The sequence below is a fragment of the Rhinolophus hipposideros genome (assembly GCF_964194185.1).
Source record: "Rhinolophus hipposideros genome assembly, chromosome: 11".
NCBI lineage: Eukaryota > Metazoa > Chordata > Mammalia > Chiroptera > Rhinolophidae > Rhinolophus > Rhinolophus hipposideros.
The window spans coordinates 71,740,460-71,862,355 of NC_138057.1; the positions used below are offsets into that span (position 1 = coordinate 71,740,460).

Genomic DNA, 121,896 nt, shown 5'->3' on the forward strand with positions numbered 1-121,896 from the left:
CTATGGGGCTCAAAAAATGAAACAATGTAGACTCTATAGTGAGAATTCTCCCTCCTGTCTCTCTACTTTTTTCTCCCTTGACTTGCTCTTTATCAGTAACCACTTTTGTTAGTTTCTTGTGTGTCTTTTTGGTGTTTCTTTATGCAAATACAAACATATATTCTTACTCTTCCCCTTCTTACACAGAAGATCACACACTATTTATACTGTTATGTGCTCTGTTTATTTCGCTGAGTAATATGTGCTAATACATAGAGAGTTTCCTTGTTCTTTTTTACAGCTTTATGGATGTCCCCATCTTTATCTAACCAGTTCTTTGTAGACAATGACTTGGACTTGTTTCTCATTTTCGGCCTTGCAAAAGTGCTGCAGTGAACAACCTTGTACAAACCTCATTTTGCAGGTGTATAGGTATATTTGCCTATAAATTTCCAGGAGTGTGAGAGTTGCAGAATATTGACTTAGTATTACAGTGCCTAGAGTGGCATTAGCTCTCAGATGTTCTAACAGTCAGGGATAACCAGAAAAATAGCAACCACCTCCAGTATTTAGGACAAAATGTAATGCAGAGAAGGGGTTGCCAGGTGATAAAAGAACTGAGTGCCTCACTGAGAAAGTGAAGCAACCCAGGGATTAGTAACAGCGGAACAGGCACTGCTGGTAACCTGGAGAGACAAAAAAGAAGGCTGTGTTACTGAATTCCAGAGCTGGGGGTCATCTGTTGGCCTGTCTAGTGGGAGCTGGGGCCACGAAGGAGATGTTATCACTGCCAGAGAAGTGCTTGAGGTCGAAGAGAACTATCCTGATTTATTCCTTCCCCTCTTGTCCTCCAATCGTTCAGAAATCAGCTGATAGTGAGCCTGTTAATAGAGGTCAGTCCTCCTGAAGCACAGAGCAGAGCAATGGAAGGACAAAGAATGGATCTGAGGACATACATATGAGCTCAGAATCTACGTAGCCCACTGCTTTTGCTACTCAGCATTTAAGTTCAACCTTCTACCCATGTTCAATACCTTCATACTTCTGCCTGTCATACAAACCAAGGCACTCTCCCCTTCTCTGCAAGTAAGACCGACTCGAAGTCCCATAAGTCATTGTATCCTTCTCAAGTTCAGGATCTGCTGGTGAGCCTCATTCCTCTCCAGTAGGACCAGAGGTGACTTTTTGTGGCCTAGTGACGTATGAATTAAATTGTAAATTAAGTTTCACTAACTAACACCCCGTACAAAACTGTGGGAGAAGGGACAGGGAAAAACGTAGAAATCATTGTTAACATTGTACCTAACAAAAATGTGCATTAGTGCTGTATAGTCTTTGTTGCTTTAAAATGTCACAAGGTCATATCCGATTCTTACCACTTTCCTCTTCTACCACTTATCCCAAATTTCCTTTGTTTGTAGCTAGTACTGCAAGTGGTTGGCAGGGTGGCTGAATCAGTCAGGGCATATTCAGAACAACAGAAAATGCACTTGGTATTTCAAAAGAGAGAATTCGCTATAAGGAATTGGCTAAGCAGCTCTGGAGAACTGAAAACGCAAAGAAGGGGATACTGAGTTAACCCAGAGATGGGAACTACAAGATGAAGCTACCGCTGTAGGTCTGAGGACACAAAAGGAAGCTTGAAGGAGAGGCCCCCCAGACCTCTGAGGGGAGCCACTGTCTAACTGCCGCTGACATTTGATGAGGCATGATGAGGCTCGTTCGAGGGGTGCCCCCTCCCCAAAAGCTGAACATGAGAATTGATAACCAATAGTCAGTAAAGGAGCTTCTCCTTCCTCGCTTGTCTGCCTTGCAGAATTGAACAGGAAGTCAGGTGGTAAAGCAGAAATATAGTTCTCCTTGTATCAGAACGCAGAATGTGAAAATGTGGGTTTGGACTGAGACACAAGTGACTTAATAACTGAGACAGCTCATCACTTCGCCTACTCAATATCCAGACATAACGTTCTATGTATATTTCCACTTTCCATACAGGAATAACATATTTTAGCTTTTCTTTAACAAAAGACAACTACCCTTTTCTAGAAATAAACACTCTCATCTTCTCCTGAAAAAGAAAAGCTCCCAAATGTCAGTACATTAATCTCTGGATGATATGAATTGCTCCTCAAGTTCAGTTCGAGTCCCTCTTGAATATTCTGTAAGCTAAAGACGAAATTGTAAAGTTAACCACTGACATTAATTCTTAAAATCACAATGGGAAAGGAGAAGAATTCATTAATATATACATAATCTATCCATAAACACACACATATACACACATACATTAAGCAAAGAAGAAAACAGTGTTTAGACCTGGTCCTTTCTTTCCGTCTGGTCATGAGGCTGTGGTTGATATTTGTAACTTCCTTCTTCCCCCACTCACTTCGTGTTCCCTTTGCTCCGAGCCAGCACCCATCCCACGTGGTATGATTCCAAAGCTTCATTTCTGAAGACTCTGAATCTGCCGTGGTCTTGTCTTTTTTTTTTTTTTAATTACAGTAGTTTGTCACTAACTTTTACAGTGAGACTGTAGAGGAGAAAACGAATCTAGGTGACACAAAGGCAATAGAATTGACAGACTTGGTGACCGACGACATGTAAAATGGGAAGAGAGAACAAAAATCTACATATGTGATAAAAATATTTTACACTAGGGTTGCAGTTCTGGTTTGAGTTAGAGTGGAATTCGGAGAGATCTGGGCTTCATGTAGAGTTACCAACTGTCCTCATTTGTCCCAGACTGAGGGATTTCCTGAAACCTAAGACTTCCTACGATGAACCTGGGAAAAGTACCTGGCAAACCGGGACCAGTTGTTCACTCTCACCTCATATAAACTGTCAGGGCAGATTAAGGACCGGAGCTTCTTGGCATGAGCACTGAGCCACCTTCCGGGATAACCAGTCTTTCGGAAGTAAGCAGTCAAGATGCTTTTAACTTGGCCCAGTAAAAGAGCCTTTAGTGGTGCAGCGAAATGGTGATTCTTAATACCCCATTGTAGCTGCCATTCAAATCTGTCCCCAACCCTTGGGATCCATGGATCCAGTGTGGGTTCTAGGGAGAAAGGATGTTGGAATAAAATCTGTGACTCCCTCTAACAGAGTGTAACCCAGAGGGACAGATTCTTTCTCACCACAGACCATCCATCCACAGCCCTGGAAACTTAAGGGCTTTAGTGCTTGGCGACTTGAGTTGAGGATAGGTTGGGGGGTTGCAAAGGATGAGAAGGAGGAACTTGGTAACAAACCGGCACACTACAGAACGAAAATACTTGGCAAGGAAGAATAACATTTATGCAGGAGGGGCATAAAATAGTGAAACTTGGGTTGTACAGCAAAAGGAGCATCAACAGGCTGGGGCCGGGGGAGACCAGAGGAAACTTGGCAACACTTGACATTTGGTGAAGCAATTCCAGTCAGGAGGAAAGGATGGGTTAATTAGGGTTACTTTCTTTGTAATATTGCGCCATCTAGTGTTAATTCTCATGCTCTCCTTTGTCCTCATTAGATTATTGAGAGAAAGCAGGATGATGTAAGGCCAGTTTCCATTTTGTTGGGTTTTTTTCATTTGACAGATAACTGCTTGAATGCCTTCCACATGCCAGTTATTTTTAGGCATTGGGATTACAGCTGTAAACAAAATGGACAAAAATCCCGAACTCATGGAAGCTTGCATTCTTGTGGGGAGAAAGACAATAAATAAGAAAAATAAGTAAAATGAAGGATGGTGGCCGTGGTGAGAAACTGCCTACCTCGCTGGGGCCTACCTCAAGGCTTTAGGACTAAACTGTTCCGGAAAATCAGGAAAAGGAAGGAAGGGGGCCATTTGTAGGTTTGTAAGTCACCGGGAATTGGTTTCTGGGTGTGGTGAAAGACTATAATTTCATTTTTCCCCATAGGAGTATTCTGTTTTCCCAGCACCATTTGCTGAAAAGATTACTTTTTTGGGGGGGAACCACACATTACCATTATTGTTATATATGAAGTGTCCACTTATGTGTGAGTCATAGCATAGCTTCGTTATGTTCCATTGATTTATTTGTCAATTTCTGTGACAATATTATGTTATTTTTTACTTTATAACTAGTCTTAATATTTGATAGAACAAGAACTCTCACCTTGTATTATTTATTTATTTATGACATTCAATATTATTTTATAATAATTTCAGGTGTGCACTATAGTGGTTAGACATTTATATAATTTAAGAAGGGATCCCCCTGACTAGTCTAGTACCAAGTGGCACTATACATCGTTATTACCATATTATTGATTATATTCTCTATGCTTTACTTTACATCCCATTGACTGTTTTGTATTTCCAATTTGTATTTCTTAATTCCGTCACCTGTTTTACTCTGCCCTCGACCCCCTCCCATCTATCACCTCAAAAGATCTAGTACCCATCTGACACCGTACATAGTTATTACAATATTGCTGACTATATTCCATATGCTACACCCTACATCATCATGACTACTGAGTAACAACCAATTTGTACTTCTTAATCCCTTCCCCTTTTTCATCCAACTGGTAACCATCAAAATGTTCTCTGTATTAGAAATTTGTTTCTGTTTAGTTTGTTTATTTTGTTCTTTAAATTCCACCTATAAATGAAATCATATGACATTTGTCTTTCACTGTCTGAATAACTACACTCAATACCCTCTAGGTCCATTGATGTTGTTGCAGATAGTAAGATTTTATTCTTTTTAATGACTGAGTAATATTCCCTCGCATATATGTACCGCCTCTTTTTTATCCATTCATCCATTCAGGGACACCCAGGTTGACTTCATATCTTGGCTGTTGTAAACAATGCTGCAATGAACACATGGATGAGCTCATCCCCTCGAAATAGCATTTGGGTTTCTTCGGATAAATACCTAATTAGTAGGTCCTTTTTTGTCTCATTATAGCCTTTGTTTTAAAGTCTATTTTGTCTGGTAAAAGTACGTCTACTCCAACTTTTTTTTTTTCCATTTTTATGAAATGACTTTTTCCATCCCTTAACTTTCAGTCTTTTGATCGAAGTGAGGTTCTCTTGGGCAGCAGATGTATGGGTCTTGTTTTCTTATCTATCCGGTCACCCTATGTCTTTTGATTGGAATATTTAATCCATTTACATTAAAAGTAATTGTTAACACCTGAAACTAATAAATAAATAAATAAAAGAAAAAAAATAAATTTTTGACATTAAAAAAAAAGTAATTGTTGATAGATATGTAGTTATTGCCATTTTATTATTCATACTTTTTATCTTTTTTTTTTTTTTCCCCCTTAAAGAAGTCCATCCCTCTAAGATTCCCTGTAATACTGGTTTGGTGGTGATGAACTCCTTTAGCTTTTTCTTGTCTGGGAAGCTCTATCTGTCCTTCGATTCTAAACGATAGCTTTGCTGGGTAGAGTAATCTTGATTGTAGGTCCTTGCCAATAGAAGAACATTGGCAGTCTCTCTCTCTTTCTTTCTTTCTTTCTTTCTTTCTTTCTTTCTTTCTTTCTTTCTTTCTTTCTTTCTTTCTTTCTTTCTTTCTTTCTTTCTTTCTTTCTTTCGTACTGGTGATATTTTAGACTTTATTGGAGTTTTTCAATACAGTCATTCTTATTATGAAATATTTCAGACATAAAAATGTAAAGACTATTATAATGAACATCCCAGTACTGAACCAACCTCAAGAAATAAAACATGTCACATATAGATGAAGCATACTGTGCACCCCTTCTAGTTGCATTTCCTTCCGATCACAAAGGTAACCACAATCACGAATTTGGTGATCATCCTTGCAATTCATATCTTTATGTTTTTGTCTATATGTATATATCTTTAACCATTATGTAGTGTTACTTTGCATTTTATAAAATAATATATAAATGACATAATACTTTACGGTATGTGTCCTTCCACAGATAGTTTTTGCTAAACTATCAATTATTCAATAAAAATTTTTTATGAAGTTTTAAATTTTATTTGTTTTGAGATAATTTAGAACTGGTTGTTGAAACATTTTTTATGATGGCTGCTCTAAAATCCTTGTCAGAGCATTTCAGCATCTGATTTCTTCTCTATTGGCATCAGTTGATTGCCTTTTCTCATTTGGGTTGTGACTTTTCTGGTTTTTGGTATGATGAGTGATCTTTTTTATTGTAGACATTTTGAGTATTAAGTTTTGAGATGCCACATTCCATTTAAATCTTTTATTTCAGCAGGAAGTCACCTGTTTATGTTTAGTGCATAATCCCTGGCTTACTTTTGGGGGCTGTGGTTCCAATGACAGTATAGGTTTCAGAGACTATACAGCATTATTCTTGTCCACTTTGTTCACCTGGCTCCACCAGGGCTCCCCCTGATGCTACCTGCAGGGGTGGAATGCACTTTCCCTGGCAGGTCCTGCTAGGTGGGGGGTGGGCGATGCTGGGCCATGGGGCGCTGGGTGCTTCCCTGAGTTGTTCTCTGGGCCACCCAGTGCCTGCTGGTCACTGCTGCGGTTGCCTGAGGGGCTTTCTTGGGCTCCCTATGCCGGTGCCACTAGGTGGTGAGTGGAGGATGCTGGGTCTCTGACACAGAGTGTCTCCCATGACCTTCTCTCTATGTCACCTGGCACCAATAGGCTTCTTACTCGGTGTCTGCGAGTGCTGCTGAGTAAGAAGCATCCACCTGGGCCCCTCTCTGCCTCTGGTGGGAGTGGTTGGGGTCACCCTTTGCCACTGGGTGGAGGCCCACGAGATGCTGGAGCAGTCTCCCCTACTGCTGAGTGGAGGGCCAGGAGACACTGGGCCTGTTGGTGCTTCTGGGTGGAATTCTTGGCCAACTCTTTCCGGTGCTGCTGGTGTAGGTAGAGAAGGCCAGTTAGGTGTGGAGTAGGGATGGGGTTTCCCAGTAGGTCTTTGCTGGGCTTCCTCTTTCCTGGGCCTTCAGCCAGAGAGCTGCCTTTTCCTAGAGACTACTTTTATTTTTGTCTGTGCCTTTTGGTGGTTCTGAGGTGTAGGCCTCTCCTGTGCTCAGTCTGGGCTATATGGGAGACAAAAAGGAATTCCAGGGAACTCACCACCTTGTTTTCCTCAAGTCATAAGGTCCCTAGCCAGTCTGCCTTAATCTTTTCACTTTTCAGAGGCCTTTTGTAGTTGTCTGTAATTATGTGCAGAATTCTTAGTGTATTTGGAGGGGAGTAACAGGGAAAAGTGAGTCTATGTCTTCTTGTGTAAGACCAGAAGTCTCAAAGAAATCAAGCTCTTTTATTTTATACGTCTTTCCTCAATCCATCTCTATCCTTACACTGTGCTATAAATAACAGGAAGAAAGCTTGGAAACCTTGCTATCTACATAACCAGGCTCACAGGTACATGTTCTGTTTTTCACATAACTGCAGGGGGCAGTGTTGTCACACTTTCTGTCATTACATTTTTCTATCCCTGACTGCACCTGGAAGAATATATTTGTCATAGAATTCAGTGGATATCTATTTTTTAAAATAAAATTCATGTGCATTTAAAAAAATGAACTCAATATCTTTGTAACAGTAAAAATAAGATACAAATTCGATAGACTGTTTCTAGTTCACCTAAATTCAATCAGGTACTAGATAGATTGAATATTAATTGAGATTAATGACAAGCAATATGTATCACAACACTGAAAAACAGATTAAATATTTGATAAGTAGATGAATATTTATCTTTTCCTTTACATAGATTCCTTTGACATTTTTGTATGTCTGTATCTACCTACCTACCTATCTATCTATCGATCTAATTTTCTGAACTACAATCTAGGTTTGTTTGTTTGTAAAACAGTCATTCTGTGCCTCCGCATTATTTAAACATATAAATAATAGCATCGTTATGTATTAACATTAAATTATCATCCATTTATTCTTACTCCAGCATAGGTAGATTTAGGTGGTTCAAAATTATAAGAAGAAAAAAATTATTTTCAAAGATCACACATTTTTGTAAGTCTCTAAAATACTGAAAAAAATTGCTGTTTTGTCTTTAAGTAATGATTGTGAGTCTTTTATTAACCCATAAATCTAATGAAGTAAGTAACCATCAAATCCTTTTTGACTGCCGTGCTATCTTAACCCGTTTAATTTGTGGAGGAGTTCTAAAAGTTGGATCCCAATTGTATTCTGGGGATAACAACTTCGTGGGCTTATTGATAAAAAAATACTTGTTTAGGTGACATTCGTATGTGCTTTTAAGTCCATTTTTAGTGTCATTAGTGACTGCTTTTTGATATTCTGCAGTGAAAGTTAAAACCTCCTGGGGTGTGCCACCAAAAATTGCACTGTCATAATAGAAATCTCCCTTTCCAAAAGGGATGAAAGCTGCTGATTTAGGTCTTCTCTCATAAGGGACTTTTTTAGCATTTTCAAAATACCACCATGCATGAAGCTGAGCTACAGACTTGCCGAGGGTTTCCACTCCGAAGTCATGCTTGAAGATCTGGTTTATTGTCATACTGAAGAGAAAGTCGACTTCACGCTTGATATGCTTTATGATGTACATGTTTAAGTTCCTCATGCCTATGACATTTAAGTCTTCCCACACCTTTCCCTCTGATACAGTAGCAAGTAGTTTAAATGTTCGAAGAGGACCTAACTCTATGTGAGGTAGCCTGGAGAAGTCATCCATCAAGATGTAAAAGATAACATTGTAGCCAATCATAAAGTGCTTATTAGCAGATTGGATGAACTGTTTCAGGTCCTCTCCTGTAAACCTGTGAGACATGAGAAAACAAACAAACAGAAAAAACTAAAAATCATCAGGTTGAATATACACGTCACTGTTGCTAAAGATCTACCCGTAGGGAAGGGGAGAGAAGTTGGGTCTGGAGCTTTAACGGTATTGGCTAGAGAATGTAGTGAGCTTGGGGCCTGAGAACAACCATAAAGTTTATTATGAAGAAAGACAAAGAGAGTTAAATGGATATTAATGAAAAGATTTCCAAGTAGTGTTAACAACTCAGTCCCGGCTGGAGAAAATAACCACTATAAATGAATAAGTATACAGATCAGCCAGAAATAATGATTAGGGCTAATCATGAATAGCTCTTCGGGTATAGAGAGTCTATGGGTGCTTAGCTCCATTTTTCCAAAATAAAAAAGGGTGAATATGAATAGCACCTACTTTCCATTAGCCCATACCACCAATCCTATGGTAATGTTCAGCCTTTTATAATATTTTTCCAGGACCTGTGTATTGTAAGTTCCTTCCCATATGACTGGAGCAAGCCAGTCAGTTGTTGTTATGACATCAAGGCGTTTTCTGTTAAACAAACAAGAAACCAATTAAGCAGGCACCACTTTATTATGACAGCAGAAGTTGTCCAAGTGAATATGCTAATGGTCAGAAAGTACTTACGATGTGCCAGGCGTGGTTGAATTGAGTGCTTTACATTACTTGTTTAAGCCTTGCGATGTCTTATAAGTACTATTATTATCCCTATTTTTTCTATGACAAAAACTTAGGCACAGACGGGTTGAGTAAATTGCTTAGTATCACACAGCTAATAAATGGCAGAGTCAGGGTTCAGGATTCACCAGTTGGGCTTCAGACTCTATGCTTTAGTCATTGCACCAGAGAGCCTTTTGAGCCCAGGGATTTTTAAACTGAAGTAGCCCAGGGTCTGAACATTTGTCTGATTATTGGCTAATGCAGGCAGCACCACTGACTCCTGCTATCTTGTTCTTTGTAACTCCCTTCTCCTTTTTCTCTTCCTCCCTGCTCTTTTCCTAGAAGCTCTAGAGTAGCCTCTTTTCATTTTTCCCCTAATGCTTTAGGCCCTTTGGTGCAACCAGGAAGAAAAGTGAGATTAGTCCAAAACGGGAGAATTAATAGGTTTGCTTCTAATAATAACAAGACGGCAGCAGCTGGAGGCAGGGCATTAAACTATTAAAGCAAATTAAGAACTTCATTTTGGAAAGAACTGAATATAAAGGGAGAAGCCATTTTGCTATTGGTGATTGTAGGTTTTAATTACAAATCCAGACCAGGATTTGGCATATTAATAGTATATTAATAATAATATACAGTGGTAGTCCCCCCTTATCCATGGGGGACACCGTCCAAGACCCCAGTGGATGCCTGAACCTGGATCGTACTGAGCCCTCTGTACAGACTATGTTTTTTCGCACTGATAACTGAGATGGCTACCAGGTGACTAATGGGTGGCAGCACATACAAAGTGAATACCCTGGACAGAGGGATGAGTCACGCCATGGGTGGGACATATGTGCGACTTCATCATGCTGCTCAGAACAGCATGCAATTTAAAAGTTATGAATCGATTATTTCTGGAATTTTCCGTTTTACATTTTTGGACTGCTGTTGACCACCGATAACTAAAACCATGGAAAGCGACACTGCAGATAAGGGGGTCTATTATAATAGCCAATTTTTCAAAAGTGCCTCTTCTAACTGTCTTAGGAATTTCTTACATCTATTTTTTTATACATTTATTTTTAAACCCTCCCTGGACTTAGAATTTATAGCCATATATTTCTATTTGTCTCAGAGGTCTTAAACTCCATCTTCATACTGGCCCGATATACTGTTGTCACAGTGATGATGCTTAGAAATTAGGTGCACCACAGATACAAATCAGTATCTATTTGAGAATATGAAAGCATTGCAAGATCATGCCTTTCTTCATTAGATCAGGTTAAGGATTTGCTGCCGGAGTGAAAGAGTCTCTGAAAGCAGAGAGCAAATAAAGACCTGTGTTTAGAAACTGCCTGATAAACAGAAGAGAAAGAAGGGGAAGAGACTTAGAATCGTTTGATTTATTACTCTTTATATTACTATATTATATTATGAGGGGATGAAACTCTTCACCTGGGAGGTAAATGCTGCCCAGAAGGCATCGTCTGCACGGAGGCTCTCAGTAGTCAGGTGGACGAGATGACCTGTCCTCTGGGTGTCAGTCAGATGCCCTGCCTAGCGTCCCTTGTGGCTGGCTTAGTGTCTATGTACAAAGTAGCCCCAGCTACTTGGGAGATTACACATGGGCTCAATGCCACAGACACCCTCTTCCTAAGGTTGAGCTGTAGCCAGTGCTGAGTGCCCAACCTGCCAACAGCAGGGGCCAACACTGAGCCTATAATATGACACTGTTTCCCAGGGGACCAGCCCGCCAACTGATGGCTGGTGGATTATATTAGACTCCATAGTGAAAGGGGCAGCATCATTCCCTCGGGAATGTTTCCCGTTCTGGGTAGGCATGTGCTTTCCCTGCCTGCAAATCTGCCAGCTTTGTGAACTTGCAGAATATCTTCTATTCATTGCCATTTGTGTCACACATCACATTGCCTCCACGCAATGGACACATTTCAGGGTGAAAGTAGTGTGGCAGATGACTCACTTCCATAAAGTTCTCTGGTCTGACTACGTGCACCACTGTCTGGAGGCAGCTGGCCTGGTGGCAACTGGAGTGGCCAGGACAAGTCTCAATTTCAGTGTGAGTTCAGCGATAACTGGCTGAGACATTGAGGTACATGCTCTATGCTACATCTTCATACTCAAGCATAGAGTAGCATGAGATACCATTTCCTCCAAAGCTAATATACACAGCCCACAAAGCAAGATGGATGCGGGCATGTTTCTGCTCATGATTACATCTAATAGTTCTTATAGAATGTTTACTTGCCATTGTTGTGAACGTGGCTTCAGTGGGTTTAAAGTTCCTACGTCCCAAGGGAGGAGTCCTTCCTGTAGGGAATAATTCACGGTTCTGAGAACCTGCTAGCCGGTCACTTGAGGTTCCTCATGTTGCTGAGCTAACAGGCAGCAGATGGTATGACTGCACTGGCCTGGATGAGAGGTCTTCATCACGACGTGGGTATTAGGTGCACTTATGCAATGGCAGGGAGGGCTGCATGGAGAACCCAAGTGGTTCTCTGGGGTGCCCCTTAATACCCGTTTCCAGTAATAATAGTCAATGGGAAATTGTGGCAACTCAATAAGGTGGGACGCCTAAGGGACTCAGACTTCAGGAATCGAGCTTTGGGTCACCCCATCAGATAGGAACTCGGTTCACTGAAGGGGTGATCAGTGGTCAGGGAAATCATGGAGCAATGATTATTAACTCCTTCCTGTATTACTAACCTCCTGAATAACTACAGAGGTGGGATTGTAGCCATGATTTGTTATGTTAATTATTCTCTCCTCTTTGGGGAGAGAATTCTCTCTCCTGTTTGGGGAACATGAACTTTTTCATCTAAGTGAAAGTTGAGAAATGATGCTAGTGGCAAAACAGGTGGATTGTACTAGTCATTCTTCATTTACCACGTCTCGATCCATCCTCAGCTCTTCTCTGCCTATCCGTATGCCTTGAGAGCAGACTGATCACCCAAGGCCCCCTGCTATATGGCTTCCAGTGGGTTCTGCTAAAGGGAGGCACCAGCATAAGATCAGAGGGCAGGAAGAGAGGTTATCTATTCTCCTCCTCTCTCTCCCAGCTTTGTTGAGATCTTAGCAGTGGCTATGTCTAGATGCAACCACAACTTCTGTTGGGCGGCTAGTTCATGGTTCCAGAAATCCCTGGTCTCCAGTAACACCATCCCTTCCCTTATCCCTTTAGGCCTGGGTGGTCATAGCTTCCTGCTGTTGCAAGTGCCTTGGTATCTCCATATCCTTTGTTGGGTCTCTTAACTTTGCCCAAATATCTGCCAACAGCCCTTTCATGAAACGTTAGTTCATCTCACTTGAGTTGCTTCTCTCGTACTCAGATAGATTCAGTACAGTGGGACCTCAGTTTTCGAACATCTCCGTTGACGAATATTTCGGTTTACGAACACCATAAATTTGGATCTATGGTATCATTAGATAGTAAAATTCATGCTAAATTTGCAGTTTTGGGGTTGATTTTAAAGGTCTAGAACGGATTAATCCATTTTGCATTACTTTCTAGGGGGAAACTGCACCTTGGTTTTCGAATGTTTCAGAACTCTAACAGTCTTCCAGAACGGATTATGTTCGAAAACCGAGGTACCACTGTATTTGAGAAGCTTAGGAGACATTGCATGAGGCCTGAGCCCATGGTGTTGAGCAGAACACAAAATGACCTCATCATGAAGTATATTGCTTACAATGGAAATTTCCAGAAAGGAAGTACACAGATAAAAGGCTAAACTATCATAGTACTATAGACTATCGTAGGTGTGAAGGATAGAATGATAGAATGAAGCACAAAGATGATGGAGAGAAATAATATATATGGCCCAAGAGATGCACATTTTTAACAAAGAGAAAATAGGTATTAAAATGAGTTTGAAATGATTTCGATGCTATAAGGTATCACTGTCATGAAGATTGGGTGAGACGTGATTCATGTTAACAATATGGAAGGGTATCATTTGTCCAAAAAGTTTATCTGGAGAGAGAAGGTGGGGGCTCTTCCTGTAAGTCATGTCTATATTGACCTACATCTAGTTCTAGCAAACTGAGCATGAGACTAAAAGGAGTCAAAGGCAGAAGTAAAATATTGGAAATAAATATACCATAAATGGACAGTATCATGATAGAATCGCACTAGAGAATTTCCAAGGTATACATTGTCCACATCTACTTCTGCTCCATCATATACAGTTTCTTCACTTCCTGTCTTCCTGGCTTGATTGCCATATTAACAGCCTAGTTTGTGTACTTTTCTTTCTTTCCCTTCTATATTCATATTCTATAAATAATATGTGTACAACATAAACACATATATACATAAAATATATATCCAATCTTTTAAAATATTGTTAATTTTACTGTAATGAGATAATGCTTGCTTTTCTCACTCAACACAACTGGTGGGAATCCTTCCAGGTGACCTGGTCTAGTTCTTACTCATTCGTTTTAATGGCTGAATAATATTTCAAGGTGTGGACAGTTTGTTTAGCAATTTCCTTAGAATAAATATTAATTTTATTTCTGGGATTTTTGTCACTATGAGAAATGATACATAAACTTTCTTAACTTTATGTCCTTATGTATTGTGGCTATTATTTTTACTAGGTAGTTTCAGGAGTATGATTGCTCTATGTGTACGTTTTGGGGTTTTTTGGTGTTCTTTTTGAGGAATATTGGGGAGCAGTGTGTTTCTCCAGGGCCCATCAGCTCCAAGTCGTTGTCCTTCAAACTAGTTGTGGAGGGCGCAGCTCAGCTCCAACTCCAGTTGCTGTTTTCAATTTTTAGTTGCAGGGGGCGTACCCCACCATCCCATGCGGGAATTGAACCGGCAACCTTGTTGTTGAGAGCTTGCGCTCTAACCAACTGAGCCATCCGGCTGCCTCTCTGGAAGCTCAGTGGCAGCTCATTGTCTTCAATCTAGTTGTAAAGGGCACAGCTCATCGGCCCATGTGAGAATCAAACCAGCAACCCTATTGTTGAGAACTCGCACTCTAACCAACTGAGCCATCCGCCGTCCCTGTACATTCATTTTTAATAGATATTCCCAATTACCTTTGAAAAGGCTGTAATTCATATCTCCACAAGAATTTTCCCTACACTATTAGACTGTAGCATTTAAAAAATTCCAGTTTGATGGGAATAAAAATTCATTATTACTTTATTTTACATTTCTCTAATTTCCAGTGAATTTAAGCATCTTTTCATATGCTTGTTGGCTATCTCAATTTGCTCTACTATGACTTTCATATTTTTATTTTGAACTCTCAATTTTTCTCAGTAATTCGTGAGAGTTCCTTATATTTAGATAATTACTTTATCATCTGTATTACAAATAATTTTTTCCCAGATGGTTTTCTCATCTATTAAATTTTGATTCTTAAACCAAATTAAATTTTTTTTTTAATTTATATAGTGAAATGAATTTTTAAAATTGCTACTAGGTTTCCAACATTGATTAAGAAGATCTCCTTCTTGAAAAAGGAACCCTCATACATTGCTGGTGGGAATGTAAACTGGTACAGCCACTATGGAAAACAGTAAGGAGGTTCCTCAAAAAATTAAGAATATAATTACTATATGATCCAGCAACCCTTCTTCTAGGTACCTACCCCCCAAAATCTGAAAACATTTATCCGTAAAGATATATGTGCCCCTGTGGTCATTGCAGCATTATTCATGGTGGCCAAGACATGGAAACAACTGAAGTGTCCTTTCATAGATGATTGGATAAAGAAAATGTGGTACATATATACAATGGAATATTAGTCAGCCATAAGAAAAGATGAAATACTGCCATTTGCGACAACAGGGATAGATCTTGAGATTATTATGCTAAGTGAAATAAGTCAGACAGAAAAAGTCAAGAATCATATGCCTTCACTCATATGTGGGATATAAAGCTGAAAGCAACAAACAAACGAGACAAACAAAAACTCACAGACACAACAGTTTAGTGGTTACCAAAGAGTAAGGGGAGAGGGGGCGGTGGAACAGGGTAAATGTGGCCAAGTATATGGTGACGGAAGGAGATTTGACTTTAGGTGGTGAACACACAATGCAGTATATAGATGATCTATCATAGAATTGTACACTTGAAAGCTGTATAATTTTATTAACCAATGTCACCCCCATAAATTTTAAAAAAGAAAAGAAGAAGATCTCCTTCTTACCTAGATTTTACATGTTCTCGTACTGACTTTTAATAAGAACTTTTATTGCGTTACATTTAAATGTAAGTTTTTACTCTTTCAGGAATATATCTTTATATATGCTGTGGTATGGGGGCTCCACATTTTTCCCACTGAAATTGCCAATAATACCAGCCCAATTTATGAAATAATTCATCATTTCCTAATTTTTTTTAGCCATAAGTATTTATTGAAATGGAAAAATGTCAATTTCTCCCCAAATTAAGTAAATCTGTCATGTATGATATTTGGAACAAATAATTTTGGTCATAAATTGTAGAAGCTGGTTATGGGGAGGGAAGCTCCATATAAGAGCTCTCTCAAGGGTCTGCAGGGCTAGGATCAGATCTTTGTCTTTGGGAATTCTCTTTGTACCTAGTTCATAGCCGTCCTCACTGAGTTTTATAATACCACCATTGTTACATATCAATTTTTATACAGTGTACTGTGATCTAATTCTGGATGTACTATTCTTCTGATCCGGTCCGTGTTGATTTGATCATTGTGGTGTTAGAAAATATATTCTGATATTTCTTAAGGCAAAATTGTCTTATTTTTCACACTTGTTTGGCTGTTCTGAGACATTTATTCTTTCGTATTTACTTTAAGCTTATGGTTTTTTCCTAATAAATAAGAACAAAAAAAGCTTCTTCCCTGCTATCTCAATAGTGAAGAGGTCATTTTATTTTCAACTCAAAGCCAATGTGACGCTTAATAATAAAGCAGAAGCCTTCCAATTAAAGTAAAGAATGCCTTCTACCACTGTTACATTGTCATGAAAGTGCTATCATTTCAATCAGACCAAAGGTTTTATGTGTGTATTTAGTCTACAAATATTGAGCGTCTACTATGTCTAGGCTCTTTTCTAGGCACATTCTAGTGAGGAGAGGCAGATAATAAATGAATAAATAAGCAAATATGCAGTATGTCAGAAGCTGATGAATTCAATGGAGAACGATAAAACGATAGGGAAGAAAGGAGATGGGGATGCCATTTTTATATGAGATGGTCGGAGAAGGCTTCACTGATAACATTTGAGTGGAGTCTTGAGGGAAGTGAGAGAATGAGCCGTTTGGCTATTTGGAGGATGAATGGTCCATGCAGAAGGAACAGAAGGTGCAAAGGCCCTGAGGTGAGTGCATCCTTGGTGTATCTGAGGAACATCAAGGAAGCCAGTGTGATTAGAGTGGGGTGAGACAGTAGCTAAATATGAGGTCAGAGATGTTAGGCAGTTGTTTTATTTATAATTATTTTTCATACTTTAAACTCTTTGAACTCCCTGGAAAGCATCTTCCAAGATCAGAGGGTCTTAATGTTCACAACAGCAAAAACCTAGAAAGAGTTTAAGTGCCCATTAGCAGGGCAGTGGGTGAACAAACTGTGGTATAATTCCATAATCAATTATTATGTAGCCATCCAAATGGATGACAGTGATATGCAATTTTTGGATGAATCTTAGCAATCTAATATTATGGGAAAAAATAAGTCCCTGGTGATTACATACAGCGTGATATCCTCCTTATAAAGTTATAAACAGCTAAAATTTAAAAATAGACTTTTTTTCAGAATATATATGGATAATATAAATCTATATTTATAAAAACAAAGCGGGGCGGCTGGATGGCTCAGTTGGTTAGAGCACTAGCTCTGAACAACAGGGTTGCCGGTTCGATTCCCACATGGGCCAGTGAGCTGCGCCCTCCACAACTAGAGTGAAGGACAACGACTTGGTGCTGATAGGCCGTGGAGAGACACACTGTCCCCTAATATTCCCTAATAAAATTTATTTTTTTAAAAAAGGAAAGCAAGGGGCTAATCAACCAGGATTCAAGGAGGTGGTTGTTAGAGTCATAGGGTGAGGAAAGAGACTTGGGGTAGTGGAAAGGACACAAGCTTATGTTGAACTTATTTATGGTTGTAATTTTTGTTTCATTTTACAAAAGCAAGAAAGAAAGCGCACAAATAAGTAAGTAGGTTTTGCATGAACTAATGATGAGATGAGTTATGAAATAAGGATTATTTTTAATGTTATTCTGTGCACCTGTTCATTTAAACAATATAAATATGAAAAAGGAATTCACAGATGATGAAATCCAAATAAATAATAAACGTATAAAAGATGCTGAAATTTAACAATAATTACAGAAATGCAAATTGAATTAAGATATTTTAATGAACAGTTTTGCCAAAAATAAAATGTTTGATAGAATAAAATATAAATATATAAAACATAAAATTTTATCAGCATTTATCCACTGCTGATTGGAAAATAAATGGTATAATCATTAAATGGCATTAGCAACCTGAATCAAAATTTTAAATCCTTATATCCTCTTAAATTACTGATGCCACAATATGAATTCATCCTACAGATAAATTCACAAAACAGTATACAGAAACTTATGTACAAAGATATTTATTGAAATATCACTTACAATAGCCCCCAAATTGCAAACAATACAAAACCAGTGGGGAGTTGGCTGAACTATGCTATGCAGCCATAAAGTAGAATACCAGATAGCCATTATAAAGAATGGGCTTCTCCCCTGAATGTTAATGCCAAAATCAAGAAGAGTCATTAGTGGCATTTTTGGGCTGCTTCTAAAGAAATTCTTTTGTTTCCCTTAAAAAAACAGGATCGTTAAACCAAATAATATCTTTCTCATTTTGACCCTTAATTGCCTGACTCTTTATAAACATACCCTGGTTTTGTATATAAAAGCCTTAAAAGTAAAATCTCTAAGTCCTGGAAGCCTCCCAGGATAGCTACAATTTGGTGATGAAAAAAAAATCTCCACCATTCAAATTGAGTTATATTATTATTATTATTATTATTATTATTATTATTATCATTATTATTTTGTTGTAAGCAGATTTTTTTTGTTCTTACTTAGGATTAAACCAGTCTGAGAGCTGAGGTTCTTCTGTGTCATGATCCCTGGGTACAAAATGAAAATCAGGTTAAGAGTAATCCACTCATTCAACAAATATATATTGCACTCATAACATGACGTCACTGTTTGGTGCTGATTACATAACTATGAATATTAACTGAAATAACTCAAGGATGGGCTTAACAGCATACTGGAAAGGATGGAGGAAAGAATCAGTGAACCTAAAGAGAGAATAATAGAAATCACTCAATCTGAATAAGAGAGAGAAAAACAGTGGGGGGAAAAAATGTCAGGGACATGTGAGATGACAACAAAAGATCTAACATTCATGTAATTGGAGTGCCAGAAGGAAAGAAAGAGAATGGGTCTGAAAAAGTATTTTAAAAAATAGCTGAACACTCCCCCAAATTTGGCGAAAGACATAAACATACAGATTCAAGAAACTGAGTGAACCCCAAACAGGATAAACCTAAAGAAATCTTATGCTAAGGCACATGAGCGTCAAATTTCTGAGAGCTAAAGATAAAAAAAAATCTTGAAAGCAGAAGAGAGAAATGATTTACCTATAGGGAAAAAATAATTTGAATAAAAGTGGATTTCTCATCAGAAACCATGGACCCAAAAGGAAATGGATCGATATTTTCCAGGTGCTATAAGAACAGTCAACCAAAACGTCCCTCTGTAGGTGAATAGTTGAACAAACTTTGGTACATCCCTTCATGGAATAAAAAGGAATGACCTATTGATATACACAACAATGTAGCTGGATCTCAAGGGCATTACACTAAATGAAAAAAAGCTCATCTCAATAGATCGTATGTTGTATGAGTCTATTTATAAACATCAAAATGACAAAAATTATAAAGCTAAAAATAGAGTAGTGGTACTAGAGGTTAGGGAGGGTCAGGGAGAGGAGGTTGGGTGTGAGTATAAATGGTAGCTCCGAGAAGATCTTTGTGGTAATTGAATACTTTTGTATCTTGATGGCTGTGGTGGCTACACAAACCTAGACATTTGATAAAATGTCATGTAATGATATACATACATTGTCCCAACATCAATTTCCTGTTTCGATATTATACAACAGTTATGTACGAAGTAGTATTGGGGGAAGTTGGGTGAAAGGTGCATGTGACCACTTTGTACTCCTTGTGAATCTATAATTATTTCAAAATCAAATATTAAAATAACTCTTCAAAAGTGCTTTTTGACATTTCAGAGGTGTTTTTAGTCAAAGGTATTTCCCTATAGGATTGTCCAAGCCTTGTGCTCATTCAAAATCCAAAGCATCCCTGCCAAACCTCATTAAAAATATACAGTGACAAATGAATTTTTTTAAGTTCGATTTTTTTTGATGGTTGGTCTCACTAATTTCTCAGGTCCTACACCATGGTCAATGGTAGAAAACATGCTTGACTAATGATGGCTGTCAATCTAAAGAAAACCATCATCCTGGACAGAGATACTTAAACTATAGAAAATGTCAAAAACTTGTCTGGTGTATGCAGGTGAATGTGTCGAGTGAGCCAAATTTGGAGATGTACACATACACATATCTTCACGAACTCATACACATGACTATTTCTGAGATGACACCCAAGAAATTTATCAGTGGTTGCCTCTAGAGAATTTAGTCTAGGTTTCTGTGCTTTCTGACCGCCACTGCCGTTAGCAACCAGCCAGTTTGCCCTCAATCCACTGTTTGTAGAATATTTATGGAACAAAGAATCTTACCAGCAGAGACTTGTCTTCTGTAGGTGCTTCTTTATTCTTTAGATAAATTTTTAAAAAGGTATTAATATTAAATTTGAACAAAAACCGACTGCAATTAGAATAACAGAAAATCTAGACTATAGATCCATTCATTTACTCACTTGTTAACCAAATAATTATTGAACACCTACTACGTACGTGCCAGGCATAATGTTACAGTTCTGTAATGTGCAGTGAGCTTATGGTCTATAATTTCCTTTTTGATTCAGATAGCCCATTACTATCCTCAAAGAAATATTAGTGATATTATTACAAGTGACCACGAGTTCTTAAAGTACAATACTCCACAGGGCCAATAACACGTGGAAACAAAGCAAGGGGGTTAATTTTAAAAGACATTAGCTCCCACAATGTAGCTGATTTTCAAATAGTGTTCAGTAACATTACATTGCTTTGTTTTTTTTTGGCTTTTTTTAAAAAAGACCATGAGGAGGAAGGCATGGCTGAAGTAAGAATTTGAATTTATCTGTGAGAGAATTTTAGCAGGTTAGCAAATTTGTTTCCCAGTACAGCTGTGTTTCTACAGCAGGTTGCTTTGAGTCTTGGTCCTATGAGATGGAATTTTGGTGTAGTTTAAAATATATCTAAAATAGCCCCCCCAACGCTCTCTATCCTCTTATCTTGTCTGATTTCTTTCTTCATAGCATTATTATTAATATATAGAATACAATGCTCCTGACATTATAGTATACATTTCTTTGCTTATTGGCCATTTTATCCACCTAGAATGTAAACTTCCTTAGGAACAGTCACTTTATTTGGGTTCTCACTGTTTTCCCAGCATCTAGAACAAGGCCTGGTGCCAAGAAGATCTTAATAAATATTTGTTGAGTGTTGGAAAGAATTAATGTATTTATGATTTGATTTATACCCCAAAGAGGAGGTAATTTTTGATTAACTTAGAGAGTCTTTACTAAGACTTTTTGGACAGAACTCACTATTTTGGATCAAATTTGCCCATCACTTAAGTCAATGATTCATTAATCTTTTATATTTACCGGAAATGATGCTTAATCAACATCAGTGATAAAGCAAATGAAATCAATAACAGCATTTTCCATTTAGAATTCATTCTCTGCTGGAAAACAAAAGAAGAATAAGGATTTTTTGGAAAATACAAAACAATTTCCTTACCATTTTCTATTAATGAATTAATTTATGGAAATTTGGCCACCATGTGTCTGATTCTAGAATGCTCAGCCTTAAAAAGAATGCAGACTTGAGCCAGGGAAACCACTTATATTGTTTGAAGTGCCTGCAAAAATCTCCCTTAGGTTGCCGCTGGTCCCTTTTAGATTAGGTGCAGAGTGTGGGTGACATTTCTTTTGTGTTCCTTTATCAAAGTCCACCATGATTGCATAAAGGCAATTCAATAAAACTCTTGTTCTAGTTAACTTGTGGTTCTGGGAAAATAAAATGAGGGACTTAAGAAGACATCCTTAAGCACTGGGATGTATTCTTTCCCCATAGTTGATAATTATGTATTTTTTCCTCACCAAAATATTGAGTAATAATTTACTCAAAAACCATAGGATTAGTGACCTAAAAATCTATGAGCTCTCTCACAGGTATATCCTTGTAAACAGTGGTTAAAAGTCTAAATTAAAGGCATTAAGCTCTACAATGGAATATTTGGCTCCAGTCAATGCACCGAGTTTGTGTTGAAGGTATCAGGATTTCTGTTTGCAAGTGTAAACTGGTTTTTAGTAGGTATCATCTGAGAACAGATTCTGCTTTTGGGTTATGTATTGAGTAAAATGGAAGTCTCTGATATTGACTTTTTGAAAACCTACTTAATGAGCAAAATGTTTTAGATCTGTACCTTCCAGTATGGTGGCCACTTGCAGCAAGTGACTCGTGAATACTTGGAATGTTGCTAGTCCAAACGGAATTTGAAGACTCAGTTTGAAAATATAATGTAAGATACCTCATTAATGTTGTTTATATTTACTACATGTTAAAATGAAATTTTGGATACAGTGGGTTAAACGAAATATATTATCAAAATGAATGTCATCTGTCCCAGACAAAAAAAAGCTAAAGGAGTTCATCACTACCAAACCAGTATTATAAAAAATGTCAAAGGAACTTCTTTAAGAAGAAGAAAAATGTAAAATATGAATAATAAAATGGCAATAACTACATACCTATCAATAATGACTTTAAATGTAAATGGATTAAATGCTCCAATCAAAAGACATAGTATGGCTGAATGGAGAAGAAAACAAGACCCATACATATGCTGCCTACAAAAGTCACTTTAGATCGAAAGACCCACACAGTCTGAAAGTAAAGAGATGGAAAAAGATATTTCATATAAATGGAAATGAAAAAAAAAGATGGTGTAGCAATATACTTACATTAGACAAAAGAGACTTTAAAACAAAGACTACACCAAGAGACAGAGAAAGACGTTTCATATACAATAGCCAAGATATGAAAGCAACCTGTGTCCACTGATACAGACAATTGGATAAAGAAAATGTGGTGTATATATATACAATGAAATATCACTCAGCCATAAAAAGAATGAAATCTTGCTATTTGCAACAACAGGGATGGACCTAGAGGGTACTATGCTAAGTGAAGTAAGTCAGACAGAGAAAGACAAATACCATACAATTTCACTTATATGTGGAACCTTAAAAAACAAAATAAATGAACAAATAAAACAAACTCATAGATACAGAGAACATTTCGATGATTGCCAGATGGGAGGGGGTTGGGGGAATGAAAGGAGGAGGGAAAAGGATTAAAAGGTACAAATTGGTAGCGAATAAAATAGTCACAGGGATGTAAATTATAGTATAGGGAATACAGTCAATAATATTGTAATAAATATGTAGGGTGCCAGGTAAGTCCTAGACTTACTGGGGAGATCACTTCATAAGTTATATGTAAGTGTTTAACCACATATCGTACATGTGAAACCAATATAATATTGCATGCCAACTGTAATTTAAAATTTTTTTAAATGTTTAATAATCACATTGAAAACTGCAATAAATTTAGGTACTTTGAAGTTCAAAAAAATTAAAATAAATGTCATCTGTTTCTTTTTACCTTTTTTGCAATGTGATTCTCAGAATATTTAAAGTTACAAACATGACTAGTATTATATTTCTTTGGACAGTTCTTGTATAGATAATACCAGACTGGGAAAGCTTCAACTGGGCATAATTTTAGTGTCCCAGCAAAGTGAAATGACCGACTTTTAAATTCAAGAATATTAGAAATACCCTATGTCTGAGGTAAGACTCCACCTAGCCAGATTGTTTTCTGACAATGTGCCCTCAATTATATTATTCTTAAAGACCAGTAATATGTTTACATGTCACCCATTTTGTACAATATATTTTTAAGAGCAAGGTTTGGGGGTGATCCCTACCTATGATTTTGCCCAGTCATCTAAACTTTCATGCAGTTCCTTCCTAAGAGCCTTACCTTTAGTTTTGATGATGTAAAGAGTAGGTCTTAGGATCCTTTCCGAGCATCATATTTTAGTGTCTTTGTAAAAGAAAAAATAGATATTGCATAATATTCTCCTTGTGTTCGACTGTCTGCTAATGGTGATGTCACCAGACTCTTCTGATGATGAAAGCATTAGACAGTCATAATGATACTGTCATAATGATGCCTTCGGTAGCAAGTTCTTCTCATTTACCAGATGGTAGAACTTTGTCCCATTTGAAAAAGTAAAGAATTTTAAGTACGTTTTGCTTTTAGTGCTTTTTGTTGTACTTTCTTACCTTTCTTAATGACTCATTTTTACTTATAGAAATATATTTTGAATGGTGTGCTGTGGGTGTATATGTGTGTCTATGAATGACACAAAAAGTGCAAATCTTTTTCTTCATTCTATATTGGGCATTTTCCAATTATCCCGGGTAAAGCTAATCCCTTCGTAAGCTTTCTTAGGATATTTTTAAAGTACTTATTTTTGTGATTATAGAACTAACACATTTTCAGGTTCTTAAATGTGTCAGGGGCCTAAAAGCACAAAGGAGAAAGTGATAATCAAATGTAATCACATTATCCTCAGATAATCACTCTTAATCTGAGATAGCATGCACCTTTATTTTGCCCTTCTTTAAAAATAAATTAGTTTCACATATTGAAAAAGACACATGAGTAAAAAAATTCTAATAGAAAAAGGTTATATAATGCACATGAAATCATCTTTTCCCTGAAGCACCTGACTCTATCAATACCCATTTCTAGTGGCAATTGCTGTTCAGTTTCTTGGGTTTTATTATATCTGTGTGTGTGTGTGTGTGTATTATATTTATATATAACACTGTATTATATAAATATATATAATAAAATATGCATTCTACATAATAAAAAGAGAGAGAGAATATATAGTTCCTCTTTTTCACACAAATGGCAGCATACTAAAAACACTCGTCAGTACTTTAGGGTTTGTTTTGTTTTGTTTTGTTATAAAACATTTATTTTATTTCTGGAACCGGGTGAAGGGTATTTGGGGGAGCATGGTAGAGCCAGCCGCTTGAGCCTCGGAGGCAGGGCACAGGGGTCTAGCCAGCGGCTGTTGGGGGCGAGGCCTCCTCCGTTCCCTCCAGGCCCAGGAGCTTCCTCCTTGCTTGCCCTTGGAAGAGGCACCCAGGATGTGTCTTTTACCCAGCCCATCTCCAGGTTTTCTCTTGTCTCCACACAGTGAGCCAGAGGCGCCGAAACTTGCAGTTTCTGCAGCCCTCCTTTTGTGTGACTGCTAAGAGGAGAAAATGTTCCCCTTGGCTGCCTCCATCGGGCTCTTGGGTACTTTGAATATCTCACTCATCAGTGTATTTTGAACATCATTCCATTACATCTCATACATCTAACATTCTTTTTCTAGTGAACTGTATTTCATTTTTTGTCTACATCATAATTGAACCAGTTTTCTGTTGTCAGACATTTTGGTTGTTTACTGTCTTTGCTATTTTAAGAAATGCCACAGTGGAAATACTTGAATATGCTCAATGAGCTCATGTTGAACTATATTGCAGGATAAATTCCTAGAAATAGAGTTGCTGGATCAAAGGTTATACTCATTTAAAACTTAAGTAAATGTTGCCAAATTGTTTTCCATAGAGGTTGTTGCAGTTTAACTTGTCCTATCAACGGATGAAAGTACCCATTTCCTCACACCCTGTCAATACAGTTAAAATTTTTGTTAAAATTTTTGGTGTTTCACAATCTGAAAGGTATGAATTGTATCTCCGTGTAGTTTCAGTTTACATTCTTTTTTAAATGACTGATGGTGAGCATTCTTTTGCCTGTTTAAGGGCCATTGTCATTCCTTCTCCGTTAACTGTTCATAGCTTTTATTTTCCATTAGGTTTCTGTGTTTTTTTTATTTTGTCAATTATTTTGGCATAATTTTAGATTTAAAGATACAGTGATTAAGACCATATGGTTTTAAGACAGACAAATAAATCATTGGGACAGAATCAAGAGTCCAGAAATAGACCTATACCTATATGGACAACTGATTTTTGACAAATAGGAAAAGGCAATTCATTAGAGGAAGAATAGTCTTTAAAAAAAAAATAGCTCTAGGGTAATTGGATATCCATATGAAAAAAAAAGAAAAGAGATAACTTTGATAGTACTTTGCACCATAAGCAAAACTTAACTCAAAATGGGTCATTCACCGAAATTAAAATCTAAAACAATAAAACATATAGAAGAAAACATAGGACAAAAAACAAGACAATAAAAAGGAAACTACAGATTGGGAGAAATAGAGTAAAAATGGGCAAAATATTCAAACATGTATAGAAGGCAACTAAGTGCATGAAAAAATCATTTTTATCTTCTTCAGTTTTCAGGCAAATGCAAATGAAAACCACAATAATATAATATCACACACTTATTAGAATGGCTAATGTTAAGAAAACTGACCATATCAAGTGTTGGTGAGGGTGGCAGAACTGGAACTGTCACGTGCCGTTGGTGGGAATGTCAAATGGCATGTCTACTTTGAAAAAGAGTTTGGCAGTTTCTTAACAATTTAAGCACACACTTACCTACAATCTGGCAAATGGAAGCCTATGTTCATAAAAAGATGTGTTCATGCCCATTCATAGCTGTGTTCTTGGTTGTGGCCAAAAGGTGGAAACAACCCAAATGTTTGTCAGCAGGTGAATGAATAAACAAACTGGCGCGTGTCCGTACAATGGAATGGTGCTCAGCAATAAAAGAGAACAAAATATTGATACGTGCAAGAACATAAATGGACCTCAGAATAACTGTATTGTAAAAGAAGCCAGGCCAAAAAAAGTGCACAATACTATACAATTCTATTCATATGAAATGTTTACATAGGTAAAACATTTGAACTCTAGAGTGCACATTTTTATGTTTTGGCTGCCCAGATCGTGAATACCCTTTATTTAGCATGAATCCTAAATTCAAGATGCAACAGCATCCTCTGTCCAGTATGGAAGCTAAAATAGGCAAATTTCCTCTCCATAGCCCTTGTAGCTGAAATATGGACACATGACATAGACTGCCTGGCATGTTCATCAGTTCTCCTACCTGGGACTTCAGGGAGGTCATTTTGAGATTATTTGTAATGAGTCAAGGACTAACATTATGGCAGATGTTTCCAAGAGTATGGAGGTCAGCAGGGAGATAATGCATGGTGGGGTCAGGGTTGGTGTTCAAACAGATTATACGGCAAGATTTTATCCGTGCCTTTCTTCCCATAGTCCCTTTGTATTTCTTTTTCGCAGCGATTTGCTAAGTACTGTGACCTGCTTCCTGCCCTTCTGTAGTAAACATTGCTACTATTCACTACTCACTAGTTCTCCCTTCCTTCCCAGGCAAATGGCAGACTCCACTTTCCAGCTCCTTTGCACAGGCGGGGGCATGCAATATGTCCAGGCCGAGGCACGGAAGAGCCCCTATGTGATTCTCTAGTGTCTCTCTTCCCGTGACATTGTGACTAGTGGTACCACAGATGGCAGACCCTGCATTATTCTGGGTCCCCAAGTGACAATATGGAACAGATGGCCTGTCTCCAACCCTCACTGGATACGTAGGGTGAATGAGAAACTTGTGTGTGCTGGGCCACTCTAAGACTTGAGGGTTCACTTTTCCTACCCAACCTGCCATTCCATAAATTCTTTCTCTGTTTAGATGAGTCCTGTTTGGGGTTAAAGGAACAGAGATAGATTTCTGGCAACCTGTGGAATATAGTGGTAAGTTATTACCTCTGGGCTCCCATGAATGAGGTGTTCATCCAAAGCAAAGGCTTTGGAGCAATAATAGTTCCTGCCATAAAACTGTATGATGGTGATGATGATAGCAATGGCTGATATAACACTTATGTGCCAGGCACTGTACTATGCACATATATTAACTTATTTAATGAAATAAAGGACATAAAGATATCAAGGACCAACTGGCATGTGAAATGGCTGTATCTAACGGCACTAGTGAGCTTAAAAAGAAAGCACAAAACTGAAAATCTCCTTTATGATTCCAGCTTCCATCCAATAGCTGTATGCTTCATGGTTGCGCGGTATTGTATCTCTCACTGACCACCCTGGCTTTTGGCTTCTCCTAACACCTCCCACTTCATGTGCTCTTCTGGCCCTTGGGATGGTTGCAGCTTCTCAGTTTCCTCACTGTCCCATCTATCTCTTTAGCAGTTCCATCACCCGTGTAACTAATTCTTGAATTAAAATCCCTTATTTGAAATACCTAGATTTTTCTGACCAGACCCTGATTGGTAGTTCCCAGGACTGGAGTGCTCTGATATCAATCAATTTTTGCTGTATAAAAACCCACCCTGGACCTTGAAGACGTAAAGCAACAATGCTTGATTTTTGTTCCTGAGTTTATGGGTCATTTGCCACTGCTCTGGGCCAGGCTCGCCTAATCTCAGCTTGCGGAGCACTTGTGTCACGACAGGATTCTGGCCGATAGGTTGGAGGTTTGCTGGTCTATATTCACATGTCTGGCTATGCAAAAAGGACAGATACAGAGAGGGGATAATAATGTCCATTTTGCCAACTATCTACCAAAGGTCCTAAGAAATAGTTTCAAAATGGGATACTGGTATCGGGATGTTTTAGTTTGGACTAACATGAAACTCCTTACAAGTAGAACCCTATTCTACAGTGGGCGACTAGACATCTGTGGCATGACAATTATTTAAATGATCTTATCACCTATCGTTGCTTGGTAAGAAGTGTCAACTGCAGGGAAGACTTTAAAACATTACATAGCTGCTGTAGTCACCTTCGTGGTTACAATGTGTACAAGGTCTGTGGGATGGGATTGATGCTTCTGACTGTTCTGGAGAGTTTACAGAAATAAAATAATGAATCTAAAAGTTTAAACTGTCGGCTGAAGGCATGGACACAGAACAAAGATGGCTCTTACGGTGCCGTGTGTGTGTGTGTGTGTGTGTGTGTGTGTGTGTGCGCGTGTGTGCGCGCGCGCACGCGTGTGTGTGGTCATGAGGCACCCATGGCTGGGGGTAGGCCCAAAATCTAACTGGGTGACATACGTAATTAGAATGTAAGTTGAATATATAACTTCTAAAAGTCGCTTGTTTTAAAATTAAAGAATTGGGCAGGACTGGAAGCCTGTGTAAGAAAATTCTATCGTCTGGGGTTCCTGGACATGGTGACGGAAACTACTTTGTGTTTCACCTTTTGGGGAATAAAGTGATTCTTTATTTGTACAAATTAGTTGAATTCTCCAAGGTGGAAACATGAAGTCATTTTATGAGATTTAGGAATGGGTAGAAGGGTAAGAATGGGAGCTTTGTGGCAAAGTGGGTGGACTGTAGTAGCCATTGATTTGTTGACTCTCAAATCTCTCTCATTTTCCCCACACTCTGCTCAGTGGGGCAGAAAACTGCATTTCCCAGACACCCTGGCACCTGACTGTTGTAATAGCACCAGACAATGGAAAACACTGGCAGAAGAGAACAGTATAGGAGAAAAGCTCTCTCTCTCTCTCTCTCTCTCTCTCTCTCTCTCTCTCTCATCTCCTTTGAAAGGCATCTCTAGCAGTGACTAGAACTCCTCTCTCTGTTACCCCAGCTTATGCCAGGCAACTCGTGCTAGGTTGGAACTCTTTTTGGACACCCATCCTAGGAGTCCTGCTGCCTTCATTAAAAAAATAAAATTATGGGTTGCCTCACTCTCCCTTGTATGCTCCTCAGCTCTTTTATCACCTATACCCTATGTCCAATTCCCTATGTTAAATTTTCACTGTTTGAAATACTTAGAATAGTCGTTTCTGTTTTCCTAAATGGACCCTGACTACTGACAAATGTGTGTGTGTGCACGCATGTGTTGTGCATGAGTGGAATAAGTCAATTTGTATAAAATATTACAGAAGCACACAACAGGCACGTGTGTGTGCATGTATTCATGCCGTGGGTACATAAATGCATATAAAAGGAATATTGAGGGACAGATTTTCAAAGGGAGAGAAAAGGGGGAGTTCCAATTTTCTCTATGTATTATGTTTATTTTCTTTCATTAATTCTTACAACAAGTTTGCAGTTTTATTCATGTAGTTCTTTTTGAATAACTCCGTTTCCTAAATGAGTTTGTCTGACCATCGGGTGGCAGAATTAATGCCTTCAGTTTTACATAGAGAGTATTTTAGTATAGTTGCAGTCACTTTTCCTTATCCACACTTCTAGATGATTCCTTTCCTTAAGCAGCATGAGAAATGTATACGTACTTGGATCAATGAAAATATTTCAGGTTTCATTGTCTCATGACAGATTCTATTTTGTTCAATGTGCTCCAACAAATGATGTATCCTCAACGTTCACAGAGGATATGAAATCAGGATATCATCATCTGATGTCAATACATTCATTTTGCAACTGCTATATCCCATGTTATATGATTCAAAATGAATGTGAGGAAAAGTATGCGGATGTGTGTTGGTGAGCTTGCCATTTCGTTAGTGATTTTTTTCAGTGCTAAGATGTGTCAAGTGCTAATTATCTACGATACAAGATAAAATGGTGCTCATAAATCCAGAACTGTTGAGGAAGGGCTCTGGGTCATTCTCAGAATTTTATAGTACTTAGTAGCCCAATATATTTTGATAGTTTTAATATCACTGTTATATCCTTTCTTAAAATCCCAGCAGTATTCAGGAGATAAGAGTTTAGTAGGTTTATGGAGAAAGAAATACTTGTTTAAGTGACTTTCATCATGCCACACGGCTTCAATGTTATTTTTCTTATCGTTCAGGATTCCTTGTAAGCACTCCCTGGCAATGTTGAGAACCTGAATGGGAGTGCCACCAAACACAGCAGCATGGTAATAAAAGTCTCCCTGACCAATAGGTATATATGCTTCTGATAACTGATTTCTCTCGTAAGGTATCTCTGTAAGATTGGCCTTATACCAATGAGAATGTACCTGAGCTACTGACTCCCCCAGGGTCTCTAGCCCATATTTGTGTAAGAAAACCTGATCGACGTCCATGCAGAAGAGGAAATCAACTTCATATTGGATGTGGTCTACAACATGTTCACTGATGGTCTTCATGCGCATCATACTCACATCTTGCCATCTCTTCTCTCGCTTAATTTGAAAAACTTTGGTTGTACGGAGGGGACTCAGCCTTATCCAAGGCATCTTGGAGAAGTCATCTATCAGGACATAAATTATGACCTTCTGGCCAACCATAAAATATTTATCAGCAGATAACATAAAGTTGTACAAATAGTATTCAGTGTATCTGTGAAGCAAAAAAGAAACGATTAAGTTCATTTTCTTACATTTCAGTGGAACACATACTGTTTAAATTACACCATAGTTTAGGAGCGGCCAGATGGCTCAGTTGGTTAGAGCGTGGACTCTTAACAAGGTTGCTGGTTCAATTCCAGGATGGGATGGTGGGCTGAGCCCCCTACAACTAAGATTAAAAACAGAGACTGGACTTGGAGCTGAGCTGCGCCCTCCACAACTGGATTGAAGGACAACGACTTGGAGCTGATGGACTCTGGAGAAACACACTGTTCCCTAATATTCCCCAAGAATAATAATAATAATAATTTTAAAAAATACACTTAAAAAATTACACTGTAGTTTATCCAAAAATGCTGAATATTAGATATGCTTCTTGAGTTGTATTTAAGCAATATAAAAGAAAGTGGAATTATCCGCCTTTCCTCTCCCTGGTGAGATTCTGTGCACCAGAAGAGAGGAGAGGACTTCCTCTCAAGAGTGAGTGAAACTTGGTGAGATCAGGAGACTGCCCAAAGCCCAGTGCATAGTGAGAGCCAGGGTTTTCAGGGTTTTCAGAGCAATGGGAACTTGTTTGGGAGGCTGTAGATGAGAAAGGTCTTGGGTCATTGCAAGAGCAGTCATTGATGTCTGCAGCTTGCTTTATTAGTAATCAGTTAAGCAAAAAACGGTCAGAGATGAGATGGTTAATACCCCGCTGTCTGCACTGTCGTTCTTATTTTGATTTGTGGCTTTTACTATGGTGCTAGGATTACTCGATTGGAGAACAAATGTCCTCATTTCTAGTCTCTCAAGCCAGTAAAAATTGTCAGAGTAATAAATGGCCTCAGGTGAATTTTAAAAAGGAAAGGTAATCATAAGTGGTTCAGTTTCAAATAATGTTTATATAATCATTAAAAATAAGTTCTGGTTATTTATCCAAAGAAAACAAACACACTAATCTGAAGAGATATATGCACCCCACGTTCACTGCAGCATTATTTACAATAACCAAGATATGGAGACAACCTGACTATCCATCAACAGATGAATGGATAAAGAAGATGTGGCATATATATATATATATATATATATATATATATATATATATATATATATATACATAGACAATGGAATATTACTCAGCCATAAAAAGAATGAAATCCTGGAAGCTAACAACTCAAATCCAAAGAAGTCCAATTTATCCACATTTATTTTATGGTTAGTGCTTTTGTGTCATGTTTCCAAAATCTTTGCCTCCTGAAGGCAGGGAAAATCTACATTTTCTTTTAGTAGCTTTGTTTTATCTTTCACAGTTAAGTCTATTATCCATTTGAATTAATTTTTGAGTGCGGTGCGATATAGGGCTGTTTTGCCTCTGTCTCAAACCGCTGATAGTGATGCTATGGGCTAGGAATGGCTGAGCCACTCACCTGGGCCCCTGCTGCTTGTGGTGAGACCCCCACAGACATATCCCCCACCAGAGCCAATAGTATGACTGGCCCAGCACTTGTGGTTCTTCTTTTGATTGTAAGATGTACCTCAGAAGCACCATCAGAGAACTTTGAAAAAACAAGGCTCACAAGTCCTGGAAGGTACATGGTATGCCCAGGATCACATGGGGCAGAGGGTAGTAAGGGGGGGGGCAGAGAGAGAGAGAGAGAGAGAGAGAGAGAGAGAGAGAGAGAGAGAGAGAGAGAGAGCTCAGACCTGGGGTTCTGCTTTTATTGTAATCAAGTGTGGTGTACTTAGGGTTTCTCAAATTTACTCTTTATCGACAAGTTTAAAGCATAAGATCGGGAATTAAAGTGTGGGAAGGAAAAAAGTGGGGTCACTCAAGCAATGGGTTACCGAGATGACCCAGGACTTTCTAAAAGGACAATTTCATGGGTGGGGAGGCTGGCTCTTTATCTAGTTGTTTAGCTCGTAATCACTGAGCTGGCAATGTGTTTATTTGAGGTGGATGTCTGAAATGGATGCCTGGGCAACCAAAATCTTAATGTCAGGCATTTACAATCAAAAAAGCTTATGATGAGGCACTTACACTACAATGGAAAACTTAATTGTTTTCAATTAAAAAAAAACTTTCTATTTTGGAATGTTATTAGATTAACAGAAAAGTTACAATATATGCATATACACTTTGTTCACTTTCCCCTAGTGTTTTATTTTATATAACCATGGTACATTTGTCAAAACTGATAAGAAATTATCAGTGGTAAACTACTATTAACTAAACCACATTTAAAATTCTTTTTTATTTTATTTTACCAGTTTTTCTCCTAGTGGCCCTTTTTAGTTTCCAGGGTCCAATCCGGGACACACATTGCACTTAGTCATTACTTCTCCTTAGTCTCCTCTAATCCATGTCAGTTTCTCTCCTTGTCGTTCATGACCCTGACCATTTTGAAGACTCCTGATCAGATATTTTGTAGAATGGCCCTCAATTTAGTTTTTTTGGATGATTTCTTAGGTACAGTTAGTTGTAATACAGTCACGCTTATTAGCCTTCTCTTTTATGATCAGTATTTTCTGTCTTATTAAGAAATCCTTTTCTATTCTGAGTTCGTGAAGATAAACTGTAGTGTGGAGAGCAGGATGTAGGCTGAAAAGGTCCTTACAGGCTGCAAGGTCATCCAGGGTGGCCTCGCCTCAGCATCTTCCCCCAGAAAGAACAAGATAACACAAACACAGCCGCAGGGCATAAAACCTTACAAACACTCTTTACAGAGAGTCTCGTGCCTAGCCCTCCTCATGAAAATAAGAGTCTGTGAGACTGATCCTTTCGGGGACTTTACTTCACCTTTGTGCTTACACCGTATATCTCCCTGTTTGGCTCCAAAAGATGGATGGTTAGTCAATAACGGGTAAGATTCCTCAAGGAAGGAACAACCTAAGACAGACACAGCCGCATAGGGGCCATCTGGAGAACTTGACCCCAAAAAGATGGCTGGTTAGTCAATGACGGGTAAGATTCCTCAGGGAAGGAACAACCTAAGACAGGCACAGCCACATAGGGGTCATCTAAATTCTCATGGGGTTGATAAAAATGGACATAGATTCCCACCTTCCCCCTGCTAGGAGAGCTTCTGCCTCTATGGCTATATTCCTTCCCACATCAGTTCTCCATCTATCAGTAAGTTTAAGCATAAAGGGCTTAAACCAAAAAGAGAAGGGGGAGTGTGGAGAGCAGGATATACACTGACAAGGACCTTACAGCCTGCAGGGTCGTTCAAGGGAGGCCTCGCCTCAACAGCTTCCCCCAGAAAGAACAAGATAACACAATTACAGCCACAGGCATACAAACTTGCATATTCACAGAACAGTATGTTCTTCCAATACTTGCTTGTTCTACTAATGCTAGCTTGTATAGGCTATTGTTCTAAGGCTGTAAAAAAACCGTGTGAGAAATAAAAACTGCACCACTGCTCTGCCATCTGTGGACAGTGGACCTCCTGATCCCAATTTTCCTGTCTCTGTGTTTGTCTTAATCTCCCACCCTTCCCCCTCAGGCCTAGCCCTCCTGTCTGTGCTGGATGTGGCACTGTAGTTTTTCCTTTAACTTCGATCTTTAAGCTACCTGCGACTTGATGTTTGTAGATGCTTGTGTAGGGTATGCTATAGAGGTACAATGTTAATTATTCCCATGTTGGCGTCGACTTTCTGCAGCATCATTTATGGAAGTCTTTCCCTATAGATCTACAATGTCATTGCCAGTACATATTTCTTCCTTCCCTCTTTCCTTCCTTCCTTCCTTCTTTTCTCCCTCCCTTCTTCCCTTCCTTCCTCTTTCTGTCTTTTTAAAGAATAAATTACTATCAATATTTAATAACAAGTTACTATTAAGTTGATAAACTTTATAATTTTAATTACTAATAGGTACATTGTTCAACTTTACTTAATACTTTCTTGTACCTTTTTGGTATGATTTTTGCTATCAGGGCAGCACTTCCTTTGTAAAATGAATTGGGAAGTGTTCCCTCCTCTTCTATTTTTTTGTAAGAGATTGTATAGAATTAATGTTAATTCTTCTTTAAATATTTGGTAGAATCCTCCAATGAAACCATCTGGTCCTGGAGACTTTCGGAATTTATAAAATTATGAATTCAATTTCCTCAGTCGCTCTAGGGTTATTCAAATGATCTATTTCATGATGGGTGAGTTATGGTAGTTTGTGCTTTTTAAGATCTATTTCATCTAAATTGTCAAATGTATGTGTGTAGAGTGTTTTGTAGTATTCCCTGATTATCCTTGTGATATCTGGAAGTCTGAGGTAATGTACTCTGTTTTTTCCCCCCGTATTTGTGATTTGTGTCATTTATCTTCTTTGCCAGACTTCCAGGATGATTATGAATTTTATTTTATTTTTTTCAAAGAACAACTTTTTGTTTCATTGATTTTTCTCTATTCCTTTTCTGTTTTCAATTTCATGGATTTCTGTTCTTATTTTTATTAATTCCTTACTTCTGCTTGTTTTGGCTTTATTTTACTCTACTTTTTCTAGATTCTTGAGTTGAGATTATTGATAATCTCTCATGTTCTACAATAAAAAGACTGAATGTAAAGTACATTTGGCATTACCTACCTTCCTACAGCAAACACAGTCAACCCCACGGTAATTTTATGATTTGCATAATAATTTTCCAATACTTCTTCTTTGTAAGTGCCATGCCACACAACTGGAGCTAACCAGTTGGTAGTTGCATTCATGGATACACTGTAATAAAGAGATAAGAATTATGAACAAAATACCTTTTAATAAAACTGCGGTAAATATTACTTTTGTATAAAGCTCATGTCTGATTGCAGCATTTCCTTACTCCTAACCCTAAGCCTTGATGCTTATGATAAACTGGAGAGTCAGCTTATTAGAAATGGCCAGATCATTACAAAAGTACAGTTACAGATTAGTTATTCTGAGATTCCAAGATCTTGGAGGACACATAGTTGAAATGTTGCCCAAAGTCTGAAGTAACAGTGTCTCTTATGTTTGGACAAAAATCTCCTGGTATTAGGCTTTTTGACATTGACTATTTTTAGAGACCATATTTTGAATACTGAAATTTCCAGTTTTCATCATTTCAAATACTTCCAGTGCTAATATTACTGAGTACTGTTAGAATCAACTCTGTCAGAACTCTGGAAGATAGCCAAAAATTTAGAGCAACCAAGCAAAAGTTAAATCAAGAAAAAGATGACTCTACATGGTAGGAGTAGGAAAGCTTTGTGGTACTTTAACTTAGCCTTCCTTGCACCAGCTCCCTCCCCAGTATGGCAGTGGTATCGAAAACAGTAAATTATGTTCTCAGTGTGGGTATCTGATTCTGGAGGGAGAAGAGCGGATCTATTATAATTCCCAAGGAATTGTGTATGTCTGTGTTGACATATCTATCTGAGAGTTTTCTGAAGGACTGACTCATAGAGCTTTCTTTCGTTTCACTTCACTCAGAACTCTCTCAGAATGGAAATGTGGCTAAGTGAAGGGTGTTCCTTTACAAAAGAAACAAGCCCCTGCCACCTGGGGCAAAAGATTACAGGTTGGAATGAAAACTAGATATGTTGAAAGCTGGGAAGAAAAGTTTGAAAGAGAGTTCTTTTAAAAGTAAGGGCTTTGACAAGATGCTGTGTATAACAAGGAATTGAGAAATCCATACATGTGTTCAGGGCATGATGCACACTCAGAGAAGATCTGTGAAGACCCAGTGCTTTCATCTCTTGCTGATATTTAGGCTCAATGCCAGCAGGAAATGAAAGCTAAGGCAGAGTTATAAATAGCTGGGCTATACTGAAGGAGGGTCCAAATACAGAGCCAATTTTCAAAGACTGTAAGAGGTTTTTTTCCTTCTTTTCTTAGTTTTCTTTTACTTTTTTTTCTCCTCTCTGTTCCTCCTCCTCCTTCTTCTCCTTCACTTCCCTTTTCTCTTCTTTCCTCCAACACCCCATCCCCTACCAGCTCTAAACACTTAAGGAAATCTCTGTAAAACCATTATCTGATCACAAGTTAAAGGAACAGTAAGCTCTGAGACAGACCAAACAGGACAAATAATACAGTCTTTAAAAAACTGTTTAGGAAAGTTTTACTGCAACCCACAGTAAGCAAGAACAACAAACTGAGGAGCAAAATGATCTGATTTCTAGAGTGAGCAAATCATAATATTCAAAATGTCTAGTTTTCAACCAAAAATTTTGAGGCATACAGAGGAATAAGAATGTATGGCCCATTCACAGGGAAAAAATACACAAAAACTGTCCTGGGTGAAGCCCCGACATTGGGCTTACTAGATAAAGACTAAATCAACTATTTTGAATATGCTGAAAGAGCCCAAGGAAACTATGAATAAAGAAGAAAAGGAAACCAGGAGAACACTATTGCAACAAATGGAGAATACCAATAAAGAGATAGAAGTTATAAAAAGGAACCAAATAGAATTTCCGGAGTTGAGAAGTATAACAGCTGAAATGAAAGAAACTCACTATAGGGTTTCAACAGCAGATTTGGGCAGGCAGAAGAAAGAAGCAGACATACATAGAACACCTTGACCAGCAACAGAATACAGATTCTTCTCAAATACACATGGAACATTCTTCAGGACCATATGTTAGACCATAACACAAATATCAGTAAACTTAAAATGGTTGGAAACATACAAACTATCTTTCCATTGACAATAGAATGGAATTAGAAATCAATAACGGAAGTAAATCTGAAAAGTTCCCAAATATATGGAAATTAAACAACACACTCTCAAACAACCAATGTGTCAAAGAAAAAAAAAATCACAAAGGACATTAGAAAATACAGTGAGATGAATAAAAATAAAAATACAACACACCAAAACTTATGAGATGCAGTGAAGAGCAATACTCAGAAGGAAATGTATAGTGTAAACCTCTATATTAAAAAGAATAAATATATCAATAACTTAACTTTCCACAATAAGGAACTAGAAAAAAAGAAGCAAACCAAATCTAAAGCAAGCAGAACAGAAAAATAATAAAGAGACAACTGACACAGAGAAAGGAAAATGATAGAATCAGTGAAACCACAAGATGGTTCTTTGAAAAAAAAATCAACAAAATTGACAAAGACAAAATTGACAAAGAAAAAAAATAAAGATGACTCAAATTATTAAAATCAGGAATGGAAGCAGGGGCTTTACTATAGACCTCACAGATATAAAAAGGCTTATAACAGAATACAATAAACAACCAACATATTATACACCAACATATTAGATAAACTAGATGAAATAGACAAATTCCAAGAAATACAAACTACCGCAGCTGGTTCAAGAATAGAAAATCGTAGTAGACCTATAATAAATAAAGAGATTAAATTAGTAATCAAAAATCTCCCAACAAAGAAAAGCCCAGGACCAGATGGTTTCACTGGCAAATTTTACCAATCATTTAAGGAATTAGCAGCAATCATTCTCTAAGTCTTCCAAGAAATAGAAGAGGAGGGAATACTCCCTAACATATTCTATGAGGTCAGCATTACTGTGATACTAAAGCCAGACAAAGACATCCCAAGAAAAGAAAACTATGGAGTCCATTATGAATGTAGATGCAAAAATCCTTAACAAAATATTAGCAAACTGAATCCAGCTGCATATTAAAATCCCACCATGACCAAGTGGGATTTATTCTAGGAATGCAAGGCTAGTTCAATGTATAAATATCAATCAATGTGAAACACCATATTAAGAAAATGAAAGAAAAAAACCCAACACATGATCATCTTAATTGATGCAGAAAAGCCATTTAATAAAATCTCATAATTTTTCATGATAAAAATACCCCCAAAAAAACTGGGAATAGGGGCCGGCCCGGTGGCTCAGGCGGTTAGAGCTCCCTGCTCCTAACTCCGAAGGCTGCCGGTTCGATTCCCACATGGGCCAGTGGGCTCTCAACCACAAGGTTGCCAGTTCGATTCCTCGAGTCCAGCAGGGGATGGTGGGCTCCGCCCCCTGCAACTAAGATTGAACACGGCACTGTGAGCTGAGCTGCCTCCCAGATGGCTCAGTTGGTTGGAGTGCGTCCTCTCAACCACAAGGTTGCCGGTTCGACTCCTGCAAGGGATGGTGGGCTGCGCCCCCTGCAACTAGTAACGGCAACTGGACCTGGAGCTGAGCTTGCCCTCCACAACTAAGACTGAAAGGACAACAACTTAACTTGGAAAAAAGGCCTGGAAGTACACACTGTTCCCCAATAAAGTCCTGTTCCCCTTCCCCAATAAAATCTTTAAAAAAAAACAAACAAAAAAACTGGGAATAGAAGGGAACTTCCTCAACATGATAAAAGGCACCTATAAAAAACCCACACCTGCTGTCATATCTATTGTTGAGAGACTGAAATCTTTCCCTCTAAAATCAAAACCCAGACAAGGATGTCTATTTTATCCACTTCCATTTGACATTGTACTGGAAATTTAGCAGAGAAATTAGGCAAGAAAATGAAATAAAAAGGCAGCCAAACTGGAAAGAAGTGAAAATATCTCTACTAGCAGAGAAAATTCTAAGAAATCTACAAAAAAAATCTATAAGAACTCATAAGTATTTCAGGATACAAGATCAACTTGCAAAAATCATCTGTTTCCATACATTAGAAGTGAACAATCCAAAATAAAATTAATTTAAAATTTTCATTTAGAATAGAATCAAAAAGAATAAAATGTTTAGAAATAAATGTAACCAAGCAAATATAAGACTTGGACAATGAAAACTACAAAACATTGTTGAAAGAAATCAAAGAAGGCCTAAGTAAATGGAAGAACATTCCATGTCTATGAATTAGAAAGCTTAATATTGTTAAGATGGCAATCACCCCAAAGTTATCTACAGATTCAATGTAATCCCTACCTATAAGTGAGTTGAATAGTGTCCCCCCAAAATTCAAATCAATTTGGAGCTTCAGAATGTTACTTTATCTGGAAATAGCATTTTTGCAGATGTAATTAATTATGATTAAGTTATTATGAAATAGATTGGCCCCATATCCAATGACAGGTATCCTTATAAGAAGATGAAAAGACATAGAGGAGAGACACAGAGAAGAAATCCATGTAAAAGCAGAGGCAGAGATTGGAGTTATGCTACCACAAGCAAAGGAATGCTTGAGGCCAGAAAGTGGAAGAGGCATGAAGAAGTCTTTCCTGGAGCTTTCAGAGGGAGCGGGGCCCTGATGTCACCTTGGTTGTGGATTTCTGGACTGTACAACTGTGACAAAATAAATTTCTATTGTTTTAATCCACTCAGTTTGTGATAATTTGTTATAATACAGCTCTAGAAAACTAATACATTATCAATTTTCCCACTGCATTTTCTTTTTTTTTTTTAGAAATGGACAAGTTGAGCCTAAAATTCATAAGGAATTGCAAGGGACCCCAAATAACCAAGACAATCTTGAAAAAGAAGAACAAAGTTGGAAAACTCACACTTCATGATTTCAAAATTTACTACAAAGATACTGTAGTCAAAATAGTATGGTATTGGTATAAGGATAAATATATAGATCAATGGAATAGAAGAGTCTGTAAACAAACCCATACTACTATGATCAATTAATTTTAAATAAAGGTTTCAAGGTCATTCCATGAGGAAAGAATATTTTCAACAAATTGTGCTGTGACAATTGGATAGCCACATGCTAAAAAAAAAAAACCAATGAAGTTGGACCCTTATCTCATATTATATACAAAAATTAACTCAAAATGGATCAAACACCTAAATGCAAGAGCACAAAAATATATAGAAAACTCTTAGAAGAAAACTGCAGTAAATTATGATCTTGAATTTGGCAATGGTTTGTTAGATATGACACCAAAACCACAGGCATGAAAAGAAAAAAATAGATAAATTTGACTTTATCAAAAACCAAAATTTTGTGCCTCAAAGGACACTACCAAGAAAATGGTTAAACAACCCACCTTTCTTCTTTTTCAAGAATGGGAGAAAAATATTTGCAAATAATTTGTCTTAAAAGAGCCTACTGTCAGAATATATAAGGAACTCTTATAACACAACAATAAAAAGACAGACAGCCCAATTTAAAAATAAGCAAAGGATTTAAATAGACATTTCTGTCTACACACAAATGGCCAATAAGCACATGAAAAGATATGCTAAACATCATTAGTCATTAGAGAAATGCAAATCAAAACTGTAATGAGATAGTACCATTTTACATACACTATCACGGCTCTAATACAAAACAAAACCAACCCGTCCCCCTCCAAAAAAATAACAAGTGTTAGGAAGGATGTGAAAAAATTAGAACCCTCAGATATTATTGGTGGGAATGTAAAATTGTGCAGCTGCTGTGGAAAACAATTTGGTGGTTCCTCAAAAAACTTCAGCATGAAATTACCATGTGACCTAATAATTCCACTTATATAGACACCCAAAGAGAATTACAAAGACAAATTCAAATTAAAATTTGTACACGAATGTTCATAGTACCATTATTCATAAGTTGAAACAACTCTGTTTATTAACTGTTGAGTGGATAATTGGTATTTCCATATAGTGGAACATTATTCAGCTACAAAAAGGAATGAAATACTAACATATTCAACACAGATGACTCTTGAAAATATGCTAAGTGAAAGAAGCCAGACATTTATACTCCATTATAATTTATACTCCGATATAATACTCCACATACTCCATTCATATGAAATGTCCAGAATAGACAAATCCAGAAAGTCAGGAAGCAGAACTGTGTTAAGGACTGGGGAGAGGGGAATGATGGGTTACTACTTAATGGGTACAGGGCTTCTTTTTGGTGTGATGAAGAGAGTCTGGAATTGGATAGTGGTGATAGTTGCACAATATTGTGAAGATACTAAAAGTCACTGAATTTTACGTATTAAAATGGTAAATTTTACATTATGTGAATTTTACCTCAATAAAAAAATAGTAAGCTACAGAGGGAAACTACTCCGTAGTATATAACTGACAATGAGATTGTATCTGGGATATAAAGGGAGCCTCTTCAAGGAAAAAAAAACACAATCCTTTGTGTGGAGTGGGGGGAGAGAAGAGATATGAACTGGCATTTTATAAAATTGAATATCCAGGTTGGCAACATTCATATAAAATGTGTTCAACCTTAATGGTCAACAAGGAAAAAAAAAAAAGAAAATGGAAATTGAAGTGCAATTGGAAGAAAAAGGTTAATTATCTCAGAACCTGTTATAAACTGAATTGTGCCTGCCACTTTCCCCCATCCCCAAATTCCTACATTGAAGCCCTAATCCCCCATGTGGCTATTGGGACATGGGGTCTTTATAGAGGTAACTAAGGTTAAATGAGGTCCTAACAGTGGGGCCATAATCCACAGGATTCTGTCCTTATAAGAAGAGGAAGACACCAACGGGTGCATGTGCACAGAGAAAGGACACATGAGGACACAGCCAAAGGACAGCCACCCTCAAGCCAAGGAGAGAGGCCTCAGGAGAAACCAAACTGGCCAGACACCTTGATGTTGGACTTCCAAGCCTTCAGAATGGGAGAAAATAAATTTCTGTTGCTTATGAAAAAAAAATATGCAATGGGAATTGAATTTTGTCACTAGCCTATTTAGAATCTATTTAAACAATTATATGTTTTTCTCCCTTGTTCAATTGTTCTGATGAACTCATCACCTTGAATTATGAGGATATGCCTTACTTGTCTTAGTGGGAACCTGTGCCAGTTATTAAGCTACTATCTTGCATGACCAAACCCACTGCGCTGCTGTCCTGGGATTCTGCAAACCACATTCCTACTTCGCCAGCAGGCACCGTGTTAAGCTCCGTCACTAGAGGGCACTGGAGGAAAACGACAAGGCCGGGGGAAGAAGGAACTTGCTCTTTCCTGTTTCCTGTGGGCTTCTTGTCTGCATCCTGTTCCTGCATGTCCCATTCCAGCGTCTTCACCACAGCAATAGCAATGCCCTTCCAGAGCAGCAGTTGAAGCTAGCTTTCAGTTTTTCCCAAACTTGCAAAACCAGTCTCACTGTGCTCCTCAGAGATCTGGTTCCCGGCCCCAGGAGGCCTCCCCCAGAGACACCAGCCCCAGGTGAGAGACTTCGCAGTTTAAGCTCCTGGAGCATCTTTAACTTTCTAAGGTTTAATAATTCCAGCCTCTTCCTTTTGTTTCTTCAGCCCTGGGAGGAATAGTTACTTCCTGTAGTTGTTCCCTCCAGATCAGCTTAGTGTTCTCTTTTCAGTCTTTCAAGTTATGTCGTTAACAACTTGATACTAGGTAACAATTCTTTATGTTAGATTATCTGTTTAAATCATTGATGTGCTTCCTGTGTCCTAATTAGACCTGACAAATGTTACATTATGGGAGGATGTCATGGGCCATTATCCAATAATGATCTTAAATGCATGTCTCCTTTCAAATTTTAATTAGGAGAAGTCCTGAAATACTATAGTGAAAGACCGATGGGTAGAATGAGATGGTGGAAGCAGAGAGGCCAGAGGAAAGCCATTGTATTAGAACATGTCGGGCACAGATAGCCTATCTCTCTGCTTTGGGCTTTGGTTCTCTCCTTGGTAAAATGAGGAGAATCAACCAAATGGTTCAAATACACTTACACTTTTGACGGGCCATTGTTCTGGGACCTTTGAGTTTCTGTTATCTACACACTCATTCATGGAGGATGTGGGTCCTAATGTCCATTCCCAGTGGGTCTTGGCCACTGCTTATTTTTAAAAATGCAATCAAAGTTCCATCTGCTCTCCAACTTTTGGAATGCTAGTCGTGGTATTGTTGCCATCTGGTAACTTCTACCAAGCAATCTATGGAAAAATATCACATGTCAGAATTGGAGTTCTTACTTGGAAATAAACCAGTCTGATAGCTTTAATTCTTCTGGTTGAGTATTCACAGACCTATCAAGAAAAATAATGCAAAGAGTCACACTCTACCTTGTTAGAGGTTGAGGGAACTGAGTGTCTATCAAATCCTGGGCTGTGTTACAGATACAGACGTAGAATGAGCGTGAAGCAGAGAGAAGAACAACGATAAACTTTGGCTGTGGTGGCATGGAAAAATCATGATTTCCAACCTCAACTGAATTCTGTGCTGTCCAGAAATCTTTGTATTTCCACAGTTCTCATTCTCATTCTTGCAATGCACGGAGAAGCTGGCAGCCATCAGATGAAAGCTCTCTACTGTCTGCCACCCTCCAGATTGACCTATAGTGCTGAATATTTTTCATTTCCATCACCATGGAAATATATCCCTGCTTTCTGTCTAAGGTTAGCCTTAAATACGCTGTCTGCTCAGACAGAAATATGAGCGTCAGGGTGCTCCCTAAATCCCAGCATCAGGTCCATCATTAAACCCTCCTGGTTGGACCTCCAAAACATCTCTCACATCCGTCCCCTGTCGCCCTGCCCTGCCACCACAGGACTTCAAGTTGCCATCATCTCTTGTCTGGGGTACCCCTGCTAATTGGTCTCACTATACACTTAAAAAAAACACAACTTTTTAGTATGAAAAATTTGAAAGGTACACAAGTGGAAAGAGACCAATGTAATGAACCTCCATATTCCCATCCCCCACAATTAGCAATGCGTTGTCCTCTAGGCCTGTCCTTGCATTGCCCCTTTTCAACCCATTCTTCATATTTCCATTCTGCTTCCAGTGTCATGTTTCTGAAGCTCCAGAGTTATCATGTCACTATTCTGTTGAACAGCGTTCAGCAGCTTCCCGCTGTCCTAGGATCATATCCGCATTCCTTATGTGGCCATAATATTCTGCATGATCTGACCCTCACACTGTCCAGCCACGTGCCTACCTAGCCCCACACTTACAATTCTCCAGGCTCACTGACCTTTTTCTATTTCCTTAAACATGCCACAACTTCAACCTGCTAATTTCCACATAGCCTCTGGCTCTCATTTTAAATATCCCTTCCTAAGGGAAGAATTTCCTAATCTGCTAGATGAAGTGAGATGCCTTTTGTTAATAGCTCATATGCCAATTATAATTGAAAAAATAAAAATAAAAAAAGAAACTACCAAACAACAACAAAAAGCTAATACCTATGGAATACATTCCTAAGTACTATGTAATTTAATCCACCCCTATGAGATAGGTGCTGTTATTATTATTATCCCCATTTTACTAGATGAGGAAACTAAGGCACAGAGCGTTTTTATGATCTTGTCCATAATCACAGAGCAGGTGGGAAGACAAGCAGTTGTGTCCGAGTCCTTACTTTCCCTCCTTGCTATACACTCTAATGCACCCTGGCGAGGACACCTTTGGAGAGCTGCCCCTGGGCTGAGTTAACGAGGGGACTGGGCAGCTATGGGGCTGAGTCGTATGTCATAAGACAGCCTTTGTGCCTATGTATGTACACAGACGAGTAACTGCAACGTCAGTGGTGTGACTGAGACGTGGCATTCTACCCAGCACCCGTTTCCATTGCCAGTGATACCTGCGAATGAGGAGTATTAGGGTGATACGGCTAAAGAGAACTAATATTAATAATAGAATGATTGTTCGATTGTGTTGCATTGAATACATTCTGCCAGAAAACATTTCAATCCATTCCTTCTCCACCCTCTACTTGAGCAGACTTTCTTGAATGTTCCCACCTTTGCTTAGGCGTTTCCCTGCTATTTTCAGGTGGTTGAAAGTGACTGCCCCCTGTTAGCCACGGTTACATATGGGGGCAATTTACTCTGCCCACTACAGGAAAACCTTCTTCCTACATTATTTCCATGCATAGCACAGCTCACCTAAGTATGGAGTCATGATTTTAGTGGGCGTGGTGTAAATCATAGAACCATCAGAGAGACAAGGCCCCTGGACAACAAGCATCAGGAAGGAAAGTTGCTTTCCTTCACTGGGGGATCGCATGACTATAGGAGAAATTGAGGAACATATCATGGTATTGGATCTTACACAATCTTTGGGCAAATTTTCCTCTCTGCACACATCCTGATGGCATAATTTTGTAGCAATCTCCTGAGAATCTTTTGGTCAAGACTTTATTCCTGTGTGTTTGCCCAAAGCTTGAAAAGACCCAAGGTTCCTGGAGGCTGGCTTCTGGCTCCTGTAACATGTTCCCCTAACCCGAGACAGAACTCTGCCACGCTGCTCTTTCTTTGACTCCTAGTATTCTGACCTTAAATGAATATCTCCAACACGTGTTTGCAAAACTGTGTTGGTTTACCCTGTCTGGAGGAACCAAGGACTGGCAGGTAGTCCCTTGTCCTCCAACTGGTTTTCTCCTCAAAGAAGAGGTCATAGCATATTTGTACGTCAAGACTTACCAGCACCGATATATCCTCTGTAGTTTCTTCATGCTTAGGGAAAATAAAACACATTATATTACTTTTAAGTTTATATGAGGGGTTTCCACATTTAAGATGACTAGAGTTACACTCCATCCGTCCATTCATTTTATTACCTGATGTTACCAAATATCTCATGAACACATAATGTTATGGATGGAATGTTTGTGTTCCCCTCAAATTCATCTGTTGGAATCCTTAACCCCGCCCCCCGTGATGATATTAAGAGGTGGCAACTTTGGGAGGGGATTAGGTCATGAGGGTGGGGCCCTCGTGAATGGGATTAGTGCCCTTAGAAAAGAGATCCCAGAGATCCCTCGTCCCTTCCGCCATGTGAGGACACCGTGAAAGGATGGTTGTCTGTGAACCAGAAAGAGGCCTTCACCAGACACCTTCTCGGCTGGTGCCTTGATCTTGGACTTCCCAGCCTCCAGAACTATGAGAAACAAATTTCTGTTGTTCATAAGCCATCCAGTGTAAGGTGTTTTGTTCATTCAGCCTGAACGGACCAAGGCACATACTACATGCCAAGCACATTGTTGGTTGTGGAGATACAGTAATGAACGTGACAAAAATTACTGAGGTGAGTTGACTGATATCCCTCACATGCTGTATCGTATCAAATGACGGACAAAAATTACTCATGCTGTATCTTAAAAAATAACTAATCCTTTGAGACGCAAATGAGAGAAGCTTACTTAATATCATTAAAACAATGACATTTGCTAATTGCCAATGAGGTCTTTCTGCCTGTCTCAAATATGTGGAGGGCAAATACCCTATATCGTGTCCAAAGCCACCAATATTAGGGATGTTTCTTAAAGAAGATGCTACCTACTTAAAAATGGCAGTTTCTCTATAATATTTGCTACTTGGCATTGCTGTAATTACACAGTACCTGCCTTGGCAGCTGAACTTTACTTCTTCTCACACATATGGGCCTACACAAATTATGTTTACCTTTGATCCCATTGGAAACAAAGGATTTTTATGCTGAAGGCTATATTCTGATGTATTTAGGTATCATTGGAGATATTTGGGTATATTTGGATCGACATAGTTGGATGCTGATTTATTCAGGAGGTGAGCCTGTAACCTTTCTGACATAAACAGATCCTTACCAAACACCAGAATACAATATTCATTAATTTTTTCAAGTTACCTGAATTGATATTCTCTTTGTAGGGCCCATACACACAATAAAAGCAATAACAATAGAATTGTTATTCTGTTGTATCTCATCCTTTACTGGAAGGAAGGAAAAGAAACGGATAAAAGATTAAATAAAGTACAATGTGTACAGAGTAAGCTGTGTGGAATCTTGCCTCTCCATGACTTAAACTAGATGATTTAATTAATAGACTTTAGCTAGGATTTAAGGCATCTGTGATCTTTGGATGTTGCTTTAAATGAAAATAGAGTTGAGTCAGTGGAGAGACGCTTTATCTGAGCTATCTGCCCAAAGTTTTTAGGACATTAGCTGGTCTAAGCTGGCTTTGATACAAGAGATCTTATAAACTTTGTTCATCTTTTCCAAAATACAAAAGGCTTTTTCCTGTAGAAAAGTTACATCACTTCCCCACCTAACTCTTTCAGGGTGGAGTGTCAGAGAAAAGCGGTAATTATTACAATACTTACTTGGACTCTAAAAACTTGTATAATTATAAAGGAATGTATTTATTATTTGTAACTAAATAATATTATGAAGTTTATCATTCCAAGATAGGTGATAGAACTGATAACAGTATTAAATATATGCGCTTTCTAAAAAGTATTTGAATATAAAATTGATTCAGAGCACTGACTACAGGCTAAACTATAACTTTTAGATTATTTGTGCATTGACCTTGGAATTTTAGCCATCAAGTTTACAAAACTCCTTTGTGATATTTGATCTATGTGATATGAAACTGTGTACAGAAAAGAAATTGGATGTGGCTTAATTTGGTTGAAATTAAGGACAAACTCTTACCTTTTGTTTTCCTAAGATCATGTAGGAATTGTATACAGTTTCTTCCGTGAAGACTTAACATTTATGGTATAGTGGTTTAGGAAGACATGTGGAGAATCTTAAAAGAGCAGACAGTTTTCAAGTATGAGGCCTTTGGAAAAGTCATGAATCAGATAACCTACTGTTGGTCTTTGGCACTCTCTAGTTTATGTGTTTATTATTTCAGTCTTCTATGAGTGATGTCATCAGATTCTCTTTTGATGATGAAAGAACTAGATACTTGTAATCATAACAATTCTTATGCCTGTAACTTCTCTTTGCCATTACCAGGGGACTAGATTTCGTCCCACTGTTTAAAAAAAAAAGGGATTATTTAAGTTTCTTTCTTTTCTTGTGGATTTTTTAAAAGTCTTCATAATACATTATTAATTGAAATATAATTTACATGAAGTAAAGCAGTTTAATTGTACACTTTATTGGGTTTGTTACACATGTACATGTGTATATAAAAACCACTTTAAGACAGAACATCTGCACGAACCCAGTAACTTTTTCTTGTGCCCCTTTGAGTCACCACCCTCCCCCACCCAGAAAACCAGTGTTCTGATTTCTATTACTATAACTGAGTTATTCCTGCTGTAGAAGTGCATATAAATAGAATTGTACAGCATGCACTCTTTACATTCGGCTTTCTTGACTCCAAGGTTTTGCAACTCACCCATATTGTTGTGTGTATCTCACACTACACAAAAAGTTAATTCAAAATGAGTAATCTAAGCATAAAAGCAAAATCCACAGCCTTTAGAGAAAAAACGTGGGAGAATAACTTTGTAACTTGCAAGTAAAGGTCTCTGACATAGATGAGAGGAAACAACTAAAAAGTGATAAATTATACTTCATCAAAATAAGAAAACTCTGCTCATCAAAAGACACTATTAAGAAAATGAATTAAGTGGGCAGCCAGCTGACTTAGTTAGAGCTCGAGCTCTCAACAACAAGGTTGCTGGTTCAATTCCCGCATGGGACAGTGGGCTGCGCCCCCAGCTACTAAGATTGAAAACGGCAACTGGACTTGGAGCTGAGCTGCGCCCTCCACAACTAGATTGAAGGACAATGACTTGGAGCTGAGGGGCCCTAGAGAAACACACCGTTCCCCGATATTCCCCTCCCCAAAAAATTTTTTTAAAAGAAAGAAAATGAATTAAGTAAGTCATTGCTATTCACTAATGGTTTACACTTCCCTGAAATAATATGTACTATACATGATCCATACGGAAATAAAGTCCATATCAACATTAGAAATTTTCTGTTGATTTTCATTCTTCCTAGAAGAAAAAAGGGGGGTGGTGAAGGAGGATAATTAAATTAACACAGAATTAGAATCTGTTTTGGGTCACAGCAGAGTAGGCTATACCAAACTTATGCTCCCATGGCTGACAGTCATAAACTCTGGATGAAATTTTTCCACATCATCCTGTAGTTCTTGGAGCATGTTTGATAATTGTTTTAAAGTCTTTGTCTAGTATATCTGCCATCAGGTCATTTCCAAGAACAGTTTCTGTTTATTTATTTATTTTTTCCTTTGAATGGGCCATACTTTACTGTTTCTTTGTATGCCTTGTGACTTTTTTTTGTTGAAGACTCTACATTTGAATCTAATACTGTGATGACTCTGGAAATCAAATTATCTCCCTTCTCCAGGGTTAGCTGTTTTTTGTTATTGTTTTCACTCTTTTGATTGTTGTAGGCTGTCTCTGTGCTAAGGATCAGCCTAAGGTATAATTTAAGGTCTTCTGAGGTCTTTTCAGGGCCTTTCTTAGGGCATGCATGGTCACTTTCTTTCCTTTCTTTCTCTTTCTTTCTTTCTTTCTTTCTTTCTTTCTTTCTTTCTTTCTTTCTTTCCTTCTTTCCTTCTTTCCTTCTTTCCTTCTTTCCTTCTTTCCTTCTTTCCTTCTTTCCTTCTTTCCTTCTTTCCTTCTTTCCTTCTTTCCTTCTTTCCTTCCTTCCTTCCTTCCTTCCTTCCTTCCTTCCTTCCTTCCTTCCTTCCTTCCTTCCTTCCTTCCTTTCTTAACCAGCTCTGGCCAGTTTTATTAAAGAAAAATTTTGCATGATTTACTTTTCATCAGTCTGTTCCAGCATGCTTCTAATGATATCAGAATCCCCTGGATCAATGATAGCCAGTGTGCATGCTCTGTAGTTATTTTTCACATGCTGTGCCCAGTTCAATATTATTGCCATAGTAGTGAGGAACACCATTCTTGGCCAACATGGTGCAGTTTTCTATTTCAGATTTCCTCAAGGCTAGGTAGTTGTCGGTGAGGATGACCAGTTTTGCTTTGCCTTGTCTGATCATTTTCAGAGTCTGCTTGTACCCCAGCACGTACTTTCCACTTTTCGTAATAAGTTAGAGCCTAGAGTTTATCTGTTCCAGCTGCATCTTTGTCTTCTTTGCAGCCACCATCTTCCTGCCTTAGGTGTGGGACAACTCCCAGTAAAGAGCAGTCGCCAAGATGGCCAGGGAGCGAGAAAAAAAGGAATTCCCTGTGTGGTCACTTTCTAATTTCCCCCACATATGTAGTTGTTTCGAATGTCCTAGTGTTTAATATCTGGTCCCAAAGGGGTTAAAGAGAAAAATGAAGGGAGAGAAAAAGGGTGCTAGTTCTTTAAATACCCTGGAAGTCACTTCAACTAGAGGGGAAGGTGCTTGCAACAATGAGGGTAGGTGCAACAACAGTGGTTGCCTGCTCTTTGTCTGCACCTTGGTAATAAAAGTAGCAACTAGCAATCAGAGCATAGATTCCTAATATTTGGAGGACAGGGTCCTTTTGGCCCATCCTGGCTTCCACAAGCTACATGAAAGCAGCTCCAGGAATAATTGTACAGCTGCCTGCCAGATGGATGAAAGTGGGGAATGGGTAGCCGCTACTGTTTTAAGAACTGAAATTGACTGAAATTAACCTTAATTTTCCATCCAAGCCTTCAATAGATTCCAGAGTTCCAAAATTGTCACATCAGACAGATTTTGCCAGTACACTTATTGTCTAGGTATGGAGACAGATTCCCAGTGCTTCTTACTCCATCATATTCCCAGAATCCTCTTTACCTGGGAAGGTTTTTAAAATCTTTTTTTAAATTTTTTTATTTTTATTGTCTGTGTCTATGAGTTTTTGTTTCTCATTTGTTTTAAAAATCTTAATGCCCACCTCATTCCAACTGAATTAGAATCTCTGGGGTCAGAGCAAGGCATCAATACTAGTCCTTCAGGTAATTCCAGGGTGCAGCCAAATTTGAGAACCAGTGCTTTATGCCTCCTACAACTAAGAGAAAGGCATAACTCCTGTGGGCTACTGTGGATTTTGGAGACAGTATCCCACATACCAGGGTATCCAGCTGCCTCCCATTTGCCTGATAACTGTAAAAGCAGTGAGTTTCCAGGGGGACCCTGGACAAGAGAAAGCTCACCAGTTGGTACAGGTTGCAAGCAAGTTGCCCTGCTACTGGATGTCTTATGACCAATTATATCTTACATAGTTCAAAGGGTCTGAATTAGACTGCAGTGATGGATGAAGACTGTGGCTAGCCTTGATAGAAAACTTATAGCACAGGCCCACTGAATTCCAGAGCAAGGAAATGCCCTTTGAGCAGATAACGTCATTTCCTTTCAAAAGGAGTTATAATAGTTTCCCTCTTCCTCTCTTGTCTCTCCCTATTGACTCTATAGTTTGGGTGTGAGCTAAATTTATTATTTATTTCACAGATTGCAGAATAGTCAGATGGGTTCTCTGAGAAACCAAAGGAGAAATGGTTGTTAACTGGAGATAGTAGACTCTGAGAAGCCTGTCCCTCTGGCATTATCTGTGGATTCTATGTTCTGCTGTTAGGAGAGAGGGCTGTGTTAGAGTAGTGCATAATGTTTTTGGATTATGGTAGCAGGACATATTTTAGATGTGTGGGAAGAAATGCTTGACAGCCAGACAGCTCCAAGTGGAATGTGGTAGGTACTTTTAGAGGCATCTACTCAGCTCACAACAATAGACCAAGAACTACCCCATGGTAAATCCACCCTCCAGTAAACCTTCCCCAAGGCACAGCTGCTAGAAGCATGAATGGAGGTTGTGCCATTTGGGTTTGCTTTTCTAGGAATTTAGAGTTTTGAATGAAGAAACTCTAAGTCTGGAGGTAGTTGGAGCTGGGTCATATCGGCTGACCTCTAGGGGAAGTTTGCAATTTTCTACTGTTGAAGCCCTGTCTCTTGCTCATGGCTTGGTTGTAGTGATATGCTGGTAAATTTTTACACAACCAACGCCTAAAAAAGAGAAAATGGATGGGAAGGGAAGAGAAGGGTGAGAGGAGGGAGGGGAGGGGCAAGGCAGGGGCAGAGCAAGGTAGGTCCAGGCAAGGGAGACCTGATTTCTAGTGCTTGCTGATCCCCATGGTATAAATTCTCCCACCATGGTGGACACCAAGCTTCCACAGCGAAGTCACTGGTCGGGGAGTTGGGAAGTATTGCGTACAACAGGACTCCCAAGCAGGAATGAACCAGCTTCAGATACTGCTGTCTGGTTGTCAACTCCATCTTGTATTCAGCAGAGCCTTCCAGTCACCTCCCAATAATCTCTTTTGGATTTAGACAGCTCAAGGGGGATGTATGTTCCTTGCCACCAAAATATATGTAACTAAAACACCTAGCCAGCATAACCACCTTTTATTCTGAACAATTAGTCAGTTCACTCAATGTGTGTTCTAACTTTGGCTGATTTTTCATAGCCTTATAAAGATCTAAAGCTATTTTTATGTATATGCAAAATTGATATCTATTTCTACAAATGGGCAGTCTTCGCAAGGTCCAGAAGAGAATGTGTTTGTTGTTGTTGTTGTTTTAATCACTGCAGTTGCTTAAAGTGTTATCTTTGGGAATTCCTGTCTTCTAGGGTCCAGTATAGGGAACTAGTCTACGCTTTTGTCTTAGCTGTAAATGTCATAAGGGATATGAAGAGGTGAGTTAATACCTTCTGACACTCATCAGGAACTATTCCTAGGGTATAGACAGATGGGTAGTATGCATTGTTTCTTAGTAAAGTCCAAGGGAATTTTACACCAGCATTTCTCAACGTCATCATTTTGAGCCAGGTAATTTTGTGTCATGGGGAACCTCCTGTGCATTTTAGGATGTTTAGCACACCTACCCACTAGGTGTGAGCGTCAACCCACCCCCACCACTAGCAACTTGTGACAAACAACATTACCTTCAGACATCACCAAATATCCCTGGGGTCGGGGTGAGGGCTGGGGAATGGAGGCGGTGGTGCAAAAGCCTCCTGGTTGAGAATGACTGCTCGACACTGATGAAGCAAATTTGTCCCAAGCAACACTGAACCCAGTACATTATACACACCAGGTTAGAGCCTGAGGCTCAGGCTGCACCCGAGTCGCTGTACTGAGTACTACAGTACAGAGGGGACGTTCCAGGTGCCAGCTATAAAAGCATCTGCTTCGTAATAGGACAGAGTCCACAATCAAAATTAATTTTTTTTCCATTTATAAAAAGCACTTCTTATGAGGCCTGATGGGAATGGATGTGATGATTCATTCATTCATTCATCTTGTAGAGATATTCATTAAGCAGTACCTCTGAGATAGGTGACGTAGTAGGTGCAGAAGCTGATGCAAATGCAGGCTAGGGGCCTGCCTTTAAGGAACAAATGACGCTAGAAGGGTCCAATGGGGAATTTTTTCAGTTGTAAGAGAAAGCCCAATTCCAACTGGTTTGAACAATAATTGCACTTTATTGGCTCACACATTCGAAAAGCCACAGGCAGTGCAGGCTTCAGGTAAGGCTGAAGCCAATGGCTCAGGGGCCAGGTTCCCTTCAGTTTCCCTGCTCTTCCAGTCCTGATGTCTGTTTCACCCTAATGCTGATATTCCTCGCGATCACCAGAAGTGTTGGCCGCTCCCGGTGTTACATGCTTCCTCATTTCCTGAGGACCTGAGATTTACTTTGATAGGACGAATTGAGGTCACCTGCCCACCCCGGAATCAATCATTGCCATCAAAGGAATGGCAGGTGCTGACTGGCTTACCTGGGTCACTTGTTCCAACCATGGCCCCAGTTTCCATGGAAATCACAGACTCCATAAAGGAGAACAAGCACTGCTGGGAGGAGAGAACGAGAGCCAGAAATGCAGGGTGAACATGGGTTCTTAACGAGCCAAAGTGCTCTCGTGGTCTTCACTGCTTTTCACACAGGCTCTGCCAGGTGGTTTCAGTGAGTCCCAAGGCCTCAGCACCATTTTTCTGAGTCTCCGTGCAAGTCTTATCGCAGTCCTCTGCTTTACATCTGCTGCTTCTCCCTCTGCAGTGTCATTCCACCTCCACGCCTCACACAGGGATCCCTCCTCTCTTTCAAAGCTCAGTCCAGAGTCAGCTCCGCTGAGGCTATTTCCTCCTCCCCAGACACCTTTTCTCCTCTCAGCTTTCATTTGTCTGCTTCTCCAACTTGGCCATATGGTGAGTTTAGACCTACCTTCTGCTTCTGAAGAATTGCTGGTCTAAGTTCTCTCTCTTTCATGCCTAATGAAGGAATTCAGAGCTTTTTATGGTGAGTCCTCAAATTTCAAAAACAAGATGGTTGATGTGTGTGTGTGCATGTGAAAGAGTGAGGGAAGCAGACTGGAGCTGTGGAAAGAGCAAAGGATTTAGAGTCAGACAGCCCTGGGTTTGCATCGTAGCTCTGCACCCTTTTATGATAAGTCTGAGGCTTTGACTGATGGCTCTCCTTTCTCTCCTTCAAGAGAATGCATTGTGTGTGACGCAGTCATGCCTTCAATGACACTTCACATTTGTGAGTATGTTACCATGCCTGTTATTAACTTGCATAACATTTACATTGAATAGTACATTTACATTCAATAGTACATTTAATAAATACTTGCAAGTATTGCAACGGCTGTGGTTCCTTCATTAGTAAGTTATATGGTGACTTTGGCTGGGAGAGATCAAAGATGAATCATTCCAAGGAAGAGAAGTGAGACCCTTCTAGCCTTAAAAAAACTGCTTCCTATCAGCATGTGACCACCAGATTAAAGGCGGAGTAGGAAGAGGCATGCCTGTCCCTTCCACCCGGCCTCTGCCCAATGACACGCTGCACGGCACTGCCTTGGCAGAACAGCTCATGCGCCCAAAGGTCTCCTATCGGCCCTGCATGCACTATGTAAAGACTAAGAACGATCACATATTCTTTTGTTTTTTACATGATTCATTTTAACTAATTTAATGCATTGGGGGCAAGTTTAGTGCACAAAAAGTGGGAAATGGTACAGGCTAGGAACATACCTAGTTTTAAAATATTCTTATGGCAAAAATGCTCCTTTACAAGATTCTTTCGTCAAGTTGCATTTTCCTTGATATGAAACGCGGCCCTCCACATGTAGTGTCAGCAGATTCACCCTGTCAGCTTCTCTGGTTTTAGCGTCAGCTCAGCACTTCCCAGCTGGGTGGCTTAACCTTTCTGAACCGTACTTTGCTCATCTAAAAAAGGGCAGTGATTCTCTACGATGAGGGCATCATGTCCTGTTGTCATCCAGAGCACCGCACTCCGTCAGCCTGGTCACCTTTGATCTTGGTATTTATTACAAATACACATACCCAGACCTGCTGGAAATCCAGCCTTCTCCCAGCGTGTGACTAATGAACCCCAGGATGGTTAAGGCCTTGTTTTCTCCTTTTGCCATGGTGCCCGACCTGGGCTTCAGGGACAAGCCTTTTCCTACTGGGTCTCCTGCTGGCAGTTTATTACTTTAGTGCATCACGCTGGAAATCTCTATATATGAACATTTGTTGTTTTAAAAGTTTGCAAATCTCAACCATGTTCTTTCTATCTTTGTAATAGTGGACGTATTTTTAGAAGCACATGAGGACTTTTTGGAGTCTAAGAATTTAAAATTCTACACTTGACAGTTCTGAACATCTTTGGGGAAAAATGCACAATCCATGACCAGACCAGAATATACTGAGAAAATAATTTATTCAATTGTAAATCAGGTATATTTTTTAATGTTTAAGAATAACTGCTAATGAGATCTTTAGTTTGTCCACTTGGGATTTAAATGTAAATGAACTTTTTTTTTTTAAATCAAGATTTCCTCAAAAGTAAACATTAGCCCATTTCTATATTCATTCAGGATAGATCATTTCTTTGGTTTAGGACTTAAATCATTAACTTCCCCTATTCCAGAATGGATCCCAGAAAACTTGAGTTACAGAGAAGCCAGAGTCCTGACACATGACCTCCTTCCTCTCTTTTCCGAAGTCCGCTTCTTCAAGGTTTTTGTTGGTTTTGTTTTGTTTGGCTGGGTTGTGGTATTTTTTGGCAAGAGAGTAGGAAACACAATGCAACAGTAGAGAAAACGTAGGTTTCATTTTCTCGGAGAAGCCCATTGTTCTGAACATCAAGCCAGCGCAATGGTTCTTCAAATAAATCCCGTAACATGGAAACAAACCACCTAAACTGGGGCACAAGCAAAATATAAATACACCTGCACAAATATGTCAATGTCGCCTCCTAACTTCCTTTACACTGACTTGCTTAACTTTAAATAATATGTAAGATTCCATAGCTTCTCGTAGAGAAGGGAATTGAATGTTAACTTGTTCAGTCACGAGGCCTGGGTCTCCCATTGCGACCCCCTGCTTTTGATATAAAATCAATTAACCATTTTATTAAATGGGCCTGCATTGTTATACCCCAGTAGTGCAGATGGGACAGGGAGATATGGAGGTAACTTGAAGGGAGGGCTTTTCCTCCAATCCACCCCTTGATGTCAGCCCTCCAAGTGGGCCGCAATAGGCTGAGGGACCCTGAGGGTTGGAGCAGGTGGCAGTGGGACTTGCTGATAACTGATTGTCAAGAGGCCCAGGTCTGGGAAATGCCTCTTCAGTCCACTGCAGGCCGTTGTCTTCTTTGACACCATCCACCTCCTCTGGCCGGGATTTGAAGATACGGTTGCAGAATCTGGCAGACTGAATGTGACGTGGGCAAAACAAGCATCTTCCATTCAAGAACTCTCTGTTCTGGTTGTCGTGGGATCCAGGCGGCTGGAGACCATCCGCACTGTCCCCCTGGTATTCAGCACTTGGATCCATGCTGCATTTAAGCGCCAACCCCATGTCCTGTGCTCCTCCGAGGTGGCACTGTCTCCTTTCTACTCTCTTTGCTATTTCATGGCAAACTCACTTGGAGGCTTTGTTTTCACTTCCTGAGCACCCACTGGCTCCTTCGGATTCCCTGTGACTCCAAATATTCATTACCATGATAGCCACTGAGACTCTCCATCAATCTTTCACACAGAAGCCAAACAACATCCTGAGAGAAAAGGACTGGGACGACAAATGGCCTGAAGCAATCTGCTATTAAAACCATTTGAGGATTGCCAAGGTCGGCTGTGTCCTCACTAAGAGTTCTGCTGCTGCAAAGCAACTCTGTGTTGCTTTAGACTCAGCAAAGACAGAACACTGAAATCAGCGGGAACTCCCCACAATTGTATCTTGTCAAACGCTTCCCGTAGCACCGTTTTCTACAGCACATTATCTGGCACATGTAGTGTGTTTCTGGTTTTTACTTTTTCTTTTTGGGTTCAGCTGATAGTATTTTCCTCAAATCATGAATAGACACAAAATCACTGGGAATGCACATCTGATTACCCTAGGCTCACTCTCCCATATTATAAGGCTCAAAGTTATAAGGAGGAATAGTACGTTGTTGCTGGGGTGGTGTTTTGTTAGTATTTTTTTTAAGTTAAAATTAAGTGTTACTTTTCTGAGAAAGTAGCCAGAATCATTCTCTCTCAAATCCAGAAACCTACTGGCACAATTCGAAGTCAGATATTATTTCTAACCAAATTATATTCTTTTGTCTGCCAAGATAACTTGACAGTCTTAATATCTGAAGGCAGGCCTATATGATAATCCCAGCAATATTCTGGGGATAAGATTTTAGTGGGTTTGTTGAGAAGGAAATACTTGTTTAGGTGGCTTTCATCGTGCCACTCGGCTTCTATGTCATTTTTCTTGTCCTGAAGGATTCCCTTGAAGCACTCTTGGGTGATGTTTAGGACCTGGATGGGTGTTCCTCCAAAAATGGCCGCGTGGTAATAAAAATCCCCCTGGCCAAACGGAATGTATGCTGCGGACTCCTTCCGCCTCTCATAGGTGAACTTGTCAGGCTCTGCCTTGTACCACCAGGCCTGTAACTGCGCCACCGACTGGCCCAGCGTCTCCACCCCAAAGGTGTTCTGGAAGACCTGGTCCACATCCATGCAGAAGAGGAAGTCGACCTCGTGCCGGATGTGGGTCACGATGTGCTCCCCAATGGTCTTCATGCGCATCATGCTGATGTCCTGCCACCTCTTCTCAGGCTGGATCTCAAACACTTTGAAGGAACGCAGAGGACCCAGCTCTACCAAAGGCAACCTGGACACGTCATCCACCATGATGTAAAATATGACCTTGTGGCCAACCATGAAGTACTTGTTGGCGGATGTTAAGAACTCCTCCAAGTAATGCTCAATGTACCTGAAACAAAGAAGAAGGAGATCAGTGTAACCTCTGACTCCGTGGGAAGACAATGTGCTACTTTATTTGCATTTTGAAGTTTAGGAGACCAATGTTTTCCCCCATCCCAGATGTATGTTTCCACGTGGGGAGACGTCTGTTACTGTAACATTCCTGGCTGCTCTCAGCCTTGGAAAGGTGGAGTGACTTATCCAACAGCCAGTTTTGGAGGGACGACCCGGTATGCACAACCTGCCTTTCTCTCCTCTTGCTCTTGGAAGCTGACCAGATGAAGAGAGCATGTGTGCTCTGGGCCTTGCAGTAGGTTCTTAGTGGTACAGATTCCCCCCAAGTCTGGAGGCCTGCAGTTTCTAGTGCCGTAGGTGCCTGGATGCCTACGTCTTTCTAATTCTGTGATTTAATGTTAGCAGGCCTAGGGCCTGCAGATATCAGCCACATTCTCTGATTCCAGCTCCAACTGCAATGAAGATGATATTTACTATCATCCACCTTACTTAGCCCTTTGTCTTTGGGCAGGCAAAAGGGGCGCTAGTTCTTCCCGCCCCCCCAGCTTCATTGGTATGTAATTGACATGTAACGTGTAAGTTTGAGGTGCATAACCTGTAAATTTGACAGTTACATATTGCAAAATGATTACCATCTTACTGTTAGCTAACACTTCCATCATGCCACATAATTACCATTTCCTTTTTGTGGTGAGAACATTTAAGGTCTACTGTCTTAGCAACTTTTAAGTATATACCAGGGGGGGGCCAAAAAATGTATACACATTTTAGGCGATGTGATCTATGTGTTACTTTTCAAAGTTGAATTGAATTACAGTAGCCATGTGTAGTATGACATACGCTCAAAAGATGGCATTCATCAAATGAATGTTAGCGTCACCATGGGACAGGCAGGACAAGAAAATGGCAGAAGCACGGTTGTCATTCAAGGAGGGCAAGACCATTTTGAAGTGGTATTTGAAATTCGAGAACTTTGTGGAAGTACAACAATGGAGGCGTGAGAATGCAACAGAACCTCCAACACGCCCAACAACTGCACGCATTTGTGATAAGGTTGATATTGTGTGTGATGTGCACAGGGGAAGATCTGCACAGCAATAAGTCCTGCTTCTGCTGTGGTGTTGGAACGGTTTACACGCTCACCACAGAAGTCTACCAAACAACGTTCGCCGTAATCACAAGTGTCTGGACGCTGATGGGAACCACTTTGAGCACCTCTTGTAATTGCAGAAGTCAAACGGGACATCTTTTGCTGTCGGTATATATTGAGTATTATATATTGAGTATCCCTTTCTTAAAATGTGCATGCATTTTTTTGCACCCTCTGCATAATACAGTATTGTTCACTATAATCAGCATACTGTCCATTAGATACCTAGAACTTATTCATTTTATAACTGGAAATGTGTGCCCTTTGACAAACATCAGGAGCTGCGAGCTCTTGAGCTTCCATCAAGAACCCCAACTTATACCCAGTGTTGCTACTACCCTCCCGGATGGATGCAGCTGTGATGTGACCCTTGGGTCCTTTGGGGATACACGAAGCCTAACCATTGTCATTCTTTATCCTCGTCTGGGACACAGAGAATGGGTTAAGGGATGTGGATATCCTTCCATATACCTATGCACCCTGTGAGCCTCCCACTGGTCACCCAAAACCCCAATCCCTTGTCCGGACACCACCATTATAAGGTCCATTCAAATACCAGAGCAAACAACCTCTGAGTTAGCCTTATTTTAATGATTTTTCCCTTTTTATAATAGACTATTTTTTAGAACATTTTTAGGTTCACAGCAAAATGGAGCCAAAAGCACAGAGAGTTCCCATGTATCCCCTGTTCCACCCTCCCTCCCACATCCTCCTCCATCACCATCCAATACCAGGAGGGCACGTGTGTGGCAATCAATGTACCTACAGACTCATCATTATCACTCCCAAATCCATAGCATTAAGGCTCCCTCTTAGTGTGCAATCTATGGGTTTAGACACATGTGTAATGGATTTATCTATCACTATGTATGGTATTACACAGATATTTTCATTGCCCAAAAAAGCCCTGCGTTCCACCTACTCATCCGTTCCCCCACCCCAACTTCTGGCAGCTACTGATCTTTTTACTGTCTCCATAGTTTTGCCTTTTCCAGAATGTCATAGAGTTGGAGTCAAATGGTAAAGAGTCTTTTCAGAAGGGCTTCTTTCACTTAGCAATGGGCATTTAAGGTTCCTCCATGTCTTTTCATGGCTTGATAGATCATTTCTTTTTATCATTGATAATATTCCTGCCTGGTGGCACCCCAGTTTGTGTATCCATTCATCCACTGCAGGACACCTTGGCTGCTTCCAAGTTTAGGCAATTATGAATAAAGCTGCTGTAAACATTCATGTGCAGGTTTTTATGTGGACATGAGTTTACAACTCCTTTGGGTAAATACCAAAGAGCACAATTGCTGGATCGTATGGTCAGAATATGTTTAGTTTTTTGTTGTTGTTTTTTTAAAGATTTTATTGAGGAAGGGGAACAGGACTTTATTGGGGAACAGTGTGTACTTCCAGGCTTTTTTCCAAGTCAAGTTGTTGTCCTTTCAATCTTAGTTATGGAGGGTACCGTTCAGCTTCAAGTTGTTGTCCTTTCAGTCTTAGTTGTGGAGGGCGCAGCTCAGCTCCAGGTCCAGTTGCTGTTGCTAGTTCCAGGGGGCGCAGCCCACCATCCCTTGCAGGAGTTGAACCGGCAACCTTATGGTTGAGAGGAGTCCCTCCAACCAACTGAGCCATCCGGCAGTTCAGCTCAAGGTGCCGTATTCAATCTTGGTTGCAGGGGGCGCTGCCTACCATCCCTTGCGGGAGTCGAGGAATTGAACCGGCAACCTTGTAGTTGAGAGCCCACTGGCCCATGTGGGAATCGAACCGGCAGCCTTTGGAGTTAGGAGCATGGAGCTCCAACCACCTGAGCCACTGGGCCAGCCCGAGTATGTTTAGTTTTGTAAGACTCTCCCAAACCGTCTTCTAAAGTGTCTGCACCATTTTGCATTCCTATCAGCAATGGATGCAAGTTCCTGTTGCTCCACATCCTTATTAGCATTTGGTGTTGTCAGTGTGCTGGATTTCGACCATTCTAAATAGGTGTGTAGTGGTAGTTTAGTTATTTATCAGTTCAAACAAAAAACACCATGTTGGGGGACCCGGATAAGCAGAAAGGCTCAGTAAGCCAGTCCCGGCCTCTGCCCGAGGGCCAGCTATTTCCTGTCGGCCTACAAGTTGGGGTAGGAGCATGGGGTAGGGAGCCATGCGCTGACCTCTTTCACCTTTCAAGCTGGTCGCACTGGCATTCTCTCTTTGCCCTAATGCTGTAAGTTCCTACCTTCAGCCGAGCGGCTCCTTAGTCTGGAGATGGATGGACACTGGACAACACTGGGCATTTCAGGGCTGCAGTCACTCAGGAGCCCCAGGCTCTGCCACTGACTAGCTGTAAACTCTGATATTTATTCTGTGAAACTGGCCCTTGAGACCAGTCCCCACCCCACCAAGAAACAATCCAGATCCCATAAAAAGAAAAAATAAATAATACAGAATGCTACCGTGTTTCCCCGAAAATAAGACCTAGCCGGACAACCAGCTCTAATGCATCTTTTGGAGCAAAAATTAATATAAGGTAACCACAAGATGGCCACGGGGTTTTGAAAATTAATTTGGGGAATGTACTCAATAATGTTGTAAAGATTTTGTAGGGTATCCGATGGACACGTCTCCCATTTGGGAGACCACCTCAGGGATGATGTAGATGCCTGATCACTGCATTGTACACCTGAAGCTGAACAATAATGAATGCCAACTATAATTTTATGTATATATGTATACATATGTATGTATATACTTACAAGAAGCGGAGTACAGCATTGGGAGTGGAGACAGTGGAAATGTAATGGCTCTGTGCGATGTCAGAGGGATAGTGGATGGGGGGAGGGGGGTTCACACAGTGTGAGGGAAATAAATGATAAACATCTAAGTATTACTTTGTCTTGTGCACCTGAAACTAATAAAAAAATATATATATAAAAAATTAATATAAGACCTGGTCTTATTTTACTATAATATAAGATTGGGTCTTATATAACATAATACCAGGTCTTCTATTAATTTTTGCTCCAAAAGACACCTTAGAGCTGATTGTCCAGCTAGGTCTTATTCTCGGGGAAACACGGGATGAATTCAAGGATGAAACCCCTCATCAGTGGATCACAGTGCAAATTCTTTTCACATATTACATGAGAAGGGTGGTGGCTGGAGGGCAAGTGAGAGGAAGGGGATTGTGTGGTAACGGGTGCTAAGTGGCCTCACTGCCTACTGCTTACAAGTATCGACTCCTCATGCCGTGCACTTGAAATACAAGTAATCACGGACACTCGATTTCCTACAATCACAATAACCTCATACGTATATTATACAAGACGGTTTAAAAAAAAACAAACACCAAAACCCACCACGTTGATGTCTTCTGTAATCCAAGCTCCGCAGAATCTTGTGAAACCATGGAGAGAAGCCGAAAGAGTAGAAAGATGGCTAAACCCAGCTCATGCAAACCCCAGCCTCACTGGATGTAGATTGAATATTTCGTGCTGCTCACAGTCCTGGCCACTCACTGGCCAATGTTTTGTAACAATAACTGGCACTTCCTTTCACTTGGGTTGCTGCTTGAATTCCCTTTCTTTCCTACCAAAATTAAAGAGTGCTTTTAATGTTGCCTCTCGAAACCCTAGGGTTGACAGTCCTGAGTCTTTAAATGGAGAGAATATATCTGAGCCATAGACAGGAAAACATTGACATGGCTCCGTGGGGGTTAGCCAGGAAATTGTTTGGTCCTTTGCAACTTTAAGAAAAATCTATTGTGCTCTGTAGTTGGGAGACAATCCTGGGAGGAGGAAGGGAACCATTGTGAGGTTTAGCGTTGTTTAAAGATGTAAACACTGAGGTTGGCTTGAGGCATTGTTCTTTGAAAATAAACCAAACATTACACCTCTTAAAAGTCCAAATCCACTCTTGCGAAGATGTATTCTTGCTGCTGAATACAAACAGTCCTCTCCTTCCTCAGAGCAGAGAGCACAGGGCTTTCCCCAGGATGTGCCATATACAGCTGAGCTCTGTGGAACTGCAACAAGGGACGACAAAAGGGTGGGTTCTATGGAAAGTACCCTCGCAGGGAGACCTGGTCACAAATTCCTAAGTGGGCAGGTCATAGGGGGTAGTTACGCCCCAGGCATATAACTTCTTTAGTTGTTTTCTCCCATCCTCTTGTCATCTTCCTTAGGTTCCCTCCTTCATTTCAAATGCATAAAAGCACCTGCAAAACTGTCATTCTCTGGAGCATTTGAAATCTTGCTTTCTGGCAATTGTCATCAGTTTGGCTCAAACAAAATCCTATAAAAATTCTTTATAGGTTTGGATGCTTCTTTCAGTGACACAACGGACAGTTGAAGTCATTGTCGGGGGCAGTGGGCAATGTTGGGCTCTCTGTGGAAACACCGGGATCCAATCCATCTGCATTGCCCTGGCTTGTCCCCTCTCGAGCCAAAGGATTAGGTGACCTGAGTGAGCATCGGCTCTCAAGTCATCACAGTACAGATTCTTCTAGTAAAATGTCACAACGTCAGCGTCACCCTCCTCTATTAGAGACACCACCTCAGTCGTTTGGATCAGCACCGCCGGTGACATTAGGACTTGCTTAGTATGGTGGCAGCGATGGCCTCTGAGCTCTGGGTTGGACAAGGATGTGGATCTTCACAGAGCTAGCTCTCCTTTAGGCCCTGCAGTGGGCAGACATCGAGCTCAGATCAACCTGCGCCTTCAACTCTCTGTACAGTGCCACGGGGTGCACTTCCCATGTGGCTTTCAGAAGAGACTGAGGGGTGGGGGACGGGGGAGTGGGGAAGGCATAGGAAAAAAATTGAGCTTTCCTTTTGTTTTGGAAAAAAATCTTCTCCAAAAGAGCAAAATGGATTATATTTTAAAACCAATATCACAAGCTACTAATTTCAAGAATGATTTCAGTTTTGTGAGAAACGTTCTAAACAAGGAAATAGAACCTTCTGTCCCTGGTCCTGGGTCTTGAAAGTGTAGGAGAAAGAATGGACTATCTAACTGCTGGCATTTTTGGAATTTCCAGAGAAAGCCGTGGAGGTCCGGGTGGAAGTGGTGTGGGTGTGGGTGGCTGTGCTGTAGACTCCAGACTCAGTGGGTGGAGCAGCCATTTTTACCTGTAACCCGATACCTTCATTTTGAGGTGGGAAGGAGTTGACTCACCAACTATTGTTTTGCTCTCAACTTTTTGGGTCCTCAGCAGACACGAGACTGAAATGGTGCCAATTATAACATTCTCCTATCTAATAATTCAGAGAAGTCATGAACAGCCTCTGGAAGCCCAGGGAGCCCCTCACAAACATTTCTACAGTTGGAACAAGAAAAAGTCAAGGTCAATTTGAATAGCGACACCTACTTTCCGATAGCAAAAACCGTCAAACCCACGGTGATTTTCTGTTTGCCATAGAAATTTTCTAAGATGTCTCTGTTGTAAGTGCCTTCCCACACAATGGGCGCCTTCCATCCGGTCACTGTAACGACCTCTGGGCGTTTCCTGGTGAGACAAAACATAGAGGGCTATGAGTTGGGAGCTTTGCTTTATAAATGGCGCAGAGACTGTCTTCAGGAAATCCGGGGTCTGCTATGACCGGCAGTGACTGTCCCTGAATCCTGACTGTAGCTGGACAGGCACCAAGCAGTCAGCTGGGCCGTACGACATTTCAGGGGTAGCACCTTCTGAGTGTGGGACAGTCAGCTGGGGCCCAGGTGCCCCTTAGGGCTGCCTTGGGGGCCTTGTGGGGATCTTACCTGAGTATCTCAGACCCTTTCCCCCTTTTCCTATTTTATTGTTCTCTTCTTCTTATTCCCTCCCCCTATCTCCCCAAACCCTTCCTAGGTCCCCTGTTTATCCTTGTGGGTGCCCTCGGAGCCTAAGAAGGAGAAGGAGAGAGTGACACCGAGTTGAAAGAGAAAAAAGTTGTTTCAATTTGCCTTTTGCCAGGAAAGGATTTCTGGGTAGGAACTTGGTGATAGGCCAAAAAGGGCCCCAGACGAAGGGGATTTGGGTATTACCGTTCATTTTACAAACGAGGAGACAGAGCCCCCCAGAAAAGAAGGGACTCAGTAGAGGCCCCCACCGCTGAGGCTGGGACATAGGACTCCCACACAGACACCTTCCTCAGACCAAGGGAGGCCTCTTTACTAGAAGCACAAGGGGGGAGGGGCACGTGTTCTGCTCTCAGAACACTTGAAAGGAACTTGGCAAAGCCAACACAAACACAGGAAGCAACGTAAGAGCTGTGACAAACGGTAAAGGCGAAAGGCAGAAAAGCTGAGAGGCAGCTGGGGCCCAGCACGAGGGCGAAACTCAGCCTTGAGCTGGTGGAGGGGGCTCAGCTCTGATCCCCTTTTGCTCAGGAAGTCGCTGCATTTCTCCAGCTGGGACGCAGAGGCTGAAACACAGTTATTTAGATTCAAACCCCAGCACGCACAAGCCTAGCCCCTGCTAGGCCGTTGCTTGTACTTTATCCGCTACGAGGTGGTCAGTGTTTGGGGCCACGTCCTGGTGGTCCCCGTAGTTGGGGTCCCTAATGTCTGCGTGCATGTGGTCCTGGGGAAGCAGTCGGGGGAGATGTCAGCAAATAGATCAGGCCAGTGAGAACATCCCCGCCCCTCACAGGAGTGGAGGGTGGGTTCTCACAAAACTGCCCCTACCCTACCTCCCCCCAGCCCCAGCCCCAGAGTGGAAAAGGTCCTCATGCCTCCTGTCCCAGTGTCACCTAGCTCCGCACTCTAATTCTTGAGAAGAGTGCCCTCCCACCCCAGCCTTGCGCCCCTGCTTCTAGCCTACTTCCTTCTTCCTCCTGCACAGCTGGAGTGCCTCCAGAAATGGGGCGGGGTGGGGGTAGCAGGGTGGGGAGCAGAGGCCCTCTTAGGCTGCTCTCCCGACCTTCCCCATCTTGTCTGGAGTCTCACAGAGACTCAGCTCCACCCTCACACCCCGATATGCTGGCTGCACAGGGGACCGCTGCTCTTGGTTTCCTTCAATCATGAAAGAAGCTACTTTGGTTTCAGTACCAACCTGTGCCAGCACCTTCACATCCCCTTTCTCTTTTTAGTCCTTGCAACAGGCATGCCACATATACTGTCCACTGTCCAGATAAAAACACCAAGGCTCAGAGAGGCTTGTTAACTACTCCAAGGCCACACAACCAGCTGCTGCTGATGGTAACTACCACACCCTGACCACTTCCTGTGGGGCCAGGCGCTGAGCTAATGGGTTCACCCATTCGAGGCGGGTGCTATTTTAATTCTCATTTTATCAATGAGGAAACTGCTGCACAGAGAGGTTCGATAACTTGCCGGAGGTCACAGTTAGTAAGGGCAAAGCTGGGGTTTGAACCCAGACAGGCTGAGTCTGGAGTCTGCTCTAAGCCACCACTCACATCACTTCCTGTGTGGACATTTATTTGCTACGCTGATGAAGCTGGGCTTAGAACCCGGCTCTGTCGCTATTTCCGCTCAAATTAGCTGCTGCAGAATGAGAAATGATGAGGTGTTTTTCTCCTTTGTTTGTAGAAGCTTATGTGATGCTTTCAGTCACACAAAACCCCCAGCTGTGTTGAATGACAAGACTTCACACACTCGCAACACACACACACACACACACACACACACGGCTTATATTTCTATAACCAACATTTCTGAACTTAAACTCTCCCGTGTATTATCACCTCATTCGTTGCAGTCCTTCGTTTTTAGCCTGTCAAGGATCTTTTAAGTGATTCTGACCTAGCTTGCTAGCTAAGTCACGCCGCTGTGTACGAGTTGGGTAGCTGGTAAACAGGGAATATTATTTTTTTAAAAAGCAAGAGAAAGAGGAGCAGGAAGAAAAGAAGGGAGAAGATATGCTTAATAGTTACGGTACACAGGGTCTCAATACTTGACTTCATTCTCTCCTTTGATCCTCACAACCACCTTAGAAAGTGGATGCTATCGTCACCCACATTTAACAAATAAAGTGGGAGTAGGAGAGGAAGAGACCAGAACTGCCACTTGATTTATAGGGAAGGCCAGACCAAGGTACTCAATCACTCGATGCACATTTCCCGAGTCCCTGCTCCTTACCCGGCCCCGTGCTGAGCATGGCGATCAGAGAAATGAGACCCTCATCCTACCCCCCCGAGAATCTCACCATCCTGAAAGGTGGTCAGCCTACTATACACTCTTCAACTGCACGACCACTCAGTCCACGATTTCTAGAAAGACTGAGTCAGAAAACCAGTTTCCAGTTTGGTTACTTGGCTGGGAAGATTCCTTTGAGCAGGACAAAAAAGTAGCAATATTAAAAATTCATGTTTAATTAAAAATTAAAATGTTCTATTTCCCAGCTGTTAATTATTAAATTTCACTGGCATTTCCAGCATGTCAGCGCCCCTGACCAAGAAGCCAGGTGACTGCCTGAAATGCAGGCAGTGGTGAGGGGTGGGGGGGAGGGTGCACAAGTTGAGATCAGCTTCTTGGATAAACCTCTGTGTTAACGAGTCTTAGTCATCAAAACCCACAATTCCCCCTTCCCCCAAAAAAAGAAGTAAGAGGACAGGCCACACATGTGCCAAGAGCTAGCCTTTGCCACGGTCAACTGCCAGAGACGTCCACGGTCACGAAGATGAGGGCTATAAAAGGAGGGGAAAGTGCTGGGAAAGACTCGAAGCTGCCCAGACACCTTCCTTCCAAGCAGGGTACCCGGTCACGTCAGCTTGTGTGGTTCCACCCGTGTAGACCAAAGGCTTCCCCCAAAGTAAAAGGGCCTCCAGAACCAAAACACATACCTGCCTGGGTTACGGGTGGTTTTTTAAAATTGTATGTCCTATCTGTGGGAACATTGTGGTGTCCATGGGCTGAGTGGAGGAAGTGTTAAAACTGTAGGAATTGTGCAGGTCAACAAAGATGTGGCATGCACACAACACGTTCTTTACTGAACTCCTTCTACGCAGCAGCGTGCTGGAGCGTGATCCAGAGAGGAGCTGACCGGTGGTGTGAGCAAGGGTGGTGGCGTGGAACACACAGCGGCAGGTGGCGCGGGAAGAGGTTTGGAGGAAGAATGAACAGAACACGTTAGGAAATTAGACTGTGAGGAGGATGGAGGGACAAGGCTGAACTGGGGAGGTCTCCCAGACTGGCGTTAGATGGAAAATGAGAAGCACCAGGGTGGAGTGGGGTCACGTGAGACAGGCAGAGCTGTCAGGCAGGCAGTTAGACGCACGTCACAGGGAAGATGCTGTACAAAGAAAAGAGATGAGGATACGGGACTTAACTTTCAGGAACTCGAACATTTGAAGGCTGGGAAGAGGCAGGGTCTCCCGTCAAGGAGACTGAGAAGGGAGAGTGGAGAAGGAGGAGGAAAATCACAGAGGATCGGGTGCCGTGGAAGCTGCGAGATCTTAATGTGGAAATGTGTACGTGCTACGCTGTAATATGTTTTAGGGAGATTACAGAAAAGGATACATCGACATAAATGTATTTATTTGTTCCTGCAGTTGTTCATCTAATCGTTCATTTATACAAGAAGCACACTTTGGTGCCCTGAGAAGGCTTGAATTTGGTGCCACTTTAAACCAATATTCTTTAAATATCTGCTCGCCATTTGTTTAGAGAGAAGCTGAGCCGTGTGCAGGGTAGAGTGGAGTGACAGCTGGCGGCCAGGATCTATCTCTCCTCTCTGCCCCCAGTAGTAATTTAGTCCTGAATTCCCCACCCAAGTCCTGCTCAGCAAAGCATAAGTGCTACAGTAAAAGTGTGCCACCCTCCTCGGAAGGGAGCTCAGTGACCATCTCTGGTTCACCTAGCCTGATCGCTTCGGAGGACTTAACCTGCTGCCATCTAAGGGGCTTATCAAAGCAATAATGTGTCCACATCTCTGTTGTCCAGCTCATCAAGTGATACACAGGGGCCCCAAATTCCCATCCTTCCACACTGGCATGGAGTCCCAAACCCAAAACAATTAGAGAACTTGCCAGGACACATCCATTCTTTCCAGAACCCAAGATCCCTCATACTGGAATAGATGCCGTTCTCTCCCAATCTTCGTCCTGCCTCTGTAGCTGTTCCTCAGACATCTCTTCCTCTACCCGTCCTTTAAATGCTGAAGTCAGACAGGAGGCAGGTCTGTTCCTCTGCCTGGGTGGCCTCAGCCAGTCTCACAGATCCCACGGTCACCTGTATTCTGATGGCTCCTTGTCCTACATCTTCACCATATATCTTCTGCTGAGCTCGGGCACTGCTATAGATGGACTATTTGTGTTCTCCTCCATCCCTGCGTTCATATGTTGAAACGTAATCCCCATTGTGGGGGTAGTTGGAGGTGGGGCCTTTGGGTGATTAGGTCATGAGGGTGCAGCCTTCATGAATGGGATTAGTGCCCTAATAAAGATCCCAGAGAGCTCCCTCACCCCTTCCACCATGTGAGGACTCAGCGAGAAGACCCCCATGTATGAAGTAGGCAGTGGGTCCTCACTAGACACCAAATATGCTGGTGCGTTGATCTTGGACTTCCCAGCCACCAGACTGAGAAACAAATTTCTAGTGTTTATAAGCGGTCCAGTCTATGGCATTGTGTTCTAGCAGCCCAAACGGGCCAAGACAAGCACCCTGTGACTCTCCGTCCAGGTGCCCCCTAGTGCCTGAATCCACATACACCCCCAGTGGAGCTCATCGCCTCCCCTACTTCTGCACCTGTGTCTCCTCCTCCAGGCCCCTTCCCACTGAGCAGCCTCAGGCTCAGGTCACGTGGACAGCTCCCACCACCTTCCTCCCTAAGCTACATCCTTCTGAGTCAGGTGGATTATTATCTCCTTACTAATCTTAGCAAATCCTAGTCTCACATCTAGAAGATTGTGAACTTCCTGAACATACCCATATTAATTGATTACTCCTGTCCCTTGTGCCTAACACAATGTGTAGTACAGAATTTTTGACCCCGAATCACAGTGAGAAATACATTTTACGTCACCACCACACACATGCACATATACATATATACAGAAACAAAAATTCCACTAAACAATGCTTATCCTTACTTCCTGTGAGACCCTGACTTTCTATTTGATTTCATTTTTTTAAAAAAGCTGTTTTCTACCCATTAAGCTAGTTTCTGAACATATTAATGGAGAGCGACCAGTAGTTTGAAAAACACCAGCTAGCCTATCATCGGTGTTTGATCAACGTTTGTTGTATGTTTGCTTAACAAATGCCCGTTTGGCCCCATGAGATCTTGTGTCATCACTGCCATTTTACCGATGAGTTAACTGAATCTCAGAGAGAATTTTCTTGCTGACTCTACCAGATCCTGTGGCTTCCCACAACATGCTATGGTCGGTACCACCCCTTCCAGCTTCAGCATTTTGTGACTCGTCTGCTACCATTGGCCAATTATTGTCAGAATCATCGTGTTGGCGCCAGCATCTGAATCCAAACATCTAGACTCTTGGTTTCTCAGCTGATCTGTTGTTATAGGTTTGATGATGCTAACACCCTATGTCCCCACTCAGGAATGTTCTCAGTGGCACTGTTGCCTACATAGCCCCGCCACCTCCTGTTGAGTTATGAATTCTACTGCACGTGGGCGACGCTTTCTCTTACTGTGGATTAAACCAGTCGGACAGCTGAAGCTCTCCATTGTCTTCCTTTCGTTGTTCCTTGTCTCTGTCTACGTCTTCTTCTTCCCCCTGGTAATTGTGAGTCCTACGTATACAAAGGGAAAGCAAGCTGAGTGAAGCAGGGAGGGTGATTTACAGTGTCAGACAGACAGGGAAACATGCTGGGAGGCAGGGAACACGTGTAGTAAGTGAACGGCTAGAGAAAGGTTCATGATACTAGATGGTTATTCATAAAGACATACCTTTTTATAATATTTTTTTCAGTTATAGTTGGCATTCAACATTATACTAGGTCAAGTGTACTACATAGCGGTTACACTTGTATATAATTTATGCAGTGACCCCCCCCATCCAATTAGTCTAGTACCCACCTGGCACGATACATAGTTGTTGCAACATTATTGACTATAATATATTCTGTATACTGTACTTTACATCTCTGTGACCATTTTGTAACAAAATAAATGAACAAACAAAACAGAAACAGACTCATAGATCCAGAGAACAAACTGATGGTTGCCAGAGGGGAGGGGCGTTGGGGAGCTGGATGGAAAAGGTGAAGGGATTAAAAATACAGATTGGTAGTCATGAAGACATACTTTTGATGAAAATAAGCAGTATCCACCTTTCTTATTATCTTTGCAAGTAAGCACAGTTATCAATTTAATGCCCCAACAGCCCTCAGATTATTTCAGGGTGTGGAGAAAACTTGATAAAAGAGTTCTCATAAGAATATTTTATTTTACGATAGTCTTTCCTGCAATCTGAACGTCAGCCCAAGCCTTACTCACCTCCAACTTAAACGGAAGAAACAACAACTGAAATGCTCTAGCCCAACCACGAAATATAGTCCTCATATGATTTCAAGGACTCTAGAAAGATGAGTGACTGAGAAGGTCATGACCGTGGAACCATTCTACTTGGACTCGCTGTAAGTGCTCAGTGGGTGGAAAAGCACAGATCAGCATCCCACCGCCTTACCCATTCTTAAACCAGCTTGGAAACCACCAGTTCTTCTGACTGCCGTTGTCACCAAGTTCTGAGTTTCTAAGAAATGAAAAAGACGACAAACGTTTTTCGAAAATGAGACAGTCCCAACCAAACGGGGGGTTTTCCAAAATCTTTATGACAGAACATCTTTAAAAAAAAAAATTTTTTTTTTTATAAACCGCCAGCTGGCAAAACACAGAAGTAGAGCTGCTCTAGCTGAAGGAGAGAGTATATAGGCCTGACACTGCCTGAACCTCTCCTCCCTGGGGCAGCTCCCAGCCCTCGGCTTATCATCCAGGGAGCCCAGGCAGGAGAGAGGGAGAAAAGAATGATGGGATGGGAAGTAGGGGTGGGAGACGTTAATACACAACCCTGAGTCCTGGCTCTGCCCCTTACTAGTTGTGTGGCTGTGACAGAACACTTCCCTCTCTGAATCTTGATTTTTCTCCTCTGAAAAGTCAGATAATAATACTCAATAAGAATAATAAACAACCTACCATGAAGGCAGCTTTAAGACTAAATGAAATAGCATACATAAAAAGGGCTTTATAAGCTGAAAGTTACTGTAACCAATTGTGATTTAATAAAGAAACCAGTGCACCTTTCCAAAACAGAAAAAAACAACGATCTCTCTTGTTCCACTAAGAGAATTCAGGTTGCTGCAAAGCCAGCAGTGACAGCCTCGGGAAATCTGAGGGTCTCTGAACCAGAAACTCAGAAAACTGTATCAGAAGCCACCTTCCCCACCCACATGCAGAACTTTCCACTTATTGTGAGAGTCTCCCCAAGGTGGGGGCCTTCGGGGGGAGGGAAAAGAGGAGAAAACAGGAAATGTCATCCCCTTCAATTGGGCAATAAAGTGGGGAAGTATGCACAGAAATAATATTAAGAAACCTGTTTGAATGTTCGACTTTCGAGAAGTGTTTGAGATGGTTTATGATTCAGAAGATATGATTATAATAAGTAGGGAAATAATGCAAGAATACAGCAAACAAAAGGGAACAGAAAAAGAAACATTTCTTTAGTCACCTGGTAGGTATTACTATTTTCACATGACCTGGGTCATCCCAGCCATTTGTGAGAATAAAGGTTTTACCTTTGTTTTCATTTGTAGCTAAGATATTGGTTGAGTGGGTTTGGGGACATTGCCAAGATCCCACGGCATTCTGTAAGCATAAAAGCCCAGATTTAATGCCAGGGGATAAATTATGTCAGAAATGCAGGCTGAGGAAAGTACAAGCAGTTAGGCACCACACTTTGCTCTGAACTTCCTGGGAACAAAGCCAAAGATAGAAAAATCAACGATTACATAGTTCTCATTGTTAATAATAATAATATAATACATACTAGTTAATCAGGAACAGGAACCACAAACTTTTTTCATGATCTTTTGTCTCAAAGAAATTTCTTGCAAGGGTCTTTATACAATATGTAACGGGCAGCATAAGGGACGATATCTACCCTGATTCTTTTTATTAGCAAGGCAGGAATGGTCTCCAAATGACACCACTTAAAGAGACATTTAAGGAGAAAGAAGCAAGAGCAAAACACAGCCACAGTTCTATAAAGGCACATCTAGGGGGCAGGAGGAATGTGGTCAAGATTCCTGGGAACCCATCCCTGCCTCCCACCTCTGACCAGGGCTCCATCGCCAGCTCCATCACCAGCTGCCATGTTAAGAATGGGCTGTAAGAGGTGCAAGAGTGGTCATGGGAGACGTCGCAGAGACATCTAGAATTCAAAGCACTTACTTTGAGTGATATATCCACAGGAACGAGCCTTCTGGACTAAAAGCAAGTGAGAAATAAAAACATATCACGTTACTTTTAATTCTGAGAAAGGCTATTTTGCAAATCATTATCACTGAAGCCCTGGGATGAGTTGAAAGCCTGGGTTTTAGCTACTCCTAGGTTTCCACCTTCCTTTGAGATATACCAATGTTCTCAAGAGACTGGGAGGTACCGCTGCGGTCACTTCAGTATTACCCAGAACAAGGAGAGCTCCGAAGAGTCTCATAATCTTCCTAAAGAAAAAGAAAAAGATGACAGACAGTCCTCCGTTGTCCAGGGGTGGTTTCAATGAGGGAAAGAAGCTCCACGGATGGGTCCCTTCCTGTCACCTCCTCACGAACACCATGGCCCAACCATCCCTCACCCAGGATTTAGCTTCCCCCAGAAAACAAAACAACGGCTGCAGAGAGAGCCGAGTGCCACATCCAGCTCAGAGCCTCAGAGGCGCAGCGTTCCTCTTCTAGAAACTTGGACTAACACTTACCTCTCAGGGCTGTTGTTCTAAGACTGGAGGGAGTACACAGCACGATTCCTGGCACCTGCCAACACTCAGTAACCAGGAGCTGCTGTCGTCATCACCGTCACCATCATTATTGTTTCATTATAACTGCGAAAGTTTCCTCCAGTTAAAATGCTAAGATTCCCCGCACCCCCCCCCCCCCGCCCTTCATCCAGCCCCAAATCGTATGCGATCCCAGATGGCATTGTCTCAGGAGGCACTGCTGACGACAGTGCTCTCTACCAACCAGTTGATTTAGTCATTTTAAAATCCCTTTTGGCTCGGTGCCACCCACCTGTCTAATGTTTGTGCCCTCGGCTCACCTCAAACCGTCACATGACCAATTCACAAGGTGGCCAAGGATCTGCTGCCTTGTAAGTCCCTTGCAGATATTCAGGTGGATTCTTCTTGAAGAATCATGTGGCCACTATCTGGGTGCCGGGCCATAGCCCTGAGAAGCAGCCAGAACCTGCTCCGGCTGCCGAGCAAAGACAGTGTGCCTGCACTAAAAATGACCCTCCTTGTGGGAGGCGAGTGCCAACACGCACATTTGGGCCTTTGGCTCCCTTCTGTTAATTTCGTGAACCACCCAAAATATAGAAGTACAACTCTGGTGCCGTTCAAAATACCAAGTTTATCCAATCAAGTGTTCAACGCTTGAAGGTTATCCACACAAGCATCTTAACTCAGGGCAGAACCCCCAAAGGGCACTTGTTCTTCTCTTAGAGACTTTGTTTTATCTGCTAAAGTCCCCTGTGCAAGTCTGCCGCCTGGAACAGATGGTGACGGTGGTGATGGTGACGATGATGATGATGACGATGATTTTGATAGCAGCAACTAGCACTGACTGCTTAGTAAGTCCCAGACATTGCCCCAACTGCTTTATACACAGTAACTCAATCCTCCCAACAACTGTATGAAGCACGTACTATTGCTCTCCCAATTTTAAAGATAGGGAAAATGAGGAACAGAGTGGCTGGGCAAGTTGCCCAAGGTCACAGAGGAGGTAAATGGTGGCCTAGGACCAACCCCAGGCAGCCTGGCTCCAATCTCCAGTGAGGATATTTCCTGAGTCCTCAAGTGCTTCAGGGAGGCTTGGGGCCTCTGCACTTACCTCTGAGTCACCTTTTCTTTAAACTAGAGGCCCCTAGTGCCCTCAATCTGAAAGACCTGGTTTGCAGACCCCTTGAACTTGGTCATACTCTATTTGTTTTTTCTTAAAATGAGTTAGTTGTTCAGAATGAAACAGAATAACACCCCAGAAGCAGTCAGATCTGTGCAGCACTCTGGGGAAAAATAGCTCCCAAATTTTGGAGCAGCTCTCCTTCTATTGAGGGACCTCAAGATGCAGTTCCTTTTTTAGTAGCCGAGATGGTCCTACTGGCTCATCAAATCCTGGCATTTAATAATTGAAAGAGACATTCACATGTTAATCCAGACCATCACCGTGAACTTGACTAAAACACTTTGCCATAAAAATATTAATGGTGTCGAGACAGCTCTCCCTGCCCAGAGTCGTACAGTGGACTTTTGGGATAAAAGGCTGAGCTGTGTCAGTGCCTCTTAAGTCAAAGTGGAGACTTCTTTCTGTCAGAAGCCTCTCCAGCTGGAATCTCTGAGGCACTGTCGTTTCCAAAAGCACAGAAGCAGCTCGTATGTTTGGGGTGAATCCACTGGTGAATTTGAAAGTGAAATGTTTAATTCACTTTGCTGTCCAGTTAGAAAAACAAAAAAACAAGAAATGAAAAGTTTTAGCCAGGCACAAATGAATCACCAGCAACTCAAGTGTATTTTGCAGCAAAGTCAACAACTTGAGTTGCTCCTTTAAACGGCAAATATCTTAGTATTGCAAAAATCAGGCTGCGTTTCTCATGGAATCTGGGTCTGAAATTTCTTAAGGTACTGTCCATATCTGGCCATACAAATAATTTAAAATTACATTTTGAGCTTAATACAGCCATACTGTTTCTGGATCTAGTCTGGCCAGAACTGCCAAAGTACAAAAATCAAGATATTAGGAACATAGCCGGAAGGAAGATACTTAATTAGCCAGAAGGTACTTGGAGCTCTAATGCTTTTAAAAACTGCTCAGGGCTTAAAGAGACAGGATGGGTGGAATCTCTTCGTTATGGTTTCAGTTAATGCTACTTTTAATTCAACGTGGTGACTTGGTTAATACTAGGAGATTAACTTCCATCAACATCATTTCATTGTGTTTCATAATTACCTGTTGATATATTCCCAAAACACAACAACGACAGTTGACACAACCAGCATTGACAGAATCACTTTTCCTTTGACATTCATTATTTTCTCCTGAGGGGAAAAAAAAAAAAAAAGAAAAAGAGTTGGGAAAAACAGATTCAGTAAATCCAGAGCGAGATACCGTTTTTAAGAAATGCTTCTACCTGTAACCTCTCTAAAAGGAAAGGTTTATGAATATTTAATTAGCATTAAGGAGTGTCCTCTACCTTAAGTTGCGTAGGGCTGCAAAGGCAAATTAGGCCACTTCGATGAACGGACAGGGTTGCTTGTGTTGGGAAGGATGCTAAGACCACTTTGGGGCTCAGAGGGAAAGTACCTAATGATCACCAGGTCCGCTGTGGATGAGGGAGCATCAGAAGGTAACTGCACATGGTCCCCATGGCCTCCAGCCACCCGCACTCAGATCACCCCATTTCTCAGCCCTGACTGTGGGGAACCATCCATTCCCTCGCTTTGCTTCCCTTGATAGACTGATGACATGCCTGTGCCCAGAGTGGGAAACCAACCCCTCGGTCCTTTACCATCTAGGCCCACCCCCTTCCCACCCCCACCCAGCTCTTCCCCTTCACACGTACAGTAAGCAAACAATTGGTGCACAGTAGGCACGTGAATATTTCTTGATCGCTGCATGAAATTGTGGTTGAGGGGGGTGGGGTGCTGGGTGGAGAAGAGCAGGTGGGGAAGTACTTTAATTTGGGTAGTTGGGGAAGGCCTCGCTGGGGAGGGAACTAAAGCTTCCCAAGGGATGGGGACAGGACGGAAAGGGGTGAAGAGGCTGTGAGAAGGGATGAGACTGTTTCAGAACTGCATCTATGACAGGCTGCTGGGTGAAAAAGCTTCCTGTGTTTGCAAGACACAAAAGCAAAAAACTTGAACCAAAAGAAAATAGTGACGTCCCCTCCTCACCTGAGTGGCTGTAGTAAGGGTGGGTTGGTGGTGGCAGGCAGTTAGAGGGTGGGCAAGGCAGACAGAGACTGGAAAGGTGTGGAAAGGGGGTGGGGATATCATCTGATCAGGCTTCAGAGACTTGTCTGGGTTCTGGGGGGTTCTGGGGGTTCTGGGGGGTGGGGAATGGATGTGGTGACAAGGGCAGATGTGGAGACGGGAGGTGGCAGCCTATTCTAATGGCCAAAAAGAGGGGGTGGCCTATGCTGAAAAGGTGGCAGAGGGGGTGGAGAGAACTGCAAAAGTACAAAATTAATTCCTGTGCTTCGGAGAGAGACTTGACAGGACTTGGCTGGTGACTTAGACATCAGGGATGAGGGAGAGGGAAGAAGCAAGGTTTCTGCTGAAGCAGGTGGGTTGTAGCGTTTCCTCAGACAGGCTGGAGGAGGAACAGATTTGGGGATGAGAATCATGAATTCCCTTTTGGACATGTTAATTTCAAGGGGCATGTGGACACCTAAATGGAGATTAACAGGCAAGTGATCATTTAAGTCTCAAGTTCATCGGAGAGATGTGGGTGGGATATGCAACTGGAGGCGTCTTCCACATGGACGGTATTTAAGGTGAAGGCAATGAACTCCACTACCCAGGGAGAGGATGCAGAGAGAGAAAAAGGAAGGAAGAGGGCCTTGGGCTGAAGGAACATTTAGAGATAGGACAGAGGAGGAGATGAGAAGAAGAGGCCGAGGATATAGGAAAATCAAAAGTATGAACACCTGGAAGCCAAGGAGCGTGGCTAACTTTGCCATTCATCAACTGTCATTGCCTTTGTGGAGCCACTTCCCACCCCATCCCTCCACTTCACTCCCACCCTCCGCCCTGACCGCCAGTGAAGCCTCCTTTCTCTCCTTGGCTCCCCCGTCATGCGTCTGAGCTTCCTGAGGCAGCAGCAATGTCCTATTGAACCCTGAAGCGCCAGTGCCCCACACAGAGCAGACGAGGCCCTCCGTCAATGTTTGGTGAGTGGATGACATAAATGAGAATGACACCTGTCAGGGGACAGGTTATTTTCCAATTCTTTGCAAAGAGGGTCTCAGACGAGGCCAGTCTTGGATCTCATGTGCTGTATCCCCTTTGTTATAAATTCGGTTAAAGAGAAAGGACAGGGTGATCAGCCGTGACACGCCAGTCCCCCTCACTTAGAAAGTGAGCTGTGTTTGGAAACAGAAGAACCAGGGCTGAACTCAAGGTCGGAATTCCACCTCCAGCCTTCAGATGTGCCTATGACAGGTGGCATTCCACAGACCCCGAGAAGATGGGCCTGTTGGGCTCCATGTAACTGTCCGTCTTGAGCTTCCTCCCTTTGAGTACCTTGTGAGCTGGCACATATGGCCTCCAGCCCATGGCAAAGTCACAGAATGCAACTGCATGCAACTCAGCCCCACTGTTGAAGAAACCCACTTGAAGTTTACACCAAGAACACTAGCATTAAGTGCTAGAAAAGTCCTGGGTTTGGGAGCAAAGCAAAATACAAGATCTGGGTTGAGATGGCAGTCACCTCTCCATGCTTCACTCTCAGAGAAACAAACATGGATGGTGATCAAACACGTGGGCTGCGGAATGAGGCGGGGATGTGAGTCCCAGCTCTGGCACACACACCACTGGGTAACCCTGATCACGTGGCCTCATCCAAATCTCCGAAAAAACTCTGAAAAACCAAAAGCCTTTTCGTAATTCAACTGGCATCATGACCCTAACTGACGTGAGGCTATTTCTAATCTTTATCCCACTTTTTAAACATGTAAACATTTCTTTGCACAAATATCGATGTATTTTATTATTTGGTGCTGCTCCCCGGGGGTGTTACATAATATATATATGATGATATATAATATACACATATAATGATCTATAATCCACACCCGACAAATTCTGCATTCCAGTGTAGCTGGCCCTGGGGTTTCAGAAAAAGGGATTGTGGACCTGTAATGGATCGTACTACATTGGTTTCCACGTCTTTAAAATGGGGATTAAAATGGCTGTGATGGCTATAAGATAATGTCCATAAAATCCTTAGCATTGTGCTTGGCACCATATAAACGCGCAGAAAATGCTCGTTCTTATCACCGATGTCCATAAAACAGGCTGTTGAGAGGATGGTGAGCTAGCACAGTGCCTGGTACTTAGCAGGAGCTCAAAACATCATTGGAGGGGAAGGAATGAGGGTTTTGGAATCAAAACAAGTGCAAATAGACGCAAATTAGGGACGCTAAAGGTTTATCCAGGCTGTTTCATGCTGCAGCCTGATTAAGAGATCCTCTGAAGGGAGGGGACAGGACTTTGATTTTCTTTGATCAAGGCGGTGGGGGGGCGCTGCTAGATACCCTGCTGGAGCGGAGGAGGCGACAACACTGATAGAAGTGCTAGAAGTGTGTCCCAGGCTTTATCAGCCCCGCTTGTTGAGAAACAAATGCAAATTATCTCCGAAGGTAAGAAACATGAATGGAGAAACACTCTTAACGCTCATGAAGAACACTGCCGCTTGCATCAGGGAGGGCCCAAATCAGACACATCTGATGCCCTCCTCCGTGCAAGTGTTTGTGATTTTTCTTTTCAGAAATCAGCATCAGAGACAACTCGTGAAGTCCATTTCTTTCTGAACTTCATAGATCGCTTGAATCGGCTTACTTTCTGCTGTGGCCAGTCGTCACCCTTGTTGAAGATGTAAAATTGGAAGCTGCCCAAATGAGCCAATAATGCAATCCTTCAGCAAAGCACTAGAAATAGGTGTAGACATGCTTCCTGGAATCTGGAATCTGCAGTTCCAGGGAAGGAAGGGTTGGCAGGGTGGCCAATGGATCTTTTAAAACATTTCGATTTTTCTCTCTGGACAAAAATGAGGCATTTGGCAACCAGCGTGACCTGAAAGTCCTTCTCGTACGTGTCTGTCTCTGAGAATTTTCAAAACTATGTAATTCTGAAGATCGGTGGTTGACATTCTTAGCCACCTACTAGGGAACATGGGGTTGCTTCTAAATTCCCCACTTCAGGAGTAGAGCACAGAATTAGGACAGCTGGATACTGACAACCCGCTCGCTCCTCAGGGGACTTGGTGACTCAGCCACATACAATCCCACCAATGCCCTGGTGCCATCTCTCAGGCCCTCTTGTCACGGTGCTTCTCATTTCTTTCTGAATCCACTCTACCTCCTATGAGATGCTCCTGGGCCACTCCCAGCATCAGCCCTGCAGTGGTTCCCAATTGAAAGGCCTCCTGGAAAAGGTGCTAAAACCATGGGGCACTTCCCAGGGCAGGGTCGTGTTGTAAAGCCTGTCATTTCTCCAAGTTCCATGCTTCACCCTCCTCCACTCTCCTCTTCCTCATTTTCCACTTCTTTTTCTCCAGCGTGTCAGACAGACCTTTTTCTACATGGCCCATAAATTAATTCTTCCTTACCCACCCACAACCTGACACACACACACACACACACACACACACACACACACACACACACATACACACACACACCCCTCCCCCCTTCAGCCTGGGCTAAGTGAAGGTATTCCTTCCAAACAGAAATCCTGTCTGAAAAGAATTCTAGTGCCAGGGGAAAGGTGACCATCTCAGCTGAATAACAGAGCACTCAGAAGCCCTGGAAAAGCCATTATCTCCAAGAGCTGGAATCTGCAGGAGGAAAGCAGTGGCAGAGGAAACCAAACCTTCCTGTAGACAAAGAATGCTCCTCTCTGCCTGTGATTCTTCCCGCAGCCCCTGAAACCCGTCCCCTGCTCCCTAGAGCTGTCCCTGCTCACTCAAGCCTCTGGATGATTAAGATGGGGTCAAAGACTCAAAGATTAAGATGGGGATACAAAGACATGTATCCAAAAGGATACATGTCAGGTAGTGACAAGTGCTGTGGGTAAGGAACTGGGGAGGGTGCAGGAGCAAACTGGGTATTAGAGACTTGGACAAAACCATCTTCCATCCTCCATGCCCTCCACTGTAATGTTCGGGTCCAGCATTCCAGGTAACAATTAGGCCAGTGTTGTCTCTTGTAGCAGCAGTCCTAGACTAGGCCTTGGGCAAATTCTCTGACTCTCTGAGCCTTGATTTACAAATACAAAATGGAGCTTCAAGCACCCTCCTCTAGGAGTCTTGAGGGGACAAAAGGAGACGGTGTATGAAACACATTGTGCTATTGGTTGGTAAATGCTCCGCTCCCTCGAGTGGCAGCCATACTGATGGTTGTTCTTTTTAATGCATGGCTCTGAATGCAGAGCTGTGACTTCCTTTGAGAGGTGTCTCAGCCGCCCCAGGGTAGCATCGCCGGAAGCTCATTCATGGGCAGGCCCACTCCACCCCCACTGTGATTACTGAGATCCTCAGCTCCCCTTCCAGGCAGCCAGCTCAGGGCCCAGCAGCTCACTGTCTGCCCCACTGCCCGAGCTGGGCCGGGTGGGAAGGTGAACACACCTGTCCGTCAGGCCCTGCTCCCACAGAGCTGGCCTTGTAAACTGGGGTCATTCATGAGTTTCTCTGGACTTTGTCTCCCCATTCCTGAAACAAGTCCTTCGGACTTCACTTTCCATGACAGGCTTTCCTGATTGACCCAGGACCTGGGTGAGAAATTAGCCACAGGATGGAAGTCTCATTATAGGAGGGCAGTTCCCTCAGCCACACGGAGGGCATCTTGTTGCCATGACCACACGGATTCCTTGCAGTGACGGTCAAATGATAAGATTACTGACCAACACAAGTTGAGTGCAGAGGCCTACTTCCCTGGAAGCTAATAAAGCCAGGTGTCAGACCCCCTTGCAAGACTGGGGTGGGGAGTGGGTAATGCTTCCCAGAGGCTTCAGCCTTAGTGCCAGGCCAGGGGCTGCAGGTGGGGCTGAGGGACTAACCCCACTACCTGCACATACATTTGCATCCCAGTAACAACCTGCCCCACGTGGACATGTTGAGCACCCGGGAGCCTTCCGGGCCCCGATTTTTTTAATTTATTGGGGTGCCGGGCCCCGATTTTGATCGCAGGGAGAAGAAAGGAGCTGAATCAGACACTGCTCTTATTTGCTGCTCAGAGGTCATGCTCACGACCACCTCATGCCCACACCCTCCATCCCATCCCTCCTGGGTCAAAGAGCTGAGTTCTCTGGTGCTCTGGTGGGAGCCACCTGAGCAAGAAACTGCCAAAAGAGTTACAGTGTGGCATCACCACTAACAAGGTGTAAAGCTGAAAGAAACTTCTAAACTCTCAGGAATAAAAAGCAACCGTTGATTAATCATGCCAGAGGCAAAACTGATTTGTCTTTCTTTTGTCTCTATTGAAAATGATAATACAAAATCATTGTCAGATAAAGAGGCAATCCAACAGTATGCAACCAAAATAGGACAGGTACAATAGACACCTTCATAATACTAGTCATTTTTATATCATTTTCATATCATTTGATTATGATGGTTTCTGGATTCTGTCCTACTTGGAGTATCTGTCAGCTGTTATTGTGAGATCTCTTCTCATATTCTAAAGTCATTCAAGTTGACCCTTGAACAATGCAGAAGTTAGGGGTGATGACCCCCATTGAGTTGAAAATCTGCATGTAACTTTGACTTCCCCAATCTTACCTACTCATAGCCTACTGTTGACGGAAGCCTCACCAATAACATAAGCAGCTGATATTTGTTACATGTACTATATACTGTATTCTTACAATAAAGTAAGCTAGAGAAAAGAAAATGTCATTAAGAAAATCATAAGAGAAAAATACGTTTATAGTATTTATTGGCAAAAATCTGTGTATAAGTGGACCCACCCAGTTCAAACCCATGTTGTTCAAGGGTCAGCTGTATCCATTTCCATACCTAATATTGCATTTGCAACTTTGCGGTCTTTTTCTAAAGAGGGCCCTGCAGCACTTGGAGTTTCCCCACCTGAAGCAGGCCAGGACCAGCAGTCTGTCAAGTCAAGCCTCACACTGACCCTGTGAAGTCCCTCTAGAATTATCCTTCTTTGACAGGTGTGAGGTGAAGTAACTTGCCTGATGTCACACAGCATAAAATGGTAGAGCCAGGATTCGGGTCTAGGTGTCAGCCTCCCGTGCCACACTTTTCAGCACTCTGCTCTCAGTAAACATGAGGGTGCTCCCATGGCCTAATCACACGGGTCTGTGGCTCCTCTGCCATTCCCAGGTACTTCCTGGGTGCCTAGTACGCGTTTTCTTTACTCACTACACCTTGTTCATCCCTCGTCCTGGTCGGTGCAGCGACTTTCCAGCTGAGGAAAGTTCGCTTTAGTGGAAGCTGAGATCACACACAGCGCTCACCCAGAAGGGGGTGAACAGCAGACCCTCAGGCATGGGGATGGTGCTGGGGCTGAGGAGGGAGAGTACTGCTTTCCCCTTAAACCGCTCTACACTGGTGGGCATTACAGGGAAATGCTCCCCAGTGGAAGACACGTGGTACAGTTCACAGGGGGAAAAAAGTGCATGGATGGCTTTTTCCAGTTATGTTTTCCATTATGAGGGTCAGGTAAACACAGACAGAGGAAACTAAGACACGAGTCTCAGACTAAATAGAGGGCTAACTGTTGCTACAGCCATCACAGACGGAACAACCTGTGCACTGAGGTATACAGCTTAGTCGTGCCTTTTCTGGAATCCCTTGCAGGAAATCTGAAGCCTGGATCCAGCCAGCTTTTCCTTGCTGCCTGGCCCAGATATAATTGTGCAAGGGTTTTTCCAGGAGAAGTAAGGTAGAGTAAACAAACGAAGGGTCTACACTACCCTGAGAGGGCTCTGCACCCACCCACAACGCAGCCACCCCAGGCACCAAGCCTCATGCCCCTGCCCCTGCTCTGTCACTCTGAAGGCTGCAGAGAAAACTCCATGCCAAGGGGAGCACCATCCAGCAGAACTCAGCAAAGCCTCTAAGCCAGCATCCCACCAGCTCCCACTTCTACAGCCCATGCCGTGGAGAGAAGCACTTGGTCTTCTTCCAGAAATACTAAGGGGGACCAGTAAGAGGTTAGGGGGAGGGCGAGGGTCCTCCCCCAGGTGGATCCATGCTGCGGCCTGCTCGCAATTCCCCCAGTGAGTCCCACAAGGCAGACGTAAATCATTTCAACATTTCACATACCTCATCGTCTGCTTCTCTCCCCTCAGAGTAAAAAGCAAAACAACAAAGTTCTATTGAGCTTCGTTCTGCAGAAGGAGGCAGGGCTGGGAGGAAGGGAAGGTGCTGTGGTCCAACTCCTGTCAAAAGAATAAACAGCTGTTTCAGGACAAGGGGCGTAGACAAATCCCACAGCTGCCAGAGGCTTTGTTCCTCGCTGGCCCCGGGAAACCGGCTGTTTATCAGGCCTGTTGACTCAGAGCTGCAGGCCAAGGCACAGAAATTTCTCTCTGGGCCCATGAGCAGCCCGGCCTCCCTCACCAAGGGAAACTACGGGTCCAAACTCGGCCTGCTGTTGGAGGAGGGAAGGCCGCCACCCCTGAGAGGGACACACAGACTGCCCACATCACCCACTCCTTGGCAAAAATGGGAACTGTTCTGAACCCAAACGACCCCAAGTGACTATTATCAGGAACAGCCAATGGAGAAGTGAAAACATAAAAAATATACTTTACATGCAGAGGGGTGGGTGAGAGACAAGAGTCCTCAAAACTCTCGTTGAAACACTACCTAAATGGTCCTCGGAGTAAAGCCTGTCTCTACATCCTTCAGGCGATGGAAGTTGTTTTGTTTGAACGCTATTTTTATAGAATGTTATGAGATCTCCCGCATTGCACACGAAGCTATAAGAACTTTAAAAGGTCATAAGGCCCAACCCCTCTCTTTGGCCGAATAATGCTTAACCCTTCCCACACCCACCTCCTGCTCCCAAAATAGAATTTTCCAGCTGGAAAGGACCTCAGAGCACTGCATTTTCAAACATCGAAAACAGCTCAAACTTTTTCAAAAAACACATGAAGTCATTCTCAGAACTCCACGATGTGAAACAGAGGACACAGAGTGCTTTGGCTGAAGCAGGGAAATGAAGCTCGAAGGCCCCTACCCAAATCCTCCCAAAAGGACCCCGACACCTCCCAGGAGTACAGTCTGGAAACCCCAGACTAAGGGGAGGGAACCAAAATCCACCAGAAAGGAGCCAAGGATTGCTCCCCACCCTTAAGTTATGCCTAATCCTGCCTTTCCCTCCCGTTCTCCAAAGGAAATTTCACAGCCCCCTCCTCTGGGGGCATGAGCTAGTTGGCTGCAATCTTTAGGGTCTAGAAGTTCTTCCTAACAACTTGCTTAAATCCTTCCGGTTGGTATCTACCAAAGCTGAACAAATTCACACCTGATGACCAAGTCATTCCACCCCAGGTTTCTACCCCTCAAAAGCACACATAAGCGTGGGATTCGATACACAGCAGTGAGAATGGACCAGCCACAGCTACAAACATCAACGGGATGAATCTCACACACACAGCACTGAGTGGAAGAAGCCCTCGACAATTCCACTGATTTAAAGTTTAACAACAGGCAAACCCCATCTGTGGTGCTAGCAGTAAGGATGGGGTGGGAGAGGATGGGAGGGGGCCCAGGGGCACTGGGGGGTTGGTTATGTTGTTTCTTGAGCTGAGTAGTGGATAGACAGGTGTGTTCACTTGGTGAAAACACATCACAAATGTGACTTTTCTGTGTGTATGTTAAGAACAAAAATGAACAGGAACCTTCCTGCTGGAAGTTGTCTTCTCTCAATCATTCTGTCTTCCCCTGACACTGGCTCGAGGGACCATGGGCAGCCCTGCCTTTTCCTTCTCTCGGGTTCCCTGCCCCAAGACCAAGCACCTCAGGAGGGGTTCACGGAAGATGTGTTGCATTAAATGCTCCAGAAATCTTAACCTATGGTCAATGGGGAGGGGAAAGATAACAGTTTGAAGGCCAAGGAACTGGGCTAAGATAAGTTGGTCCTTTTGCCAAGCAAGCACCGATCATGGGTAACGTGGGTCTTTCACTTTCCGGTTTACAAAGCAGCCTGTGGGGACAGAGTCCCAGAGAGCAGTTTCCAGGCTCTCAGCCTCACATGGCAAGGTGCTGGCTCGGTTATTAGATGGCCATTAGCTGTAATCAGTTAGCCACTGATTACAGTAATCAGTTAGCCACTGATTAGTTAGTGACAAAACCATTAGCCACTAATATAACTGCCGTGGCTGGGCTAACAGGGGTGGATTGCTGCTAGCACGTTGGTTGGCAGGCAGAGAACAGGACAGCGAATTGTGGATCGTGTGGATCCTACTTCCTGTGTCTTGCCCGGCCACCAGCGAGACTGGGGTGCAGGAAGACCCTTCGCTGGGGTACCGGCAGATGTTTGCTTTTGTGTCTCAACCAGCCGCCATCAAGAATACAGTGGTATGACACCCCTATCTATGGCTCTGTGGGTGTTCCTTTTTGGCCTCGCCATATCCTGCGTTCCGGTGTGGGGAGAAGGACCAGAGACCCTGCATGACACGTGGCGCAGCGAGCAGGGTATGGTGCCGGTCAAAACTCTTCGAAGGATGGTGGTGCAGTTTGTGCGTGTGAACACTCAGCTTCGGGAGGCCCATGAGGAGCGGTGCTGGGAACGGGAGGTGTGGTCTGCCTGGGAGACTCGAGCCTCAGGATGGTACACCACCCTCTTGGCCATAGAAGGCGTTGCCTTCCTTTTGGTGGTCCGCTGCTGCTGTGGGCTCCTGGAGTTGTGGACAGCTTACACCGGGGCCATCACCCACTCGGACACCTGGCACGGCAAGCAAGATTCCAGCCAGATAGGAATGGTGTCTGACTCTGGGCAGGAGGACATGTGATCCCCACACAGCGTGTGGTGCCCGGTGGCCACTGTTCTAAGGAGTTGGACCCCCATAGAAGGAAGATGTGGACGGTTCTCCAACCAGAATAGGCCAGAAAAAGCAAAGGTCGTGTGGGTTGGGAAGTGCTTGCTGAGGCAGCCCAGGTGCAGGAAGACCCCTCATTGGGGTACTGGCGGATGTCTGCTTCCTGTGTCTCCAACCCAGCTGCCGTCGTGAATCTAGTGGTATGATTCCCCTATCTATGGCTCCGTGGGTGTTCCTTTTTGGCCTCACCATAGCCTGCGTTCTTGTGCAGAGAGCGGGACTAGAGTCCCTGCATGACACAGCCTCTCTTTCATCTTAGTGATACTCAGGGTCATTCACAGGTGGTCAGAGGACAGAGGCGGCTCTGGGAGCCTCAGTGACTTGCTCAAAATCAGCTGGTGGGTCCCATGCTGCTGTTTTATCCCCCCTAGCTGCCTCCAGCGGACACTCTACAAGTCAGTGGAATTAGAGGCTCCAGGCTGGTTAACCACAGCTCACCAGTGTGTAAAACTGGAAGGCAGAAAATTCAATTTCTAGAGTATCCAGCATGACCGTATTCCTTCCCTGACACGCTCTCATAATCAGACTCTGCAAACAAAGGAGCACACACACGTGTGGCCATTCCTTAACTGAGAGGCACAGAACATAGTAAATGAGCCTCGGGCCAAGTAGCTCTACTAATCAAAGGAGGTGGAAGGCTGCCCAGGTAACGAGCTTGGCACGGTGCCTGGCCAAGCTGACTAATCTTATTCCATGATCATTAAGGCCAACAGTCCAGTCCAACAATCCTTGGGTCTATTAGATAGCAGCATTCAGTACCTGTCACCCTAAGTCGGAGGATGACAGGGTCTCGGCCACCCTGGCTCTGCATCTCAGACCATTTCCTACTGGGAGGAATAAAGGTCAGGATCCTCACCCTGCTTATCCTGGGAGGGTGTGAAGATGAACTGTTCTTGGGAAAGGACCCTACAGACAAACACAGGCTGTCATTATTTTACCCATTGATAGATACGTTTAGGGCAGTCACAAAAGATATCCTTGCCAGTGCTTGCATGTGATAGAGCAATTTGGTTGGTTTCCTGCTCTCTGTTGGGGATCATCATCCCCACGTCTCGAGGTGGATGAGGGGCTGTAGAGTGTGATTACAAGCATACACTCTGGGGCCAGGCTGGCTGGGTTTGAGTGTCGGCTCTGCTTCTTATGCTGTGCCATCCTGGGCAACTTACTTAACTTTTCGGTGCCTCCATTTCTACATTGGTAGCCAGGAGCCAGATTACAGTGGGTCGAGGAATGAACCTGAGGTGAGTAAGTGATGTCAGTAAGCATCAGGGCCTCTTACTTTCCAGCACAGGAAGCGCTGGAGAGCGAGTGCCGGCTAGAGAGGCCCTGGAGAAAACAGGACAGAATTCCGAAGTATACTGCTGACAGTGGAAACACCTTGATGAGACAGAGCCCAGGAGAGAAAGGCTTTGGAGGTTCAGAGGAGGGAGAGGACAGGTGTTGAAAAGCAGCCCTGCAGGGGAGGATGGATGGGTGCCCCTAAGACAGGCAGAAGGTGTTTCCCCGTGTGCAAAAGGGAAGGAGACAGGATGGGTGGGTTGGTGGTCAGTTTGGGAGACAAAGTGGGAAGCTGACGAGTTCCAATCCAGAGCAGCTGAAGTATGGAGGACATAGTGGCTGGGACGTATGGGTGGCAGAGAAGCTGACGGGTTGTGCAGAAATATCTTATCACCAGGAGCCTTGAATCTGCACTGTGCAGAGGATTCTGCATTTCATCCTGAAGGTACCGGGGAATCCTTCAGGCGTTAGGCCAACGGAATTACATGATTTGTTTTTCAGAAGAATTGCGTGGCTGCAGGGTGGGAGAAGGAAAATCTCCAGCCAGGGAGACCAGCCAGGAGGCTGCTGGCCGATGTCCAGGTGAAAAAGTGGAGACCTGAACCCACGGATTGAGCTGGAAAACAAGGCAGCAGCCATTTGAGAGGAAGGGACATCCTGACATTCCTTGGGTTACAGGAAACCAATTCTCGTTCAAACTTGGCTTAAACGTCACCTTGTTGGTGAGATCTTCCTGGATTTAAAAAGACTTTCTTTCTGCAGTTTACTTACAAGTATTTACCTTTTAAATTTCCTTCTTCCTCTAACAGAATGTCAGTGCTATGGGCAGATACTTTTGTATGTTTTGTACCACGTGGAAGTGCTTAATACAGCACCTGGCACTCCTACATCTTTGTAGGCCAAATACATGGCACCAAAGCATTCGATAAATGTTAACTGTTTTAAAAATGGTTGGCAATAATACAATCAACAATAATAGGGAGCAATGGGATGAAGAGAGACGTGAGTCTAGTGCAGTGCTACTCGCTGTGTGGACTGTGAATGACCAAGCCATCAGCATCACCTGGGAGCAAGTTAGAAAACAGCATCAGAGCCGCCCAGCCCCAACATCGGTGGCCCAGGGCGGGCCCAGGAATCTGTGTCCGCCAAGGTCTCCTGGTGATCCTGACGCTTCCTAAAGTTTGCCAAGCTCTGTTCTGGGCTGGTTCCCAGATTTCTGGTTGAAGTAGGAGAGTGGATGGTCTTGCTGTTGACTAGAAAATGGACTGGGGAGAGCTGATGAGTTCCTTTCTAGACATGTTGAGTTGGAAGAACCTGCTAGAGCCAACTCAGCAATGGCGACCTAGAGAGAAAGCCCGAGTGGAGCCCAATATGGGAGTTACCAACGTGCATGCAGGAACTGGCAGGTCTGATACATGCAGATTGAGGGCAGGGTGTGGTGTCCTTAATGGGCACCACCCCGAAACCTGAGTGAGGGGGGCAGGGGAGAGAGGCAGGAGAACCAGCAACAAAAGGCGAAGGCAGCAAAGGCTGCCAGGATACCGGCGTGAGGGCTGGAAAGCTCCACTTGAAGTCTAGATTCTCAGCTCACTTCCACCCGCAGCATTCTCATCTGACCACCTCTGGCCCCACTTTCCTCTGGAAGAGAGAAGGAGGCCAGGGTGCAGCGGTCTGAGAACCCCAAGGAGTGCCAGGCAAACAGAGGTGTGGTCACATCGAGGTTCTGTTTTCGGTCCGGCCACCAACTCCTGGCAGCCCCCTGCTGTGCCTGGTTGATTCCCAACCTGCCCGCCTCTGCTGGATGGAAAGGTTGGCTAGTGTCTCTTACTCTGCACTGTATCCCAGTTCTGGGGTTCAGGGCAGCCCTCATGCCCAGCCACAGACGCTGGGCCAAGACCCCCTGCGTAGGAGCAGTCAATGCTTTCAGAGCTGTAGGCACGTGACAAGGCTGCGGAGAGCAGTGAATAGAGGAGATCCCAGCCTCTGGTGAAGGGAGGGCACGCTGGGTAGGGAGCCCCTCCCTCCCAGAGATATCCACTCTCAAGGGGCCACCTCCCAGGCCGAGCCTTGTTGTCCCCATGCGATCCCCTGGCTGGCCGATGGCACAGTCTTCCAGATGACATGAGAGGAATAAACAAGTCCCCCTCACCCACAGGAGTTCAAGTCCCTCAGGTGTGTACAGCAGGGGTTTTCTGTCAGTTTTCCCCATCCGGCCAGCCGAGCCTCCCTCCCAAAGGCAGTCACCCATGTACAGTATCCACGCTAGAGCACCTCTGCTTGAAGCCTAGTGATGAGGGACTCAGCACCTCCCTGGGCCCTCTGTTTCATCTGTGGACTACCCTGATTGTAAAACACATCTTTTCAGCATGGAGCTGAGCTCTGCTTCCCAGAAAGTTATTAATAATCATAAAGGCTACCATTCATTTACATACATCATCTCATTCAACCCTTACTGTAATCGGTGGTGATCCTCTCCATTTCCCAGATGGGACAACGGAGGCTCAGAGTTGAAGTAACACGGATGAGATCACCGCCGATAAGCTCTACCTATCCGTGTAGTCTTGCCTTCCCATTGAACCCAACAGCGAGCTGCTCAGAAATAGGGCCTCCTGAGTCTTTCCTCTCCAACCAAACACCATGTTCCCTGGCACACCTCAGGCAAGCTGTACCCACCAGCATTTACTCAGTACCTGGACGGTGTTGAGACTGGGACGGGTACAGAAAGGAATCATCCCCACTCCCTGCACTTTTCAAGTCAAAGTTGGGTGAAAGGAACACGTGTGCCCATGAATCCCAAATGCTGTCTACAGACCAGCTACTGCCATTGTGCTACCAGACTGGGCTTGGCATAGAGCTGGGGCGGCATAGTTGTCCACAGGAGGCGGTCACTGCTCCTCTCAACAGGGTCCCTTCTCCTGTTCTTTTGTTTTATCAGCCTCCGAGATTTGCTATTTGTGCCTTGCCTTTTCACAGCAACCCTTCCTTGGTATAGGTAGTTTCTCCCACTTTCCAGATATGGGAAATGGAGCTCTGGGAAGGCCTTGCAAAATCAGGGTGACCATACAAACTGCTGTCCCTAGAACAGCTCCACCTACGGTGGATCAATTCACAGGTTAATGATTTTACTGTCTCCTTTCACTCCCAAAGGTGCCCATATGGAGGATGAGTCTTAGGGTCACTCTTTGTAAGAATAGTTCAATAAAATAAAGAGGGTTCAATGAAGTCCGTCCACTTCAGGATCCCTTCCAGATTCTAGGATTCAGGGTTTGTGTTTACTACCTACTGATCCCTAAGGTACCCCTCTCCAGCCAGCATCCAGGTTAGGAGGAGTCTTTCCTGGGCTGCTCAGAGGGGGTGCAAGCCCATGCCCTTTGGATACATTCTGTCCCCCCCCTTTAGTGCCTTTGATGGGCATGTAGCACTCCCTGAGCCGCTGTGCAGGCCAGGAGGTATTCAAAGTCTAAGGACTGACTGGAAAAATCCTGAGGTTGCCTTGTCGTGGGTTTCTTTTTTCCCCTTCTACTAGATTTTCCTTCTAATAAGTTGACTTGAACATAGAAGGCCTTCCAAGAATTAATTTCTAAAGACGGTGTTCCATGAATCCTAGCCATAGGCTCAAAACAAAACTTTTAATTGAGTCCACCGTGCAGATGGCTTTTTCTCCACCTGTTCTTGAAATGAGACAGGCCTGGGTTCAAATCCTAGCCCTCCCCCACTTTCTGGCTGTGTGACCCTGGATAAATTATTTCATCCTCTCTGTGCCTCAGTTTACTCATCTGTGAAACAGGGATAATTATTCCTTACTCTTTGAGTTGTTGAAAGAATGACCAATAACATCTGTAAAGTTCCTGGTACCTAGTAGGTGCTTAGAAAAAGGCAACTTGTATTATTAGCACTGGTGTCTACGAAATAAGCACGGTTTCCACCTCATTATGGGGCAGGAGGTGTGTAGCGTAGAGATTAGAGCCTGCATTTGAGTGAGATAGGCCTGGGTGTTGATGAAATGCATGACCTTGGAAAAGTCACGTGAGCCTTCTGTGCTGTGGAAAATGAGAATAATAATGCCTTTCTCTCAGACCATCATAAATGAGATGGTCACATAAAGTACTTGGCATATGGCCTGATACTGGATCAAGTGCCCCATAAATGGTAGCTACTCAATTCCCAGTAATGATTTTTCCAGAACTCTCCACCTCACAGGCTCTGGCACCACCTGCTCTCTGTCCTCAAAGAGTCCACTATGTTCCTACATCCTAAAAAGAATCCTTTCTCCCGCCCACAGGAGCCCCTTCCACAGCCCGTGAGGCTGGATGGGCGCTGCTCTCACTGTGTGCAGAGGAGTCTGGGGACTCGTCCAAGGTGACTTAGTCGGGACTGGAGACAGGAATTTCTCCAGCCTCCTCTTGCCCCACAGGAAGTCTGCAAGTCACTGATTCAAAGTTGAAGGGAGTTATGAGTTCATTTGCTTATTCATTCATTAAATACATGTTTATTTAGTGCCCCTATTGGAACCTACCATGTGCCAAGCACTGTTTCGACTGCTAGGTCTACCAAGATTAGCCACTATGGCCTCCATTGGGAAGCTAAACCCGGGATCCAACTATCACGTCAACAAACGCATTCTGCAACTGAGGTGAATGCCCCATCACTGCAATGACAAAGGAACTCCAGGGACTTCTGGAGGACTCAGAGAGCCATCACACACGCCATCTTACCCATATGGCTGGAAGGACACCCTCACTACCCAGGTCACTCGCCTCTCAAGAGTGTCCTTAGTCTTCTAGGCAGCTTCATTTTACAGATGAGAAAACTGAGGCACCAAGGAAGGGAAATGACCTATCTAGGCCACACGGCAATGACATGAAGAGGCCAGGGCTGGCACCCAGGTGTCTGACATCCCTCCAGCACAAGTTGCCTCTTAACCACAACACAGGAAATCGATGAGCTCAGGGAAGGGGCTGGGTACAGTCTTCTTGCTGAGGTTCCTTATCTGGGTCCCCCTGAGAAAACCCCAGAAGCCTCTGCCAAGGATGGCCACATTACTTCTCTTCCCCACTCTCACGGCTCTTGAATGATTTGGGGATGCCATGGTGGGCTTTCCGATGTGGGCATAGAAATGCCACAGGAAAAAGGTGACCATCCTGTGTGCGCTGAAGTAAAGCATTCAATTCAGAAAGAACATCCCTCATAACATAAACATAAACATAAATGGACTGAAACTCCTAAATATGCGCCCCACTTAGGAAACATCACGCAGGTCTGTTATGAAGAATGTGGTTTGGAAACCCTGACTGGATCCCATTGCCTCGGTCTTCTTCATGTGTTTAGTTCCTCGAGCTCTCAGCAGGTATCACCTGTCCTCTTCGTGGCTACTGCATTCCTCACGGAGATGTTGGCAGCTCTAGGGACCTTTCTGTTCCTCCGCTTAGCACGTGGGGCTGAGAGGTGGCTCTGGGGGTTTTCCTCTCTGGGTGTGGTTTCTTGGGACTCACAATGGGAAGCCTGTTCTGTCTGTGAGACCCAGGTTGGCTACCACAGCACCCTGCTGAGTTGACAGTAGCACGCTAGGCGCAGAAGGGACTATACTAGCTGGGGTCATTAATGCTCTTTTCCCAAACATTTCCAGCTCTCCGCATTCACGGGAGGATTCCGTTTTTCTGGTCCCCTTGTGGTTGGGTAGGGCCATGTGATTAGTCTGACCAATACCAGCCCAAGCATTTCATTGCCAGTGCCAGGCCCTCTAGGGCTCTTTCTCTGTGCCATAGAGTACATTCAAGAAGGTCACTGCTCCATCAGCCTGGCTCCTTGAATGAGAAGAACAGCCCGCAGCTGACCCAAAGTGCTCATGTTAATTAGAGTAAGAAATAAATCTTTATGGGTTTGGCCCCAAAGATTTAGGGATTGTTTGTTACTGCAGCATAACATACTTCATCCTGACCGATACACTGCACATCTCACAGAGTAGGATAGTCTCTAGATATTAGTCTACCCTCTTCCCTTTAAAACCATTACTCTTCTCGTCATGAGATCCCTGAATGAGTAACGGATAGTGAAGTGGAGGCCAGAACATTTCTCCAATGTCCTGTAGAAACGTTTCCTCTTTAAGTCCCAAAGATGGGTGAACATTCAGCCAAATTTGGAAGGAGTAAGAAGGAAGTTGAGAGTGTTATTCTCTACAGCCTTCCTTTCATGTGAAATAAAGAACTAGGTCATTTGATAAGAGCACGTGGGGCTAGCAGCTTGAGAACCACCCAGGTTAGGAGCAGATGTCAGGAGCACTGGGGGAGGACACTGCCCACGGATGAGGACACGGGGTGCCAAGCAGCACTGTGACCCTGCTGGGGTTGTAACCGAGCCAACCACATTGTCCCATTCACCAGCCCAGGGACAGTGGCAGAGATGGCAACTCACTGGATTCATCTGCAGTTAGGACCTGACTGGTGAGGGGGATGGGCCAGAAAGTCAAGGATGGGGTGTGGTTTTAAATGCAATGAGGGACACATGATTTAAGTGGCTGACGGGAGGTGAAGGAGGCGGAGCTCACAGCATCCCTAATACGTGGATTCTACTATTACCCACATTTTACAGTGAAGGAAACTGGGTTTCAGAGAGGTGATCTCTTGCCTGCGCTCAGACAGCTATGGTAAGAGCCAGAACTAATCCAAGTCTAGCTGGCACAAAAGCTTAGCCACTGCATGGTATGCTTCCAGCTAGAAACCATTTCACGCCCTGGCCCTACATCAGGCTTCTCTCCTGTGCGTTTAATTACTGACATGTATATGTCTTATCTCCCATTCCAGACTTTGAACTCCCAATGAGCAGAAGTCTGTACTTTACATAATAATAGTAGTAGCAGCAGCAGCAAGTGCTAGTTTATTGAATGCTTACAACATACCCGCCCTGTTCTAAGCACTTTACATTCATTATTCAGTTCTCACGAAACTCTGTGCAGTAGGTACCGAGATCATGCCCATTTTCCAGATGAGGAAGCATCTCAGTTTGAGCTGAAATTCAGTTCCTAATATTAATGTTTTAATAATGATAGTTCAATATGACTCATTTCCTCTATAATCCTATTTATTTCCTTTTCTTCCTTCGAAGCACTTTTCTCCCTGGGAAACATTCTCAGCCAGGGGTCTGTCTATAGGCTTCCTCAGATGCCAAAGGAGTCCACAGCACAGCAAAGGTTAGGAAACCCCGTGGAGGCAGGTGCCATGGTTCCAGACGCAGGATTCTGTCCCGTCTGTGCCACAGAACCAAGAGTTCCCGGCTGGTACAGGATGAGGGACCCTATCCCATCTTCCCAAGGGCGGGGAGTGATTACCAGCTACCTTAGTCCATCCACACATCATAAATACATAAATATCATGAAAACTTTGCCTTTAGCAGTGGGAGCCCATGTATGACATTTGTCATAATACACAAGTCACTTGTTTCCCTAATTAAAAAAGTTTTTCACCTGCACTGTGCTAATTATAAAAGCATCAGTTCTTGATCCCAACTTGGGATAACAAGAGGCTTGCGGCAGCTGCCTCTGGATATGATGCTTGCTGGCCCCCACTCCAGACTCTGCATCCTTGAGAGCCGATTGGCTGACCCCACCCCCACCCCCAGACGTGCTCTCTTGGCATCGGCACACTGTCTCCATCCAGGTGGTGCTCACATAGTATGTCCTATGGCATATGCTGAAGTTGTATCAGGTAAATTCCAGGCATACAGAGAGAGCACGGAATCCCAAACCAGGCAGAGTCCTTTGGATTTTAGACAACCTGGCCTATTGTAGGACTCAAGGATAGGTAGCCGGGGCCAGTGCTCCCTGCCCAGACCAGACAGCTGCCCTCCTTGCCAGCTGGCCAGCGCCAAGACCTGAGCCTCAAGACACCCAGGTGCCAGTCTTGGCACTGCCTCAATAGGCTGTATGACCTCCTGTAAGTTGTTGACTATCTGAGCCTCAGCTTTCTTATCCTCTCAATATGGGGCTCTACTAGATCCAAGACCGGTTAATAAACAGCCACAAAGCTGTGTGTCTGGCACCATGGGGGACTGCAGAGGTTACATAAGCTCTCTAAGAAGCTAACATTCTAGTTGGGGAGCCTGGCCTGGAAGCAATCACCTCTTACACACAACGGAAAGAAAGAAGAATGAGTGGAGATGGAAGTCCCGTGTTGTGTCCTGGGGCCACAAAGGAGGGAGGCAGCCATCCTGCACAGGGCTATGCAGCCAGGCTTCAAAGAAGAGGCTATGTTTGAACAGGGCCTCAAAGGGTGAGGAGTCGCATGGGTGGGGAAGGAAGGGCATCCCGGGGTCGAAGGACAAGCACCTGCAAATGTCGGGAGCTGGAATGGCAAGCACCCCACAGAGCCCAGTGTGGACTGTGGAGCTGGGGGCTCCAGTCCTGATGTCTCCCCACATCCACTGCTTTGGACCCAGAAGGAAGAGTCCTAGGAACCTGTATTTTTAACAAGTTCCCTAAGCGATTAAGACCTGCTGGCAGGAGGTGCTTTGTGTTGAGGAAAAAAGAGAATGAATGAATACAAAAATGAACTCTGACCTCCGGGAAGTCACTTCCTCTTTCAAGATGTCTACCCTTCTTTAAAGTAACGGTGCTGGATCAGCTTGGGGTTTTCAAACTGTGTTCCGGAGAATCCCAGAATCTCCCCGAAGTCCCTCAGAGAGGAGATGGGAAGGTAAAGAGTTTCTGAGCTCTGGTCCATACTTCTTTAGACCTTCTCTCCTTCTATCTGCTTGCTGTTCTGTATTGTGCTTCCATCTGCTATTTTGTTTGTAGTCAAGTTCCCTTGACTACAAAGAACTTTTAAAACCACTGACTTGGATGACCCCGAAGAATCCCTAAGGAGAAATTTTTTAATTCCTTGAGCGCAGGAACCTGTTTTTGTTGACTATTTCTCAAACAAGTATGAACAGAGCATGAGGCTGTTCACCAAATGCAAGTTATTTGTCATCATAATTTAAAATATTTTGCTGTGGTCCATAAATCAATGAGTGGAGAAAGAAAAGTGGCATGGCAATGCAATGGAATATTACGCAACCTTTGAAAAAACAATGGGGGCGGCCGGTTGGCTCAGTTGGTTAGAATGCAGTGTTCATAACACCAAGGTCACCGGTTGGATTCCCACATGGGTCAGTGAGCTGCGCCCTCCACAACTAGAGGGAAAACAATGACTTGACTTGGAGCTGATGGGTCCTGGAAAAACACACTGTTCCCCAATGTTCCCCAGTAAAAATTTAAAAGAAAAGAAAAAAACAATGTTTTTGAAGAATAGTCAATAAAATGGGAAACGAAGTGAGAAAGTCAGCTACAACATTGTACACAGGCTATGATCGCGACTATGGATGTTACACATCAAAATTACTGGACAAGGATGGCAGTTCCTCCAAAAATAAAACATAGAATTACCATATGACCCAGCAGTCCTACTGCTGGGTATATATCCAAAAGTATTAAAAGGAGAAATTCGAAAAGGTGTTTGTACACCCATGTCCAAGCAGCATTATTCGCAACAGCCAAAAAAGGTGGAAACAACTCAATGTCCACTAATGAATGAATGGATAAACCAAATGTAGTCTATACATACAATGGGATATTATTCAGCCTTAGAGAAGAAGGAAATTCTGACATATGCTACAACTTGGAAGAATCTTGAAGGTGAAGTAAGCCAGATACAAAAGGACAAATCCTGTATAATTCTACTTAGATAAGTTACCTAGTGTAGTCAAATTCATAGAGTCAGGAAAGTATTGCAAGTGGTAAATTTTATGTTATATATATTTCACCACACACACACACACACACACACACACACACACACACACACACACACAATACTAGCCAGAACTAGATTCATGTGGTAATAGTGGTGAATTCTATGCAATGAGATTGTGGCAGAATGATCACTTCATCCTTGCTCCTTCTCTGCATTTTCCAAATGTTCTACAATGAGAATGTATATATTACTTTTGAAACTAGACAAAAAACCCCAACTATTTAATTAAATAAATCTGGTGGTTCTCTGGCACTTTCCAAAACTGCATTATTGTCTTTTATGTAAATGTAAGCAATACTTTCTGTACTTAATAAAAGGAGCCAAGTTCAAGGAGGCCAACTAAAGTACACATCAAACTGCTCAGTCAAACTAAAGGACAGGCAGGACAGAGCGGTCCTCCTTTCTAAGACTAGTTGTTCTCATCTATATTTAAATATATTTCAAATAAGACGGCACCAAAATAAATCCTCTAATGAGCCTCCCAAGAAGATGTCTGGCTTGGAAAAGCTCAAACGCAAATTGAAGAGAGAAAGAAAACTGCAGAAAAGTGGGGAACAGCCAATGTTTTTTTAGGACATTAACTCACTGAAGCTGGAAAAGTGACTTTGTCAGTGAATTTCTATCCTTTGGTTTCTGGGAAATGTTCTTGTGTAGAACGAATTCAAAACCCAGAAGGGGCCCACTATTTCTATTCACTGCAAATCCATTTCTTCCAATACTTCCCACCGATTCCTAAGTGTCTTGGTGGTGCACTGGAGCGCATTGGAAAGTACCAAGTATACTTTGGATTATAGTAAAACGGGGGTGGAGAGAGGATCCGTCAGACCTGGGGCTCAGGGACGGCCCTGGAGAACTGGAGGGAGCCCAGCATCCCATTGCCGGAGCTCCAGCTTGGCAGGCACAGGAAGTCTGTATGAAATCTTAGAGCAGGAAGGTGGGCTCCACTTCACAGATGAAGAAACAGAGGCTCTAAGAGGCTAGTTGTCATATTCAAGGTCACAGGTAGGAAACAGCCAATTTTAAGGTTTTCTAAAATTTCCTTGGCCTGGGGTGGGGAGATGTTCCAGTAATTCCAGCTCTGCCACTAACTCCTTAGTTTAGGTAGTTGTTTATCTCTAGTCTCTTTCCTTTAAAAATGTTCTAAAGGAAGGGGTTGGAGAGAAGAAATATTCTTTGAGGCACTAGTTAGGTTTCCAATCTCTTTGGTTTTCTCATCTATAAAATGAGGCACTTCCTGCCTGAAGACCTTTGCACATGCTCTTTCCTCTGCCTGGGACACCTTCCCAACTCCCACACCCACACCCGCCTCCTTGTTCTTCAGATTTCAGTCTCGGGGTCATTTCCTAAGGGAATCTTCCCCACATTATCCTTATTCTCCTTGGTAGCACCCTCTTCTTTCCCTTATCTAGACACATATGTGTGATTCTTTGATTAACAAAATCCATGGCATTTGTTGTATGTTGATTGAATAAATGAGTTCTCTTCAGGGCTCTGCCAGAGGCCAGCTCTATGTTCCTCAGAAAGTACCCTCCCATCACCACCCACCTCCACCCAGTTCTGAGGTTCTTATCTAGGCAACATGGGGAGGCAGGATGGAGCACCTAATTAGATTTCTGCCAGCTCTGTCTATGATTTTATCATCTCAATAAACAAATTAGTAAAAAAAAGTAAACAACCCAAATCAAAACCAAAACCACTGTGATTCCAGCACACTAGGTGAGCAGACAGGTTCTGACATGCTCGGGGCCTCAGTTTCCCTACCTACAAAATGAAACACTTAAGCACAATTTTCTAGGCTCTTTCCACCTCCAACAACTGTAATTCCTGTAAGAAGGCCTCTGTCCTCCCGTTGCCCTTCACCACCAGGTCTTCCTCTCTCAGTCCAGGCACACAAACAGGAAATGTGACATCCAGAAGTGAGAGTAACAGCCAGTTTCTCTGCAGCATGGGCGGGCTGATGGGAGAACAAAGAGTTTCTGAACTTGGCCACTAATACCAGGACTCCATGCCCAAGACCTCTCTCAAATGTTGTGACAGGAGGACACTGTTCATACCGGCTGGGCCTCCCACGCCACCTCCATCTTGCTGTATTCACAGGGGGCCCTACAGCGTAGAACCAGCAGATTGGCAGTGTCGGGGATGTTACCTTGTGACTGTTAACACTGAAGCTTGGGGGCCGGCCCGGTGGCTCAGATGGTTAGAGCTCCATGCTCCTAACTCCGAAGGCTGCTGGTTCGATTCCCAAATGGGCCAGTGGGCTCTCAACCACAGGGTTGCCGGTTCAACTCCTCGAGTCCTGCAAGGGATGGTGGGCTGCGCCCCCTGCAACTAAGATTGAACACGGCACCTTGAGCTGAGCTGCCACTGAGCTCCCGGATGGCTCAGTTGGTTGGAGAGTGTCCTCTCAGCCACAAGGTTGCCGGTTCGACTCCCAGAAGGAATGGTGGGCTGTGTCCCCTGCAACTAGCAACGGCGACTGTACCTGGAGCTGAGCTGTGCTCTCCACAACTAAGATTGAAAGGACAACAACTTGACTTGGAACAACTTGACTTGGAAAAAAGTCCTGGAAGTACACACTGTTCCCCAACAAAGTCCTGTTCCCCTTCTCCAATAAAATCTTAAAAACACACACACAAAAAAAACACACTGAAGCTTGACCAAAGGTGGTTAAGACCCCAACACAGAGCCGAGCCAAAGGTGGAGAGCAGGACTTCTGAGCTCCAGCCAGGCCTTGGGTGACCTTATGGAAGCCGCCATCCCTCCCTGGACCTGGGTTTCCCCAGCCGTTGAGTAAGGGAGCTAAATTTGAGGCTCTGCCAGCTTTCTGCTCGCTCTGATCTGATGTTTTCTTTCTGAAAGCACCATCTCCTTGCCCGTGTCTGAGTCCCAAATTTCTTCTTGACCACGAAGTCCTGGGAGATTTCTTCATCTTTCAGTGCCTCGGTTTCCTCATTTGTAAGACTGAAGTTTCTGAATAATGAATAGGTAGGGCTCCTGTAAAGCTTTCGGTGCCTCAGTTTTCTCATTTGTAAGAATAATGAACAGGTAGGGCTCCTGGAAAGCTCCCAGAAATGCATCTGGAGTGAGTGAATGCCCAGTAAGCTGCCCCACGTGAGCTGTTATTAATATTACTCTGGTTTCTCACTAAATATTTTTTTTCTGTTGATACATCTCTTGATGTATCTAAAAGATTCTAAAAGATTCTCCTGTTGTTCTGTTCTATGTTTGTATGAAGCTCATACAAACATTTGCCAGCATTTGCATTTGCCAGCTCTTTTCCCGAGATCTATCATATAGATATGTATGTAAAAAATGTAAAATATATGATTAGATATAATATCCTGCGTATATTTAAATATAATATATACATATTTCTCAGTAAAAAAAAAAAAAGATTACTCTGGTTTCCGCACCATGTCCCTTTCTCAGTTTGCCTACCTGTAGAAGGTCAAGTAGAGCCCAAAGAGCCCTGCTGGCCCTGCCCAAGTGCCATCCCTCAGAGAAAACAAATCTGAACCTCAGTTTGAGCCAAGCACGGCAGGAAATGCAAACTGTAGAGGGAAAGGCAGAAACTGCTATGATGCTGCCCCAGGTTTCCGGGCCCCAGAAGGCCTCCAGCTGTACCCAGGTTCAGTACTGGAGGGAGGGTTCTGGCCCATCCCCAGCTTGCCCTGGAGGGGATCTTTTCGAAAGGAAAGCAATGAGACACAGAAGATGCCCAGCCTAGGTTTATCTCTGTTCCTACCTCGGCCCTGAACCGTGAGGGTAAAAAGGAGGCTGGACTCAGTCACCTCATCCCCCAACAGATGATTCTGGTAAGAGTGTTGGCCATTTTAATGGCAGTGTGGTGGCACAGCCTTCCTCTGCCCCTCACCTCCACTCTGATTGCAAAGGGAGGGGACTCAAATACCTGCTCAGCCAGGCCAGCTGCTGTGAGAATGAAAGGAGCCCTAGTGACGTCCCAGGGCGGTGGCTTCAGAGACAGATGCTATTGTTTGCTCCTCCATGAGGAGGCACAGAAACCAATAGTGATTTATTTTTGTGGTGTTTTACCAAAGTATGAGTCCACAGAGGATTAGAAATCAAGGAAGGACTGGTCTACCACACTGTCCTAAGAAGCACTGTTCTGCCCTCAGGTGCCAACTCCATTTGGCTCTGGTGGGCTCTGTGTTCAAGGTAGAGTTGTGAGCCCCAATCTTACTGAAACGACTCCCCCACGCAGACCTCCCTTCTTGACCCTATAGTATGTCAGCCAGTAGCAGATACATCAGACCTCACAATGTTTCCTGCCACTGAATAGGCAGGGAAGGCCTGGCTCTCTCTCAGCACAGCCCAGAATGCTGGGCAGGCACCAGGCACAGACCAGGCTTGGATGATCAGGGAAGCCATTCTGCATTCAGTGTTACAAAGCTGTCCACAGAGGAAAAAGATAAAACCTAAGAACCGGGGTACTCGCTCCGCCCCTCAAAGATGCTCCAGCGAGAATCCGTTTGGCCGCATTGTGTGGAAGGGAGGTCTTTACCAGGTATAGAGAGTTCTTCTAACTGAGGAGAACTTTGGCTGATCTCTGCTCAAACCCTTTTATTTTACAGATGAAGAAAGAGGTTCAGAAAAAAGTGCATCTTATCGCAGAGGTCAGGACTTGAACTCTTGAAGGCTCCTTGCTCTACCTACATTCATTCAATCCATGGTCAAGGAGGGCTTACTACTACCCTGTTTCCCCGAAAATAAGCCCTAGCCGGACCATCAGCTATAATGCGTCTTTTGGAGCAAAAATTAAGATAAGACCCAGTCTTATATTATGTTATATTATTATATTATTATATACCTGGTCTTATATTAAAATAAGATCGGGTCTTTTATTAATTTTTCTCCAAAAGACGCATTAGAGCTGATGGTCCGGCTAGGGCTTATTTTGGGGGAAACACGGTATGTGCATGGAGTGTTCTAAGCACTGAGGATTTGGTGGTGAACCAAACAGGGAAGTGCTCTCACAGAGCTCGCATTTTAGTTGGTAAATAAATAAAATTAATAATTACAATTAAATAATTAATTAAGGAAATAATTGTAGGTGGTGAGAAGGGTTATAGAGCAAATAAAAGACGTTGACATGCTAAAAGTAGACTGGGGTGGGGTGCAGGACTGCTCTTTGGGGATGGCCTATTTGTGCTGGCATCTCTCTGGGGTCCCCAAGGACCTCCCAAGCCAGTAGTATGCTGGAGTTGGCTCCTGCTGGCTTGCAAAAGCCGATTGTTAAATTCTCAGGAATTTGGCAAGCAAGTTGTTAAACACAGCCATTATTAAAAATTAAATTATCTACACTTACAACTAAATGAATTATATTAAGAACAACGGTAATCATCAAAACTCGTCGCTTCCTATTTGTTTTACTACGTGGTGTATGCTTGAGGTTACTGAAATCTATTGTATCTAGACAGAGTGGAAAATGACTAACTGTATGCGCCCAGTTCCTCAAGTGGTGACTCAAAACTGGTTATGGTGGAAATAGTTATATGACGGAAAGTGGCAACCACCACACATCAGGGCTTCCATTTTTCGAAGAGCCGGTTGTGAAAATTTTACCAGCACACCATGGCCTCCAGCTCTAATCCAGCCCTTCTGTGTTTATGGGAATCTGTGCTCTTCCCGTAATAGGGTGTGGTGGTGCAGCCCAACTATCCTGAGGACTTGTGTGGGGCTGGAGTCTCCAGTCACGTGGTCGTGAACTTTCTTCTTCCTTTTTTTAGTGCTTCCCCGCAAGGGGAAGCAAGCCTGAGATCTCTAAACAGCTATGTCTGTTCCTGCAAAAGAACTGCTGTTTCACACTATCAAGGGTCTGTAAGATGGTGATTCATTTGTTTGTTTATTTTTGACAAATGACATCCTACTGTAAGTGCCCCAAGGAGGTAAAAATTTAAAGGAACCCTAAAGAGAATCTTTTTATAAATGTGTACGGTCACTTCTGAATTCCTCTAGATTTTCACATGTTGGGTTTCCTTCCTTTGAGGGCATAACTGTTCTGACAGCAGCTGAGTGAAGTTGCTCTTACTTCTACTACCAATAATAACAGTAACTGCCATTTAATAGCACCACATGTCAGGCACTAGACAGTTGGTGTAGACTAAAATCTACACCAACCCATTTTACACATGAGAATGTTGAGGTACAGAGGTTCAATAACTTGGCCAAGCCTGCCCCTCTGTAAGGTCCTCAGAAGACTTTTCTCTCCTGCAGCTGCGGCCCTGTGACTCTCAGACCTGTAGGATTCTGTGGCACTGCAGGATCCCCCATCTCTGGTGGCTTGGGTAGGCTTTGTGACTGTGAGCTTGGTGGCAAGAACCCTCTCCCATCACCAGACCAAAGCAAACCAGGTGCACCTGGAATTCAGGAGTGACGCCCACCCGGCCAGTTAGAGGCTTTGCATGTTAAAGAGGTGGCGTAAAGGTTTGGATGCTGGTGAAATGTTACAGTAGCTGCAGCGGCAAGTGGAAAGATCTAGAATTAGCTCCTGTGCAAGTCCCTGGCTGTGTGGTCGATTGCCCAACCTCTACTGGCTCTGGCCAGCTTGGTTTTCCCGCCGCCGCAGGCATACTGTGAGCAACAAAAAAAGCCTTCCAATGCATGCCCTCTCTGCCTCAGTGAACTAGAATCCCCATCTGTTGCTCGCAACCATGATTTCTGACCAGAAACCCAACATATGAAAACACAGAGGACTTCAGAAGTGACCATATACATTTATAAAGATATTCTCGGGGCACATGGTTGACTCAGTTGGTTAGAGTGCAAGCTCTGGGCAATGGGGCTGCCGGTTCGATTCCCACATGGGCCAGCGAGCTGCACGCTCTGCAACTAGAATGAAGTCAATGAGCTGCCGCTCAGCTCCCGGGTGGCCAGATGGCTCAGTTGGTTGGAGGGTGTCCTCTCAACCACAAGGTTCCTGGTTCAACTCCCACAAGGGATGGTGGGCTGCGCCCCCTGCAACTAACAACTGGACCTGGAGCTGAGCTGCGCCCTCCACAACTAAGACTGAAAGGACAACAACTTGAAGTTGAACGTCACCCTCCACAACTAAGATTGAAAGGACAACTACTTGACTTGGAAAAAGGCCTGGAAGTACACACTATTCCCCAATAAAGTCCCCTTTCTCAATAAAATCTTTTTTTTTTTTTAAAAAAGGATATTCTCTGTGGGGTTCCTTTAAATTTTTATCTCTTCAGGGTACTTACAATAGGATTTGTTGAAAAGAAACAAACAAACGAACCATGACTTCTCTATTTTCACAGCTTCTCATGTGTTACTCAATATACTAACCCCAAATGTTTACTGAGCATTTTCCTGCCAGGGAATGACTTTCTAAGCACTCATTTAAATTTGTACACAGGAATATTAATTCTCCTTCCCTTTGCACAGCTCTGGCTAACGTGCAAAAATAGAATTTGCTATACAAAATACAGTCTGTAGACAACCACAGATTTAGTCAACCAAGAGCAAACCCAGACTGTCAGTCCCTGCTCTCAAGGAGCATATCCCCCTTAAAGCAAACCCTGTCCCCGATTTTGAAAGGTGTCCTGACTTTCCCCACCGGTGCCAGACAAGTCCTCTCAGGAACAGCTGGCCGGCCACTTGAGGACTCCTGGTTTCCCTGAGGGAGGAGGGAAGAGGGCAGCTGTGCTTCTGCACACGGACACTGCCAACGCCAATGTCACCCCTCTGGGCAGCTGGCCCATTGCCCCAGGTCTGTTCCCTCCTCTGCTCCTCTGCGTCTCTCCAGCCACCAGGGCCGTCTGGATTCTGGAACAGACCGGAATGTCAGAATGATAGGTTTTCCCAGCCTCTTCTTTCTGCCTGAAGCTTCCCCCTTCATCCTCTAACTCCTATAGGGGTCAGTTTAAAGGTCACTTCCCCAGGAAAGCCCTCCATGACCACCTCAGGCCCACGGTCCCTCCCGGCTCTCGCTGTACAGTTGATGTTTAATGACTGTCTCCCAAGCTGAATCCTGGCTTCCACGTGGGCCTGGACTGTGTCTCCGTGCACCACTGCATCTCAGGTATTTAGCACAGCATAGAAGCAGCTGCTCAGTAAACTCTGGACATGTTGCTAAGTGACTGAGTGAATGCATGATGGCTCAGGAAGTGTTGAATGAATATCTGATTCATACAAGAGTCTCTGGAACAGGTGCCTCTTTGAGAACCACAGTTCCTAGTGCCCGAACTGGCAAGTGGGGGCCAAACACGTGGGGGAAGCCTTTGGGCACCACAGCAGCTTTTCCCTTCTAGGTTTGTAGTTTGAATGTTCATTTCCTATGGGATTGCACTTGTTTAACGGCAGGCGTTGCTCAGCGAGAAGTTTGCTAGATCACAGCCTAATGCCATTTTGCTGATGGGGAAACTGAGGCTCCAACAGGTCCCACCGCTGGCAGCACCAGCACCGTGGGACAAAAGCAGCTCACTTTCAGCCCGGAGCTCTTTTCAGTGTTCCACCCCGACACAGGGGCCAAGTCAGGGCATTTGAAGCAAGGCTCCCAACCAGGATGGAATCAAACACTTTTATCAAGAACTAATCACAAGACCTGCCCTTTCTCTCAGCAGCCTCTTCTCTTCCAGCTGCTGCTTTTCACTCTCTCTGGCTGACTTCTGTCTGAGCAGCACCAGGCAGGGGTCCTCTCCTGGGCTGGGCATGGATCTGGGCCCCAGCAACTTTTCCGCAGCTGCCCCCAGCACCCCTCCACCTCCACTCCCCTGCACCCTGCCCAAGTCTCCAAGCCACATTACGTGTGGCATCAGAACGGGGCTTTCATTGGCCAAATTAAAACTCTAAGCCTCAGTTTCCCCACATGTAAAATGGGGGATAATTCCTAGTTTGCAGACCTCACAGGGCTCTTGTGAGGCTCAAGCGAGATGGATCTATGACCTCACTTTTCAAACTGTTGGCTCGTGTAGAGAATGCTAATAATAACAATAATTCTATAATTATTTTTTTGTCTCTCTCAGGGTCTTCCTGTGAACCTAGAGCCAGTTGGTCACTCCCAGGGCCCCTCTCTCTACCCAACCTCTCCACACCATTCAACCCTCTGACCACATCCTCCTAGAAACACTCTCTTCTTCCTCTGACTTGCCAGACGTGTTCTCTCCGGGCTCTCCTCCTCCATCTCAGATCACTCCATCTCGCAGTCCATGCTTTTCCCTGCCATTCACATCTGCCAAGGACACGTGGCTTTAGAAAGGTGCCACAGGAAGCACATACCCACCACCCAACTCCCCTGTGAATGCTTGCATGGGGTTTCCTGGGTGCTCAAAAGCGTGAGCACCAAGCCTCAGATGCGTACCTGCTGTCATCACCACCTCTCCTCTATCTGGCAACAGAAAATTAGCACAATGACCAAAGGAGCCGAGTCTGGGCAAGTCCCGCAGCTGGGTCTGGATGGCACGTAGCCAAACCCAGGGTCTGGAAAAGCTGAACAGATCAGCTCTGTGGCTAGAGATTTAGAAGACATATTTTGATTTCCTCTTTTCAGAACTGAAAGACTTTTAGAAATAATTCTGGATTAAGTATACTAAATGATGACCCCTTTGCTTTCAGTCCATGGATGAAATCTACATCACTCTCTGACTTTCCAAACTAACCCACCTGGCCTCCCGCTCTCAAGAGGGAAGGTAAAGCTCCTGTCAGTAGTCCTCTCAGCCTAGGCTAAAGGTGAGGTGATTTGTCCCTGGTCTGACGGCCATTAAGGATGCAAACTCAGGCAGTGTGGCCTCCAGAGGCCTCACTTACCCACCAGAGTGCGTCAAGTAGAGAGCGCTATGGTATCGAGCAGTGACCTCTGGCTCCAGCAGCTCACAATGGAGGACGGAAGAAGTGATGACATGCAACAAAATTTAACAGGGGCCGGGTACTGCAGGATGCCCCAGGAGCTGGGGGAGGCAGGAAGTGCCTAGTTCATGGGAGGCACGATGAAGAGATTGGCTTCACAAAGCCAATCTGGGTCTTGAAGGTTGAGGAGGAGTCTATAGGTCGTTTTGGGGAGGAGGTGGGTAGGGCCTTCCAAGCATGGGAGAAAGCCCAGAGACATCAAACCAGGAGAGGGTTTCATGAATTGCAGTAGTTCCCAGAGGATGGAGCAGAAATTCTAAGGATATGGTGACCAGGGTGATGAGAAGTTCAGGGAGCAGTTCACGCTAAGACTTACGGTGTCACCTAAAGGAATATATGCTTTATCCTGAGGTCAGAGGGGAGCTTTGGAAAGACTGAAAAACATAGTTTGGTGTCTGGAAAGAAGACTTAGGCTATGGTGACAAGATGTATCGGAGGATATAAGACTGGAGCAGAGAATAGAGAGGGAATAGAGCAGGGGTCCGGGCTGGAGAGGAGTGTATCTCAACTAAGCAGGGGCAGTGGGAATGGAAGTGAAAGGACTATTTGGAGAGTTGGCAAGGAGGTAGGTCATAAATTTGATGGGGGTCATAAATTTGAACTAGGTCATAAATTTGATGGGGGCGGGGGACTGACTCCCAGACAGAGGGACCATATGTGCAAAGATATAGAAATTTGAAAGGGCACTGCCATGCTTGAGGAGAGGAGAACAACTGTACCAAAGACTAGGCTGTGTAATGGGGATTAGTTTGGAGAGATAAGTGGGGACCTTATCAGGGAGCTATTAACAAATATCTGCGGTTAATTGGATTATTGTTCCCAAGTCTTATTCCTTATCAATAAGAAGAGTATACATTTCTGCCCCATTGATTTTGGACTTGGTCAAATGACTGGCTTTGACCAGTGGAATGTGGGTAAAAGTGATGATGCGCCAGTTTAAAGTAAAAGCTTAAAGAGGCAACACGTCATCTCTCTTCCTCCAGCTCTCACCACAAAAGCAACATGTATCAGATAGAAGCAGCTCCTTCAGCCCGGGTACTAGAATGAGAAGGCATGACCAGAATGGAGCAGATCTTCTGTCTGGCTGGCACCTGGAGCAGAGCCACAAAAGTTGAGCAGGTGCAACTGCCCTATAGCTGTCATATAATGAATAATGAATAAACCTTTGTGGTCATCAGTTAAGACTGGGGGTGGGGGGCCAGCCCAGTGGCTCAGGTGGTTGGAGCTCCGAGCTCCTAACTTCAAAGGCTGCCGGTTTGATTCCCACATGGGCCAGTGGGCTCTCAACCACAAGGTTGCCGGTTCAACTCCTGGACTCCCCCCAAGGGATGGTGGGCAGCGCCCCCTGTAACTAAGATTAAATATGGCACCTTGAGCTGAGCTCCTGGATGGCTCAGTTGGTTGGAGCGCATCCTCTCAACTACAAGGTTGCTGGTTCGACTCCTGCAAGGGATGGTGGGCTGCACCCCCTGCAACTAGCAACAGCAACTGGACCTGGAGCTGAGTTGCGCCCTCCACAACTAAGACTGAAAGGACAACAACTTGAAGCCGAACAGCATCCTCCACAACTAAGATTGAAAGGACAACAACTTGACTTGGAAAAAAGTCCTGGAAGTACATACTGTTCCACGATAAAGTCCTGTTCCCCTTCTTTAAAAAAAAAAAAAAAAAAGACTGGGGGTGGGGCTTGTTTGTTATACAGCATAGCTGCAGCAGAAGCCAACTGATACACACTATATGAAATAAGGAGTAGATGCTGAAGAATGTTACACATCATGATTAGGAGTTGTGCATACAAAGAATTTCGTAGTTGATGAACTTTCTCATCTTCATTCACTCACATCCAGTCTCAGAGGTGGAGACATCCATCCTTCTTTCAAAGTCAACCCTCCCCATTCTCTCCTGTTCCTCTAGCACCTTGCTCTATCGGCCATCCATTTCCTCTCCTACACTGTATATTTTCCCTAAGCCTGTATCTCACTTGTCTTCTCCATCCTAAAATTCTTTCCTTCCTGCTCTCTTCTTACAACTACAGCTCATTCTTTCTCCTGATATTCTCAAACAAACTTCTTGAAAAAGTTAACTACTCTCACCATCTCTCCTTTTTTCTGTCACCTACCAGCAATCTAGCTTCTCTGCCCTCCATTCCACCAAAACGGCTCTCTGTATATCTCAGACCTTATTTTCCTAGACTACTCCATATCAGTTAGCGTGGAACTAAATTCATCATCTTCTCCACCCTGAACATTCTTCCTCACATATTCTTTTAGCTAGTGGTACCATCATTTATCCAGTGACCCATGACAGAGAGCCAACATGAGATAATGAATTATTTTCCAGACTTGAGTTGGTAGTTCCTTTGAGACATCCAAGAAGAGATGCCTGTAGGCAGGTAAACATATTAGTTTGGGACCCAAAACACAGATCTGAACAGGAGATAAAGATGTTTTTTTACAGAGGTACCATTTAAAGCCATGAGTCTGGATGAACTTGACTACTTTACAGAGTACAAGTACCAGGTCTTTAAATCTCAGACGACACATAAGATAGTTCTCCTGAGCCAGAAATCCCTATTCCCAAGGTCACAATTTCAACCACCATTTGGTTCCTTCCTTCCCAGGTCATGGTTCTTAGTGGCCTTCGTACCACCATCTTAGTTCATATTCTGCCCCCTGCTTGTGTTATCTTCTCCAACAACTCTTAAAATTCCATCATAAAACAGAAAGTATAATATACTACTTAATACCCAGGCACTAAAATGGCTAAAACCAAAGACTGACAACAGCAAATCTCGTCAAGGATGTAGAATCATCACAAGTCTTGTACACTGAGGTGGGAATATAAAATGGTATACACCCTGTGACCCAACAATTTCACTCCTAGGTGAAAACAAATGTCCACAAATAATTCTATAATGACAGCCCAAACTGAGAAAACCCAAATGTACACTAACAAGAGAATAAGTACGCAATTGTGGTATAGCCGTGCAATGGAATACTACTCAGCAATAAACAGAACCAGCTACGCGTACACACAACACAGATGAATTTTAAAAACACTATGTCCAATGAAATGAGCCAGACGTCAAAGAGACATACAGTATGATTCCCTTTATGTGAAGTCCAAGAGCAGGCAGAATTCATCAATGGTGATAAAATCAGAATATGGTTGTCTAGAAGGGCAGAAGGAAAATGATTTGGAAATGGGAACTTTCTAGGATGATGCAAATTTTATATTTTATTTTGGGTGGTGGTTACGCAGCTGTAAACATCTGTCAAAACTTGTTGAACCGAACACTTAAGGTTTGTGGATTTTATTGTACATAAATTATACTTTAAAATTAGAAAAAGATTTTTAAAGTATCTGTAACAGAAACACTAAAAATAAAACACAGGGCAGAAAATACATTCATTTCCAGTAAAATTACATTTATACTGTGAATGCACCTATGTAAGTGCCCAGTGCCCCACTTAATACTGCCTCCCTTTCAGTCATTCTCCCCGTACCTTGTCACCATCTGAAAGAAGGGGGGAGGGGGAATTCAGACCCTGTCCCCTAGGCTTCCCTCCCCCACCATATTGGCCCTTCAGCCAGGATCCTAGCCACAGTTTGAAATCTCCTGGCCCAGGTTAAACCAGAGGGACATTTTCACTCTTTCTGCTCTGCCTTATTCAGTTATTAAGCACCTGTTACTTGTAACAATAACTGGGACCTGCACCTGCCCCCCATCTGATAGGGGAGGCAAAGTACACCCAGAGAAAGCACCAAACAAGATAGAAAGTGCTTAGTACAGCTGAAGAAGCACAGGACTAAACAGAATAACCATATCCTATTACCTCCTCCCCAAACCCAAACACAGGAGCCCCTCCACTCTTCCTTACTCAGTGCGGTATCCTTTTTCCTAGTTTTGGAAACTGAGGCTCTCTCTGGGAAAGCTTCTCCCACCTAAATAGGAGGCAAGGCTAGAGCTCCCATCCTCCCATCCTCCCATCCTCCCTGCATCTCCTGCCTCCTGAGACACACCTATTTCCAGGTGAATGAAGGAAGCAACGAGGCCTGCTCCGGAGACAGAGGGCAAAAGACAAGCGAAGCCACAGACAGCCGCCAGGGTCAGGGCTCCTCCCTGGGGGAAGCGCCGCGCGGACACTCTCCGAGCGGTTTTCCTGGTCCTCGCCGGCCAGCGGGAAGATTGGGGAATCTCAAGCCGCTCTACTTTCCCCGCGCGCTGACGTTTTTTTCATTTTACTCTCTTGGACGCCTTTCAAGAGTTTGTGCAATCATTCTGTTTAGCTGTTTTCTGCCATTTTCAAACGTGGGGTGATGTCCCTCTCGGGTGGGAACGGGGTGATCTTGAGGGGAGCCTTTCACCACCTATCACCCCAACGCAGCAGGCCCTTTTGCTGCCAAAGTTACAAAGTCCCAAACTTTCCGCATGCCGGGTTTTTGGCTTGGCCCTCCGCTCTGCGAGCTCTCCGACCGAGTCTCCTCCCGCACCCCTGAGCTCAGGAGCTCCTGCGCGCCCCTCACTCTACCCGCCCAGGCTCCCCCTTCCCAGACGCACCCTCTTCCCTTCTTGCCCCACACGCGGAGTCCTTCTCCGCTTCCAGACTTCCTCGGTGGTCCTAACCGAGCCCCCTGAGCCTCCCCTCTCCCGCCCCCACCCCGCGGACCCGGTGCGGAGACCTCGGCCCGCCGCCCCTCAGACCCGAGTCTGGAGGGCTGGGCAGAGGCAGGGGCAGGGACAGGATGGGGACAGGGATGGAGTCTCCGATTTGGGAGGCAGAGACGAGAACAAAAGCAGGGACACAGGGCACACTCCGGGCAGGGCCAGAGCGGTGGCCCGCTCCTCTCCCCCGCAGCTTCAGCCCGCAGCCCCTAGGCCCGGACCCGGGGGAGGCTCGGGCGGCGCCCCGCGGGACCCACCTGATCCGCAGCAGCCGGGCTCGCTCAGGGCTGGACTTCGCCTCCGCTCCCGGCCTCCGCGGCGCCCTCGGCCGCCGGGACTGCGGTCGCGCCGCTCCGCCCGAGCCCGGCGGGGTGTGCCTCCTGCGCTCCGGCCGGCTGCCGGGCGCTCCACCGGGGGAGCGGGCAGAGCGCGGCGGGCAGGGGCGCGAGTGAGCGGCGAGCGCTCGGCAGCAGGCGGCGCGCTCCCGGCTCCGCGCTGCCCGCGGCTGTTTATGCAAAGCGGGGCCCGCCCCGGACGGGGACCGCCGGGAGGCTGGCCGCGCCCCGGCGCGGGTGCGGGTGCGGGTGCGTGCGTGTGGTGGCCGGGAGGCCGGGAGGCCGAGGGGGGTTTGTTTCATGTCACTCAAGTAGAAAAAAGCCTGAAACCAGCAAAAAAAAAAAAAAAGAAAAGAAAATCCCTGGTGACGGTGGCTGGGCCTCTTGGCCATCTCCGGCCTGCACGTGGTGGGCTGGGGGAGGGGACCGGGAGTCCGAGGGTGGAGTGGGGTCTGTCACCCTGCACTGCGGGGAGGGGCCTCGGGCCCTGGCGCACCGCCCCACGCGGGGGCAGTGCTCCGAGCGCCCGGGAGGTCCGCGCTGCCATTGGTTTCCTGGGGAAGGAAGAGCGCAGATGTCGCCAGCGACTGGCCGGCGGGTTCCAGCGGCTCTCGCCAGAACCCCCAAGTCCTGAGCTCCGGAAGTGAGGGGCTGATCCTTGAACACCTTGTGCGGGTCCTGCCCGTGCTTGTTCCCAGACTTAGTGATCTTCGAGCCCAGAGGGTCTCAAACGGGGCTCTCCACATGGCCGGGGGTTCTCCACTAGAATTGTTTACAAGGGAACAACAACAACAACAGATCTAACTCAGAGTTGGTGCTGCTGCGCCGGTATGACGGCGATTCACCTCTGGTGAGCTGATGTCCGCACATCCGGCTGCCCTGGCCTACCCTGGAAGGCCAACAGCCAACTCACTCCCCGCCGTGTACTCAGGACCGGCTATTTTACCAGTGGAAATCCAAAAGTTCCTTTTGCCGGGATCGTCTGCCACTGAACATCAATTTCAGAGATTAGGAGATTAGCTTCTTAAATATTTTAGTACACTGGAACGGTAACAAATTACAGTTCCATGACAGTGGCACAGAGCATGGACCTGATGTATAATTTTAACTGTTTCGTGCTAAGGAGAAAAGAACAGAGACCCGACTGGAATACGTGAAGGATGAACAGAGGCTGCAGGGGGCCCAGGTGTCCTCTCGGCTGGTATTTGGGAGACTGACGTTTCCTGAGGGGTCCAGGGGAGTAAAGCGGTGGGAGAATCAATCCTTAGGGCCTCACAGTACCTCAGGAATGAGGAGTTCCACGGCCATCAGTTCGGTGGGGCCTTTGCTAAGGCATAAACTGTGCCATTGTTGTCCTCGGTGAACACACTTGTAATGGTTCATTAGTAGTACCACGGTATATATTCAATGAGCGAGGTTCTACTAAAGTGTATTAGTTCCCATTTTTAATTACTGCCTTTGAGAATGCATTGTTTAGATTGCTCAGCACATCAAACTGGATTACAAACGAGTTTGTGTGTGCATTTGTTTGTTTGTTTCAGGAAACAATGACCAGCTCTGATAGTAGCTCAACTGATGGCTCATTATTTCCAAAATCAAATATGACTGTGGACGAAAAACGGACTACGTACGAAACCTGACAAGGTCTGGAAAGGCCAGCATGGCAGGCCTTACAAACTCAGAGACCAAAAGTAACCACATCAAATGATCCGAACACAAAAATTCATAACTAGAAAGCGGGTTGTGGCCGGTAGTCACATCCTAGGCCCGTAACTTCTTTGACAAAGGTCAGTCTTTACCTTAAGTGAGCTTATCTATTGTTTGTTCTTTTCATTTAAGATAATATATCTTTGAAATGTCAGAATAATCTCCTTTTCCAGAACACCTCAGGGCTCACCCACACATGAGAGAGATACCACAGAACCTCTCACTGTTATCGTGTTGCCCAAATGCCCAAATATGTGCTGTAAACATTAACTATTAACTATAACACGAATTAACTTTGACACGAATGTCAAAGAAGTATGAGTTTCTGTTTTACTCTTTATCCAGTCCCAGAAATTCCCTGCTTCAAATTACACTTGTTAAACCAAATTGTACTACCAGAGATCCAAATCTCAAAATAGAAGATTTAATGCCACCATTACAATCCGTCTGTCTTAACAGCTTTCTCCCACCGCCTTAATCTACCACCAATGGATTTCAAGCAACCCTCTTACGTCTCTTCCTTTTATTCTAATGTATAAAATAAGCTGCAAAACTGCCATTCTCCAGAGCATTTTCTCAGTCCCTTGAGATTTTGCTTTCCGGCAATTGTCGTCAGTTTGGCTCAAATAAACTCATAAAAATTCTCTACAGGCTTGGACGTTTCTTACGTTGACATGGTGGAGGAAACAAAACATGTAAAAACATTTCTCTGCTCCTATTAAACCTGATGTCAGGGGCTTGATTTCAACAACAAATTATCAGTCGTATTAATTTGGATTTTATTGGTTTTCTGGTTGGGTTTGCATTCGATTTATTTGAGTTTTATGGTTGGTATATAGAGCTATGAGTGTGAGGACTTCATGTTTAACTTTAGACTTACACCTATTTCAATAATAATAAAATAAAAATAATTTAAGTCAACACTGTGAGTCTAGAAGTTTTTTGGTTTTGTTTTGTTTTGTTTTGCTTTGAAAGGAACCGTGTCATTCTCAAAATCTAGCAATTCTGCTGACAATGTCTGAGCTAGAAAACACCTTAAAAGATTACATACTGTGGGTTTGGAGTCAGGAGTTAAAGATTTTAGGCCTTAAATGAGTCATTCTTCTCCTCTGAGACTCATTTGCCTCATATGCAAAATGGGGGGAAAAGAACTAGTTTGGGGCAGAAGTAAAATCAGAAAGAGATAACTGTTGGGGTAGCGGTAAGCTCAGTTGGTTAGATCCTGGTGCTGATAGCACCAAGGTTGATGGTTTGATCCCCACATGAGCCACTGTGAGCTGCTCCCTCCTTAAGAAAAAAAAGACAAGCTTCTTTGAAACTAAGAGATAACTGTTGGTGAAAGGAATTTGGAGCATCACAAGAGTGTGAGGCTGAATATCCATGAAGAGGACAGGCAAATCAGTAGCTCTGATCACTGGGCAGACTTTGTTCCCGGAGCCTCACACATACCTGAGCTCGCTTAATCCTCAGCAAGCCCTAATTGCATTCCCATTTTCAGGGAAGGAAAGCCAAGGTACAGGCAAGTAACTGTTGACCATCTGTCTAGGTATAGCCAAAGTGCTCTGGGGCCAGAACTTCCTCCTTCTACCTCTTTCTTCCTTTTAACAAATATTTATTGCGACCCTGTCCTGTTCTTCAAGCTAAGGACATGAAGGCAAACAAGCGAGACAGCATGGAAGTCTGAAGCCCAGACATTAAACCAAGAGCCACCTAATTAATGATTTCAGGACAATGGATCAGGGCTCTGAGGGAAACATACAGGGTGCAGAGGACCCTGCGATGGAAAGAAGGAGGAGTTCTCTAGGTGAAACGTTGGGAGAGAGTGACTCAAGCAGAGCCCTGTACAAAAGCCTTGAGGTGGAGGGAAAAGAGCTGTGGGTGTGTGCATGTGAGCTGGGAAGCTTCAACATCATAAAGACGGCAATTCTCTTCAAATCAGCCTACAAATTCAAAACAAAGCCCAACAGAGATTTTGTGGAACTTGATGAGCTACTCCTAAAACTCATATGAAAGAGCAATTTAATGAAGATGATTTTGACAAAGGAGGGCAGGGGGAGTTGGGCACTTGTTCAACCAGACATCTCCATGTACTGCATAGGGAATAGAGTCAATAATATTGTGATAGTGTGGTACGGTGTCAGATGGTTGCTGGACTTACGGTGATCACTTCTTTAGGCATGTGAATGACTGTGGTATACACCTGAAACTAGTATCATATTGTGTTAGCTACATTCTAATAAAAATCTTAAAAAAAAAAAAAAAAAAAAAGAAAGAAACCATACCATGAAGTTCTGGAATAGCTAAGTGTTTATTTAAGCACACATATACACATGCACACGCACAGCACTGACACAGAAAAATATGGGTAAATTTTTACTACATTAAAATACAAAACATGCGGGAAAGATATTGCAACAAATTAATAGACAAATCAGAGATTAGGAGAAGATATTTGCAACCTAAACAACTGACAAAGGATTGTTATCTAGAATATGCAAAGAACTCCTGCAAACACACAGGAAAAGACAAGTATTCTTTTTTTTTTTAAAGATTTTATTGGGGAAGGGAAACAGGACTTTATTGGAGAACAGTGTGGACTTCCAGGACCTTTCTCCAAATCAAGTCGTTGTCCCTCCAATTTTAGTTGTGGAGGGTGCCATTCAGCTTCAAGTTGTTGTCCTTTCAGTCTTAGTTGTGGAGGGCGCAGCTCAGCTCCAGGTCCAGTTGCCATTGCTAGTTGCAGGGGACACAGCCCACCATCCCCTGCGGGAGCCGAAACCAGCAATCCTGTGGTTGAGAGGACACGCTCCAACCAACTGAGCCATCCAGGAGCTCAGCAGAAGCTCAGCTCAAGGTGCCCTGTTCAATTTTAGTTGCAGGGGGCTCTGCCCACCATCCCTTGCGGGAGTCGAGGAATTGAACTGGAAACCCTGTGGTTGAGAGCCCACTGGCCCATGTGGGAATCGAACCGGCAGCCCCTGGAGTCAGGAGCGTGGAGCTCCAACCGTCTGAGCCACCGGGCCGGCCCCAAGTATTCTTTTTTACACCTGACTCAAGTCCTAGATGAAATGTTATTAGGTCAGGGTCCCTGTATGTCCCCTTCATGGCACTTATCGTAACTGTTTGGATATAACTTTTTGTTTAGCAACGTGTCCCGGAAGTCAGTGGGCCCATCTGTCTTGTCACGTTACATCCCTAGTACATACCTGGCACACAAGAGACATGCAACGTGCATGTATTGACCAAATGAAGATGTGAGTGTGGAAGGGTGAAATTTGGTTAAGTCAGCAACGTAATTAGACTTAGCTATTACAGTTTGATAATAGCTAAACCCACAAAGCCCACTATCCAGCCACCTGCAATTGAACCTAGCTACTTTGCAGTTAGATCTGCCCTGATATTCAGCTATTTCTCTTTGTTTCTCCCCTCACTGATTTACTGAAGAACTCTGTTTTATTGCCTTTCTCAAGGCTACCCATATCTCATTAATCCATTTAATCAACAGAATCCTAACCTGAAAAGAGCAATTTCTTAAGCCTCAAGCTCCCAGGCACAGAAACACACATAAAGCCCCAGGCCTCTGAGGTCCAGTCCGGAGTCCAGAGATAACATTATTTTCAAACAGTCGAGACCCCAGGAAGGATGTCCGCCCTCCTTGGACCTGCCTGACCGACTCCCCCTTTCCTTTGTTCTTCTTGTGTACCTATAAAACCTTCTGACCGGTCTAGGAACGGGGAGATGGGCTTTGGACAGGAGTCCGCCATCCTCCCAAAATGCCAGCTTTCTGAATAAACCTTTTGTTTTCCACAACCCCTGACTCTCGAGTTTTAACTTTTTCAAGCGCAGACAGCTGGACCTTAGCACGGTATAAGGTGCATAGACGGATGAAGAACAGGTAGTAAGATTCCTTATATGCCTGCCTTGTCTAGACAGTGAGCCAGCCTCCTTCCTCAAGCCGTGTCTTCCTCTCTGACCAACGTCCCGTTCTTCCTCAGATTTTCCCTCTCAGAAACACTTCAGTGAGGCAGAGTTTGGAAGGCAATCCGGAAGGTTCTTAGCAGGGAAAATTGCTACCTTGAGACCTGAGTACAGAAGAGAAATGTCAATAAGTGTGGGGTGGAGTGGGCAAGTTTCCTAGAATTTGATAAGGCCTTTCCACAGAAAGGTGAAAGGCCCTAGAACTGGGTGAGATGGCCAGTCACACCCCTCGATTTATGGGATTTATGGATGAGGAAATGAAATTCAGACGGGGGATTGACTTCCTTAAAATCACAAATCAGGAATTTTCAGAGCTGGGTTTCATTCATTCCTAGCTCTCTCATGTGGTTCTTAGCCCTAGACAGGTGGGGAAACCCCTGGTTCCAGAGCAGGATGGTGTTTTACAGTAGCTACGGGAAGTGGTAGAGTTAGTCAGGGAAAGCAGAAGGTGAATGTAAGAGCTGAGTCTTGGAGGAAGTGGGGGTGAGCAGAGAGCACCTGGGATGAGGCAGCAGGCCAGGGGAGCTGCCCATGCAGACACAGAGGACAGATGGGAAGACAAGGTCCACCCACGCAGGAGGGCACTGGGCCATCAGCTCTGGGACTCAAGGGCCCAAGCTGGAGTCAGAGTAGAGGGGCTTTGAAGAGGGGAAGACCAGGGATTGGCATTGTGTCCTTCCCATAAGAAGGGGGACTCTGGAGGATCTCCAGGAAGGGAGGGTAGCATGATGGAGATTGTATTTGAAGGGATTACTCTCACCTCTGCTGTCAAGGTCACCACTGAAACATGAAGTCTGTGGATAAAAAAAAATAAAATAAAAAGGAGGGGGGCGTTCTGTGGAAAGTACCCTCACAGGGTGATGTAATCATAAATTCCTGACTGGGCAGGTCATGGTGGGTAGTTACGCCCCAGGAATATAACTTCTTTAGTAAAAGATTTCTCTTTGCCTTAAGCAAGCTCTGTTCATTGTTTCTGTGCACGTAGGGTTACACACCTTTGAAATAAGGGTAACCACCCTCAAGAGAGCACAAAATCTTGTTAACTATCCTGTAATCCAGTCTCCACCTTGCTCTCTCCCATCCTCATGTAATCTTCCTTAAGTTCCCTCCTTAATTTCAAATGCATAAAAGAAACTGCAAAACTGTCGTTCTCTGAAGCATTTGAGATCTTGCTCCCTGGCATATATCATCAGTTTGGCTCAGATAAACTCTCATAAAAATTCTCTACAGGTTTGGACGTTTCTTACATTAATGGAAAGAAGGAAGGGAGGAAGGGAGGAAGGGAGGTAAGGAGGTAGGGAGGAAGGAGGGAGGGAGCAAAAGAGGAAGGAAGGAAAGAGGGAAAGGCTTTCTGACTTGGGACTGGCATCAGATGATTGCTTTCCTTCCAGCTTGTCAGTAAATAAGACGAGAGGAATTAACAAGCCCAGGACACAGGAAGCTGACTTGGCTCTTTGGAAGCCCATCAACTTCTCTGTCTTTTATTGAACCAAGGAAATGCCATTAAAAGTCATTTCCAGGGAAGAAAATATCTTTTTACTTGATTTTTGTACTTGGAAGTCATTTGTTTTCTAATAACATTAAATTCCACCTCTGTCATTTACATAGATCTAGTTCTAAAAGGCAGAAACAGAAAGCCAAGTATTTTAAAGATGTTGGGGTTGGGTTCATTTTAACTGTCAGTGCTCCCAGGGCCAAAGAATTTTACCAGATGAAATAAAATTTTACCTGTGCAACCAAACTTATAAAGTAACATTCCACAGTTTTAAAAGTGTTCTCCTCTTAACCTTTGAAAAAAGGGTATAGAGATAGGAGGGGAGGAATGGGAGGGAAACTTTCATGGTAAACTGTTCTTTTTCTTTTGGATTCTTATTCCTTGTGATGTCTTGTCTTTTTAAAATTAAATACAGAAATAAAAACACAAATGAAAAACGTTAAATGCACTGGGTCTTCTCAAGAGTTCAAATGCTATTTTCTGGGCATTAGAAGTAAAATTTGTCCTAGAACAAGCCTGGGATCAGCCTGGGGTCCAGTCCTATCCCTGCAGTTCCACAAGTTGTGTGACCTGGAGAGGACTAAAAATCACTTAACCTCTCTGAGCCTCAGTTGTCTCAGCTTTACAATGGGGATAATTATTTTTACCTCCCAGGGATTTGTGAAGACTTAAAAAATGAGATAGTGTGTGTTCTTTTAGGCACCAAATAAGTGTGAGCTCCTATCAATTATGTAAAGAGATTCTTTGAATTCTTCAGTCACTAGACCCTGCAGAAATGGGGTCCCCCCCCCCCATCTCCAATTATGCTGTTCCTTCTGCATGTTCCTGAGTTAATCCCTCCTCATCCTGCAGAATTCAGCCATGGCACAACCCAGCTTCCTGGTCTCTCACCTTTTACCACTCTTCCCTGCCCCTGTGCTCTAGCCACACTGTCC

At 43.4% G+C, this 121,896-nt stretch overlaps 2 protein-coding genes and 1 pseudogene across 5 annotated transcripts; all 3 read right to left on the bottom strand.

Annotated features, from left to right (window-relative positions):
- Positions 1-8,025: 8,025 nt before the first annotated feature.
- LOC308505056 (glycosyltransferase 6 domain-containing protein 1-like) lies at positions 8,026-30,774 on the bottom strand (the record flags this gene model as incomplete). Its single annotated transcript, XM_081066708.1, has 6 exons — positions 8,026-8,695; positions 9,106-9,243; positions 18,451-18,498; positions 20,189-20,224; positions 21,226-21,305; positions 30,640-30,774. 6 exons carry the CDS (start codon positions 30,772-30,774, stop codon positions 8,026-8,028), a joined length of 1,107 nt encoding a protein of 368 aa, XP_080922834.1.
- A 17,876-nt stretch (positions 30,775-48,650) lies between these two features.
- GGTA1 (glycoprotein alpha-galactosyltransferase 1 (inactive)) lies at positions 48,651-113,932 on the bottom strand. 3 transcript variants are annotated; one of them, XM_081065267.1, is made up of 8 exons: positions 113,704-113,932; positions 85,068-85,183; positions 77,010-77,098; positions 74,245-74,280; positions 72,485-72,550; positions 71,487-71,588; positions 65,263-65,400; positions 48,651-58,769 (listed from the first exon to the last, which is right to left on the bottom strand). In XM_081065267.1, the coding sequence occupies exons 3-8, from the start codon at positions 77,087-77,089 to the stop codon at positions 58,076-58,078; spliced, it is 1,116 nt and encodes a 371-aa protein (XP_080921393.1). In that variant the 5' UTR covers positions 77,090-77,098; positions 85,068-85,183; positions 113,704-113,932; the 3' UTR covers positions 48,651-58,075. The 3 variants fall into 3 exon arrangements, with proteins under 3 accessions (XP_080921393.1, XP_080921394.1, XP_080921395.1); XM_081065268.1 differs by lacking the exon at positions 113,704-113,932 and adding an exon at positions 101,057-101,390; XM_081065269.1 differs by lacking the exon at positions 113,704-113,932 and adding an exon at positions 97,677-97,915.
- On the bottom strand, positions 50,313-50,661 carry LOC308504516 (large ribosomal subunit protein eL30-like; annotated as a pseudogene). The gene has a single exon. The product of its transcript is annotated as a large ribosomal subunit protein eL30-like (transcript).
- Positions 113,933-121,896: the final 7,964 nt, after the last annotated feature.

Excerpts from the sequence above, each read along its gene's own strand:
- GGTA1 (XM_081065267.1), bottom strand. The coding sequence starts at position 77,089 with ATGAATGTCAAAGGAAAAGTGATTCTGTCAATGCTGGTTGTGTCAACT. Across the intron at positions 74,281-77,009 it reads TTTTGGGAATATATCAACAG|TCCAGAAGGCTCGTTCCTGT; the intron begins GTAATTATGAAA and ends ACTTGCTTTTAG. Across the intron at positions 72,551-74,244 it reads CTGTGGATATATCACTCAAA|AAACTCAGAACTTGGTGACA; the intron begins GTAAGTGCTTTG and ends TTCATTTCTTAG.